Source organism: Ctenopharyngodon idella, chromosome 10 (assembly GCF_019924925.1).
Source record: "Ctenopharyngodon idella isolate HZGC_01 chromosome 10, HZGC01, whole genome shotgun sequence".
Lineage (NCBI taxonomy): Eukaryota > Metazoa > Chordata > Actinopteri > Cypriniformes > Xenocyprididae > Ctenopharyngodon > Ctenopharyngodon idella.
The window spans coordinates 18,360,161-18,504,339 of record NC_067229.1 but is presented as its reverse complement, the minus strand read 5'-3'; the positions used below and the strand labels follow the sequence as shown (position 1 = coordinate 18,504,339).

The 144,179-nt window shown below is 37.0% G+C and overlaps 1 protein-coding gene across 5 annotated transcripts; it reads left to right on the top strand.

Annotated features, from left to right (window-relative positions):
- Positions 1-54,144: 54,144 nt before the first annotated feature.
- On the top strand, positions 54,145-143,832 carry pcbp4 (poly(rC) binding protein 4). Of its 5 annotated transcripts, none has more exons than XM_051910618.1 (14): positions 54,145-54,306; positions 102,033-102,213; positions 106,536-106,559; positions 113,624-113,656; positions 116,438-116,554; positions 122,376-122,507; positions 123,906-124,034; positions 125,327-125,401; positions 128,922-128,993; positions 134,288-134,329; positions 134,541-134,619; positions 136,507-136,559; positions 139,629-139,798; positions 141,601-143,832. In XM_051910618.1, the coding sequence occupies exons 2-14, from the start codon at positions 102,106-102,108 to the stop codon at positions 141,947-141,949; spliced, it is 1,383 nt and encodes a 460-aa protein (XP_051766578.1). In that variant the 5' UTR covers positions 54,145-54,306; positions 102,033-102,105; the 3' UTR covers positions 141,950-143,832. The 5 variants fall into 5 exon arrangements, with proteins under 5 accessions (XP_051766578.1, XP_051766577.1, XP_051766584.1 ...); XM_051910617.1 differs by having other exon boundaries at positions 136,504-136,559; XM_051910624.1 differs by having other exon boundaries at positions 136,504-136,559; positions 141,334-141,739.
- The last annotated feature ends 347 nt before the right edge of the window (positions 143,833-144,179 follow it).

Below are 144,179 nucleotides of genomic sequence, written 5' to 3'. Positions count from 1 at the left end.
GTCGACGTCTTCCCAAAAATCGGCTGTGGGCGGCAAACGCCTCAAAACACTCAAGGACGACGTAGACCCAATTGTTAGCCATGCAATCGAAGCACATCAAGAAGCTATGCGTGAAATGGTTTCCCACATGTTGACAGAGGCAATAAAATCCACCCATAATCCCTTTAATGATTTTATTAATGAAAACAGCAGTTCTTCGTTCTTTGAAAGAAGAAATGGATTCTTTGAGTAAAGGTATGGCGTCGATTACAACGAAAGTGAACGATCTCCAAGGCAGTTTACGCAAAACAAAACAAAACAAAAAAAAGATACAAACTTTTGCCTGTCTCAGCTTGACCAGATGCAGCGAAAATGCAACAACCTCAAAGACCGGTCACGACGCAACAATGTCCGCCTGGTTAATCTACCAACAGGAATGAAAGGGGATGATCCTGTCGGCTTTCTACAGAAAATGCTACCTAAATGGATCCCCGACCTCACGGCACGCTCAAGCCTGATCGAGATCGATAGAGCTCATCGTGTTTACTCGAACTTCAACTCACCTAAACCACGATCGTTGATATAGAGTACTTCAGGGATGACGTGTTTTTGTAGGCCAACCCGGAAGTTAGCGGCACACGGGTTCCCTCGATCGAAAGCCTATGCATTTTTCCCATAGACTTTTGGAAAATCGCAAAAAATAAGCTCTGTGTTTCTTTAGACCCCAATAAAGTTGCCAGACACAGTTAAATATAATGCTGTCCATTTAAAATGGAGACATTTGATGTTTTTTTACTATAATATAAAATTTCTATAAAATATTGTGTTATGAATAATAAAACAAACATTTGTGTGTTAATCTGCAAGCATAAGGTTAGGAGAGAACACGTGTAGAAATAAATTATAAAAATGAAAAGGGCCTTAAGATAAATGCTTCAGATTAATGGTTTTAAGATGCAAATTATCTTCATATTCATTTGAAATTGTCCTGTGACATCCTGTGATGTGATTCAAGCAGAAAAGCTAAAGGCACGAGGGAAAAAGCTTAAAAAAAAAAAAAAAAAGCCATTTCCACAATTAAAATCGGTGTGCACATTTCATGTACATTAAATTATATTACATTAGGAACATCTTCACAATTATTAACTTTGAAAAATAAACCAAATCTATGCTCGAGAAGTGTGAGTTTTCACAATTCCTTAAGACAATGAATAATTTTCAAGTTCAAAACTAGAGATTCTGAGTAATTGGAGACAAAACCTTTTTCGTACTCCACGCAGATCATAAACCATTGAAATCAGTTGAGAAATGTAAACTTCATTCCGCTTTTTGTCCAGAACAGCTCCCCGTTTACTTGCATTTGTTTAATGAGGAGTCTTGCCCCGCACAATATGGCAGACTCGTTGACGTATCGCAGCAACAGTCCAAAGCGGCCAATAGGGAGTCTATGTATTTATTATGTCTATGGTCTTAATTCCGCAACAGTACCTGCTGCCCGAAGATCTTTAAACTTCCCACTTCAGGAGGAAATGGAGGAGGACGACTAAAGAGACTTGTAATGTCTATGCTGATAAACCTGTGCAATACATGGACCAAAGACTTTTTCAGCGTACATTTGTGCTTCAGTTCACCAAAGTGAAATGGTAACTACTCTTTTATATTTATTGCATTTTGTTCCAAAATCTCTTTTAAATAATTTTCATGTGCAGGTTGTTAGACTGTTATTTGTAAAGGAACTGTTTAATTATTATTATTATTATTTTTTATTTTTTTAAAGATGGGCTACAGATCTTAATTTAAATGTGGTTGCTGTTAAAATCCAGTTTTGAAAATTGTTGCATTTTATACTGTTCTTCTGAGTTTAGAAATATTCATTCTATAATTTTAATTTCCTCAGTTGTTTAATTCATAGGAGGCTAATAAGGTGAATAGTGTTTAGACATTGCCTCGCGACCGCCACAGACGTTTGCTAAAGGAGGGATATGGGAGAGGGAGGGGGCGCTTAGGCACATAAAGCACTCAGGGCTATCCTTGTTTTTGCTTTTGCATATACCGATGGAACTTTTAATGGTACGCTTATTAACCTGCGCTAAACATTACATGTTATTTTGTGTGAGCCCTGTAATTTCAGACTATGGTTAGAATTAACACGTTGTCGTTTAATTATAGGGGGTTAAACTCTTCTATCAAACGGACATGAGTTCTAGATCTTTTACGCAGAAAAAAGATTGATGTAGCGTTTCTTCAAGAAACCCACCTTACCGCCAGGGACTCCCAAAGAATGCAAAACAGGCGCTACATTCCCATAGCATCATCAAGTTGTAAATCTAAGAAGAAACGGGTGACAATTCTTTTCAAACGCAACTCTAACTTTATTACTGAGCACACAGGTTCTGATGATGAACGTAGAGTAGCATATTGCTGTACGTTAAAGGGTTAGTTCAACCAAAAATGCACCCTCATGCTGTTCCACACCCGTAAGACCTTCATTAAGATATTTTTGTTGAAATCCGATGGCTCAGTGAGGCCTGCATAACCAAGATCCATTAATGTACTAAAAACATATTTAAATCAGTTCATGTGAGTACAGTGGTTCAATATTAATATTATAAAGCGACGAGAATATTTTTGGTGTGCCAAAAAAACAAAATAACGACTTATATAGTGATGGCCGTTTTCAAAACACTGCTTCCTGAAGCTTCGGAGAGTTATGAATCAGCGTGTCAAATCAGCAGTTCGGAGCGCCAAAGTCACGTGATTTCAGCAGTTTGGCGGTTTGACATGCAATCCGAATCATGATTCGACACGTTGATTCATAACGCTCCGAAGCTTCCTGAAGCAGTGTTTTGAAATCGGCCATCACTATATAAGTCGTTATTTTGTTGCATATGACGCCTCCTTTTTTCCAAATGTTTCAAAAACCCTACTCTCTCTCCAGGGCTACTCAATTATCATCGGATCCGCTTGACACAGTTTTGGACCGTTCCAATTCTTCAGTTTCAGTAGCGCAATCTCAGTCTTCTACAGCGCTAAGGTTGTTCATTAAAGATTTAGATGTGTGTGATGCTTGGCGAATACATAATCCAACAGCTAAGGATTACACCTATTTTTCCCCAAATCACAAATCATTCTAAAGATTTGAATATATTTTAATTTCATCATCACTACTTCCAGTTCTTATCAATATTGAATTTCTACCGCAAAGTGTTTCAGACCATAATGCTGTATTAGCAGATTTTCAGATAAATACATCCTGTAAACCATCCAGATGGAGATTTAATACTTTTTTACTGCAAAATGAAGACTTTCTTACGCAACTGAGAGCAGGACTGACTGAATTTATCAATTTGAATCAGAACTCTGTTTCCAATAAAGAAATGTTATGGGCATCCATCAAAGGTTTTTTTAAGGAGCAATGCTATCTCCTTTTCCGCTAGATTAAAAAAGAACTATCTTGAACAACTATCAGTATTAGAGAGAAGATGTGGGGAACTAGAAAGGGAATTAGGGCATCAATTTTCCAATGACACTCAACAAAAATTAAATGTTGAAAGGGCTGCTCTTTATGATCTACTTTCGAAGAAGAGCAGAATATTTAATGCACATTACAAAACATAAATATTACATAGATGGAAGCAGACCAAGCCGACTCCTTGCGCTTACCTTGAAAAAACATGAGCGATGTTTTAACATCCAGGCTATCAAAAGTTCAAAAAAATGGTCTCATCTCACACCCCCCAGATATCAATAAAACGTTCATGTCATTTTTTGAAAGATTATATACCTCAGAAAGGCAACCCAGTACTGACAAGTTAAATAAGTTTTTTGATCAGTTGAACTTAGACTTTCAAAGGAGGAAGCTGACAGCCTTGACTCAGAAATTACTTTAGAAGAACTACATAATGCAGTGTTATGTTCAAATAAAGGAAAGTCCCAGGGAATCGATGGCCTTCCAATAGATTTATAAGTGGCGATGTGGGATCTACTTGGCTACATTTGGTTACGTACTATAAATGAGGCCATATCCAAAGCCCGTTTTCACAAAGACCTCAATACAGCTCTAATTACGGTTTTACCTAAACCCGGCAAAGACCATTCGGACTGTTCTAACTACAGGCCCATCTCCTTGATTAATGACAAATATTAAAATTTATACTAAAGTTATTGCCAAACGTCTACAGTCAGTAATGCATAAATTAATTGACCCAGATCAATCAGGATTTATTACGGGGCGTTTGGCTTCAGATAACGTTCGTCGAGTGTTACATATCATTGCCGAACCCAGGAAATTAGAAACACCCAGTGGCCTGCTATTTATTGATGCCGAAAAAGCCTGGAATGGAGCTATTTATGGTATACATTAAAAAAGTTCAATTTTGGTGACCAGTTTATTAGTATGATACAAACTCTATACACTAATCCCATGGCCAGGGTATCTACTGGTGGACTCACCTCGGACACTTTTAATATTTGTAGAGGCACAAGACAGGGTTGTCCGCTTGAGTCTGATATTCAAAGATGGATGTGTCTCCCTTCATCAACATCTGCCCGAATATCAACAATCAAAATGAATATTCTGCCCCGCATTAATTTTATTAGCTCAATGCTTCCTCTCCCCCCACCAGTAAATTATTGGAAAAAGCTAGATTCTTTACTGATAAAAGATATTTGGAATGGAAAGCGTCCCCGCATCAAGTGGTCTACACTTCAAAGAAGTAAAATAAAAGGTGGATTGGGCTGCCCTAATTTTAAATGGTATCATTGGTCCTTTATCCTGCTCTCAGTTACGAAATGGTTTGATCATGGTTCACAGTCTTCATGGAAACAAAAAGCACATTTCACCAATTATATTAAGGTCCTATACGTTCCTACACTCTCCAAATATTTTAAAAAGATAGAAGCCTGATTTTCATCTAAAACTGTATGGCACACTCATACTCCTATTTGGCACAATTTGAATTTACTTTCTGGCGGACAACCTTTTGTGCAGCCATCCTGGGCTATAAAAGGTATTCTAACGTTAAATTACACAAAAGGAGAGGATTCAATCCTGGATTTTCGAAATTTAATTAAAAGATTTAACATTTCACATAACACTTTATTTTAAATTACATGCCGTGTTAAAGGCCCATAAGGTACCTTGGGGTACAAACCTTCAAACTGAAGAAAACCTGAACTGGATTTGCAATGTACCAAGCACAGGAACTGTTTCATATTTTTATTTTTGCTTTTTAAATCTTCATATAGACAAGGTCCCTAAAGCCAGAGCTTGGTTATTGGATCTGAACACTTCCAATAGAATCATCAAATGGGATACAGTGTGGGATAATACATTCCATGCATCCACAAACCCTAACCACCAATTCATTAATTTATCGCCCCACCCGTATTGTAATTTTTGTGGACCTGGTTGCCTGGACACTTTGATGCATATGCTTTGGGACTGTCCTGACATGCAAAAATTCTGGGAAATGGTGCTTGACATGTTGTATATGGCTTATAGGATTTGTTTTCCCAAAGATCCTGTTATTTTATTGTTGTATGACAACTTTCAATTTCCTCTAAGTGAGAAGGTACGGAAATTTTGGCTAGCTGCCATGTCTGCTGCAAAGAAGCTACTTGTTCAACGTTGGAACTGTCACGGACTAATCACGCTAAACCTGTATCTTTGTCTAGGTGGAAGAATTGGATATCTACAGTCAAAGAAATTTTAGATACTTAATCAGCAGCTACTGCTTCTGTTGTTATAATTATTGTTACTATTTTATATAATATATATATATATATATATATATATATATATATATATATATATATATATATATATTATATATATATATATTTTTTTTTTTTTTTTAATTTATTTATCATTATTTATTTATTTTTAATTCCATTTTATTTATATATATATATATATATATATATATATATATATATATATATATATATATATATATATATATATATATATATATATATATATATATATATATATATATATATATATGTCGGTCTATCTTGTTTCTATCTTGTATTATGTTTATCCGTCCAAGTCCTGAGTGCCCGGGTTGGGTGAGGGAAGGGGCGAGGGTATTGGGGTAATAGTGGTCTAATAAGTTTTCTTTCTAGTATTGCAAAATATTCTGTATGCTTTCTCAAAAATAAAAAGCACTAAATTACAAAAAAAAAAAAAAAAAAAAAAAAAAATCATATACATATATTTATTAGATCATTAAATAAATAAATAAATAAATAAATAAATAATAAGTACAATGTGAGCGCGCATTCAAACGTGATTTCAATACCCCTCATTTTGAAAGCGGCTCCCAGATGCATGCATATATCTCTAATTATGAAAGGTATCTTAGGCTGGGCTGTGTAGTTGTAACCATCTCTTAGCTCTGTACCATGCTTATAGAAAAATTGGGTCTCTATTTGCACTTAAGAGACATTAAGAGAGTACTTTGATTATGGTTACACTTATTGTTTGCACTTAAGACTAAGAGAAAACTTCATTTTTTCTTGTACTGTTTTTATTTCTATGATCAATTTGTGGAAAGGAGTGCAGTTAGGAAGTCAAAAGTTATAGTAGCTCATAATTCATGTACTAAAGGTCTAAATGTGAAATCATACAGGAGAGAAGTCAGTCAGTTGAGTTTGTGCCAAAACCTTGTACAGTGCTACAGTATTGTTGTCTTGTACTGCATATGATAATTCATATTCAGAAAGTAGAACTGAAATGACATTCATTACAAGATGATTAGTTAAAACATATCAAATGCACCTGCAGACTTTTTCGTGTATTTCGGCATTGAGGATTTCTTAAAAAAATAGGGTGTAAAAATCCAATCTTGTCTTGTTCTCGTGAACTCAATCTCATCTCGTCTCGTCACACCCCTAATATATATATATATATATATATATTATATATATATATATATATATATATATATATATATATATATATATATATATACACTATATTGCCAAAAGTTTTGGGATGCCTGCCTTTACGTGCACATGAACTTTAATGACATCCCATTCTTAATCCGTAGGGTTTAACCCTTTGAGCGGTACGGTCCCACATATGGGATTTTTATTTCTGTGCCCCTGGGCGTACGGTCCCACATATGGGATTTAGAACGTTCAGTGACGTCACATAACTGCCAGATTCAAACTGTGCTTTCGCACTTTGGCTGCGAGACAGACACGCACAGCTCTTGTCATATCACAGCTATGCAGTGTTTTCAGCCACATAATGTTTCTTTTAAGGTTTCAGACATTTAAATACGCATAAGCACCAGTAAAACGATACACAATGATGTCAGACATCAGTGGAAGCAGCAATAACAATCCATTCAAATATAATTTGCCGACATTTATTCATATCAGACACACATAATGGGCCTAAGTAACTATAAAGTTTACTCTATTATTCTTCCAGTTCACCAGCCACTTACTTGCATATATTTCGGGAGAAACTGATGAATTCAGGTTCTGTAGATCCGACTGACAGGACTCTATGAACTGCAGCACAAACTAAGATGGCGGCGCCCATCTCGCATTATAGATCAAGATAAAGATCATTTATAAAGGTTTTAAAACAACAAAACACACTCACTTACACATATTTGAGAATCGGAATATCATATAGTTGATGACATGGTAAGCAAGTTTGCGAATATTTTAAATAAAAAAGGAAAAAAAAATAATAGCGATCCATCTGTCATACAGTGTTATTGTGGCTACGTTCAGCGCTTGTGACACGCAAGACGCGTCGCCATGGAAACAATAAGGGCAAACGTTCTAAAATAATGGTCGCCTTAAAAAAAAAAAAGCTCACCTGGGGTGTCAGTTAGAATATTTTAAACTCACGCTGGTATGCTGAAGCATTAAGAGTTCCTTTCACTGGAACTAAGGGGCCAAGCCCAACCCCTGAAAAACAACCCCACACCATAATCCCCCCTCCACCAACCTTAACACTTGGCACAATGCAGTCAGGCTAGTAGCGTTCTCCTGATAACCGCCAAACCCAGACTCGTCCATCGGATTGCCAGACAGAGAAGCGGGATTCGTCACTCCAGAGAACACGTCTCCACTGCTCTAGAGTCCAGTGGCGGCATGCTTTACACCACTGCATCCGACGCTTTGCATTGCACTTGGTGATGTAAGGCTTGGATGGAGCTGCTTGCCATGGAAACCCATTCAATGTAGCTCTCTACGCACTGTTCTTGAGCTAATCTGAAGGCCACATGAAGTTTGGAGGTCTGTAGCTATTGACTCTGCAGAACGTTGGCGACTTCTGCACACTGTAATTTTCGCCGCTCTGTGATTTTACGTGGCCTACCACTTCGTGGCTGAGTTGCTGTTGTTCCCAACTGCTTCCACATTGTTATGATACCACTAACAGTTGACCGTGGAATATTAGTAGTGAGGAAATTTCATGAATGGAATTTTTGTGTACCCAGTGCAGAATCTGCAAAATGTTAATTATTTTAACAAGTAACAAACGTTTCCTTCTGGAGCATCAGTGAATGTTTCAACTTTTTGTTCTAATTGTGTATGAGTCCCTCAGTTTTTTCTCAGTGTGAAAAGATGGATCACAAAATCATACAGTCACTGCTGGAAAGGGTTCAAATATGCAAAAGATGCAGAAAATCAAAGAATTTGCAGGACCTGAAGGATTTTTTTTTTCTGAGGAACAGAGGGCAGTTTAACTGTTCAGGGCAAACAAGGGACTCATGAACAATTAAAACAAACAGTCGTAGATCATCCAGGTAATGACAAACAGTATTAAGAATCAAGTGTACATAAACTTTTGAGTAGGGTCATTTTTATAAATTCAGCTATTTTTTGTCTTGTGGTCTCTATGTAAACATCTTTCATGTAAAATATATTATTCAGGACAGTACTAAATAAAAAATAACATGCATTTTGTATGATCCCTCTTATTCTGTTAAAATAATTAACATTTTGCAGATTCTGCAAGGGGTTCACAAACTTTCAAGCAGCAATATAATATAATATAATATAATTTAGTTTTAATACGATATCATGATATATATTGTCACTGTAATTTCAGATAACTCTTATTTGTGATATAAAATGATAGCCCTCCAGAGGTGTTCCCACACCTCGTACTCTCTCACTTTACTCTGTCTATCTGTCTATCAGTCTCTCTCTCTCTCTCACCATCTGTGCTGCCAAAGACCGTTCAGGCAGCCTTGACATGGGAGCAAAACATGCCATCGGAGAGACAGTTTGATTTAGCCCTTAACATGCTGTGCTTTTGTAGACATTAAACGCCGCGAGCCGAGTTTCTATTTATTCACGTTCTGCCGGAAATCAAAATGACATGTGCCTCACAGAGTCAACACAAAGATACCAAACCTTCCTGCTTTCAACCGACAGAAACTGAAGAATGTCGACTGGCTGCAGAGGAACAGTTCACCCAAAACTCAAAACATTGGTATTATTTACTCACCCTCACCCTGTGTCCTTTTTGAAGCTTGAAAGGGTTAGTCCCCATTAATTGCAACCTCATGGAAAAGAGGAGCCTGAATATAAATATATATCTGAATATAAATTAGGGCCGCTCTCTAATATTTGACTAAACGTTAGTCAACGAGAAGAGGCTTAGTCAACCAAATATGTATTAGTCGGTTATTCTCAGGAAAAAAAAAAAAAAAAAAAAACTCCACAGGATAGTGGTGAAGTCTGTAAGAGTTAATGGTGGGTCATTGTGATAATTACAGTATGTTGGGCAGGAAATCCAAACATTTGCCTATCATTCACCGACCTCAAATATGGCGTATCATTTGAAACATGCAAGTAGTAGTAGCAACTTTACATGGCTGCTTGCTCTAACATTAAACTAGATAAATGTGCACAATTTTTAGTGCGGCGTGTGGAAGCTGAAGTATTAGCGCATCACTTGCATTTTTCCTGATAACAGCGGAAACAACCTAAAATACTCCATCATTTTTGTTCATTCAGATAAGAGTAATACATCATTCGAAACGTCTGAGGCTGAGTATATTTAAGCTACAATTCATACTGTTACAGTGACAGTTCTTCTTGAAAATACTATATCAGCAGTAAGCTTTTTTGGTTGTAAATAAATGTATTTGTGTTATTAGAATGTAATTTGCAGTTACATCAAAAAAGTAATGTTATTACTTAATGTACGTTACCTGTAATACATTACTTTACTTATTAATCAAAAAGTAATCTGATTACATTATGCTTGTTACTTGTAACGCACTACTTTACTCATTAATCAAAAAGTAATCTGATTACATTATGCATGTTACTTGTAATGTGTTACTCCCAACACTGCTGATTTCAGATGAGTCTGAAAACACCTGATTGCTAGTTTTTCCACAGATTTCAGTCTGAGGTTTTCTCAGAGATGAGAGCTACTGTAGAAATGTGTCCATTTTGAACATAATCAGAATTATCAGTTAATTATCAGCTAATAAGGGTAAATCAACATACTCTGGTAGACTGGAGGGAGCGTGAGTGTTCCCATTCAGTCAGTCACGTTCGACGTTACGTCGATACTGACGTAATGGGGTCTCGCTTGGGAGCCCATTCACCTCCAAGGGTACAAAACAAGCCAATGGGAATTGGCCAGTGAGATTTACATGCCGGGCCACACCACCGGCATCCGGGCAAATCACGGCAGCGAGCGTCTTTTTAAAGATGCCTCTCTGTCCGTGCTTTCCTGGATGCGATCGTTTCCTGGTTTCATCTGACGACCACAATCGCTGTCCCGATCTGTGCCCGATTGGTCAGCCCTTGTACTGGGCTAGATGCCCATATGATGTGATTCCCCTTGGGTAATCCCATATGTGTCTGTCCACGGTAGGGTTTCCCCTGACGGTAAACCCGTGTCTTTCCCTGGGCGGCTCTGCCCTGTCTCTGAGCACTAGAGTCCTCCCGGAAAGTAGGACCTACATCAGAGATCTTCCATATGTGTTACTGCCCCTCGGGTCAGTCCATATGTGTCTTCCGCACGTTACCTCCCTTCAGGCAGGGTGTGGTCTCCGTAGCTTTCCCCTCCTCGGAAAACGCTTTCCCGGCGTTTTGGTCGTGGCTAAAAAACGTGGGAATCGAGTCCCGAAGCACTCTTCCCCAGGGGTAAGGAACAGCAGCTTCGACCATTCCCTGAGTAACACCCTGTCCTCTCCATCCCACTGGTATGGAAGACACCTCGGGCTTACTCCGGGCGCTGGAGGGTTACCAGTCTGTGGTAGCACCTGCATTTGGGCACACCACAGCTTGCCAGCATCTGCTTCCCTGACACTCGTAACGTGGCTCAGTTGCTATGGCGTTTTCCATTGGACCTATTACGTCAGTATCGACGTAACGTCAAACGTGACTGACTGAATGGGAACGTCTAGGTTACTATTGTAACCCCCGTTCCCTGGAGGAGGGAACGGAGACGTTACGTCCCCTTGCCATAACCCTGAGTCACCGCTGAATGGCCGGGTGCCCTGGCTCGGCTCCTCAGCAAAATATGAATGGAAGTGAGTAGGCCAGTCCTATTTATACCCGGATGCCAGGAGTGTGGCCCGGCATGTAAATCTCACTGGCCAAATCCCATTGGCTTGTTTTGTACCCTTGGAGGTGATTGGGCTCCCAAGCGAGACCCCATTACGTCAGTATCGACGTAACGTCTCCGTTCCCTCCTTCAGGGAACGGGGGTTACAATAGTAACCTAGACGTTTTCTACATAGTCTGAGTTGGGTTTTAACAGAGTTTTATCTCCACCAGATCTTTGATCTTTCATGCCCTCCTAAGAGAAAAACACATAAGAAAAAAATTCTCATAATTCCATAGTTCCTCATGAACCCATAATTCATGCATGAAAGAGTTAAATTAATATAAACATGCTAATGGATTAAATGAACGTTGACTAGAAAACTCTATAGATAGGGGCAGCCCTAATAGAAATGGATAAATACAAATCAAGTAATAATATTTCTTTAAAAAAAAAAAAAAAAAATTTATTATATATATATATATATATATAGATAGATAGATGTGAGGTAATAATAAAATATCAATAAAACAACAGATAAATAAAACAAAAACTAAATAAAATAAACAAACTAAAATAATTGCATATGAAGTATCAGGGTTCCCACTCTTTTTCAGCGATCATTTTCCAGGACATTTTCAATTTTACAACAATTGGAATAAAAGACTGGGATCATGCCCTTAAGTAATATATTGCTCTCTAAGTCTTTAAAATGTGTAGCTACAGTTTATTGCCATGACTTAACTATAAAATCAGTTTTTAATATGAGCTCTTAATCATACATTATAACTATGGAAGCTTGTTTCCGCTAACAGAATTTAAAAAAAAAACTTTTTCACATCTTTTTATCTCGCTGTTCTGACTTCAATTTCTCACAATTGCGAGTGATTTGATAATCACAATTGCAAGATATAAAGATATAAACTGCCAAATGCCAGAAAAAAAGTCATAATTGCGAGAAAAAAGGTCAGAATTGTGTGATACAAACTCGCAATTCTGAATTTTTTAGAATTGTGAGATAAAAAGTTGCAATTAGGCTACCTTTTTTATTTTTTATGCAGTGGCGGAAACAATATTCCATAGTTTATTGCCATGACTTAACTATAAAATCAGTTTTTAATATGAGCTCTTAATCATACATAATGACAAATTGTTCACGTTGCCAGTGTCAGTCATTGGAACTATTTTAATGGTTTGTTTTACTATTTGAAAATGAAAATATTAGTCAAAGACAAAGTCAATGAACAACAAAGACATCCATAACACGTAATAAAATATGTGGCAGGTCTATTAGTCTGCATTTACACAATGCACACATCTATTTTTTTTTTATTGTTTTTTTTTTTTTTGGCAGTAAGTTTTGGATGATCATTATCTCTGCAAGATGGACTTTTCAGGGTAGGAGATGGACTAAAAATGATCTCCCACACCTTACTGCCAGATTCTGGAAGATGAATTCTTCAAACAGTGGTACAGGAGGATGTGGTGCTGGTCCTCTCAATCTGTCTGTCTATAAAGCCTATAAAAAAAGAATCAGTCTTCTTGCATTTTACTACAATTCAGTATGTGATTCTTAAGTGGGGGTCATTTTTGGGATTCTTTACCTAACCTAACTCTCTGAGATCCTGATACCTTGCACTTCCAGAGACTCCAGGTAGGTTGCAGTTCTGGAAAATGGTGGCGCTGGAGACTAAAGGGGTCCTGATGGTTTCACACTTAATTCTCCACCTTAATAATTAATTATTTTGCAGTTAACGTGTCTTTTCTCCAGCTGTTTTTGTATGACCCTGCTGACCCAATGAGCATTTTGCTGTCCAATGGTCATGCCTTAACTGCAGTTTCTAGTATTGTATTAGTATTACATCCTTCTCATGGGCATTTAATAATTTTTGACTTTTCAGTCTGAGTTAAATGTCTTGTTTGGCTCATTTTATCTGTAAAAGAAAACCTGCCTAATAATTCTGCACACCTGAATACAAGGCATTTCCAGCCTTCATGAACAATATATCACTTATAAATGATTAAATACAAAATGAATAGTTGTTATTAAGATTGATTGGTTTGGAATTGGTAAAATGTGTTAGGAAAAAAAAAAATTAGTTACCAGTTAACATTCGCTGCATGCATTTGAGCAGTTAATAACATTAGCTAACTGCTGCAAGTGGCAACACAAGACTAAACATCATCATTGAAAATACTACTCTCTAGTGTCAAAACATCGCACTTTCTGCAACTAATGGTGATTGTTTTGGGCCAGTGATAAACTCTTTGTTCTCAACTAAAGAAAAACCCAAGGACTTAAAAAAAAAAAAAAAAAATTTCCAGGACAACAACAAGATTTTCCAGGACATTTTACATTTTCTCTAATTTTCCATGTGTTTTCCAGGACTGGAAAATGTGTCATCAATTTTCCAGGTTTTCAAGGTTTTCCAGGATGAGTGGGAACCCTGAGTATTTATAATATATTGTTTTTGAAACAAACAAACAAATAAATAAATGTGTTTTACAGAAGAAAGAAAGTAATATGGTTTGGAACATGGACGTTTGAAAGCGTTAGTCCCCATTAATTGCAAATTCATGGAAAAGCGCAGCCAGGACATTTGTCAAAATATCTGTTTATAAATGTATAGATGCACAGCATTAAAACAGAATAAAATAGCAAATTAATAAAAAGAAATAAAGAAAGAAAGAAAGAAAGATGATTTGGAACAACATGTGAATAAATGATAAATAATAATAATAATAATAATAATAATAATAATAATAATAATAATAATAATAATAATAATAATAAATTGGTTGAAATATCCCTTTAACTAATCAATTACACAGTTTCTCAAGCAGAATATTGATCTTATTTCAAAACGAATTCTAGTTTCTCTAATTTGACAAATTGCTGAAATCAGTCTGCATAGATGCCAAAAGCACAGGGAGATAAAAGGAAAGCAGGACCAGTGGGATGTGATATTCAGCTCAGAATGAGTCACCGCAGCAGTCATCTGCGCACACTGATATAGTAATACGTCCATCCGTTGAGATGGAAAGACAATCGGGGAAGCTCTGAACGATGGCTGTCAGACTGCGGAAATAACAGTCTTTGCTAGCCAAAGGGTAAGTGCTCTTCTTTAAGAGAACGTCTCTGTTATCGGTCCTCCATGTCAATAAAAAAAGACACATTTTAATATAACAAAAGACAAGTAAACCAAGGAAGTGAAGTAAAAAGGGATAATTTCATGTGTTCTTTTTTTTTTTTTTTTTTTTTTTTCTACAGGTGAGGCAGTCCGTTTTATCAATAACGTAGCTCCCCCTAGAGGAGCAGATGGGAATTATGGAAATAAATCCATCTCGGGCAATCCATCCTCGTCCCCTCCTCCTCATTCTATGCCATAGAAAAGCTCTAAGCAGTCTTGTCAGTGCATAATCACAATCTCGCTAAGCAGCCTTCCTTGCGGTTTTATTACAAAATGGAAGACAGACATTCATTTCAGTACAAAGGCGAAATTCGAAACCCAGAGCTGAGACTTTCCCTGATTACTGACGTGTCAAGCTGACAGATAGACTTGGAGTTCATTCGCTCCATTGAGGACTGACTATATAAACCGAACAGGCCTTTAGGAACAAAAGGATATAACACAAGGGACTCTGTAACAATTCCCTGCTCTCATTTGGTGATCAATAATCAGACGCCCCCTTACTTTATCTTCCCCAAATCCTCTGATCCCTAATAAGCATAAATGTGGGAATGAGTCTGGGAATGAGAATGCTAAGCAAACCTGCATCCTGCCATATTTCCTTATGGGTTGAGTCAATGACATATACAATGTCCCAAATATTATATAAAAAAAATAAATAAATAAATAAATAAAAAAACGAGTGCCAAACTAGTGCAAATTTATAATTTGTATTCATGTTAGTTTCATATGGCTTTATTTGTTTATACTAAATAAATAAATAAATGCATCAGTGTATAAACAAATGCATAAATAAGTGTAAAAATAAATAAATTAGCAAACACATAAATAAATAAATACATAAATAAATGTATAAATCCACAAATAAAAAAAATGCATAGATGAATAAATATATAAGTGCATAAATAAATGCATAAGTAAATAAATAAATGCATAAATGAATGAATTAATTAATACTTTTGTTTTGTCCTTTTGGCCTAAAATGATAAGGCAATGGGATACAAAGTAAAATATTAATAACTGACATAAATATAGCATCTTAAAAATGGCAAAATGTTGTGTAACCATTAAAAATATATATTTACATTGTCCTTACACATTGAATACATGTGTACACATCTAAAAATATTTGTAATCTTAATAAAACATTAAAATCATTTTTAAAATAATAATAATAATAATAATAATAATAATAATAACAATAATAATAACAATAATAATAATAATAATAATAATCAGTGTTGGGGAAAGTTACTTTTAAAAGTTCTGCATTACAATATTGCGTTACTCCCTAAAAAGTAACTAACCAAGTTATTTGGTTACTTTTTCATTACTTTTTCTCACCTGGGCTGGGCTTGCTTGTTTGTTTTTTTTAATAACAACAACAACAACAACAACAACAACAAAAAAAAGTTATATTTTTGGCAAATTTTAAGACCCTTTCACATCAAAAGTGAAATGAATAAGCTTCAGGCTGAAGGAAACACATATTTAAACCTGTACAGTAGAGGGCGCAGCTCAAACAAACCTTTCAGCAGTGCTGAATTCTGGATTAAAGAAGAATAGGATACAGGAGAAGGAAGTTCAATGCTCTTATTTCTAAATCTAATCTAAAATATTTTTTGCTTATTAGTATGGTTGAATTAGGTAATTGAAGGTCAACACCAAAGACATTAGTTAATTATGTATTTAATCTCACTTTAAGTATATTTGCGTAATTTAATATATTTAATATAGTTAATTATTACAGGTTTACGTAAAATTCTGAGATTGCATTTCACTGTTTTTATAAACTTTGAGGAATACTGAATGTTTTCTGTGCAAGTGAGATGAGTAAATGCATGTTCACATTTAGTCTAGAACTACAATAACCATCATGTTCACACAGCGCACACAACACCTCTGCTTTACTTTATTTCTCTCAACATGGGGACAGGAGAGCTGTCAGTCAATAAATGTGAAAAAGTAACTTAGATATTTTGTTGTAAATTGAAAAAAGTAATGCGTTACTTTACTAGTTACTTGAAAAATGTAATATGATTACGTAACTTAAGTTACTTGTAATGCATTACTCCCAACACTGATAATAATAATAATAAAAAAAAAAAATCAAAATGATTTCAAATCCTTATATTACAACTGTTAATTACTTGAATAGCCTGTTTTATTTGAATAAACATTAAATTTGCGGTCAATTGTACTTAAGAATATGCATCAAGAGTACTTTTACTGCAATATGTTTTTCTTTTAACCAGTTTGAGTTACTACCACAAGTGTAAAATATTCATCTTAATTATCTTTATTATTTATTACTCATTACTGTTTTTTACTGTGGAGTTTTCATTTTACTTGCAGAAAGGTTGTGGATGTTGAAATGATCTAAACTCACCGGCCGGGCATCGCAGCCATCAATGGTGACACTAAGCGCTCCAATAAAGTGCAACCTTGATTCACTGATGCCCAGGAAGCGTTAAAGTTTTCTCAGGTTGAATCTGGCTCGTAAACATTGGTGACAAGCTTTATGCTGAAGTGATGCTCTCATGAGGTCAATGGCATCTTTTTATTGCTTTGTTAAGTTTAATGTTTGCATTGTAAAGCTGGAAATATCTAATAAAATCGGGGACTAGACACAGTAATGCCCTCCTCAACCTTGTATGTGGCATGGAAACCGACAGCGTACCACACTGCTTTGGATTGTCTAGAATTTGTTTTCTATGAATAAGTGAATTTGCCTGCAGGAAACATCCATTAAAATGCACACCATAATGTTATATGGAGACTGTAACCCTCATCTATATTTCCTTGATATTCTTATATATTCAACTTCCCCTGTGAGTGAAATGTAAACTGAAATACTACCTTCGAAAAGGCAAGCATTTCCACACTTTTTTTGTATGTCTATTAGACGTTGGACAACAATAAGAATACAGAATGGTTTCAAATGACATTTACAGCTGATGGTATTGAGAACTATTTACCATTTTCAGTAGCCATTTTTTTTTTCCAGAGTCACTGGGATTTTGGTACAATTTGAGTATTTAGGTTGATATATCACAGTTGTGACAGAATATAACAAACGAACCAAAACAAAACAAAATAAAACAAAAAATTAAAAATGGAGACGTGACCGTCGGGATGAAGAGTGAATTAATATTAATATTTAGCTGATGCTTTTTTTTTTTTTTTTTTTTTTTTTTTTAAATATGATATTAAAGTATTGAATTATGCTCTGAGGACAGGTGGTTGTGTGCAATATTATAAAATGGTTAGTTCCTGTCCTTGATTCTGACTGGTAGGTAGCTGTGTTTTATTCACGATAAAACACGGCTATAACCGCTTCACCCAACGGTTCTGTGTATCACTACACAACACCCTTAGCAACCACTCTTAGCAACGTAAACTGTATGTTCTCAATTGATATTGTTCATTGAAGCTTACTGTATTATGTAAAAGAGCATTGTGAGAAAAAGATAGAGTGAGCGAGTTTATTATCTGCATTCAGATTTAGCATTTTCCTTCAGGTCAGTCCTATGTTCATAATAAAAAATCTGTTTAAATGTCCGATGTATTATCTTGTCCTTTTAACAGTTAAGGGGTTTTCCCGTGACTGACAGCGCTAGTCAAAGCATTTGACAGTTGCGTCTTGTTCCGTGTTCACAACAGTTCAGTCTTTTCAATGTAAAAGTCTTTGCTACTGACTGACACACCCATAAAGACAGTCTTTGCCGACATCTAATGGTGTAATAATGTAACTTCTTTTGCTGTTCACGGTCAGGGACTATTTTTTTTTCTGGCAGAAGGAAGGCTTTTAGTAAGAGTTTACTTCATGAAAGTTGCATTGTTACACATTTTTGACTTTAATACTTGTAACCGTTTGGGTTGCAGGCACTCCGCTAAGGTTTCTGTTTATTCCGCTTATTCACGATACAGCACAGCCTCTCGTACCTTATTCCTTACATATAATGTCATAGTTTTTGAAACATTTTAGTGATCATTCCTTTCAAAATGGAAATGTTGGCTATGTTTGTTTCTCATTGCATTTTTGGGCATTGCTAGTTGGTTTAGTAATGCACATCCTTTTGTATGGCTCTTTCTGTCTGTCTGGATTTAGCGTCATCTTGTGAAGAGCCAGTGTCTTTGACTCGGATATAAAGCAGGTCATTGGGCAGGCAGCAACATGGTTACTTCTGCAGAAGGGTTTCGCTTCAAATGCTGGGGGTGGAAAATGTCATGACGGAGAACGGATGAGACTCAGAGCTGCCATCCTTGCTTTAGGAGCAGTGGACCAAGAGGAGACACAGAGGACCCCAGCCCTCCTTCTTCTAATTAACTATTTAACACCTTAGATTAAGAAAACAGTGAATTATTGAAAGCACAGAGCGCTGTGGAACTAAGAAGGGCACAGTGGAAAGCCACACTGTACTGTAAAAGAGCTGAATATGTCACAGCATGTTAAACGCCTTGAGAAATGAAGCAGTGCTGCGCTACAATGTAATATGTAATATGCAATAAATTAAATACAACCAGCTATCAAAAAGATGAGAAATCACTTAGAAAAAATTACAAAGAGTGATTCTTAATATAAAACCTCATGGCGTGGACATGCAGAGCAGTGGATCTCAATTGGTTTTGCTTCAAATGCCAGTTTTTAGACTGGACGCCGTGTGGAGACCCAACAAAAAAAATGTCCAATGGCTCTGAAATTCAGCAAAGTACTGTATATTAAAGGAAAGGAAAGGAAAGGAAAGGGATAAAATACAATGCAATACAATAGACTGAATAGGAAACTAATATGGTAAATTGCATGTTTTATTTGTATTCAGCACTAATGTACCCCTGTTGTCCATGACTCTACCAGAACAGATCTGCCACCCACCAGATGAGGACCACTACGGAGCCCCTAAAGGGACATGGTGGTGGAAAAAATTTGGGATGGAAGGAAAAAATATTTTCAAAGCTTTCGCGTTCCCTCACAAAGATATTTGCGTTCCCTCGCAAAAATTCAGCCTTTCGCTGAAATGACTTGTCGAGAGCGCATTATTGTAACGTGAGAGCACATCCATGAATCTCCCATCTGCGAATTTCCTTCACTCTCGCACAAAACCGGATGCGCGCTCTCCAATATAGGCCTACAGCACTTTATGAATTGTCTCCTCTCTTGCTCAGATGTGTGCGTGTTTAAACTGTCCTGTGCACTCACGAACCAATCCGTGCTCTTTCACAAGAAATTCATTCTCTTCACTTCTGGCAATCAATCAATTAAGCAATCAATCAGAATAGACGACTGACCAATTAAAATGCTACATGGGATACGGTTTAGAGTGAATTACACCTGGAATTCCTTTACAATTTAATAACATTCAATAATATTAATAAATGTATCTTAGAATTGGCATCAGAATGGGGCGCTTGGATGATTTGTAGGCTATATATAAATAACCTAGTCTTACTGCATCACATTACAGGTTAAACCCCTCTGAACAATTTATCAAAGCAAATTAAGTATTTATATCTTAAAGTTCATGTGGTCACATTTTGTGTATAGGCTACTTGTGCTGAAATATATATTAGAGATGCACCGCCAATATTTATCGGCCGATTTTTGCTCAATTTAAAACCATCGGTATATCGGCTATAGCAGGAAAAAGGCTGATATAACAAACCGATGGTTTAAATGCGTGAAGGCACTGAGCTGTATAATGTCTGTTACATAATCCTAGCGCTGCTGTCTGCGCTTTAATGTTGATCAAATAACAAAAGATTGCACACTCTCCCTTTCATTAACTGTATAGCTCCGAAGACTTCTTTCTTCTTCTTCTTTTGATGTTTTATGGCGGTTGACATTCCAACTTATGGTGCATATTCCGCCACCTGGGATGGAGTGTGAGGTGATGATATCAAGGGAAATAATAATAATAATAATAATAATAATAATAAAAAAATTCTACCTATATTTTGTTACATAACTTTGTTATTTTCAGGAAATTTATAAGAGCTTTGTAACCTTTATGAGAACTGTAATGTCATAGAATTAATGCCAGCAGATTTTAATTCCTCTTTTAACTGGAGTCTTTCCCTTTCATATTCCCTACAGTTAATCAGCACATGCTCTACAGTTTCTGGAAGTCCACAATGATTACATTAACCGGATTCATGTTTTCCTATCATCTGGAGTGAAGCTCCGAAGACTAGAAAACCCGTCAAAATAAGAGTCCTGCCTTAGTAAAGTGCAGATCTTATACTGTACATATTTAAACTTAAAGATTTTTTTTTTTTAAATGTATACAAAAACAAATTAGAAGATTAATCATAATAAAATCTGTTACAATTAGGAAGGATTAATATGTATTTAACTTATACAGTGAAGAATATGCAGTGTTATTTTACATTTGTTTACTTTATTTCTGTACCTGATAACTATTAAACCTACCTAAAAAGCACTGTTTATTTCATATGTATCTTTGTTCTGTTGTATTTATGTAGGCCTGCTGAATGTTAAATGGATCCAATCCATGTTTATTAGAAATTATTTGATGATGCAGCAATAAACTAGCTAGTATAATTTAATACAGGTGTTTTTGAACTTTGCTGTTTTAAAACATGATCAAAATACTATCTATTTCAATGACAATTTCAAATAAGAGAGCAAATGACAAATATCGGTATCGGCCAATAATTGTTTGTTAAAAATCGGTATTGGCCCCAGAAAATCCTATCGGTGCATCCCTAATATATATATATTCTGTTTTAGAACTAGATCAGGGTCAGGTCTTCATTTCCTAAATACTTAACCCTCTATGGTGCCTCGTCATTTATAAATGACGCAAAGAAAAATCGCATTTAAAGTACAATAATAATATTCAACCAAAAAAAAATAATTACATTTTAGTATTATCATATGATATCCCCTTCAGCCAAAAAAAATTCAAATTTATGTGCCACGTGCTTAACATTTTTGGCAACAAGGAACTGAAGGAGACATGAGCACATGTTCAGTCACATGCTGTCAAGGCTCCATTGTGAGTTCATTTTAGACTAGGAAATACATACAGTCCAAATTCAATAAAAAATAAATAAATAAATCAATCAATCATTGTACATCCAAATGTGTTTTCTAAGGTTTTTGGCCATTTTTAATGCACATTTTGTAAATGCAATTACTCAAATACCAAAAAAATCTGTGTGTTATGCATAAATGACAAAGTCCTATTAGGGGATAGATTTTTTCTGTATAGCTGCACTATTGTTCATTACTGGCAGGCAGTATAATAGCCTTTTTGCCTGTGTTTTATGTTTATGTTAGTAAGTTTTATAGAACACAGAGAGGAAAAGCTGTACCTTTTCCAGAAAATATTGATGATAGTGATGGCAGTGCATCAGAAAATAAGGTCGTAGTAAGAAAGAAAGAAGTTGAGGATCGAGGAGAATAGAAGCAGTCAGGACCGTCCTTAGGGCGGTGCGACCGGTACGATCGCACCGGGCCCCATCCTTTGAAACTACGCTTCAAAAAAAAGATTGTATCTATTAGGTGGGGACCAGAGACTGTTAAAATGTATTTGATTCATTAATTTCAACAATTAATTTCTTTAACATAACGAATTCAAATAATATATATATATATATATATATATATAATTATATTATATATATGCATTTATAAAGTTTTAGATATTTATAAAAAGACTCATTCATAACATTAAATAGAACATTTTGACAGAACCTCAAGTAAATTACATCTTATTTTGTTTAGTTGTCTAAAGTTTTCAAAATTGTGGGAGAACAGTGATCTCTATTTTAAAAAGCATTTCTTTATATTTGAGTCCAAGTTCAAAATACTGTATGAACCGCTCCATTGTGAATATACAGAACTTTCTGAACCACTGCCAGCAAACAGGAAGTGTTTGTCAGATCTCACAACAAGTTTTGCGAGAGAATGAAAAACTTTTTTGAGGGAACGCAAATATCTTTGCGAGAGAATGCAAAATTTTTGCGAGGGAACGCAAACATCTTTGAGAGAGAACACAAAAGTTTTGCAAGGAACGCAAAAGCTTTGAAAAATATGTTTTCCTCCCATCCTAAATTTTTCCCACCACTGTGTCCCTTTAGGGGCTCAATAGACCACTGATGTAAAGGACTCAAAAAATAAATAAATAAAAAATCTGCGACTTTCCCATCATGCTCAAACCAGATGAAAAGACAGAATGTACAGAGGTTGTTGATTCAATATGAAATATTATTGTATTGCCTAAAGTGTGTTTTGCAGCAAAGATGAAGCTGATTTTGCACATCAATGCTTTTGCATTATGTGGCAGACAGAAATCATACCTGAGCTGTCTCTATTTGTGACAGGAGAATGCATGGCCAGAATTGTGCAAATCTATTTGTATGGTGGGAATAGTGAGCATTTCATCGTCCCACAAAAGAGACACATCTTTTTATTGTCCCTTAGCAGTATTAGATAGCATATATATGAACATTTTCATCATTATTTTAGATCAGGCATGTTCAATTATTTTATTTTATTTTTTCTTTATTTTCTTTCCCATGTTTGAAAAATCAATTTACAATGTTTCAAGACTCAAAATGCTGCATAGCAAGCAACATGCATTTAAGGATCTTTAAAAATTAAGCAAAGCAAATCAAATCACAAAACAAAACAAAAAGTAAACCAAAGAAAAAAACAAAGCAAATCAAAAAACGCAAAGCAAATCAAAGGCAAAGCAAAAGAGAAAAAAAAAAAAACACAAAAAGCAAAGCAAAGCAAAACAAAACAAAACAAAACTCAAAGCAAAAGACAAAAAAGCAGAAAAAAAACAACAACACAAAAAGCAAAGAAAAAATAAAAATAAAAAAAAAAATTAATGAAATGATTGAATGTTTCCGGGCAACACACATCAGTGGTTCCTGAATGAATGAGTGTTTTTGAACAAATTGGTTAAGTAAATGATTCAGTGACACTAATGAACGTATCCTTATGGGGCGTTCACACCAGACGCAACTTGCACGAATAAATCGTGCTATTCGCACATAGTTGGACGCTTGAACATTTTTAGTTTACTCGCTTCATTCGCGTGTGAAATTCACTTCACAAAAGACGCAAATTCGCATGATGAGAGGGGCTTCTGCCAGGCAGCTCGAGTCTCATTTCTGCACACTTCCTCTGAATATAGCTCAAATTGAGTAAAGAGCATTTTTTTTTTACAACTTACCAGATTGTCCGACCTCCTCACTCACTTTCTTCCAAGCAAGATCCTTTTTATTCCTGTTTCTATAAAAGTATGAAGATGTATCATACAGTGAAGATGATTTTGTCCTCCATTGTTGTTTTGGATTTCTGCCGCCTCTTGCTACGTCGTAATCACATCACTACTAGAGCAAGCTCCTGATTGGTTAACGCGGCATGAATTTTCGCCAAAGTTCAGATTTTTCAAATGCCCGAAACGCTCAATTCGTGCCACGTCATTTGCGCGAATCGTGCCGCAGGATGTCTTTGCATTGACTTAACATGTAAATCACTTGCGCTTAATGCTTCATTCGCGTCTGGTGTGAACGCACCATTAGAAGCTGTCATTCATGTCATGTCTTTAACCACCTACTGGTGTAGCAATGTAATCTGCAGAAGTTGGGAAGCTGGGAAGTTGGATGCCTACAAACCTTGATTAGCTGGTTCAGGTAATTGGGGTTGGAGCTAAACTCTCCAGGATAGTGGCCCTCTAAAAACAGGATTGGACATCCCTGGTCTAGAACAAGGACACCGAGACAAGCGGAGTGATTAAAAAAAAAAAAAAAAAAAAAAATATGTGCTGAATATCAGCAGGAACTAACTATTGTATAATTGATAATGCAGTAAATTAAATACTTAGGAATACTAATGTGAGAAAAGATTCATCCTCAGAGTGCAATTATTAAGATGTCTGTTATCAGCTTGTAATTGCATCTGGATATATGGAGTGCTTAACTGAAAAAGGAGCTTTAGGGGAGCATTCTTAAGCCACCTGCGCATTGCCAAATTCATTGTCTGAGAACATCTGTGTGTTGAAAACAGAAATAAAAATAATGAGGGAGATTATCTTTCCATTCAAACCCCTACTTTGCTAAAGAGAGTTCATAATTACACCGTCAGGGCACAGGGCCGTATGTGCTGTTTATAATTTAAAAAAAAAAGCTTATAGATATATTCTGTGCTCCATGTTTTTGGCCTCACCGGATTTAAATATGAGAAATAAGGCGGCACAGGAGGACTTTTAATTGCCTATATGAAAGGGCTTATCACACATTAAGAGCAGCCGTACATCATAAGCACACACACACACATACACGAGCATACAAACACGCACAAATGAATAGATCAAACCTGGCAACTCACAGCAACATTAATACTGCTAATTAGACTCTGCTTTCAAAAGGTTGAGAGTACCGTGGGTTTAATTATGAACTTGGAGCATACGTGTGTGTGTGTGTGTGTTTTTGTGAGAGTTGAACTATTCGTCTCAAATGAAATGGAATATTCTCCCCAAGTGCTATGCATCTACCTATCTGCCTTTGTAGGTCTTCACAGCAGGGCATTCTTCCATTACGCTAATGAGTGAGGAAATGAATCGCTTCTAAACAGACCTCACTGCCCCAGGTGAAAGCGAGTTTCCTGTATGAGCGAGAAGATCACTGGGCCCTGTGGCGCCGCATCATGCATTGTTTCCTAAAAAGGAACATTGAGTCTACTGATTTTGCAGTGAAGAACCTCTGTAAAACATGGATTGAAAATATTGACCCGACAAAACAACATTCCCTCCATCACCTAGTACATTAAGGTTGTTCGCCCATCCGGAACCCAAGAAAATGTATTTGTCTATTCTCTTTCTAATAGTGTTCTTATTAATACTGTCTTTTTAGGAGTTTTGCAATGGCAGGCATCAGTAACATCATACATAGGATTAGGAATTTGAACAACAGAATGTAAGTCTTGCAGTTTGTGCTATGGAAATGAACGATGCCTTAAATCATACGGTTTGTTAAGGAAAGGGTACTTACCGTATTGTTCCGAATATAAGACGACCCTGATTATAAAATGGCACCTAAACCCTCACGGTCTTCAGCCCTGTCCAAAATGGCACACTTCATGTGCACTTTCGGTCTTGTGGACTTACAACGGCCGCTGCGTGCACGTGTCTGTTAAGTCCACAAGACCATAGGGTGTCCCATTCGTCATTTAAGCTTAAAGAAGGATGCTCGTAAGCGCCCCCTTTGTGGCTGCTATGCGCCCTCGATTCGCACTTCTGCTGAGCCCGAAAGTCTGTGAGCTACGCAGAGAACTTCTACCCGGCAGTCAAAGCGGCATTACGTCATGAAAGTGCGGACTCAGAGGAAGACCTTGAGGGTTTGGGGTGCCATTTGGGACAGGGCCTTCTTCTGAGTCCACACTTTCGTGACGTAATGGCACATTGACTGCCGGGTAAAGTCCTCTGCGTAGCTCGCAGACTTTGCAGACTCAGCTGAAGTGCGCATGATCGAGGGCGCATAGTGTCCACAAGACCGAAAGTGCATAGAAGTGTGCCATTTGGGATTCAGCCTTAGAAGGAAAGCTTTTCATTGACTGTCAGCATTTTTACAACTGTTTTTATGCTTGCGATCTTCTAACATTACACTCTGACACACTGTTGTCACTGTTGTCACACTCTTTTTACGCGTATGTGGTGCCACCTATTGCTGCTTTTAAATGCCTTGAGAGCTTCGCCGGTGTATGAGGTAGATGTAAATGTCAGCAAACGTAAAATTCGGCAAGTTTTTACTAGACTTTAGTGGAGTCAGCAGTTCGCAGTGTGCTATTTTTGTGTGTAACATCTTTCCGATCACCAAGAAGACGCTATGCATAGGTCCTGAAGATAGCAGCCGTAGCAAAAAAGTCACGTGACTGAAAACCATGAATACAAATAAACTTGACGTGCCTTATCAAGTCTAATAACAAGAACAAACTGTGTTAAATAGAAATTGACGTGCAAGCAAAAAGGTTTCTGTCCTACAGTGTTTTTACCACAGTAAAGAATGCATATATAATAGGCCTAAAAGCGAACGAAAGGAAGAAACGTTTATAATCCCCTGCGTGAGTGAAGATTTGGGAAAATAAATAGAGATTCCATGTTCAGTGGAATAACTAATGGAATATTGTTAAATTCTCTGCTAATCGGGAGACCAGATCGCGATTCGCAAAGCAGAATACAAAGCCGACAAAGCTTAAGTTTATGGACTCACGTACCTCTCTCATTCGGCATGAACCAAAATGTTTCCATGGCTGCAATGTCACATTTAATTGCTAACCTATTATTTCTTCTGTAAACAAAGCTTTGTGCTTCACTCGTGTCATATTCACGTAAATACTGGCACCCGGATGCTCGGTACTCCCGGTACTACAGAAATTTCAGTACCAACTTGGTACCGAAGTACTGGTACTTTTGACAACACTACTACAAACTAATATAAATTTCAAAGATTATTAAAGACAAGTAAACAGTCATTAATAAAAAAGAACAAATAATCAAACTACACGCAATAGCACAAATAAATATACAATAGAACAAAGATACAAATGAAATAATCAGTGCTTTTCAGGTTTTTCAGGTAGGTCTAAAGCCCAAAGTATACTTCCGCCGTCCACGTTCGTGCACCGTACGCACACCCCTTCTGCGCACACCACCGCCGAAGAAGAGTGTGGAAAAAGCGATTCACGAGTAAACTTAGAAGCATATCCTTCTTTATCATTTTTGATTCTTGTTCTCTTGGTGTATCTTCTAAACTATGTTGCAATGGTGAATGCACTATTTTTATTTTCCAATCCTGTCCAGCGAATGTCCCATTGATGACACGATGTGTGGTAGAGTATAGAAAAAAATTGTACTGCGCATGTGTCAAACTCAGTCATCCGCGCACATCCGCGGTTGAGTATACTTTGAAAGATGCGCAGACACGACTGCGTGCGAGACACGTCCGGGCACGGATAGTGAAGTATACCCAGGCCTTAACAGTCAGGTACAAAAATTGAATAAAGTAATCAAATGTAAAATAACACTGCATATAATATTCTCTGTATAAATTAAATAAAGTTTAATCCTTATTAAAGTTACAAAAGGTAATTAATTGAAGAGCAGTGAGTGATTTTTGTCTTTTGTAGTTTGATTAACATTAAAATCACAGACAGCAGCAGGAATATTAGGTTGCTGTCACTTTAAAGTGTTAACCCTCCCTGTTTTAGCCTGGTCATTCACAACATTCAAAAGTCTCAAGAAATAGGAGTGTAAAGAAGTTGAAAAGTGGGAGATTAGAGAGTGGGAAAAGGGGAGAAAACAACCAATAAAACACAGTACTGCAACTCATTATACAGACACACGAATATTAAAATATGACCACGTATGCATAATACAGCTCAGTGATTGGGTTAAAAGAGTTCATTCTCATGAATAAATGCAGAGAAGTGCTCAGAACTGGGTGACGTAGAATTGTGCCTCTCCAACCCCAGCAGCCAATCACACACTCCGGAGGCACGCTTCTATGTCAGATTCCATGACGTTGCTTTGACTTTCCTTTTCAATCCAGAAGAACAAAAAATAAAAAAATAAAAATCCACTTTTTGGTTAAATTTATGAGTGCTTTTAACCCCCGGTTTCACAGACAAGGCTTAAGCCTAGTCCCAGACTAAAACTCATGTGTGAACAATTTTAACTGAAAGCAACTTGTACTGATATATCTTAAAATATGTCATAGCCATTGTTTTGTCTCAAGATTCACACCAGTAATGTTTTTTCAAGGGTATAAAAGCTACTTAAATGCCCTAATTGAACTAAGGCCTAATCCTGGCTTAATCTAAGCCCTGTCTGTGAAATCGGGCCTTAGTGTTTTCATTGATGTGCAGCCTGTACATATCTGTTCACATCTCAGAAAATGTGTTTTGGGGTTTCATGACCCTTTAACACTAATGCATGGATCCAATATACTGATACAAATGTGTAACAGTATATTGTAATAGTATATATAACAGTAACTGTTTATGTTCACTTAAGACATAACCCAACCATGTTTACTAGGATACTTGCCAAGGCGAGTATATAAATTTGTGTGAATTTGTCCGTTCAAGTGCAAGAAGACGTGAAAGAGAATTTAATTTATTATCTGCATGCTGTCTGTGAAGCACTTTCTGTGTGTGCTGATGTGTTGGAGTCCGAGTCTGCCGAGTAGTAAGCACGAAGTGGAGCCGCGATATCAAGGTCCCGCCCACACTCCCGCAGAAACGTTTAATAAAGTTTACTACAGAACAACTCATTATGTCAGTGTGAAATAAACAGTTCTGGAAATGTAGAAATTAAAGTTAAAGCTCCAATCTCCTCCCGAAGATCCAGAAAAAGCCAGTTGTTGCTTCAGTGACTACTTCGCTCAGAGAAGCAGTCAATCTCAGCTGTTAATCATTACGTCAAAACCCACGTTTTTATAGCATCAAATATCTAACTAAAACCAAACTTATTTAAAGAACAAACACTTTAACTAACACCAGCATGATAAAAACAGCCTAAAATGACAGAAACCATCTTTGGAAAAAAAATATTTGACGTGTAATTTGATTGTTTAGTTTGTCTGACGTCCCATTACATTACATGGAAATGGCGGGTTTATGACCTATACTGCATCCAGCCACCTGGGGCGATTGAGAAGCTTTGGCTTCACTTTTCAGGACTCTTGTGGCACTCTTGATCAGGACAGTGACAGTTCCCTCAACTGTCTGGAACATCTTTCACTCTGAAAGGCACATCTGCATCCGCCATGTTATGACAACTTGATGCAACACGACAAATCCCCGACAGGTAAACTGATGCCTCGTTCTTTTTATGATGTACTCCGAGCACTCGCGATACTTCTCGTAGGAAATGATTAATCAAAAAATCAGCAACTCCATAGCAACTCCCTGGCAGCCACCCACACTCCCATAACAATTGCATATAAACACCCAGTCAACCACCTACAACCTCATAGCAACCACATAGCAACTTCCTGGCAACCGCCCACATACCCATATCAATCAGATAGAAGCACTCTAGCAACCACCCACACTCCTGTATCAATCAGACAGTAACATATAAAAAGCCTGGCACCCACATACAAACGGCATAGCAACCGCAAAGCAACATTCTGGCAACCATCCACAACACCCAAGCATCATGGCAGGGAGTTTTGCATGGTCAAACACACCTTCGAAAAATTTGAAAATCAAGTTACTTTTACAATATTTGACCTCATCTTCTATAGTGTTTGATGTTACGCAAGAATATTAGTGTGTGGGATGCCTTTTCTCTCCATAAACAAGCCTACTGTTCAGGAAATAAAATCTAAATTACGGTTATTGTCTACTGATGAGAAGGTAACTGTAGCACTTTCAATTGAAGTATTTGGACTGTCTACTACATTCAAAGAGAGGTATGGATGCAGTAGTTTCATAGGACATAATTTATTGATCTCGTTCTGTGTGGACTCTGGCAGAGTTTCGAATAACAGAAGTATGTCTCTCCAGAGAAGACACTTGGCCGCTTGAGTTAATGTTTTGCAGAAGCACAGCACATTTGGAAAAGAACATGGAGTGAACAATGAAAAGCACAATGCCAATAACAACAAATTAGACTTCAATGTCCACAACTTTACCTGATTTGGTCAAAGCGCCAACCTTTCTACATGCGAAACACATTGTGCCATGATACAAAGCTGTAAAAGAGATTGGATCTTGGAATTTAAAGCTTGATAATGAGATTCTAGAATATAATAACCCTCATCTTATCCTTTTACAGCCCATGAGGAGACAGGAACAATAGTGAAGGAATGACAGAAGGTCATGTTGAACGATATGCTGGTGTTCGCTAAGACTAAATTTATCTACTGACCCTCATTGTTCCAACTTTCAGTATGTGAGAGTCAGTAAGGCTCTCTACACCCCTACAGGCACAATAAGGGAGTGGGTGGACATTACAGATAAAAAGCAATTAATACCCGCCGTCCATAATTAGAAGATATGACAAAGTAACAGAACTTTTACAGCAGCCCAAACAAAAGATTATAATGAAGGTGGGCTGAATCTCTTTTAGCATCACCACACAAGGGGAATGGACTCCTGCCAAATGCTAGAATAGAATAGAATAGAATAGTTTGGGAAAACGACAGGGAAAGAAAAGGTGTCTTACATCAAAAAGCTTTAGAGGTTTGATGGTAATAAATTAGCCAGAGGTGAGATGTTTGATATATGGGCTTTCTGAAACACTTACCCAAGAATAAAAGTCAAGAGAATTTATACGATCCTGTTTTTCATCATGTATTTCATCACCCTATATATGCTATTTTTGAACTGCCTGTGTTGTCGCCATAATTTGCTTCAAAAAAATTTGCATTCTTCATTTCTTCAAAAGAAATTTAGAATCAGCAGCTAAAAGAAGTTGCAAGTAGGACATTTTTATGTCGCTAAGGTGTTATGAATAGTTTTAACATATTTCTCTACAATTTAGTGCGTTGTAGTTGTTTTTATAACTACTGGTTTTCAGCATGCTTCTACACAGTTGCTAAGGTATTCTGATGGGTTTTTAGCATGCTGCTATAAAGTTGCTAGGGTGTTCTGGATTGTAAAGACACACCAGAACAACCTAGCAACAACATAGAAACATTAGACCAGGGCTCGTCAATCATCGTCATCCGGCCCGCGGCACCCCAATCTCCCTCCTCCTCTTTTCCTAGCGGTGCGATAGCGTTGGCCAAACGCGCTTGCATAACGATCTGAAACTATTTGGATTCGTTCAGACCGCTCTGTCACTGAATCATCTGGAGTTGTTTCTCGGTCAGTAACAACAAATACAGAACAAATAGTGCTGTTTACAGGTGTTTCACTAGTTTACTTTGAACCACGCAGCGCGGTCCCAGTGGATAACGGAACGAAAGCTTAAAGAGCCGCGTTTATTCCCGGTCATTATTATTAAACAGCGTTGCAACATCTAATGAGAAGCGTTTCACACACCTCTCGTTTACAAACTACAAATCACTCAATGGATAAAACAGGAGAAACATTGTGCCGTGAATGAAGATGGAAGACTTTTAAATCCCAAAATCACCACCCTTACAAACATTTAGGCTACCATGAATGAACTGTAGTAAATTACTATGGTTTATGGAAATGTGGAATATTTATATTGAAAACTATTTATATTGCGATATATTTATTAGGTGGGTAGGGGAATATATAATTCATGTCTTCGTTAAGGTGTAGTTTGTACCTGTGTTTAGGCGTTTTTTTTTTTTATTGGCCTATACAACATATCATAATATAATATCATTTGACAGTGGTAGTGAGTAGCCATGTATGGTTTTACCTGTGGTTACCAAGTCTCACTGTGAGAATATTTTCATTTAAGTCTAATAATTAATAAAATATTTTTTACCAATAAGTCAGCATGTTGCGAAGGCTTTCTAGGTTGTCTAGTCAAGAGAGGCCTAAATAAGGTTTCTATGATTGTAAATCTATGAGGGTTTTTTTTTTTTTACCTTTTAATCATCTGCTAGTGTCCTTAATTATAACACTGTCATTCTTAATTATGAGCATTAGTAATAGTGATGCTTGCATTAGCATCTTATTTAATAATATAAGAAAAGCAGCAGGGTTGCCATTACTTCACTACCGTCCTTGTGCTGATCTGTGGACCTGACACAAGCTCACATTACCTATCAGTCCAGAGAGACCAAGGTTCCTGCCTGAGCAATTCAACCTGCCACAAGTTGTGGATAAATCTCAGTTGGAGGTTAAAAAAAAAAAAAAAAAAAAAAAAAAGAGCTCTTTTATCCATATTACAGGCCCACAAGATTCCATCTATCCTGTAACCGGCTTTGTTTGGGACCAAGTTGAGGATCACGTCTCATTCAGGCCCTCGCCTGACCTGTGGCCCATTGGGTTCTGCAGTTTGTTTGGCTGCCGGCCAGTCACTATCCCCTTCCAAGACCTCATTGAAACCGTGAGATGATACATCACACTCATTCTCCAGTGCTGATTCAGGCTCTCCATCTTGAAAGATCCAAAAAATGACTGCGTATTAAATTTGGATGACCTCTCTGGGTTTGTCCATTTTATTTATTTATTTTAGCTTCTTCGATCCTAATATCAGCAAAAAGTATTTTCCAAAAGATCTACAAGAGCCTGCCTGGCAGCTGATGTCGCCTTTTTTTAATGGCGGTCTGCCAGCGTATACATTAATGCATGTACAAATCAGACAGACCCTGCAGTTGTCAGAAACAATCACCATCTACAGCTGATGGGCTCCATACTTTCGAACGAGGCAGAGTAAGGACACTGTCTTTCGAGGTCTCTTGTGGAAGTTTGGGAACAATAATCTCCACTGGAAGATAATTATTCAAACTATCAACATTTCTGAACACCAAGTAAAGAAACTGAACCAAGAAACTAGAAGCGAAAATGGAAGAAGAAACAAACGTTCTGAAGACTAGAGTTAAAGTGTGGGCTGGTGGTGTAGTGTACCATAAAACTAGTCATACAACTGTGGGTATGTATGTAATTTCAAGAAATTCAGAAGAAGGAAATGATGAGCAGTTTCTTGTGGGAGGTTTGTTGGAAAAGCAGGGCCCATTAATGTCTCATGATAGTAATTATAGTAACTCCGTTTATGGTGTGTCCAGATGGCTGCTCCTGTAATGTTTCTGAAGTTTAACTTTTCACTTAAAATCTGTTGCTGCTTGGAAGTGCCAGATTTGGAAGCGTTTTATCTTTTTAACTAGAATTTCAATTGTTTCTATTCAGCAGGCCCAGGTTGTGATTCTATTCGAATGGTGCAGACACCATCATTTTCGAATTTCACAGGTGTGAAGCGCTCTCCCTCGTTACCTGGCCCTTTTAGAAAGTGCAGGTGTTACACAAAGGCCTGACCGCATGTAATAATTGTATTCTTTCTGCTTGGGATAATGCCCCTTATTCGCAAGAATGTGTTTAATCCAGTGAAAAGCCAGACAATCTGTGATTTGTTTCACTAAATGGATGCTGCAGACTGAGGAATAACAGGTGTACAAAATATCTTTGGCTCTTTGAAATACAGTCAAGCGAGAAGAGAGAATAGCCAGAGACGAAATGCTAGAACATTCCTCAATTCCTGACATATGCCAGAAACGCAACTCTTCTGACTAGCGGTTTTCATCTGGTATCAATGTTCGTCTGGGATGATCCAATCACAGTGTCAGAAACAGGTTCTGATGTGTCTTGGAAACACTTGTGTTCTGATCATTAAAATCCTATTTCAAAATGGTTCAGAGACCAGGGATGCAAATGGCCACTTCACATTTGTGGTAAAGTTGCCTTTAAGTCTTCCAAGGAAGTTTGTACTTGTGGTTTTGGATACAACATAAATAAATGGATTCTGTCAGTTAAAAGACCCAACTGACTTTTTTTTTTTTTTTTACAGAATTTGGATACTCCTGGACTGCAAAAGACCATTAACTGGATCATCTTGAAACATAGATTATATTTTAATTTAAAGAAGCTAAAATTTTTATACCATTGTTGTCTGAATGTATGGCTGATTTTTTTATAACTTTGACAAACAGTTCTGGAGATTTCAGTTCATTCAACATTCAAGGAACTGTGCTTGTTTCACCTACATAGCAAATAGCTGCCTGAAGTCATTTTCAAGATGGCCACCAAGTGAACTGACTTGCCTTAAAGGGACCTTGTCCTCTCCTTTTCCAAGTTGTCACTGGAGACACATTTGGGACAGATTTTAATACCAGCTGTAAACAGCAATCTGTCTTAGCTGAACTCACCCAAGGTGGGCATTAATACCAGGTATAAAGGGGCCTATGAGTCTTCTGATATGAGGTTTTGGTGGACAAGTTAGCCATATAATGGACTAGGATAACGTAGGGTACTGTTTAATGAAGTACTCGTTCTGTTCCCAGGAGAAAACAAAAACTGCTGTCCTTTCCGTTTTAAGATTGTACTGCTCCTAGCACCACTTTTGGGGACAGTTAACACACATTAAGCCAGCTTCCTGACGTTTCCATTATCCGACTAGTCTTTGCGCTACCCCTACCAAAATGATCTCACCTCATTTCAGAGGATTTTGCCATGGAGTGTTCAATGATACCAAAGCTTCCAATATTTGGAGGAAAAAAGGTCCCAGTATTCCTAAAGCACACAGCCTGGTTGTATGCCGTAGAAGCCCTCTCTTGCTACATACCTGCAGTGCTCTAATGGCTTGTGACAGCTGGCACGTCGCAGTTCAATATGATGATGTTTGGGACTAAACACCTTCCCTGAGATGCTGCGCTTGTTGCAGGACAAAATATTCATGGCATGTCAACTCCATTTGCTGTTCCATCAAAAACTATGGGAAGGTAGTCAAAAATCAACTCAGCAAAAGATAAGAAAAAGATGATTGTGGAAGTAAGATTCAAGAAATTACTATTATGTCTGGTAAATGACTACTAGAGCTACAGTACATTTGCAGGGCCTGAAGTAAATAGCAATACTTGGAAGGCAGCAAAAGAAAGTTGCTCCTATAAATGGTTAGTTATATGCAAGGAAGATGCAAATAGATACAAGAAGGAAAGCCAATCATAATTTAGTATGCAAATATTATAATGATCCTAGCTAACAAACATGTTTTCTAAGAACGTTTTGCTAATGTTCCCATTAAGTCATGAAAATGTTATTTCGGAATGTTCTCTTTGAAAGAACATTCTATTAATGTTCCTGGCAGAGTGTTTGTTCATAACTTTGAGAGAACCTTGCCAGAACGTTAGCCAAAGTTCTGAGAACGTTCCCTGTTAAGCTGGGTGCACACTGTACGATTTATAATAGTCATTTACGACTGTTGCTTGTCAGACTGTACCAACATGATCTGCAAGCCATGTCACACTGTAGGATCTCAGGTGTCATTAACGGTACTAGTACGGCACTAACGGCAGTCAAGACCAAAAAAATGGAAGCACACACGAAGACTCATCTGGAGTTTTACATCATCAATCCGTGGCACTTTCAGTGATGGGAGCTGCATTTACATGTGGGATAGAATTGGTGTATAGCAAACAAAAACAATCTCTAGCATAAATTTTGATCATGGAATTTCTTGAAAAGAAAACTGGAAAAAAACAAGACGTGTGTATGGGGCAAGTGATGGTTTGTTGTTGTCTCACTAAATGCGTCATCAGGTTTGGTGCTCCTATTGGTTTTTGATTTGACGGTTGTTGTAGGAGAAGTCACACTATAGGACTGCGCCTCAAAACTTCTGACGCTGCCAGAATTTTTGATGAGGTGAAATTTGATCGCAATGGTCATTAATCGGCTGTCAGCGAACATGTCAAACTAGCAATCAAAGACTTCAGATTTTGGCCAAGGATTAGAGGAATGTTTTAGGATTCACAAAATTCATTTCAGACAGCCAAAATCGTACGGTGTGCATCCAGCTTTAGCTGGGATATCAACACTGCTGGTCAAATTTCAAACTTTAAAGGTGCATCGGACCGAGCACCACAACAAACCTGTAGCCAATCAGCAGTAAGGGCGTGTCCACACATGATGGGGGAGGAGAGAGAGTGAGCAAGAGGGAGATTTAAAGAAATACTGTTGAAAGAGAGATGGTTGAGAGACATTACAAAAATGAAAAGGTCAGACAGGTTATGATCAGGCAAGAGCTTTAGGATCCATGTAGGATGGGAAGGCCTGAAAACAGACAACAAGGTTGCGTTGTTTCTGCTCCATAAGTGAGTAACATTGGTTTTGAGTGTGTGCTGCTGTAGTTAATCTTATATTTCCTAAAATTAGGAATTGATTTCAGTAGAGCTTTCCATTAGCATGTTGCTAAGCTAACTACACAAAACCCAACGAAAAAGCATAAAAATACACAGTAGCACACAAATACTATGTAAAATTATCCTTGTTTATTTAACTATAACTAGAATAATCAATACTTTTCAGTAGAGCTGCACAATTAATTGAAATTCTAAATGCGATTACGATTACGGATGCCACAAATTCATAAACGTTCAAAGGCGCAATTCCAAAAAAAATCCACTTACATTATTCTGCGTGCTTAAGAGGTGTGTTTAGAGCATGTTACGTTGTGAGGCGAATCACGACTACTTCAGAGTGTAAAAGTTCTAACCCAGCACAAAAGGAGCTACCAGTGATGTAAGTGTATGCTGATTGGTCGAATGCACGCAAAATACCAACACCCTGCCAACCCCCATTTTTAAAAAGCAGTGATAACAGCCGATTTACTCCACAAACTCTATAAACATGCAAAACAGTGATAGATGGACCTCTAACCTTACGCTAAGGAAAAAACCCAGCACGATTTTGAGCGGACCAAGCAAAACTTGATTATGTATTTCTGCTCAACTAGCGACATTGGGCATCAACCACACAGCAAAAACTAATACTTTTAATTATACTGTCTATTTTCTTTGTATAACAGTTCTATCGAATAACATATTAGACAGATCGTAAACTAATGAAGACGAAGAACATGAGCACTGTGTGCTCAAGCTCTGGCTGAGCTGTTCTCAGCGCCATCAAAGTAAAAGTCTACCGCGCCATCAAAATAGTCACAACAACAAGTGCAGTTTTATGTCACTTTCGAGTTCCTTCTGGCAGTGCAAGTGCAACCAGGAAAATGGCCCATATGCTTATTTTAGGGCTGTCAAACGATTATTCACGATTAATCGCATACAAAATAAAAGTTTGAGTTTGCCTAATATATGTGAGTGTACTGTGTATAATTATTATGTATAAATAAATACAAACACATTCATGTATATATTTGGGAAATATTTACAAGTATATGTATTTATTTATATTTTTATATAATTTATATATAAATAAAAATATTTTGTACATAAATAACATATTTCTCTTAAATATATACATTAATTTGTGTGAATTTATATATACATATTAATACCACACAGTACTCACGCATATATTATTGCAAACTCAAACTTTTATTTTGTATTAATCGCGATTAATCGTTTGACAGCCCTTTATTTATTTATTTATTTTATTTAAAGAAGAAACCAAATCGATGAACAATTGACATTTGAGGCTTAATGCTATAGAAAGCAATTTTTTTTTAAAAAATCAGTAAGAGTGTTTTCAGCTTGTTATATATATATATATATATATTAATTACGTTTAGCACAATTTACATTGAATGATGTTTTGAATAGCTTCAAACAATGGTATAAAGCTATTCAAAACATCATTCAATGTAAATTGTGCTAAACGTAATTAATAATTGCAATTACAATTTCAAAGGAATAATCAACAATTATGATTTTTGTCATAATCGTGCAGCCCTACTTTTCAGTATGATGTTTTTTTTCATTATTGTGAAATGAACTGAGACTACTACTGTACTACTGCTTTTTTGTTGCCTCCTCAAACAAACACAATTTCTGTTCATGAGCATCTGTTCATCATTCTGGCTTAATGCAAACTAACTCTGAGTTAAACATTTCAAATAGCAGTTGAAATGTACTGTATATGTGCTGTACTTGTATGTTTAAAAAAAAAAAAAAACCATAGCCCCCCAAAATCCCCAACAATTCACATTGTTGCACCAATTATACTGTAGGTGAACTTGGCGCAAAAAAACTGCAAGACCAAGAAGTATATGCGCTTAAAATAGTACCTGGCCTTCTGTCTGGATCCAGTACTGAATGTATGTACCACAAAACAGGCCTGGACAAGCCAGATGTATTATCATTTCCACCTAAACTATAATGTGGAAACCAGATCTCAGATTAGCATTACCAAGAAACACCCTGAAAGTTGCACCCTGAAAAAAAAAATGCAGGAAGGGCTTGTGGATTAGTGTACTAAATGCAGACTCTGCAAAGTTCATCCTGGGTAAGATTTCTGCTAGTTCAAGTCTTTCCTCATTAAAAATGCATTCTTTAACTTCAAAACTGGATACTAATTTGGAATTGACTGGAGGAAGAGTATACTATAGTTCATAGATGAATGTGTGTGCGTTCCTGTTTGAACACTCAAAGGCCGCTTTATCAAGAAAAACCCTCACTCTGTAATTAATCCAGTACTGGATTGCTTAAACACATCAAAGCACACCTTGTGAAGCTATATGTCCGCTATGTAACATCAAAGGGAAGGTATACGGCCGTTATGTACATCGTCCTATGATTAAAAAAATTTAAAAAAAGTTTTGCGATTTCACTCATCTTAAAAGTTATAGAAGATGAAAGGCTGCCTTTAATGAGGCAATAACTGAAATTAAGCCATATACACACTATATATTTGCACAGAATAGCCTTCTGTGACATTTTATTTTGCACAGTAAAGGTCAAAATTTATAACATCGTCTTTCTAAAAGACTTCATACAGATGTCTTGGAAATGGCAGCATTTAAAGACATAGAACATGCCTCCTTATCCAACAACTTAGAAATATAGCCTATATTTATAGGCATGACTACATCTTGCTACTATGTTTAGCCTTAGACTAAGAATTAGTATGTTGTCAATAGCCTGTGCTTTATCAGGTGTGATAAAAGCGCCCTCTCCTGGACATGACAATACTTACATCTCAGCATTTTTTGAGTCCATATTCACAAATTTATAATACTCAACCTACACTGGCCTCCAGAAAGTATTTGGACGCTTAAGCCGCATATGCATAACCACAAAGTGTCCAGATACTGTTCTATTTGATCTTTCATCTAATGCAGTGACATTCACACAGTTAAATGTCTAAATACTTTTTTGGGGACATTGTGCATCTACATCAGTGCTCTTGTGTTCTTCACTGCCTAAAATGTACGTAATTTGGAGCTACTTTAGAAAATGTCAAATTAATAATGACTTTTAAGTGTTGCGGCTCCGTATTTACAGGGGTGCGAATGAGCTACCAGCTTAGTTTAGTGAAGTTTGTTTACAATTGACTAAACAGCTCTCAAGATGGTTATCAAATGCTTTCTCTTTCACCACAAATTGCCACAGACAGAATTAATGCAACTGTCACATCTGCCATGCAATCTTGGGATTAAGATCCTTGTGCAAACATAATGAGCAACAAGCCAGTCAAACTTCAACGGAAAACAAGCAGCATAAATCAATATACTCATTTCAACCATGGTCTGCATTTATAACAGGTGGGAGAGTGTTTGAACAATGCACTATGGATTTTGTGTCACCTAATACATCCTTCGGCTGATGAAAGTAAGCAGAAGCATTTGAAGACAACTTTTTCTGAATTCCAAGGGTCTCGCAAACCCTTCGGCAGATCACAGAAAGCTCACAGAGCTATTATGGCCTCCTATTGATATGATGCTCTCATGGTTTCCAAAAAAGAACTCACAGTTTATTTGAGTGAGACCAAGTGAAATCGGCTCTTAAATCTTGACCCACCCGAACTGGACCCTCATCTCGTCAATATTCCTGTCTCTTCAAATTACAGAGCTTTAGTTATATTTGGACGAATTCTTGTTTCCAACACTGAGAAAGCTAAACTTTATTCTAAAAGTGATCTGATTAAGTGTACAATGTATAACCAATGTGTCTAATGTATTATGAGGGGTTTTGACCCTCTAAAAATTCATCAAAACAAAAGGTTGGGACGTGGGTCGCATGCATATAGGCATATAGGAATGTATAAATTGGGTTTCAAAAGAGTTGGGTTACAAATTTTAACAATGAGATTACAAATTAGTCAGAGTGCATATTTTCATTTGTCAGCAAATAAATAGTAGAGTACAGAAGTCCCAAAGGATGTAACCATAGCAACAGCATGCTGATCTTTCACTTTTCATTGTGATTCGTATTATATAAAAAATGTTCCCTTTTTTGTCCTTTAGAAAAAAACAAAACAAAATAAAAAACATGAAAGCTGTACAACAACAAGGCCATGAAATCTAGGTAAATATCACTATTTATAAAAAAAAGAAAAGTGCTTAATTCACAGCAAGTGTGCATGTAAGAGCTATGATTTGAGACTTAGAGACATTTATTTGAACTAAAAAAATTAACAAAAGGTAGAAGATTTTAAGCATTACATGCTATTTACATACATTTGTTTATATGTAAATATGAATTTGTTGTTAATCTCATTCTAATGTAAAAGCCACATCAAAACGGAAGTACTAACAGATCTTTTCTTTCATATTGTTATATTGTACATTTGATTGGATTTAGAGACAATGGTGTTGAACCTAAATAAATAAATAAAAGTCTATAGATATAGAAAGATGGTTCACTCCTATTATGAATGGGAGAAACTGCAACACGCAATATGGTGGAATACGGCCCACCTTCTGAGTAAAAGAGCCAATTGCTGATTGATAAAGTCATTGCATCACTGCAGCTGCCGTTACGTTAAAAGCTCCGGTTCCCATAGAAACCTTAGACTCGCGCATAGGACTGCACATGCGCATTGGCTCGTCTAGCCTGAAAAATAAGGTTTTTTTAATGCTATTTTTATTTTATTAAAGGGAGTGCTGACGAGGAACAACAGGTGCAGGGAATCTGGGGAGATGGCGGGAAGACTGATGATGGGAGTGAAGACAGGTGCACGGAACAGGAGGATGCTGGGAACTGGAGTCCGGGAAGGCGTGGATGTAACACTTACATTCGGCTTAAATAAGATCTCACTTTCTATAGCATCAGAATTAGTTGTAATACCTCCACTGTGCCGATGCGTTGACAGAGACTCCTCATCTTTAATTATTTCTAGCAAATGTATTGAATCCACCCACTTTTCTGCTAAATACATTTCAATTCGCTTTTGCCCTGAACATTATTGGAAAATAGGTGAAAATCCAAAACATGTGACCAGAAGATTCAGGGCAGGAGCATTTTGACTCTACCCCTACAGTTTTAGTGCTATAGTGAAAATGATTCACATATACTGTATGTGCGTGCTTCACTGTGTGGACCCCTAATGAAACCATGAAACTAACTCCAAATCATTTATTTAGAGCTGGATGCTGGATTATTTTAATTTTGAGACCTATAATTAATAGCAACTTGCCACAAAGTGCAATTACACAGAATAATAATGCATCTGAAGCAAAGGTCACTCTCATTATCAGTATCTCACATAGACACCTAGACAACAAGGTGGACCTGTGGATATAAATGGCTGCTTACAAAAAAAAAAAAATGCTATTACCACACACACACACACACACACACACACACAAGCACATATGATGCTAAGTTCTATAGATTTACCTCAGACATACCTACACTGCAAACCATGACTGAATCAGTATTTTTTGTTTTGTATTTAATTTTTACTCAATTGTCAGATTTTATTGTGTTAAGCATAAACCTCAATAAAAAGTTGCTGGATTAATGCTTAAACAAGAAAAAAAATCTAATGGGATAAGAAAAACACACTTGTAGTGTCTTTTCGGCAGCTTTCATTTTTACAGTAGTCAGTAGAGAGGCTTGTTCGAGATGCATCGGCGCTGCACAGACCGATCGGCGTATGACATCAAAGTACTGCAAGAGTGATTGGAGAGCATATCACTCCTTGTGCTTTTAAAATCACTCTCGCGGTACTTTGATGTCATACGCCGATCGGTCTGCGCAGCGCCGATGCATCTCGAACAGCCTGATGTCTTTATAAGCGAGTCACTGAATCATTCTTCTTCGATTCTTTTAGGAAAGAAAACACCTGGTGAGGCAACAGGTGATTCTGTTTTGGTTTCCTTTTGGGGCCAAAATAGACAAATAGCTGCCATGTGTCTAAATTATACATTTATTTAACTTCCTAACTTTGTAAACATTGTATAAGCAATATTGCACAGCATGCTCGAATTGTACCATAATTACAACCTTGCCACTTTGGTGCAAACATGGTAAATATTTACCTCATGCTCACAAAGCTCTGCACTTCCTCCTGCGATGGAACAGATATTTACTGTCCTCTTGCTTCGGCCCTGTCGCTTTGAAATATTGGGAACATTTCGCCAGTGCTGGGTGTAACGCGTTACTGTAATTAAATTACTTATCCACTGAAAAAGTAAAGTAAGGGATTACTGTTCATTTTTAGGTAATTTAATTACAGTTACTTATAATGTACTTGCGTTACATACTGTAAATTAGTTCAACAGTTCTGTATAAATCAATATTGAATTTAAAATCTAAATCTGTCGTCTAAAGGTAAAAGTGAACGCTGCCTCTTTAAAATCGTTAGCTGTAGTGAGATGCGCGTGAGTTCACAACTTCGCACCAGTTGGCTGCGTAGTCCATGTCTGAAGATGTCGGCAGAAGCGAGTGGGTGTTTTGCAGAATGGAAATATTCCAATCACTTCACTTTTTTGACACAGGTAGGCAAGAACAAAAACTGCGTGCGCTTTCTTGAGAGACGGTCTTTGGTCTCTTAACCAAAGCGCACACACATAGCCGCCTCTCGCGAGTGTCAGATTTTCGCGGTTTATTACACATAAACGTTCAAATGCACACACAGTTATGTCAAAATGCCCCTCTTGGCGTATATTCGCGTTGGTTATGTGAATGTGAACAGCATGTGTAACAGCATATTGTCTCCGTCCATTAGGCTTTAAAACATGCTGTCTACCATTGGCTGTCTGTGTTATAAATGATAATCAAACAACAAAAGAAAAGCTTTAATAAGGATTAATCTATATTTAATTTATACAGTTATGACTATGCAGAGTTATTTTATATTTGATTATTCAATTTCTGTGGTATTTTTACTTGCTACTATTTGACCTACCTGGAAAAAAATATATGGCATTGTTTTATTTGTATTTTTATATATTTTTACCGTGGTATCAAGTATTGTGCATCTTTGGTGGTATCGGTACTTACTAGATTTTTGGTATAGTGACATCCCTATTTGTTACTAAAAAAAAAAAGTAAGAAGCTATTATAAAGTAATACAAGTATTATAGTATGTTTTAATAAAGTTAAAATGTTTTAAAAAGCTATAAAAGGCCAAACTATTCCATGTTTGACTCATATTTAAATTATTAAAAGAGTTGCCTTTCTATTATCTATCCAGTCAAGGTTTATAGGGATTTTAAGAAGTAATTAGTAAGTTACTTATTGAGTAATTAAATTACTTTTCAGACAGAGTAATTAGAAAAGTATTTTAAATACAACATTGATGATGTAATTAGTAATTAATTACTTTTTTGAAGTAACTTACCCAATGCTGCATTTCGCACACTTCAGAAGAAGTTCATCTATCGTGCTTTCAGCTTCTGCTTCCCATGTACTGCCCGCAGTATAACTAAAGAAAGCGCCTCAAAAGTCTGATCGGCTAAAACAATGACAACTGGGTAAGTTTTTAAGTGAGTCATTAAATCATTTTTAAATCATTAAATTGTTAAAGCATTATTCCTCCTGATTCTTTCAAGAATGGAAAACTGCTGCGTTGCTTGTTTTGGCTTCGTTTCTAAAGGACTATTTTTAATGGCGGAGGAAAAATACACCAGGTAAGTGTCAATAATGTGTCAGAATCACGTGATCACTGTACGGCTCTAAATAGAGTACCTCAGAGATGACGTGTTTTTGTAGGCCAACCCGGAAGTTAGCGGCGCGCAGGTTCCCTCGATCGAAAGCCTATGCATTTTTCCCATAGACTTTTGGAAAATCGCAAAAAATAAGCTCTGTGTTTAACAAAGGGTTATGACACGTTTTGTCTATAAAGATAATCTTTACAAGTTAACACAACATTTATACATTTTGAAGCCTAAATAAAGTCGTCAGATATAAAAAGCTAACAGTAGGCTATAAACGGACTACAGCACACCATGGTCGCGGATCAACGTCACCACCACCAAGCTTCCTCAAACTAATATTTAAAAAACAACTTTATTTAAAAACATGCTCGCTGATGATCTGCGCTGTGTATGAATACTTATCCACTTTTTCATGAGAAATGCTGTCCAAATGTCCTGTTTGTCGTGATGACGTCTAAAGTCCCCGCCAAAGGAAGTAGTCCCTTTTAGAATTTGTTAGCAACCCCCGTTTTTAAGACACAATAAAGGTTTAAAAAAATCACAAGCGGGATATAACTGGTGTGTTTTATGTCATAGATCAAAACGAGAAAATATTTAGAGGCTTTTTTAACCACAGACCTTATTTCAGGCGATTTAGCAAAAATCCATTCAAAAAACCCATAGACTTAAGGGCGATGGAACCGGAAGTCCTAAAATGCTAACTCGCTTCCAGGTTTTGCCTACAAAAACACATCATCTCTGAGGTACTCTATTGTTTTTACTCTTATGCAATGGTGCTTCAAGTAGCTATTTTGTCTTGGTAAAAAGGTAGTTGTATAATTAAGAAAATAATTGTTTTGCAGAGATTACGGCCACATAAAACATTTTGTCTTGGTTAAAAAGCTGGATATGTTTATTTTACTGGTTAAGAAAATGTTTCTTTGTATTGCAGCGATTATGGCCATGTAAAACAAATAGAAATCCCTTATATGGTTAACTAACATGAGACTGGTAGCTATAAGAATTGCTTGCTAATCTTGGCTGTTAAACCTAAGGGTTAATGAAGTTTTCCTTATGTTTTTCAATATGATTAAAAAAAGCTACCAATATAGGCCTAATGGTAAAGTCTATTCACAAGAAACCCAACTAACAAAAAATGTTATAAGAACGTTTTGTATCGTTTTATATCTATTGTATCCTAAAGTATCTGTTAAGTTTCGAAAACATTATTTTTTATGATTATTTTTAATGAAAAGTTTTTTTTTTTGTTTGTTCTATGAACGTTCAAAACCATTTTTTTCTTAGTTATGCGAAAGTTAAGAGAACTTTCCGTTTTATCATTTTGCAAACATTAGGAATGTTACTTTTTTAATGTTCTTTGAACCTTTTGAAAAAGCTAGTAACATTTAAACATTTAACTAACATTTAAGTAGTAACATTTAGTAGCCTAAAAGTCTAAATTGTTAAAGAAAAAAAAAAAAAAAACATTCCATGAAGGATGTAGCCTATAAATTGCCAAAATTTAGCCTAAAGGCCCATTCACACCAAGAACGATAACTATAAAGATAACTACAACCAGTGTCCACACCATGATATCGTTCTGGGCTGCGATATCATGCTCGAGCTCTTTAAGGCAGGATGGATTCTGATTGGCTGTCAGTGTTTTTAATCATTCATCCGCTGGAAAAAAAAACATTCTGTGATTCCTACGATATTGTTTCTCTGTGCCGTCATCGTTATAGTGTGGTGTGGACTCTGGTGTTCTTTTATATTTAGAATGATTTTTACAACTATATCTTTATAGTTATCGCCCTGAATGGGCCTTAAAAAGAATGTTCCCTGTTAGCTGGTAAGCTGGTAAGCTTTACGAATCTTTTGATTCGAATCAGTGGTTCGTAGCGCGTATTAAACTGCCAAAGTCATGCCCCCCAGTGTTAAACCATGAAAATTGAGACGCTTATGACGTAATGAAGCCTCATTTACTGAAATCACGTGATTTTGGTGCTCCAAACCACTGATTCAAAACAAAAGATTCGTAATGCTTCATGAAGCAGTATTTTGAAATCGCCCATCACTAGAAATTGTTGAATAAAGTCATTATTTTGTTTTTTTGGGCGCACAAAAAGTATTCACGTCACTTCATAACATTAAGGTTGAACCACTATAGTCGCATGAACTGTTTTAAATATGTCTTTAGTAGTTTTCTGGGCATCTGAAAGTGTTAATTGTCTTGCTGGCAATAGAGGCCTCACTGAGCCATCGGATTTTATCAAAAATATCTTAATTTGTGTTCCGAAGATGAACGAAGGTCTTACGGGTTTGGAACGACAGGAGGGTGAGTAAATAATGACAGAATTTCATTTTTGGGTGAACTAACCCTTTAAGTGCATTACATGTGATTTTTGTTTGTTTAAAAGGAATAAATCTTTGCCAATTGACAGCATGTCCCAAATAGAGCTTAACTACCCAAAACTTTCCTTTATAACTACAAAAATGTTGACTTTCAGTTAACATGTTTACTTAGCAGAAGGCAGCGCCACACGACAGATGAGAACATATGCCAGCACTACAGTCCTGTAATGTCACTGCGCTGGCAGATGCCTCTTCACTGTAAGGACTGTTAAGACTCGTTTTACAGGGGATAATCAACACCTGCTTGCGTGATAATGAAGCTCCTCTCTGATGGAAAAACTGGTGTTATGTAACAGGCCTAAATAAGGTCGGAACGATGAACATGGGGATTGGATTTAATTTGCAGTCTGACCTTCGCTGTTTTGAGGGATGATGTGATTTGGGTTGAGAGGTGTCAGAGCATCACTTTCAAATCACCATTTTTGAGGCATCAACAAGCTGATGTTCATGCTCCAGTGAGATCATAACAATAACATGCTAATAAGAGAAGACATTTCATGGCATTTCTGAATATTCTGGCCAATATCAGTATGACCAATATGATATAATATTAGTCTTATTTTTCATAAAGCATCTAAACACTCACCAAGACACTATCCTAAACAATCTTCCAATAAATGTAATACTTAGATTTAGAGAGAAATGTTAAAGATTTATCAACAACAAATTTTAGTGAAGTTTATGCTTAATACAACAACAACAAAAAATATCTCCAGCGGAATAGAAAAAATCAATACAATACAATATATCAAAATCAATTAAGGATAAGAATATTTAGATATGTTTAAGACAAACCCAACTAACAAAAATATGTTCTAAGAAAGTTTTGCCAACGTTCCCATTATAAAAACGTTCAGTCAAGCATCAATAAAAAAAAAAAAAAAAAAAAAGTAAAACTTTTTTTTTTTTCTTGGTTATGTGAACGTTAGAGGAGACATTAAGGGAATGTTTTCTCTATTTCATCATTTTGCAAGCATTATAAGAATGTTAATTTTGAATGTTCTCCGAACCACCTAAAAAAGTAACGTTTAAAAAAACATTTGACTAACGTCCAACGAAACTGTCTCAGAAAAACATTCCATGAATGATGCCTAAATAACACTTTTGTTCTAATATTTATATAACGTTATTAAAGACCACATAACTTTGAACAAACGTTCTATTAACATTATCTATTTAACATTATGGAATATGTTTGTTCATAACTTGAGAGAACCTTGCCAGAATGTAAAGTTCACTGTTAAAATACTGCTTAAAATGTTTTGAAGTTCAAAAGATCTTTAAAATTGGCTACAGTAAATGTGTTGTAAAGCACATTTTAGATAAGATATACAATATATACAAGGTTTATAACAGGTTTTATACAAAATATTTCACATACCCTTGGGGCTCCCCAAATAATCTGGATAACAAGAAAATGAACGGACAAATCTGTGAAAGGACAAAATAAATTGCAGAACAACAGTGTGACACAAACTTCAACAAATTCCTATTGGTGGAAAAGCGGTTGGAATGGATTATTGTAATGGGTGCAAACAGAAAGCTGCCTTGCCATTAACCACTAGGGGGAGGTATGCTTCCACATGTAAGACTGTCCCCAAGAATCCTCTTTAAAAGGATCAACATTTGAATTTGAAGAGAAGTTGGTAAAGAGCTTCACACCCCGGTCCGTGTCAGTCCGCATTAAAAAGCAATGTCACTTGCTTTATCACCGAAAGAGAATTCAATTACAATCCTTATTGTCATCATTACTATATCTAGGACACTGGAATACATCTAGACCACTACGTGCCTGTCATGTTGCACTTACATACTGTCTGGAACCCTTTCACACCTCGACACGCTTCCCCCACCGCGTTACACTCGCTCTGATTCGATGCGGTCGTGTGCCGCGAAATCTCCGGTATTTCTCACGGCTGTTTGCACGCGGGACACCAGTTGGCCTGTCTGTCAAATCTGACACCATTTGATTCGCTCAAGAGCCTTAATAACTCAGATCTGCAACATCATAGACTCTTAAAAGTAAAGACCAGATCCGTTTTGGGGTGTCAAAGTATTGAGATTTCGGCATTGAAGTTGAGGAGCAAATACAGGTGTGCGCCGTAACCATAAGTGACTGTAGGCAGGTAGGCCTACCATAAATAATAATAATATTTTTAAAAAGCCGTCAAAACCATTTATAGATGTTTACCAGAGACAAATGCTTGTCATTCGAAGTTCATGTAAAAAAGAAGATGCCAGCCATACTGGCATATAAAAGGAAACATAAAAAAAAGTACTTTCTACAGTATGAATATATGAATGAAATTCAGACGTACATCCGCCATGTTGTCACTGTCATGTGACCTACCAGCGTTAGTTGTGTCGCTTCACTGCCATTCATAAATCTCCTCGTCTCACAGAATAGTAAAGTGTCCATTGAATGCGCACTTCAGAATTTCGGCAGAAGTAGCCGCATACTAGCCGCATACTTTTTGCCAACTGTTCTATGTATTCGGACATACAGTAGGGAGGTATTCACATAGTAGGGAGGTATTCAATTGCGGACGCAGCGCCATTCACAAATCCTCTCTCGTGGCCTCATGGGATACTAAAGTGTCCATCAAATAGAGTACCTCAGGGATGATGTGTTTTTGTAGGCAAAACCCAGAAGCGAGTTAGCATTTTAGGACTTCCGGTTCCATCGCCTCGAAGTCAATGGGTTTTTTTGAATGGGTTTTTGCTAAATTGCCTGAAATAACGTCTGTGTCTAAATATTTTCATGTTTTGATCTATGACATAAAACACACCAGTTATAACCCGTTTGTGATTTTTTTTTTTAAACCTTTATTGTGTCTTAAAAACGGCGGTTGCTAACAAATTGCTAAAAGGGACTACTTCCTTTGGCGGTGACTTTAGACGTCATCATGACAAACAGGACATTTGGACAGCATTTCTCATTAAAAAGTGGATAAATATTCACACACAGCGCAGATCATAATCAGCGAGCATGTTTTTAAATAAAGCTTTCTAAATAAAGTTTGAGGAAGCTTGGTGGTGGTGACGTTGATCCGCGACCATGGTGTGCTGTAGTCCGTTTATAGCCTACTGTTAGCTTTTTATATCTGACGACTTTATTTAGGATTCAAAATGTATAAATGTTGTGTTAACTTGTAAAGATTATCTTGATAGACAAAATGTGTAAGTGTCATAACCCTTTGTTAAACACAGAGCTTATTTTTTGCGATTTTCCAAAAGTCTATGGGAAAAATGCATTGGCTTTCGATCGAGGGAACCCGTGCGCCACTAACTTCCGGGTTGTCCTACAAAAACACATCATCCCTGACTCTATGCGCACTTAAGAATCTCGCCGTGAGTAGTAGGCCATCTGGGTACTTTTCACCTACTGTTTTACTACGAATTACTATGAATTCGGACATACTACTCGGCTCACATACTATTATATTAAAGCAGTCATTTTCAGACTCAGCGCATATGTTTTTAATTCACTAAAAGGAACCGATAAGAGTCATTAAGAATTGGTTAGACTACACTGGTTGTGTTTTGTTTCGCTAAAAAGAAACGGTAATTGGACTACACTAGTTGTGCTTTATGATTTGGAATCACTCATAAGCTGCTTGTTTGTAATGGAGTTGTACTACATTGGTCATGCTTTTTATTCACAAAAAAGAACCAGCTTAAAAGCTTATACAATAATCGTGCTGCTTGTTTTTTATTCACTTAAAAGAACTGGCTCATAAGAGTCATTCGTTAGGGAATGGACTGGTCATACAGTAGTTAAAACGTGCAAAAGAGCAGTGCGAACATGCTACTTAATATGTTCTGCAAAAGAAAGAAAGCCATAAAGGTTTAGAACAACATGAGGGTTAATGAATGATGACAGAATTGTATTTATTTATTTTCTTATTGCATGTGACACATATCATGTTGCTTTTGTGTTTCTTACGTATAACAATTGATTAAACAGCTCTGCAACAATGGAAATAGGTGACATATGATACCAGATCACCTGTGCCCATTTCTCACTGTCACATGACCACATTTACCATTGCTTTCATTCCACATGAACTCAAATACTAGTGTATCAGTTTCAGCCAAGTTAAATATACACAGATAATTACGCTGTTGTAATTAATTCAAAGAACCACGGAACAACAGCACAGCACAGCTTAAGTTTTCATACTTGTAATAAACAAGTGTACTGTGTACCACAATAACATACATTGCGATTACATACAGGGCAACATGTCAATTAGTTATGGTAAAAAAAAAAAATGCGTTAAAATGATTAATGCATTTAACAATGCAGGGTAACAACTCACTGTGTGACGTAGCCTATAGAATGCATAAAAGAAGATATTTTGAAGAATGTTGGTAACCAAACTTTTTTGTTTCCTTTGACTTGACTTCCATTGTCTGAACATAAAAATAATAAGACATTACTCAAATTATGTTCTTTTATGTTCCACAGAAGAAAGAAAGTCATACGGTTTGAAACGATTTGAAAATTTTCATTTTTGGGTGAACTATCTCTATAATACCCATTTAAAACCCATTAATCTCACAACATTTTTATGCAATTGTAACTGCAGTGTAAATGCATTCATGACACCTCTGAGCTGCAGTAAACGGTCTGTAAATATATCTAAATACCAATTCAGATGCTACTTATGAAAAAAATTATGGCCATTGTAGCCAAAGGGTATGTTTTCATGAGAACTCTGTACTAAAAACGAAAAACCTTTTCCTTTGCTTTTTTCGCATACAGACGACAACATTGTCAAAAAGTTCTCTGTTCGCACGGATCCGTGAAAATGACTAAAAACGCTGTATTATTCATGCCAGGCCAGTAGTTGGCGATGTCACTTTGTAAAGGAACACTACACGTCTATAGACTGAACACATAATACGCATGCGCATGGCGTCACTGTTTTTGTAGTTTACACAGACGTTAACGGTGTTGTTTTCAAAAATGTACAATTTGAAACCGTTTTCAAACATTTGCATTTTCAGGCCCCCAAAACGCCGTCGTCGTGTAAATGAACGGCCAAACGTATGCTATAAAATGTTTTCCATTTTCAGTTGAAAGTGGTCTCGTGTAAACGGCCCCTAAAAGTTTGTGTAGCCTACTAAATTCTATGTTGAATCAAATAAAATATTTATTTCTAAAGTGACTTTTTTGTAATGTCTATTTGATGCCTGTTCTCATTTAACACAAAAATGACTTTAGATTAATTAATCAGCACATCATGTAATTAATTAGATTAAAAATTTTAGTTGCTTGGACAGCCCTATGTATGTATATTCATGTAGTATATTCATATATTCATTTAGCATTTCTTTGGAATTTGGCAGCACGAATATGGCAGCAGACATCTGGGATTATTAGTAATCAACAGGAAGTCACGTCTAGTGTTCAAATCATCTCTCTGTCTGGCTGAAATGAAAGATTTCTGTGACCCAGAGTGGCCCTCCTCTGCTTGTTACAAGGCCGCAGAATATTGAGAAAGGCAGCTTCAGGCTCCCGCTGACTTTATATCATTTTTACAGCAGAAAAATTAATTAAAACATCCAGAGACGAGAAAGACTGCCAGTAACACCATATGATAGCGAGAGACTGTCTGTCTGTCTGTCTACAATCACCTGTGGGAAGAAAGCGGAGTTATGTGACATGACCAAAGCAAGTTCATAATTACAGGTGCATCTAATCGATTTGATTTGCATGTATATTAATGTGTTTTTAGTTTGGACTTATAAGATAAGAACACACGTTGAACAGGCAGGTAGGACATCGTATTATTTCATTCGGACCGAATGAACATGTTATGGTCCTATGCTGTCCACAGACAATATATATTTATAAAAATACATTTAGACTGTTTTACATAGTGATTGCTATCAGGATATGAGGAGACTTTCAACCAACATAACAAAAAATGTTTCTGTAGTGGAGAATTACCTATTGCACCTTTAATAGAATAAAATAATTTTCAAAAATTATAATCAAAAAGTCTCACTAGATTTATCTTCATTTGACCTAGTCAATTTATTTGTATTCCTGTAAAATGTGCCTAAAACTCCTAAAGTAAATTGCAATCTGTTCTTGAACCATTTGGAGTATATGCATGGTTTAGATCTCTTTTGAAAGGTATGTGTACCGCAGGCGGTACAGTGGAAAGCTAAAAAGTTCATTAAATTCTTTGAAAATAATTGGTCATATAGCATACTGTAGTTGGGCCTGGTAATAATAATACTAAGACTAATAATACATTTCAGTGTTGATATACATACGATGTATTGTCACTAGATGGCAGTATTTCTTAGGACATGCCAATTTGCCCTGTTTATCATGAATTTATTCATTCATCTATTTATTGTTGATCAATATAATGCATAATGCAGTCTTCAGTCTGGATTTTAAGTAGCTGAAGACTGACGAGTCTGTCCACGGTAGCCAAATGGATTTCATTGTGCAAATGGATTTTATAATGTCTATAAAATCAGGGCTATTCTGCAAGCAAATGAGCTGTAAAGTTGATCAACTTGATCACAAAATGAGATGAGATTTTCATTATCATAGTTTTACCCTAAAACTAAAGTTAACTATCTTATGTCCTTAATTTAAATAAAAAATAAATATAGCACTACGAATAACATTACCAAATGCTTAATTACATTAAAAATAGTGCCTAATATACATTCAAATATGCAGGTTCTGAAGCTGCAATACTTTTCAATGCAATTGGTCACCATTTTGAGGTGTGTTAATGAGTCAGTAATTAAGTTATTAAAATTTTGATGTCTGGTTTACAAATTAAATAGCCTACATCTATAAATGCAACTGACCATAACAATAAATATATAGCCTATATTTTGTTTGTTTTTGTTCTTCTTTCGTGATATTTCCTGATGACTCTAATCGAATCTTTGTATGGATTTTTTTTCTTCTCTCAATGACTGTCAAGTCAAATGCTCGTGCAGAATCGAATCTTTTTTTCCCCTTCAGCCCATCAGTGTAGCATCAAAGTGCAATGTACGAAATTGATATATATATATATATATTTTTTTTTTTTTTTTTTTTTCTCAATCGCTGTCTAATAGAATTCGTATGGATTAAAATCTTTTTTGAAAGGAACCGAATGTTTTGTTTTCTGTGAATTACTGTCAAATATTTTTTAACCATGTCGAATCAAATTGAATCCTCGTAAGGAATCGAATCGAATCTTCTCAGCCAAGCACTGTCGAGTCGAACATTTTTCCTTCTGCCACTGTCAAATGACTTCATAATAACTTGACCACTTACGCGAAGGATAAACAAATATCATGGCGTTATGTCGAGAAAACGTCAGACTAATTTCTTATGAAATAACCGAAAAAGAACAGTGGTTAAAAATACGTAACCAACGCAGTGGATTTTTGTCCTCGGCATATGGTTGTGCATTGTTGTTCTTTTTAACCCTCGTTTGTCTTTTGTAATTGGATAGGATGGTCCTATCTATTTAGCCCCCACCTCTCTCTCTCTCTCTCTCTCTCTCTCTCTCTCTCTCTCTCTCTCCTTGACATCGGGGTTTTCACTCTTACAGTAAGCGCCTGACACTGACAATGTGGACATCAGCGGGGAATATATAGTGTATCATCTAAATTCGCGTCGTGTTCGCAGCGCATTCAACTTCATTATTACCAGGTAAGACGGAATTATTACGCCAGATATCTTTTTTATGTATCCATATCGTATCAGTATAGCTTTCAGTAAATGCATCCGATGTTAATCTGATCCGGTCAGAAGTGAAGAGATGGTTCAGACTCGCGCTGTTATCCCGTAGGAAACCGCTGCTGTTGTTATGGCAATAAAAGCATAGCGCGTTGCGTACCGGTCTATTTCAGCACTACTAATACAAGTTGAACAACTAACCGATCATAACTGCTAAGTTTAATGCGTTATGAACGTTTTATGGAACAATTTAACTCGCAGCTGTCTGAACATAACATTAAAAAGCATAACGAGCAGTATGTACCGTCCGTATATTGTGTAAAAGATTGGGGGACCATGTTGACTTGTGAAATTAGATTGTTAGTTAATCTGATTAAGGCAATGCAAAGAAGAGCTGAACCAACCCAACCCTGAGTGATTTAGGATTCAATTCTCCTCTACACTTAAAATGAAGGTTCTTTATTTGTTCTTTGCAGTACTCTTCAGTATCAAGCAATGATTTTGTTGTATAGAATTGTTTATAGATCATAATATTTCTAAATGATTTAATACAGAGGTTAAAAAGTTCTTTAAAAGCATTTTCATGTGGCATCAGGCTTTGGTTCTACTGGAGCCTTTATAAACGTGTGGTGGATGATATGTCTGTGGTCTGGACTGAAGTTCATAGATACAAATGGTGGCCGGATGCCAGGGGTCTGGGTGATCACTCCTTCTGGACATCTGATTTGATTTTAGATGCTGTAATTGATTAGGTTGACCGGGAGCCGAACCCCTGCAATTAGTGCAAATACTAATTTGCTTGGGTCAGTGACTGAATGACTGAGCATCTTTGTAATTGAACTTATCTAGGAGAGTGTATTGGCTGTTTGTGGTCCAGAAAATGCAGCAATTCTCCAACTTAGACGTGGAACACATTTTCATACAGAATCAAACTTTTTAGTCTACCCTCAATTTGTGTCTAATCAAACTTTTTTTTTTTTTGTACATAATACAACCTTTATTCTTCTGTCATTCACTGTTAAATAGGATTTAATAATAACTAGACTACTTATATCATGCATATATCAGGGCGAGTAATTGAATGACTTAGCATCTCTTTCTCTGTCTATCTGTCTGTCCACATTACATAATGTATTTGTAAATATTAAGGCATTTGTAGAATAATCGAGTTGATTAGTTATTTTATTTGTTCTCCATCTCCTAGAAATTAAGTAAAAGCTTGACTGCACCAGCTGAACTTAAGTAGAATGAAAAACCTCATTGTGTTTGAGGCATTTTGTCTGCTAAACAGTTTGGCATGTGAGCAGCTAATTCTTGTTCTCTGAATCACTGAATAGAGATCTTTGTTGGCGTTCTTTTGCCTCTCTGTACAAATTAGCTTTGAAGTTAACTTTGGATATTAATAGGGTGTACTGGGACATGTTCATAGCTCTGTCCTTGTTGAAGGTATTAAGGGTAGATATTGCATCTATCTATCTATCTATCTATCTATCGTCTGTCTGTCTGTCTGTCGGTTTCAGTTTTAGAGTGCACACTGAAAAAAATGGTGCTTTCTTGGCATTGATGGTTCCATGAAGAACCTTTAACTTCCTTGGAACCTTTACATTGCACAAAAGGGTCTTTAAACTGGAAAAAGGTTCTTTATATTATTATAATGTTCATCACATTACAAAAAAAAAATATATGGTGCTTTTAAGAACTGATCACTGATTGGTTCTTTGGAGAACCAAAAATTGGTTCTTCTATGGCATCATTGCGAAAAACCCATCTTTATTTTTTTTAAGAGTGTACAAGCCTCAAAATGTCTATTGCAAAATAAGAGGTGCGATGTAATTGTCATTAATTTTTTGACAAATCTGCACCAAAGCACATTAGTTTTGGTTCTTTGATTAAGTCCCTTGTCAACTCAAAACCCCTCAAACTGATATTCCCTCAAAGCGAGTTTATAGAAAAACAAATTGCTTCTCTGATTGAGGAAATGAAAGGAGGCAAAAAAGTGATGAATGACTTAAGAAGGAGAAAAAAAGAGGGTGAAGTGTAAACATCCTTCTAAAACAAAGCTGAAGAGCAGTTCTCTGAGACCTCCTCATTGAAGTTCACCATGTATAAGGCGTCTAACACACAATGGCATTACGATCCTGCTTCAATTTGGCGTGGCAGACAGGCGATTAACTTCAGTTTAATCTGCACGATGCCTTATTCTACTCAACATTCTGATCTACGACACTATTTTTAGCCCCACAAAACAACCCCTCTTCCCCAACCCCCTAAAAACACTGCAGGCGTCTGTGAGGAATCCAGCATTTAAGATAAGAGCGCAGGCTCTGCGTGAGGATGCTAAGTTTATCAGCATGACATGCATGTGATTCATGCAAATTCTGCCTTGTCTTTACTGTTTATTTGTTTCGAGCGAGTTTGAATGGTTCAGCACGGCGCGTGGTACATCACGAGGCCCTCAGGCAGTTGATCATACATGGATTCTCTGTTTAAAAAAAGATCGGAGAAGATATTGACTGCTAGTGCAAGTACACTGGCGTCCACAAACCTGGCCCTTGCCCTGCAATGTGACTTCTGACTGTCAAAACTATTACAACAGGGGGTTTTAGTTAAAGGCAAAAAATTTTGTCATCATTTGCTCACCCTTGTGTCGTCTCAAACCCGTATGACTTTCTTTCTTCTGTGGAACATGAAAGGAGACATTTTGTAGCTTTTTTTCAATACAGCGCAATGACCATCTTTTCAAGCTCCCAAAAAGTTTGATTATTTCCCAAAAATCATCATGGTGGAAACTGTTTCCATTTCCAATTATTTGAAGCTTTTATTAGAGTGCCAAAAGAGCTTTTATTTCTCTCTGGCTGATTTTCAAATCAATTTCTAAAGGTATAATAAGTAAATTAAAGAAAAAAGGAATTTTTTAGGCATGCTTGAAACAAAAAAGACATCAATATCAGTTATCAATATTTTCCTAATTTATGCCTAATTTTACATTTAAAAACAATAATTTTACATTTAAAACATTTTTCATCAAGCACTGATTTCATGGCTCATATAAAAGTATTAATTTTATTAATATTATGGTTTATTTATGTTTATTTAAATTATGCAATATATTTTTATAGAAGATAACATTTAATTTAATATCAGCCATTTATCGATTATTGGCTATGACATTGACATATTGACTTCATGATCAGTCTCGGTCAGAATTTTTTTTTATTTTTTTATTTTTTTACATTTGTTTATTTATTTATTTATTTTAATATTGTGCATCCATATCTATTTATTTATTTGTTTTAATATTGGTACATCCATAGTTATTTATTTATTTATTTTAATATCAGTGCATCCAGAGTTATTCATTCATTCATTCATGCCAGTCACTATGGACTGTCATATGGAAAAGAGCTGCATGAACATTCTTCAAAAATTCTCCTTTTGTGTTTCACAGAAAAAATAACAGTATACAGGTTTGGAATGAAATGAGGATTATTAAAATAATAACAGAACTTAATTTTGGGGGGAACTAACTATCTCTTTAAGTAAAGAAAAAACAGATTATTGACAGATTGATAGTATAATAATGGCTTAACGTCTGTTGTATGAGGTAAGCAAATTAGATCCATTGACTCTCACAGAAAGAGACGAAACTTGCTGTCACAGTGTGTTTGGTGCTGATACAGTGTTCCACTAGACTATAGCGCTTCCTTTAGCTAAATTTGTCATCTCATATGGGTATATTTTTCCTGTCTGGTACATTTATAGTTAATGCTATGAATTTTATATTTGACAGAAAGGATTTTCCAGACTGTCCTACAATACAAAGCTTTATTTGATATTTTAGATTTTGCTGTGTGGACTGTTTTTACTGTTTTGTTGTTGTTTTTGTTGTTGTTGTTGTTGTTTTCGAGTAGGAAAATACTATTTTATTTGTGTGTGTGTGTGTGTATATATATATATATATATATATATATATAAACTTTTATGTTAGATGCAGTTAATCACGATTAATCAATTTGTGTATAAATAACAGTTTGAGAACATTATTAAAGGCTACATAACTTTGAACAAACGTTCTATTAACTTTGAAAGAACCTTGCCAGAACATTAGCTAAAGTTCACTGTTTCCTGTTAGCTGGGATGGTTTCAGGAAAAAAAAAAAAGGGTTGAAAATAAACGTTAATTTGAAACACATTCCATATCTTACTATTTTGCCAACGTATATCGTCAAGGTTGTTGCTTTTGTCTAGAGACTGTATCTAAACTTAGAAGTGATTCGCCATTATGCATGTTGTTTGACACTCATATCTGCTTCAGTCGAAGTTTTCTCCCATCACTGTCACAACACCACCCCCCCCTTTCTCGCCCACTGTCAATGTTGTGCTTCCAACTTTTTCAGAGCGTCTTTGATATATTTCTTTGGAAGAGAGGTGTTGCAATTTAGAGCTCTGAGAATTTTTAGATCAAGACGTACTTTTCTCTATCTCTCCAATTCCCATCGGTATCAAAGCCAGCTGGCAAGGTTGCAATCAAAAAGCTGAAAATGACTTTCAGAAAACGCGACTTGTTTGACCTGCTCACGAAAAGTGAGGGAACATTGACGTTTTGATAAAAGAACGCACAGATATTTGCGGTTTACTGCCGTTGATAACGACTGTTAGAGTTAGCGAGGATTGTGTAATTGTTCAGTCAGTTTATGCAGGCCTCTTCAAAATAATTTCCAACAGAACGCTCCTTTCATAGAGAGAGAATACATATATTGTTTCATGTGTTCTAGCAGGCAGAATGCACAGAACGCAGCCCACTCTTCCGAACAAGCTTTCCCTTATTTTCCTGCTTTCTGAGAGATTGAGGTCATTGTTAATTGAAACACAGACACATGTTAATTAGTGTGAGATATTTTTCCCCTGAATCTTTCCAACTAACGATGTCCTTCAATTAATTACCGGGCTCTTGTCTCTGCTGCAAGCTAGTGCTAGTCAAGAGAAAAATAAATTAAAGGAATGGTTCAGCCACAAATGAACATTCGCCCTCGTTTCATTTCCCAAATGACTTTCTTTTTCCTTGGAACACAAAAGAAGATGTTTAGCAGAATGTTCACGCTGCTCTTTTTCCATACAATGAAAGCAGTGGCTACAGAATGTCCAGCTGCAAAAGCAACACGTTTTATTTGTGCTTCTGCATATTCAAATCCAGGGCCGTTTCGTGTCATTGATGTCAAACCTTATGCAACACAGTGAGGGAAGTTATTTTTATTTCAGTCTGTTCCTCATACAAAGCTTACTCAAAGTCATATGAACTATGATACTTTTATGGCCCTTTTTGTCATTTTTTGCAGCAGGGTTGTTATTGTAAACTAAAATTAAAATGATTAAGCATAGTTTTTTGTTAAAGTAAAACTGAAATAAAATATTAATATTATATGAAAAACTTACATTTAAAAAAAAAAAAAACTTAAATGAAAATTAGAAATGTTGCCTTGACAACTAACTGAAATAAAAATAAATTGACAAAAGTGCATAAAAATTACTGAAACTTAAACTAAAATTAAAATTAAAACTGATCATATAAAAACAAAAGTTTATTCAAAACTCTTATACTATAATAGTATATAAATAATCCTAAAAATACACAGTTTTGGAGTTTGTCAGACATGGTCACTATTAATGGATAAGAGCAGCCTTAACATTCTACTAAACATCTTTTGTTTTCCATAGAGAGACGTATTTATTATTAGGGATGCACCTGTATTAAAATTCTAGCCAATACTGATAAGCTGATAATTTTTTAATGATAATTTGATCATTTAAATTATAATTTATTTTCCCTAGCTACCACCCAGAACACCGTAGCAACCACCCTGAGTATCCTAGCAACTGCACAGTAACACCCTTGCAACCACCCAGAATACCCTAGCAAATGCATAGCAAATGATGTTCTGAGCATGATGCTAACATGATTACCATGTTGTTAACACAATGCTAAGCAACACACTAACACAAGTAGCATGTTGCTAACATAATGTTAACACAATTAGCACGTTGTTAGCATGATAACACGATTAGCATGTTGCTAGCAATAATGTTGACACGATTAACATGTTGTTAGCACAATGCTAGGCAAGATGCTAACACAATTGGCATGTTAGTAGCATAATGCTAACACTTTTAGCATGATGCTAAGCAAGATGCTAACACAATTAGTATGTTGCTAGCAATATGCTAAGTATGATGCTGACATGATTTGCATGTTGCTAGCACAATGTTAACACCATTAGCATGATGTTAAGCAAGATGCTAACATGATTAACATGTTGCTTGTATGTTTTAGTTAATATTTTTGACATGTTTCAGCACTTAGCTAATCATTATTAGAATGTTGCTATTTACTGGTAGCATGACTAACATGTTGGATGTCTTGTTTGCTAGCATGAATAAAAAGAGGCAACCCCCATGTCTCTATCATATTCTGGTTGCTAGGGAGTAGCTTGGAAGCTACCAATGATGATACTTCAAAGGCTGCTACCAGTATGGATGATATAAACTAACCACCATGCCTCTATGACATTCAGATTGGAACATATCCCTCTTTGAGTTTGGGTTGCTAGGGTGCTCGACAGTGGTTGCTAGGCCATGGCTGGGAAGTGTTCAATGTGATTTGTGATTGGCTGTTTGCTGCCCCATGTCAAACAAGCCCACCCTTATGTTTCTATTACACTTCTATCCAAAGATATCCCTTTTGATGTCTTTGAATGGAAGTCTATGGAACTTGTTGCTAGGGTGCTCTAAATGGTTTCTAGGGCGTGGCTTGATAGTTTCATAATGATGCTGAAAGAGTGATTGGTTGCCTGAGTAAAATGAGCCCAACACCATGTCTCTATGACACTGTGCTGCAAAGATATCCATATGGGCCTTTTATAATGTCAGTCTATGGGATCAGTTGCTAGGGTGCTCTAAATAGTTGCTGGGGCGTGGCTAGACAGTTTCCATAGTGATAATTAAAGACTTGCCAATCTCAGTCAAAAGAGGCCACCCACTTGTCTCTACTATGTTCTGATCTACAGATATGCCTCTTACCTTTTTTCAATGGAAGTCTGTGGGGTGGTTGCTAGGGTGCTGTAACTGGTTGCTAAGGCGTGGCTATGAAGTTGAAATGTCACTATTTATTGGCTGCTTGCTAAGCCGAGTAAAAAAAGGTTAACCAAGTCTCTACAACATTCTGATGTGACAAATTTTGTCGCAATGTTAAGTCTATGGGATTTTTTTTGGCCACTTTTGCACCTGCAAAGCAAACATCGTTCGCCTGATCGCTTAGAAAAGTCATAACACACCTTTCCTCAATAAGCCGCACAATTTGACACCTCATTAACGGGTCTACGACAAACGGTGCAGGACGAGTTACACGCCGACATTTTGTATGGAACAAGAAGAAACACGTGAGATGATAATAATAATTATTTTGGTTAAATTGTTAGTTTAGTGACACTGGCATCAATTTAAACATTGGCCTGAGAGAAAAAAAAAAAAAAGCTCTCTAGGATACTCTAATAAAGCTTAAGTAATTAATTTCAGACCAGGCAGATTTCCTGATGACTAACAAGTTTTTCCACAGTGATTTTTGGGATATAATCAATCTGACATGTGTATCAAACACCTGTTTTCCCCAAACAGAATGGCTGCCACCTTCCATTTTAATCAGCCATAGGAAAACTGTGCTTGATGGTGTGCTTGACGTAGCTACCACCTCTTATCCACCCCCCAAAAAAGCACGGATCTATTGCCACTCTGCAGAGAGATCCCCCCAAGCGATATTTATGAGACGCACTATCCACCTCCTACAGGCGCCAATGATGTCTTTTCTGGAATGGCACGCATGTACCTGAGAGTTGTGGGCGCCTTGCCATGACATGTTGTCTTTACATTAAGAGTAAAGCTTTAGTACAATGCTATTTTCTGAAGTAGTACTTAAGAGGAGGGGAGGGACCTCTGGAGTTTCCGCCACTCATTGGGAGTCTTGATAGTGGAAAAGAGGGGTGGAAAAAAAAAAAGTGTTCATTTGAAAGCACTCTGTATCCTCAGAGGGACGGCTAAGCGCATAGGGAAGAGTCGAAATCCTCCATTAGACTGAAAGGTTACAGGCTAATAACTGACTGTGGAAATAGGATAGGAGAATGAACGCTTTTTGGCATTCAAGCTAAGTGAAAATTGTGTCTTGCAAACATGAGCATATAGCGGAAGGGCTTGCCTGTAATAGCAGGATGTTAAAGTGGACATCAACTCAAAATTGACCTTATTTATTAATGTGTTCCTGGTCTCATTGTGATTTATTTGGAGCATCTTATTCCAAAGAAAAAATATTTTTGCAGCATTTCATCAACATTCTTCTGCCTCTGAAATAACTAGGTCTAGATTATTTTATTTAGAATATGATATTATATTTTAAATACAAAATATTTATAATAAAGTATTATTATTATTATTTTTTTAAATGTGAGATCTTCATAACCACTCAGAGTTTAGCTTTTCAATTTTAGATGAAGCTCGCAGCTGTCTGATGACACAGGGAAACTGGTTATAAATATACTACTTCTCTACTGCCATGATTCATTCGTAGTTGAATCATAACTGTAGCATTCATTTTTCTTTTGTTCACAAATATTTTTTGCTGATCTGTTACCCAATAGCAGCCAGTAATATACTATAATAATATATTAACATAATATTATTGATAATAAAATAAATGAACATTTTATTAATTTATTATTAATGTATTCATATTAATATTGTTAATAAATCTAAAAATATTATACTAATATAATAGCATTAACATTATTAAATTTTTTCCATCAATAAACACTAGTATCACATATATAGCTATTATATAGTATCAAATGAAGACATGGTATCGCTGACAAATACATAGGCTCTATTTTTAAATGAATAGTTCTCCCAAACAATGAAAATACTACTATCACTGACAGACATGGACACAATGAGTTGTTTTTATATGGAAAAGGATGCATTTTTCAAAATTCTGCCCTTGTGCTCACAAGAAAAAAAATAGATGCATACTGGTTTAGAATGACATGACGAGGGTGAATAAAATGACACAATTTACATTTTTGGGTAGTCTACACTATATAATATGCAGACCTCTTGTTCGATTGTCCATTGCAAATGTGAATGACAGGTCGAATTACTCAGATCGACTGAAGCGAGACGCCGCGATCGAGCAGCCATGGAAGAAGCGTTTCCGCGTAATCGAGTTGTACAAGAGCATGCTCCACTAATTCACATCTAATGCCCAATTTTTAAGTAAGATCTAGGTCAAATAGTATGTCTCATTGAAAGAAAGAAAACTTCCAGCCTGCCTTTTATTTTAAATGAGTCACCCCCCCACCCTCCAACCCAACATGCATTATTCGGCTTCTCCCGCTCAAGCATGGGTGCACAATTATGTCAAGCAATGCCTTGGCTTGAACAAGCGCCTGAATGGTGCACTTGGTCGTAAAGAATATCGCAGAAGCACTCAACTACTTTATTATTTAAAACCCATCATATGCTCATTTCCGAGACTTGAGCTCTACCGCATCTCTTGAGTTTAGATGAGGTGGATTTGTTTGTGTAATCCCATCGGCATAGTCGACAGGGAATCTAAATGTTTGTGTCTTGTGAATGCAGCCAATCCTGGTAAATTTTCATCTCATCTCATATTCTAAAAAGGGAACCCTAGGTGATTTTGAAAAATGTCAGGTTTTTCATCTCACAAGCTGGGTGGGTTGGCATCGTGAATGAGGTCAAACTGATATGACAAACAGAGGAAGACGTTGCTCGACAATTTCACTTGTTATGTTGGATGTTGGAGGAAAATTTAATGATGCGAAATGATCTGTGAGCAGCAAGAACTGGAAAGCTTACTCTAAAATCTAAAACATGAAATTTTAATGGTATCATGTTAAAAAAAATAAAAAAATAAATCATAGTAATAATATGGTGTTCTTTGAAGATTACCATGTTATTTACATGGCGACTTAATGTGTGATTTTTTTTTAAAAAAGAAGTACTTTTTGGACATTTACCATAGTAGTTCCGTAGTATTTTTTGTAAGTACTATAGTACTGTATATGGTACCATATTTCAAAGTATGCCATTGTACTACTTGAGTACTTTTTTATAAGGGATGGTACTCCGATGTAATTACCATGGTACAAAGAATATGGTATTACCATGCTAACATGGTCAAAAAAGCATGGTAATATACCTTGGTATCTTTTGTATGTGTTTCCTGACTTACAGCTTTTAATTAACTGTAAAAGGTAATACGCTATATCTACTTGTAGCAACAAATTACAAGCAATATTATTAATTAAATTCAACATATAAGAATTGAGTTAGAATTAATTAAATTAATTCATTAAAAGTCAACCATTTAAAATGTGTAAAATTAGCAAACACCATTACAAAAACCACAAACTGACATAAAAAGCAAAGAGTCAAACTGCCCAACTAAATGAAACACTGATCACCATAATAGTGACCTAAATTTTCAATAAAATCAACATCTAAACCTCTGTTAATTCTTGTGTTTTTCTTTCCTTCAGTGATTCTGCTTGTTATCATCAGGTGTCTTCAATGTTGGCAATAAAAAATAAATAGTTATTAATTCATCTTTGACACTGTCAGAAATTTTTGTTTAAATTTTACTCGTTTTAAATGGTTGACATTTAAGGAATTAATTTGATTAATTCTAACTCAATTCTATTTGTTGAATTTAATAATTAATATTGCTTGTAATCTGTTGCCAAAATTTTATGGAGTAGATATAGCATATTACTTTTTACAGTGTATTCCCATCATCCTATTATACGAATATACCAAATCTTGATTATTTCTTGCTATGAACATGACTGATGCCTCAAATCATGATTTATGTAAACGATTGGACCGTCAGATTTTCGTCTGGCAGACAAAAAAAGCAGATGAAAAACCTTAAAGATTTTCAATGAAGGAAGGAATCAAGCCATATCTGGGGACCATATTTGGAGTGTACCTTTGAGGTGGGCCAGTAAGTAACTACCTAGCAACAGTGCAGCAACCACCCAGAATGCACTGTGGCGGTTAGTTTTGCACAGAAAATGCAAAAAATTAACAGTAGAGTTCATTTTTTCATGTTTATCTTTGTGTGTTTTGTCCCACAACAACTGCCTTGAGTCTCTCCAGAAAGCAAGAAAAATACACCCTTGTTTGTGAAACAGTTTCCCTTAAGTCAAATAAATAACAATGGCGAAGGAGCTGCCATAATGGAAGCTCACATGTCATGAGGAATGCTCCTAAGGCGGCGCGAGAGGGGGGTGTTATGCTGTGTGGGCGCATGCATGCACGTCTTTATCCTCGAACACGTCAGAATGATTCATGCGATGACAGAGAAGCCACTGTGCTGGCCCCGCCATCGCTTCCCGCTCACAAGTGGCTGCTTTGTGCCTTCGTCAACCTCGGTACAGAGATGGCAGGACACGACGAGCAGGACCCATTCAGCGAGAGATGCCCTCTCTCTCTGGATTTGACCAGTCCAAACCCGACGAGGAGGAGTAGAAGGAGCGAGATTAGGCAGCAATGGGGAGTCTTGCCAAGTCGGCAGGCAGCATCCATTCCCATCCTGAATTTAATATCCTAATGCACTTTTGGAATCGCAGATCTAATAAGATGGAGAGGAAGGGAAGGAGGGAGGGAGAGAAAGAAAGAGGGTGGCCCTTTTTAATAATGAAAGCTGGGCAGAAATCTCTCAAGCAGTGAGAGAGAGCGAAAGAGGCCTACCATAAATTACCGAGTCAGGAAGTGACACGCACGTCTCCAAAAGCTCTTGGAAATGCCAATATCTGGACTTATTTGTAGTGCAAAGATGCGGCAGTTGCAATCCCGAGCAGTAAAAGGGCTTTGCAGGGTGGAAAATTCAAGACTGTAGCATTGCTGACTGTGAACGCCAATCCAGCTAGTGTAAAAGAAACAGCCGACTGCTCAACTATATCTCCCTCTCCATCACCCTTTCCTTTGTCCCACCTTTTCGTAGAGTTCAGGGTTTTGATTATTGCTCCACAGCACATATTTGTCCATTTAAAAACACATTTTTGACTGTTCAAGCCAAGACCAGTCTGCAGTCTGTTATTTGAGTCCAGACTAAGACCTGAGTAGGATGTGTCAGAGTAAAGACAAAGACTAGAAGAGGGTCGAGTCTGAGTCAAGACAGAGTCCTAGAGAGAGATAAGTCTGAGTCTATATTGAGACCAGAAAAGGGTTGAGTCCGAGTAAAGACAAGACTGAAGTGCAAATGTCTATGACAGGGGTGTCCAAACTTTTTTAAAAGGGGGCCAGATTCAATGTCGTGGACACATCTGGGGGCCGGTTCCTTTTCTGTTATATGTATGTATATATATATATATATAACATGTTTTGTTTCTTGAAAACATGACAGATTTGACAAAAGCTTGAGCTGACAGTAGAGTAGCTTGAGATAGAACACAGAGGTAAATTTAATACACAAACAATATCTGTAAAACTTTTAACAACCTTGTTTTTAAAGGGTGAAATTTAAATATTATTACTGAGTTAGAACTCTATTCTTATTTAAATTAAAAAGTACTCTAATTAGATCACCACAGGTAAAACATGGCACCTCACTACATGGTAAAAAGTTAAAAAAAAAATCTATATCTAGAATGGCTTTATGGCATTTAATTTATAAACACATTTAATATAAATACGAATGCACAAAACTGCAAGTTTATGACAAAAAAAAGTCTGTCATTTGGCCTTTATTGCTCATTTAATACATGTCTCCATTAAAAAAATAAATAAAATGAGATATTAACCTACATTTCTGACAAAATGCCACAGTTACAGTTAGTGTTACCACAGTAAATCCATGATAAATGTTGATGGTTGAACAGTATTCTAACTGGATCGGCTCAATGTTTCTCCTGATTTACACATTAGTGTTGTTGATTTAAGTCAGCGCTGTTTCAACTGGCTTTAAACTGAATTAAATCACAGAGAGATTTGCAGCTTGTACCTGAGACCTCTACGCCGAGCTCAAACACTTCTCACTCTGGATGTTTAGTGGTTGTGTGATCGAGACACTCAGCAAGTAAATACATTTGTGAGCTCGCGAGTCACGCGCTGCACAGTGCGCACAAGTAGCGCTGTTTCGTTCCGTTCAACTTTTGGCGCGTTTCCCTGGCCTAAAATCTAGTACTGCTACTTTGTGTTGACATTGTGAAACTGCACGATTTGTAAATTATGCATGGCGGTGGCCACATATAATATATTTTAATAGACAAGATGTGGGCAAATTGAAAATGCGTTTGAAATTCATCCCCGGGCCGCATTTGGCCCACGGGCCATAGTTTGGACACCCCTGGTCTATGACATGAATCCATGAGTCTAGTCTTGAGTACTATGTTATTCCATCTGTAGGAAAGAAAAATCACAAATAATATCTCTTTTATATCGCAATTGTTTCTTTTAGATGGCAGAGTGATTAAATGGAGAGCTAACTGAGTAAAATGAACTTTCTTCTATTGAACACAAAAGAAGATATTTTGAAAAAGTCCAGTGTTGTTTTGCACTCCATTGACTTTCACTGTTGGACAGAAAGAGTTGAAACATTCTTTGAAATATCTTCTCTATGTTCCACAGAAGAAAGTCATACAGGTTTGGAATGACATGAGGGAATGTAAACATGGTCAATTTTCAATTTCATGTTGACTTTAAATGAACATAACTGGGAACTATTATGTCTCCTGAGCTATAAAATCTTTGAGCAATAAAATATTTCTTTGGCTTATTGCGCTCCTTTCTCTCTCTCTCTCTCTCTCTCTCTCCCGATCAGCTCCTTGTTTTCTCTTGAATATACATGTCTGCGCTGGTAATTACTGCACAGATCTCTCTGTTATGTAGCGCAGAGGATGTGGTGTCAGTATGAATTAAGGATGAGACAGCCCTGCAGCTGACGTCTGCACTCGTTTTGAAGATATAATCATCCACCCTCGTGGCTCCACCAGCACTCGTTTCCGTCCCCACCTACTCTTAACGCTAAAATACAAGCTAATCGCTATTATTAGCCCGCTAGGTTTCAGGAAAATAAATCGATTAGGCTGACCTAGTTGATTTGAGGTTTATAAACAGTACGAGGTTTAGTAGAGGTTTAGCGTCTCCCATGCTGGTGGGATGATGGGATGGTCATGACGCTCCAGCTTAGTTTTAGCAGCAGGCATCTAGTCATTCCGGGATCAAGGCCGTACCCTGCACAGTCCTCGGAAATAGTCTAATTCTCTTTATAATTCTCAGAAGCGTGTGATCCAGTAGACAGAACAGGACAGTTATATCCTCATTTTGTCTCTAGCTTTGTCTCTCTTCTAGTGCATTCTCCCAAATTAAATCCCTCAGGCAAATAACTTCATATTTGAGGTTAAAACATTTTATGTTTATGACTCAAATACATGCTACTAAGTCACAAACAGCTTGCAATGATTTCACAATAGGTTATACTGCAGTACATTTCAAAGCTTTCAAGACCAAATAAAATAAAGGTATACATATGTATTTATTATATTTAAAACACTAAGTGTATTAAGGATGTAGAATAAAAAGCTTATTAAAACCTTTTAAGGTCTTATGAAACGTTTTTACAATGTAATTGTGCTAATGAGGCATTATTTTCTCTTTAGTAAACACTTTGCTTTTAAAGAAATATGTGGCAACAACATTTTGGTGATGCATCGTAGCATGTTGGAAGGTTTATAAAGGAGATTTGCTAACAACGTCATTACAATGTTTCTGCAATGTAATAAAAAGATTTATTTAAGGATATAGGACAAAAACATAACTTCTCAGAACTTAAAAAAAAAAAAATAATGCTAGCTAGGCGATGTGACTGCACGTGTTTTCATGTAGCATTGATTACTTTGTGAGAGGAGAACAATGGCAGCGACGAGCAGTGTAACTCTGGGTAAAGGAGCTGGCACACTTGCATTTGAGCATGCACTTTTATTTTTACACACTGTTCGCTCCAGTGTTTGTGTTCCTCTGCGGCATGCAGCATTTCTTTAACTCGGCACTGAGCTGCTTATCATTCTAGAGCCTGGTTACCTCTCGCTGGCTTTGATCAAACCCTGTTTCTAGACACCCCTCTGCTCCGCCTTTACTCGGCTTGCCATGAAAGAACCTGACGCCCATTACCTCTGCATCTATCCCAGAAATCCTCTCCGCTATTTCCTGATGGCCTATGGGGGGTTTTGATGGAATGTCATAGGTTGTTATGAGTGGGTGAGAAGTGCCAAGCTCTCAGAGGTTCCCCAAGCCCTGTCCTCCCGCACCGCACTAAGCCGTTTGTTGCTGGCGTGACAGTTGCAACCGCTAACCGTTGCTAAAAGTGGCCTGCTTTTCCTAGCACTGGCTAATCTCACTTTGTTTCGCCAAGCTCCTGGTTTCCAAAAGCTAGTGTTTAAATAGCATCGCTGGCTTTTAAGAGCCAGCCCAGGCCGAGGTGGAGGGAATTACGGAGGTGAGAATGGCACACGGTTCATCGCTGTAGATGAATCAACGCCATTCAGTTGCGACACGATGCGGCCTGCTAAACGTATTCATGCACTTATAATGCAAGACGGGATCTTAATCATTCAACGCTGGAGTGTTTTTGTTTGTGGCTAGGGTTTTTTTCTTCTTTCTGTCTGCCGAGTGCCTAAAATATTTAACAAGGCTTGTTCTATTTTGGGATGGAAGCTCATTCTCCCCCACTGTGTGTGTTCCTTTTCTTTTTCTCTTTTCTAACCATGATACAACAACTTCTGAAATTTAGTCGGATACAGTTTTTAGCTTTGCCAAGAACCAGCAGAGAGTAGGGCTTTGGGGTATGACTGTATTTACCTGCCGACAGTTGAAATCTTTTACTGGGTAGAGATTCAGCTATACCATTTATACCACAGTATTTCAGGGATGCTAAAACTATTCTATTCCAGACAAAAAACAAGTAGAACACTAGAGCTTATTGTCTGACAGTGATGTTTTGTTTGGGAATCTTTTTTAACAAATATTTTAAGTTATTGTCTATTATTATGTAAAAATACAAATAAAACACAATTTGTTTATCGTGATTTATTTTTTTAAACTAATAATAATAATTCTGAAAATAATAGCTAATAATTAGTCTAAAAAATAAAACTATAAATAGTAATAATGATAATATAAAGTATTATATATAATATTTTATTATTATTATTATTATCATTATTTATTTGTTTATCATGTAATTTATTTTTTTAATTAATAATAATAATAATAATAATAATAATGAAAATTAAAATAATAATAATTAGTGGTCTAAAAAATAAAACACCATAATAGTAGTAGTAGTAATAATAATAATTGTTTATTATTAATATTAGTTTAAAAATAACACAATAAATAAATAATTATTAACAACTAATTATTATTACTTTTATTATTATTAATTTAAAAATAAATACTACTACTACTACTACTACTAATAATAATAATAATAATAATAATAATGGTAATAATAATAATAATAATAATGTATATTGTCCATATCATGAAAATAATTATTAGCATTTTAACATTAGTGCATATCCAAATCACATCTTTAATACAATTTTAAGTACAATTGTATTAGATAGTTAGACGTTTTGGTTACACTTTATTGTCAGTGTTACAGTGTAATTATACATTTAAGTACTGAGTTATAATAATAATAATCAACATGTACTTACTATAGACTTGGGGTTAGGATAAGGGTTTGGTTTAGAGTTAATTGCATGTAATTATGTATAATTTATAGTTCTTACTACAGTAACTACATGTAACGTGTAACAATGACACAGTAAAATAAAGTGTTACTGACTTTTTTTTAGGGAATATAGTTTGAATTATTTTTCTTATTCAGTTGGCAAATTTCTTGTTTAAATAAAACAACTAAACCTCACTAAATTCTGTTCAATATATTTGATTTATTTTTTGTCTTAGTATATGAAGGCCAAAACAACTTGTGTTTTCCACTGCGACTGGTTCTTTGGAGATATTCTGCATGCAAATTGAAAAAGTTGGCAGGTGTCACCATTCACTAAGGACACACAGCCTATCAGCTTGCATGTTAATCACTTTCAATGCATCCTAGATCTGTCTATTTTCACTTTTTTCTTCCTTCCTCCCCTCCTCTCCCTGCTGTGCACCTGTCCATCACAATGACAGACAGTTGGGATCGGCCCTGGAAAAGGAAAAAAAAATCTTCATGGAAATCTGCTGTTGTGACAGACAGAAAGACAAGGGTCCAGTATTTGTAGATGAATCTTAGCCAGAAAAGGCTAATCTAAGAGCAGATTCTGTTCGTAATGCTCTTAGTCTCTGCGCCCCGATCAGAACTCATCCTAGTACAGTTTGTCTCCTGCTGTGATTTCCCACAAGGCAAAAGGTTGGATGCACGTTGGATCGCTGCCAGTTGTCCACATGGTGTTGATGAGAAGTCATTATTCTCAAAGGACTGTCACAAGTCTTGACGAATGTCATGAGACGTATGACTATTAATTGAAAGGTTTGTTCTCAATATCAGTGATGAATGTTAAAGTATTAGTTCACTTTAAAATGAAAATTACCCCAAGTTTTACTCACCCTCAAGCTATACAAGATGTATATGACTTTCTTCTTTCTGATGAACACAATCGGAGTTATATTAATAAATATCCTGACACATCCAAGCTTTATAATGGCAGTGAACGGGACCCTTGAGTATGAAGCTCAAGAAAGTGCATCCATCCATCATAAACATACTCCACACGGCTCTGGGCGGTTAATAAAGGCCTTCTGAAGCGAAGCAATGCATTTGTGTAAGAAAAATATCCATATTTAACAAGTTATAAAGTAAAATATCTAGCTTCCGCCAGACCGCCTTCCATATTCAACTTTCAAAAGTTGAATATGGAAGGCGTAGGACGTAGCGTAAGCGTTTTTAACACTTTATTCGTAAGCTGAATAAGGACGAAGCAGAAGCTAGATATTTTACTTGTTAAATATAGATATATTTATTACACAAACGCATCGCTTGCTTCAGAAGGCCTTTATTAACCCTCGGAGCCGTTTACTTGAGCTTCATACTCATTGGTCCCATTCACTGCCATTATAAAGCTTGGATGTGTCAGGATATTTATTAATATAGCTCCGATTGTGTTCATCAGAAAGAATAAAGTCATATACACCTAGGATGGCTTGAGGGTGAATAAAGCTTGGGGTGATTTTCATTTTAAAGTGAACTAATCCTTTAAATACTTAATATTTGGTTGTCAGTTGGCAACATCAGCACAGCATCCAGAACCCAAAATATGCTGTTGACCAGCCTTGGTAGGCAAGATTGTTGTATTCTTGCTTGCCTTTGCTAATTATCTTTACTGCATGTTTTAAAGCATGTCACCTATAGCACCCAACTGTAATAAGGTTTATTGCGACAGTCACAGGTCCTACAAACCAATCCTCTCGGTTGCATATCTCCTCAAGCGTGACCACCAAACATGCTGTCTGGGATTAGACTCAAAGGTCATATGTCCCAGTAAGCGTGCCATTTATGGTGAGATGAAAGAGAACTGTTTGAGGAATAGCTTTGAATACCTGCCATGACATGTGCCTCTCGACTGAAGAGCAGCATGTAGGATTTTCCTTGTGTCTCAAGTACACAAGTGGCTTCAAATGAGGTTTTTCCACACATGGCTTCCCAGAGCCAAACACAAAAGACCTTGTTGTAGCTGTGAGATGGTTTCTCATTAGAGAGCTGGCTGCTTTTATCCAGTTCTCTGACTTTAGCACTAGTGTTGTACATTTTAAGATTTGGCTTTTGGATTACCGCCATGATAGATTATACAACTGGTGGTCGAGACATTTTAGATTGCTTGCTGCTTAGTGTCCTAGTTTATTTTGCTTACAAAACAAGTCAGAAAACAAGACCTCCACAATTTTGTGCTGGTTAAAACCAGTGTTGGGCAGATGACTTGCACGTTGTAGTCTGTTACTGCTTACAAATTGCATGACGAAAATTGTAGTTAGTAATGTAATCTAGATCACTCAGTTTAGGTCATGAATTCTGACTACTTTTTGATTACTTTTAGATTACTTTCTCAAAGTGAATATTTTAGGTCAAAGTGGTTTGTCTGACAAAAAAAGTTTGGGAATCCCTGCATTACATGAACAAACAATAACAAACACAAAAACAGTTTTCCAGGTTGGAAATATTTTTGTCCAGACTCTTGTCCAGATCAATAATTAGTGAAGGTCACTGGATATGATGAAAACATAGTGTTTCACAGCATCATTGTTTAGTAACTTGCATAATTATTCATCTCATACATGGTATAAATGAGAGGTGCTTTTGTCCCCAAATTTGGAAGCATCACAAATTTATTTTCATGACATTTACTTGGCCATTCTATATTGTGAATATAGTTAAAGCTAAACTGCATGAAACACAATAGGACTTTTTAGAAAGAAAAATTTAGATAATCAAAAATGAATAATTTACTTCCATTGTGTGAATAATAAGTAATCATGTAATCCATAAAAAGTAACTGTAATCTGATTATGAGCATTTTAAAACATAATATAATATAATTTCAAGTACTAGATTTTTGGAATCTGTTTAAGTAATCCAGATTACATGTAATCAGCTACTACACAGCACTGGTTATTGGTTAAAACATTGTTTCCTAGTAAGCAACCTATTAAATTGAGTATTTGGGCTTTAAATTGGGATTTCGTTATTTCTAAAGACAGAGGCCAATGAGATCGATGTGGGTTTCAGTAACTTATGGGACAGGAACTGAAGGTCACAGCCCAGACTGGCAGGTCACGTTGGAATCATGCATATCAATTATTTTTATTTCTTGTTTTTGCCTGACACTCGCAGTTGCCAATTTGGGTGCCTGTTTTAGAGCGCAGGCATTCCAGGCAAGGTAAGCGCCCTTGTTTAACCACTGGTTCTGCTGTTTTATTGGTGTGGCTTCACTCCAGCTTAAATGAATAGGTGTTCCAGTGCATAGCTCTGTCTCTGCTCAGCACAGTGTGTAAATTTGTGTTTGAAGAGTGTTGAAAGAGGAGTAACTAACATAATTTAAGTATCGAGAAAATATACACATGGGGCACTTCAATTTAAGCTTAGCCATGTCTAAACCATGTCTAGGTAACAATTTATACCCAAATGATTTTTTTTTTTTTTTGAGTGGGTGGGTGAGTGCGTGAGTGTGTGGTTGAGTGAGTGAGTGAGTGAGTGGGTGAGTGAATGGGTGAGTGAGTGGGTGGTTGAGTGAGTGAGTGAGTGAGTGAGTGAGTGAGTGGGTGAGTGAATGGGTGAGTGAGTGGGTGGTTGAGTGAAGCAGCGAGTGAGAGAGTGAGTGAGCGAATGGGTGAGCAAATGGGTAAGCAAATGGGTGGGTGGTTGAGTGAGTGAGTGAATGAATGGGTGAGTGAGTGAGTCAGTGAGTGAGAGTGAGTGAGCAAGTGAGTGAATGAGTGAGTGAGTGAATGGGTGAGTGAGTGGGTGGTTGAGTGAAGCAGCGAGTGAGAGAGAGTGAGTGAGCGAATGAGTGAATGGGTGAGTGTGTGGTTGAGTGAGTGAGTGAGTGAGCGGGTGGGTGAGTGAGCGAGTGGGTGAGTGAATGGGTGAGTGAGTGGGTGGTTGAGTGGGTGAGTGAGCGAGTGGGTGAGTGAGTGAATGGGTGAGTGAGTGAATGAGTGAGTGGGTAAATGGGTGAGTGAGTGAGTCAGTGAGTGAGTGAGAGAGTGAGTGAGTGAATGGGTGAGTGAGTAAGTGAGTGAGTGAATGGGTGAGTGGGTGGTTGAGTGGGTGGGTGAGTGAGCGAGTGGGTGAGTGAGCGAGTGGGTGAATGGGTGAGTGAGTGGTTGAGTGGGTGAGTGAGTGGGTGGGTGAGTGAGTCAGTGAGCAAGTGAGTGAGTGAATGGGTGAATGAGTGGGTGAGTGAGTGAGCGAGTGGGTGAGTGAAGCAATGATTGAGAGAGTCAGTGAGTGAGAGAGTGATTGATAGAGTGGGTGAGCGAGTGAGTGAGTGAATGGGTGAATGAATGGGTGGGGTGGTTGAGTGAGTGGATGGTAGAGTGAGTGGATGGTTGAGTGAGTAGATGGTTGAGTGGGTGAGTGAGCGAGTGAATGGGTGAGTGAGTGAGTGAGTGAATGGGTGAGTGGGTGGATGAGTGAGCGAGTGGGTGAATGGGTGAGTGAGTGAGTGGGTGGTTGAGAAGGTGAGCGAGTGAGTAAGCGAGTGAGTGAGTGAATGGGTGAGTGAGTGGGTGGTTGAGTGTGTGAGTGAGCGAGTGAGTGAATGGGTGAGTGAGTGAGTGAGTGGTTGAGAAGGTGAGCGAGTGAGTGAGTGAATGGGTGAGTGAGTGGGTGGTTGAGTGAGTGAGTGAGTGGGTGAGTGAGTGAGTGAATCAATGAGTGTGTGGGTGAATGGGTGAGTGAGTGAATGGGTGGGTGAGTGAGTGGGTGAGTGAGTGAGTCAGTGAGCGAGTGAGTGGGTGAGAGAGCGAGTGGGTGAGTGAAGCAATGAGTGAGAGAGTCAGTGAGTGAGAGAGTGAGTAAGAGAATGGGTGAGTGAGTGGGTGGTTGAGTGGATGGTTGAGTGAGTGAGTGAGTGAGTGAGTGGGTTAATGGGGGTTGGTGGGTGAGTAATTATTTTGCAAAAAAAAGTTCTGATAATGTCATTTTAATTGAGACTACATGGAATACTTGTAGTTTTAAAAATGTATTTGTCATCCTGCAAACTTATAAATTGATATTTTTATAAAAAAAAAATGTTTAAATAAATGGAGATTTAAATTAAACTAATCAAGGAAAAGTTCTTTAAAAAAAAAAAAAAAAAAAAAAAAACTAAAAAAAACATAAAAATTACTTAAAAAGAATTACACTTTCTCTTTTTAAAACCTAAAATCTCAAGGATGAAAACTAAACTTTCTATTCTCAATGGAGATTTCCAGTAGTAGTAATAATAATAATAATAATAATAATATATTATAAATCATTTTTGTGATGAAATAAAATGGGTTCTTAAAAGGTTTAATGAGATTCAGTTAAATGACAGCTCCTCTGAGTGATACCCAATTCAAATAGAACAAAATGAAGACAATAAAATACAGAGGCGGTCCTCTGGCTGCAAGAGAGGGATCTTGACATCCGTGCACCTGCATTTTTAATTTCCACCCTGACCACTCCACAGGGCTCTAGTTCCTCCACAAGAGATCAGTCAGAGGCAGATGGAGATGTCTTTTCCCGCAAGTCATATATTACTCTTTCATTCCCCTATCTCTCTCTGTCATGAAGCAAAGTACTTTACTGAAGACGTCTTCTGCCAGTGCTCTGCCATCACAGGGTCTCAGGCAAGCTGATGTGCTTCAAATATAAAAATAGCATGACGTACTGTCTGCCGATTGGCAAAAAATGATTTGTTAGCTGTCTCGCTCTTTAGTGGCTGGTAAAACACAGGAGCCAAAAAACAGAGACTTGCAGATGTAATTGAATGAAGAATTACTCGGCTCAAATTACGGCCAATTTAGGCACAAGGACAAAACGTACATATCCATAATGTATCCTCATTACATTTTCTGGTTGGTGAAGCCATTCAGAGATCAGGTGACGGACGAATCCAGGAAAAGCGGAAAGAAAGAAAGAAAGAAAGGCCAGAGGACTCCGGTCTACGTTTTGCTAAGACAAACATCACTATTATGTTTGTTCATACTTGGGGTTGGGATTTGAACATATGTATATGGAAAATAAATGAAAAAGCTTAAAAATCATATAGACTTTCTTTGAAGTGAGGGACTTTGAAAAAATGTGTAGTAACAGTTGTGGTATTTTATAAAATAAAATAAAAAAATGTACCATTTTTTTCATTTACTATTTTAATTTAATATACTCAGTACATTTCTTATTTCCAAAAATGTCTTCCTCAAAAGTACTAAAAGAACCGTTAAGGAACTTGAATTATTAAATTCTTTATTATTCTCAATCCTTCTTTGTACTCTGCACATCCTCTACCTTTAATCCTCTGCAAAGTTTATTTCACTAAAATTATCAGAGTCAAAGTTCAGTAAAGGATTAGTTTATCAGTTACGCTGCGCTGAGATAATCGAGAGCGAGCCACTGTAGAAAAATCTTTATTTATTTATTTTTGAACTCTTTGAAAGTCTTATCCCAATCCACCGGAGTTCTTTATCCATTCTTATCCTGCTCTTAACCTTTGAATCTCTACAGACTCTCATCAGGCATCACTGCAGGGAACAAAGCATCCTGACATGTCTATATGATGACTATTACAGATGAGAAATGCCATGCTTCTAATTGACACATTTAACTTGCTTAGGAATATTCTGAAATCTGTATGATACAAGAATTAACAAGTTTATGTTTCCGACCAAGTGTCACAATGCCCTGTTATAAAAGATTCCAAAACATCTTCTGGCACTCAGTGAGTAAGGTACAGTTTGATATTATATTATATTTTTGTAAAGAATTTTTTTGGTATATTTGGTTTCTTAGATATTAAATATAATTGTCTACACTGTTACCCTGGTACATATAAAATATATTTTGATTTATTATCATTGATTCATTGATTCATTCATTCACTGTCTTCCCTGTTATTTACAACCCTGTTACTCATTCTAATAGCATTATTTTTAATAATTATAATAACAATAATAATGATAAAAAAAAAAAAATAATAATTATAATAATGAAAACATCAGAAATGTCCCAAATTTTATTCACCGTGGCAAAAATTGCAAACAATTTTTTTTGTCTTCCCTGTAATTTACAACCCTGTTACTCATTCTAATATCAGTATTTTATTTATATATCTGTTTGTAAATGTATCTGTATTTTTATTGATTTTATTATTTTTATTAATAATAATAATAATAACAGCATTAGAACTAGAATTAGTTCTAGCATTAGAATTAGAAATGTCCCAAATTTGTAAACAGGGTTGCAAAAAGTGCAGACCACAGACACAAGTAGAAATGTAATTATCTAATTAAAGAAAATATTCTATAATAATTTGTTTGGTTTACAATTTTAAAATATTTTATTTTCATTTATTTTATGTATTATATTCAAGATATTTTATCTCATTTTGTACCCTATTTCTTGAAAGGACTTCTGTTCTCTGTTATCATTTTGTCTTCTCTACAGTATTAAGTCTATATTTAAACACCATGTGATTTATTTTATCCTTTGCATGCTTATGGAAAAAATATCCATGCCCTAATCTGCAGTGGTTTAACAGATAGGAAGAGTTCCCGTAAGCAAGCAGCAAGTAATGTGAGTATCCATAACCTGAACCGCCTGACCATTCTAAAACTATTGATCATAGGGCTCGACAACCCCATCCCAGCATCTCTAGTGGGTTCTCGGGTTGCTTGCATCATCATCATTGTGTGGAACCAGAGTAAAGCGACAGATTGATAGAACGACCTTCAACCCAGACAGAGGTCAAAGGTCCAGATAGGCGTTTCTCCTAAATGACAGGCCATACATAGTCACAATGCCTTAAGGTCAGAGCTAGAACAAGGACTAGAGAAGGATGAAAATAAAGGTTACTCAACTGTATAAGAGCATAAATGAAAACAAAAGAGGTAAGAAATTAATTTTCCATAGTTTAAGAGAGTGTAAGGTAAAACATGCCTAAGTTTTTATGTATCAAGGGATATTTTTTTTAGTATTACATTTGAAAGTACCTCTATTTTTGTCCTACTTTTTAATTCTACAACTTTAGCCATACAAAACAGAACTTTTAAGTTAAAGCCTGTTATATTTTACAGAAGGGTAAGAAATAAATGTACGCAAAATAATTCCCAACAGGACTGTATCACATATATTTTTAGATGTGCTTTCTAGCTATGAAGTGTCTGTCGGCAATGTAACCGAATGTATCCTGAAAATTGGTTGTAATCTGAGAGAATCGGCAGCATATGTAGGGATCTCGCCTGAGGGGCTAATGTGTCCCGTGAGAGCAAAGTGGTCCCCGCTGCAGAGCGCCCATTTACTCCTGCATGAAGAGGATTTTAACAGATGATTGCTCGATCTGAAGTGGGCTATGTGTCATTAGCGAGCCTTGGTTCCATGTCCTGTGAGAAGACTCGGTCTAGATGCCTAGCCTTGTGACGTTGGCCGTATGAGGTTAGATTTCATCAGTGAAAAGCACATTATAATTTTTAGGCCAAAACCATAATTTTCACAAGTATGCAAATGTGAGATACTAGCCAGTGCAGACTCGTATATACTTAAAGGGATCATGACATGTTTTTTTTATTTTTTTATTTTATTTTTATTTTTTTATTATGTTAATATATTCCTTGAGGTTCACTTATAATGTTAATAAAGTTAGCACAAAAACAAACAAACAAATGAAGCAGTATCAACGCCCACTCGCTATTACACGTGAGTTCTGAAAACATTATCCATATAAAACCGTCATTTACAGATAAAGCATTATGAAATAATTTTTGTTAAGCAGCTGCTGTCAGATCCAGTACAGTTGGCTGCTTCGTCTTTCAACAAAAGTTGATTTGCAAACTCTCCATTACACTGTGCCTCATTTACATAACAAAATGTTCTGAACAAACATATAATCCTCCGAAACGTTCTGATGCCATTAAAATAAACCATCCACTTGTTTCTGACGCTGAGGTCCTTCTGTAGTCTATACAGAGACGCAAACAAGCTGTTTAAACTGGACGCGTCAAAGCAGACGTTCTTTCAACGCACATCTGTATATTTTGCCCAGTGTAGACAGCGTCAGTGATTATAATGGGTTCTGTTTGCTTCTGACGTGACACAACGCTCACATCCAGTGTAGGCAAATGTCAGCCGTTAGGTGGCTGAATGCCAGTGGGTGGGGCCTATGGTGCAATAATGTATAACTATTTGTCGATGTCTTGCTCTGGAGGGAATTATATGCAAAATGTTTGCCCATGTGATGTCACAAATCTCCCAATATCAAAACGAGCCATTTTTGGAGATTGTTAATAAAAAAATTAAAAAAAAATTGCTTTGTTTATAGTGAGGAGGACATTTTAAGCTATGAAACTTGCAGGATGTTCTAATGGTACAAAGACCTCTTATATGTCAAAAGATAAAGGCAAATTTGATTTCTCTAAAATTGCGAAAAAAATAAAACCCATATATCCAACCAAGTTGTGTTCCAAATTTGAAGTCTGCTAAAAGGTTTTAAAGTACCATTTTTATGGTAGCGTAATTTCCAATTTCAAAATGGTTTACTAGGACACTGACAGTTAATAAGTAAACCACAAAAACATGTTCTGTGTGAAGGACCCCTTACTGTGCTATTAACAAACCTCCGTCCACAAAGGGGCGATAGTTACCTGCAAACGTTTGTGCCATTAGTCAGATGTTATTCTTGTAGCTAGCTAGAAACATGATGACTTTTGCTAACTTGCTCAGCAAGACTGTCTTCAAACTGTTTTTACTTAGTACTTGACCAAAAAAGAAAAAACAATGGTATAGGCTTTACGCTAATGCTAATGCATTGCGAAAATAATTGAACTCTGACACAAGGCATGATATTGAGCTTGCGTAGCTAGAAGCACCTACGTTCATACACTTGCAAAGACATTTTTTTTCCACTTATAGCACAACTTGCAACAACTCTAAGGATTTACCACATACTTGTATGCTGTTACGAATCTTTTTCTGGCACTATGCAATGTGAAATCGAGCTGTAGAAGCATCTGCATTTACACACTTGCATTTTTACACTACTGCCCGATATAGCACAACTTGTGGCAATGCTAAGAATTCAACAAGATCAAGCTTGTGTTTCTTGAAGCATCGATGTTCACGTTTTAAATGCAAAAACATGTTCTGTTTTAATGGCCCTTTACTGTGCCATTTAACAAACTTACATACACAAGGGGGCGATAATTAACATTTGAACATTACAAATGGGCATTTCTGTTATGAATTGCGCTCTAGCGGAAATAAGCAAAGCAAGAAATTAAGTTTACATAGAAGCATCTGCGCTCACATACTTGCATTGATTATGTTTATGGCCCTGTTTACGTTAATGCTCATTATAGCGCTACTTGCGACAATGCTAAGAATTCAACATGAGCTTGTGTGGGTTTATAAATTGTGTTCAGACACATTTTAAAAAGAAACATGAAATCGAACTTATGTCTAGAAGCATCTGCATTGACGTACTTGCATTGAGTTTGTTATGAATTGTGTTGTAGCACATTCCGGAAAACAACAACGCATAAAATCGAGTTTATGTAGCTAGAAGCAATGTACATTCACATACTTTGCTATGCTAGTGCGCCTCTTGAGGCCAGGGGAGTGAGGTTTACTCGCACAACTCTAACTAGCTGGCCTCCGTTACATTATGAATGGTTCTGAACGCAAAATAATGAATAAAAATTGTATTGAAATTGCCTGTTTTGAAAATGCTAAGTATTTTAGCTAATGGTTTGGAAAAGAGCAAAAACTGAACAATGCATATTTGATCTTTTCTAATAAACAGACCTTTTAAATGACCCTTTAAATGTGCCTGGGAGGAAATTCATCCGGGAAGTGAGAGGAAATGATGACTCGGATATTAACGGGATTCTGTATTGCTATAGTGTGTTCTACAATTAGTCTTCTGAGCTCATCGATTAAAGCCCACTATCTAGCAAGAGACGAGACGTGCAGATCCTTTGTGGGTGTTTTTACCCAGAGGGGCCGTCCTGATTGCTGTCCAGATGTCCATTACTTTAATTGAGAGTAAGGAACAGCAGACTGCCAACTTGAGAAAGAAAAAGATAAAACAGGAAGAGGTAATGTGCAGGGATGAGAAGCTATTCCTGGTTAAAGCATTCCACTTTGCCCCTGTTCTAAGAGGTAGAACTAAAGTCTTCCTGCTGGTGTATTAATGTATCCTCTGTCTATAAAATTGTTATGAGATCTCTCTTCTGCGCTGTCCTAAACATTCTTAAAGCATTTTTGTTCCCTGTTGAATCGTGTGCAATAAGATCATGTATTACAGTGGTCTCCTTACTGGAGGGCCGCTGTCCTGCAGAGTTTAGCTCCAACCAGCTCCATTACACCTGCTTGAAAGTTTCTTGTATGTCTAGTGAGACCTTAAATAGCTGGTTCAGGTGTGTTTAACTGGGGTTGGAGCTAAACTTTGCAGGACAACGGCCCTCTAGGACCGAGTATGGAGACCTCTGATGTATTAGAATATTGTATACTTATGACTTTCAGTCATGTACAACTGTGAAGTGTGCTAGATGAGCTCAGAAGTAGTCGCCATCCGTCGAGGCTCGCTTCATTCCAGTGTAGTTTAGAATGACAAAAGGGGTATTTTTATGTGACACTGTAGCTCTCACAGGGACTGTAGTCTGGGTTGTGGAGACGCCGAGCTTAGCAACAAAGCCTTGAATTTGTTTTGAATGGTTTCTGTTTTCCATCCTTTTCATGCCAGTGTTTTAGATATTTAGATAGGTGTTCATAATTGTCTTGTCTATGGTTTTTATTTTATACCAGTTGCTTGTTTAGAGGATATGAGAGAATTTGTCTTGGCTGCATTTTAACTGTGGTTTGTTCTTGTAACATTTATGTGATTAAGTGTCGTGATCAAAAGGAAAATCTGAAATAAATTTGTTAATTTTCTATAATGAATTAGTTAACATTTCGGCCGTGTGAATAGGAATATACCATAGGCTGGAGGAGACACTTTTTATGAGCCATTTTTTCCTTAGCAAATAAATTGTGCCCCCTTAATTAACTCAAAATTAATCCGCTCAAGACTTTCATATTTTAAGCATTTTTTTTTTTTTTTTCCTGATTAATAGTCAAAGCAAGCGTGGGATTACTGGTTCTAATAATTATAATGTCCAATATAATGGATGATTTTAATCAAGGAAAATAAAATGAGACACAAACCTTCATGACCAAATGCAGTAACATGCCATCGCTGAATATTACAGCTACACTTTAACTCGAGTAGCAATGTAACACAGAGCAATTTTTGTTTTAGAGCCTGGCGATTGATTTACGGTGGCTATTTTGGGCCTTAAAACAACAGGTGATATAAACAATTAGCTTTATCCATGTGCAACCACTATAACCTGACAGGGTTTGCACTGAATTTACCCAAAACTATGTTTTAATGTTTAAAAAGCTGTTACATAAACTCACACTGTGTAACTGCACAGTTTAGTTTTTGGAGTGGACGTAATGGTTTATATTGAAATATTTATGATGATGATGATTGATGATGATGATTATAAATATATAAAGGCACATTTACAAAATATGTTATAGAATTTAATATAAAATCATAATAATGTAAAATGTAAGTATTATTATTAACTACAAATTTACAAAATATTTAATATAATCTAATATTAAATGATAAACTAATAATACTTGTTATATTATTAGTATTAGTGTTATTAATGTAAAATATAAGTATTATTATTAGTAGTAGTAGTAGTAGTAAGTGAAATATAAAGGCAATTTTACAAAATATATTTAATCTTTAGGCTGGAACACTGAAGAAATGGCAAGAAACGGAAAAAATACTTCTGCCGTCTCAGCACAGAACCAACAGATGGCTAAATTATCTTGACTTATTGTCTTAGTGGATTGCAGCAGATACAGGAAGCCCAGCATTATATTATCCCTTGTAACTTATAATTACCACAAAGGCTGTGGATCCTTAAAATCATGGGGGGTAAAAAATCAATAGGTCCTGTAGGGGTTAATAAGGCAGATGTATGTTACGTAGAAGAGTTTGAATGCTCTCTGGACAGCTTAGCCTAAGGTAAGCGGCATAGGGGCCAGACTGTGTTCTAGTACACGACAGACCCCCTGGAGATGGAGACAGAGTGTTCACTCAATAGACGAAACATGGACTGACATGCTCTCACCATCCAGACACGGACGGCTGAGCTCAGCGCTAGTGACTTGAGTCAACATCGCGACGTGGTTTTCTATTTTTAACAATGCTGGAAAGTAACACCGCAAATTTGGATTTTATTCCAAGTAATGTGTAAATTAACAAGGGCTAACACCACGTGAACTTCTTAACAAGCTGCCCATGCGTTGAAGCATGCACTACTCCACACTTTTGTGAGGACCAAATTTACCTGCTTCGTCGGCACTGATAATTGCTGACAAAACCAACAGTGGATCCAGGCCTTGCCCAGCCCCTAGGATGGTTAAATGACACCGCACATATAGCGGTCAGCGCTTTCTGTTCTTTGGTACAGACGAAGGGAGACATTTACTAATGAGAGCAGGCCATTCAGCCTGTCAGACGCCTCCATCACACACACATACACGGGCATTGACTGAAAAGAGCTGTAAATCACAATTAAAATGACATGGCTTAACAAGCCTGTCTGCCGTCCCTGCTTCTTTGCCCGTCATAGCATAAACCCCCAGAATTACGATTATATAATTAGATCATTTGTCCCTTCACCTAATTGGCACTGTGTTTTGGTGGGTTGTTATGCTGCTCCTCGTTTAGGACTAATATTTTGTTGTTATACTAATAAGATAAAGATGCGTAAATGTCAGCAGTGCATTTATTAAATCACAACGGGATCCAGGATATTAGTATATGGATATTGCAGCCTGGGTTTACCATTTGTCATCTGAAGGAATAATGAGATTTGTCTGTGACGATACATTCATTTGCGACGTTATTTAAAGAGGATTTTTAATCAGATGTATCTGTTTGTAATATATTTATTTATATCTCTCCAAAGCTATCTTTCTGAACACCAGGAGTGCAGGATTTGATGGCGAGCAAGTTTTTAAAGCCGTAATTTTGTTTATCTGAAGAATGCTTTTTGGAGAATCAGATTGCCTGGTTTTGATGGATTACAGTCGGTCTTTGTGCCTGCTTTGTAATGCAAATAAATCAAAAGGCCATCTCTGTCTCATTAATGCACACACACACTTGCTCATTGTACGTGCAAACTCAAGTAGCATGCTTGTTGCATCATGTTTATGCATTGATTTGTTAGAAATATTTTTGAAATTGGTTTATATAAGTTGAAGTGTGTAATTCAAACACTGCTAGTGTCACTACACTGAATAACAACAAAATAGAGAGAGGGTTTTCAAACTGAAACACTCCCTGTCTGCCATTGGTCTGTCAAATTGATAGCCTCGCCCCATTGGTTGAGTCAATTCTGCTGTTGTCGGGCTGCTCGGGCTGCTCAAACAAACAGAGAAATGTTTTGAAAACATGACAGAGGCAGAGCTTACATTTTCCGTGAATCAATCTACTGATTACTTTATAGTTTATAGAGCAGATGGCAAAAATAGCAATCATTTGCTGCTTTTACCATAAAGTTTGATAATTAAAGAAGATTAGGTTAGATTAGTCATCAAAATGGCTATGATATAGAGTAACAATATCTCTGTATTATGTGGGGATTAAATGGTAAGGGAGCTGGTTATCAAGAACAGGGCCGAATATAACCTCTCTGACATTTTATCAGTCAGGGTAATTATCATCACCTCCGTGTGACTGAACATTAATCAGCCTGGTGTATCTTTGACCAAAAATTGAGAAATAAACAGCGGCAAGCCAACATGTACACTGAACGGATCATTAGCGCCGTAAGTTTTGCAACTCGTTTTTCATTTCTTATTTGGTTTTAATAGTTCTTGGGTCTCTTATGACACAGTTTGACAGTATGATGGGGCAGGAGGTCAGCACTCTTACAGAGTGTTAGGGCACGACGGGCAGGCTGCTTTGCTCCCCGCGGACCTCATTAAAACCTTGAGGAGAAGTGGTGTGAGTCTGACCACTGTTCAACTGAAGAGTAGGGCTTGGTTGAAGTTAAAGTGTCCAGGCCTTCAAAGGAGCACTGGGAACTTCAAATATTAGAGGGAATGGTTATGAATTTCTTGTGCTCATTGTCATCCCTATGGTGCAGCTTTGGATGTGCCTTTAAACTGCTTCACACTATTACAACTTTGTGAAAATAATTCTTAGAACAACAAACCTATCAACCAATGGGATTAGTCTTTTTTACATTTAGGGGCTTGAACCCCTGTGAATCAGTATCAAAATCAGTATTGATTGTAGAGGTAAGGTTTGGGATAAGATTAGGCACATGGGTGTAGGAACTAGGTGACGTAGACACAACTAGGATTGCTGTGTATCGATTGCATGTAGTTGACACAATTGTTTGAATTTTTTTGTGTTTTTACTTGGTTGTTTAAGCTGCCAACAACAGTTTTACAGTTCGCATGGTACCCAAGTAAAATAAACTGTTAAAATATAAAGATAATTTCTTGATTTTTATTTTCTAAGAAATTATAGTAGAAGAGTATACAAAACTACTCAAGCTTTAATCAAGAATTTCTTTTTTTTTTTTTTCTTTAAAAAAGTTGACAATTTTGACTTTATGACCTCCGCCCCCAAAATTTTAATACAGAAATTGAAAACATGTTCATCATCATTGAATGTGTGAACTGCTTTTTTAAAAGAAAAAAGAAAAAAAAGAATGAAAACTTGGAAACCCGTATTACTTTGTTTCTTCTGCAGAACACAAAAGAAGGAATTTTGAATAATGTTGGTAACCAAACCATTTTGGTGACCATTGACTTCTATTTTATGAACAAAAAAACATTTCTCAAAGTATCTTTGATTAGTATGAGGTTTGGAACAACATGAGGGTAAGTAAATTATGATAGTTTTTTTTAATTATTGGATAAACTATCCCTTTAAAATAAATATATATTTTAATTAAGTAATAGATAGTTACATCATTGATTCTGGAATGTTAGTCCAAAGGATGTTGATCCAGCAATAGGTCCTACTTGGCGACATCACATAGTGCCCAATTATATACTTTGAATAATTAAAAATGTGGTGATTGGTGGAATTTGTACAGTTGTGTGTAGCAAAAGCAAGACATGTTTTCACAAGGGAAATGTGTCGAGTCCTGTCGCCTGTACTCTAATTCGAGCAGGCTGTCTGGATCCCTCAGGGGTCCAGCTGTCCAGCATGGAACAGCTGAGGAGCTTCCCAAAGATCAGAGGCACACGCCCGAACCGCTCTGCTTGTGCAGCTGACAAAAGCCCTACCCCGACCCTCCGCCCAGCCCCACTCAGTTTGCTTTGTGCAACAGTCCTGGAATCCACCCCTGTGTGAAGGGTGGGTGGCATGCTGTGTTGTTTTAGCACCATGCTCTACTGGGCTCAGGCGTCAAGTCCCTAAACCTACCACATATCTGTCATTGAAAGGGCTGGCTAACACAGGCCTCTAATGGCACAGATATCACAAGCCACCCCTTGGAAAAAAAGAGAAGCCGGAGTCATGGCGGCAACTGAAGGCGTCAGTCGCAATTTAATTCAAATGGAAGATGCACTGCAGCACTGGTATATTATGTATTTGGGTCAGTTTGTGTCAGGAAGGCTGGGGTTGGCTCATCATGAGCGAAGTTTCCCATAATCTCCGTGTAAGGCAAGAAACAAGATAGGAGTGCTCTCAAGTCTGCTTTGGGAAACAGTATGGAATAAAGTGCCGGATTCATTTAACAATGTCTCTTAGGAAGTCTTCCACAGTGGCAATCACGGGCTTATGCAGTATGGCTCTGGTCAAGAGGAAGCACTTACAAACGTCCAACTAATGGCAGATTACCCACCCCTCGTGATCTCAGTGTAGTTTCACGGGAAGCAAATGGGAACTGAAAATCCAATAACTCTTTACGTTGCTTCTCTGGTCCTTTCTTTCCAATCTCCGTTGTATTTACACCGCCATCCTTTGGTATGTGAGTAATCCTTTGCCACTTCAGAACCGGGGTCAGAGATAGAAAATGAGAAAACAAGCCGGGGTAATTTTCCTCTGCCAATATTCTCGGTCTGTGACCTTCACCCAGACTTGAGTAGAGGAGGGCAGCCAAGTGGCGGCCGAGGAACCGAGGGGTAAGAAATGAAAGCTAAGAAAAGCGAAGTGGAAATGGAGTTTCCTGCCGGGTGCGCCAAACCCATCGGCACAGCTTCTGGAAGGATAAATAACTTCGCTGCTTTTGCGGAGCATCTAATTAAATCAAAATGGGGCAGTTTCAGGTTATTGCCTACACTCATTAAGTACCTACCCAGTCCAGGCTTTGCTTGGAGTCTGAAATCACTGAACAAATTTAATTCGGCACCGCCACTCAGCTGGAGCCTTTTGCACAAAATGAGAAAAAATGATGAGTAGAATTGCATTGGGTTTAAGCATTAGGGAAATCGCTGATACCTTCATATGCTAGGCACAGCGGTTGGATTAGTAGTCATGTGTTTGACTTTAACTACTTCTATTATGTCCAAAATTACAATTTTACTTCAGGGTTTAAGTGCTCCACTTGCAATAAGAGAGTATGCTGGCCTCAACAATTTCACAACCAGCCAATTTGGAGTTATTCATATAGTTTCATTTCTGCTTTAAAACAAGAAATAGACCATCTTAAAAATCAGACTCTTATAGATGCATGCTTATATTGGTCTGTAATTTTGATGACCAAACAATGTGTATTAGATTAGAAAGGCCATGACTGGCACACTCCACACTCACTACGTGGGCTTAAACACATTATAATCCACCATCTGACTGATTGAATCACAACTTGAGCGTGATCCGTGCTAACCCTGTAATTCCACAGCCAGGATACTGAGTGGTAATTTAGGTGGCGGCACTATCCATGAAGTCTCTTTGGTCCCTATCAATTTCTGACTGTTTTTCATGTTTAGGAGCAATCCTGACACAAGAAACCCATAAAGAATGAAATTTAAGGACAGTAAACATGTAGTATAAGCTTTTAGTCTAAGTAGCTAACTAAAGCTTTAGATTTTATGTGGTAAAAATCGGTTTATTTTATAGTTCATGAATAGGCTGATTTATCCAAGAAAAAATGTCTGCAATGTAATTTAGGTGATGGAACTAGGCAAGAAAACGTATTCCTGACTATTTCTCTTTTGTACAAGTGGTCCTGACACAAGAAACCTATCAGAGGAAAATGAAAATTGAATGAGAATCAGACACACACAAACAATAAGCAAAAACAGCAGCCTTGTTGTTAGCATTAGCATCACGCTAAGTAATCAGTCATAAAACAAAACATTAACTCTGTTGATAGCATTAGCATTTAAGCTAAGTAGCTTGCTAAAGCTTTAGATTTCACATTTGTTTCTTGTCATTTCCACACAAAAAACAAATGCAGAGAAAATGTCTTCAAATCCAGTAGGCTAGAATTGTGTCCTACATGACATACTATACACTATGAACTTAAACTATGCACTATGTACCCTTGAAGTATTTGCAGTGTACTTCTTCTTTATGGAATTTTCAATGTGAACACACTACTCACTATTTATACTACAAAATGACGTCGAATAGCGCAAAAAAGGGAATTGGGAGACACACGATGTAAATTAGGTGGCGGCACTAATCACAAAGTCTTTCTGATTGGCTATTTTTCTCTGACAGAAGAAGCCCATCAGAGGTCAAATCTAATGCAAATCAGTATAAATAAGATGACAATCAGACACACAATCAATGAGCAAAGATAATAAATATGTAATTAACATTAGCATCTTAGCTATCTCATTCTCTAGCAGCTTTAGATTTTGTGGTAAAGGCTTAAGTCTTGTACAGCGTAATGCAATCCATGATTGGCTACATTTGTCTAGGAAAAATGTCCTCAAATGGAATAAGAGACTGTAAAGGAAGCAGAGGTCATTTTGACGCAGACGATCAATAGTATCACATCCATATTAGAAAACAGTCCTTGTAAAACTACACGGGGTTTAATTTAGAATGATTTGACATTATCCCTATGAACTAGTCCCTAATTTATGTCCTTTAGCTTTAGTACGTTGATCATACCTTTCCAGTGCTGAGATTCAAATCTTTGATCACCATAATTTGAATATTACCCAGCATTGTGTTTTTCTTTGTCTTTGTGCAAACAGCAGTTCAGATTCTATGCTCTTGTTCACTGATCTGAGGTCAGGAGTATGTATGTTCTACCACGTTTTTTTTTTTTTTTTTTTGAGGAGGCTGATTCCAGATCAGCACTCTATGGAAAACTCAGGGAGGCTGTGATCTCATGAGTCATGTCACCTTTCGCACAGATTTTCTTACTATTAGCATTTTTTCCCCTTTTGGTCTTTTCCTTGCTGTAGTTTAGTGAATGTTTAGATGGTGACGGACATTTATGTGCATAACTAGCAGCTGCAAGATGTAAAGAAACAATTCCCCCCAAAATACATTTTCATCATTTATTATTATTATTATTATTGTTAAAAAAATAAATAAATAATTTTAATGATAATAACCAATTTTCAGTTGGTTTGTGTCTGTATTCACCATTGCATCTTCCTTTTGATTTTTCCTCTGTGCACTTTTGCACATTTGCCCCTTGTGGCATGGAGGTGCCGTCAGCAGCATGCAGGATTCCTCCTCCGGTCCGAATCCCTTTGCCGAGTTGTTTTCAGACCTGTCACATAAATCTCCGACGGCCGGAGCCCCTCGGTGGCCAAGGTCACTGACGCCATTTAGCTGTCAGTCATCTGGCAGTGCTGCTTCCACAAAGCAACATTACCCTGCGCTGCACACTCAGCTCTCTGCCGAGAACGAGAGAGTGGGACATAAAGACACGAAGCGAGAGAGTAAATAATATCGCAGCTACAAAAGTACTGTCACTTCAGTTTGCGCTTAAAGTCAACTCGCCTTTAAAATCTCCACAGCGCAGTAATTATGCTAAGTCTTTGACTGTATAATCGCTCTCGGCTTTCTGATAACATGGTGTTATCTTTACCTCAGGGGCTTGCGAATGCATTTATTGACCTTTAAGTTGTTGTAGTGGCACGAGCTGTCAGCGAGGAAATTGATTCAGAAAAGATAGCAATCAGAAAATCCACCCATCACGAGAAATCCATCCTTAACTCGCCCGCTCTCGCAGTTCACCCGGAGCCACTTACGCCGTCAGTTGCGGCAATTATCGTAACAAAACGTAATAATGTACGATTGTGACGCAACAGTCACAAAAGAAATCAGCCTAAATTGAGTCTGACTGCTTTGTACTTAAGCACGCGCACTTCAGAGTGGAGAACTCGGCTTCTTTCGAGAGCTCTTCAACGCCCCTGCTATCCCACTCAGCATAATTATAGTGATCATGAGCGCGGGATGAGTGATGGAAGGAGAGGGAGGGCGAGACGTGAGGATGGATGGAGTGGGTGGAGGGAGGAAAGGCAAAACTGCATGATCTTGTTTTGTCTTTGTGTTCTGGCAAGGCCCTGTCAAAGCTGAGACATGCTACCCTGCACTCTGGCTATTTAAATAGTGTGTGTGTGGATGTGAATACCCCTCTGTGTAAGATATATGTGGAAAAACAGCATATGTTAGGTGTAATTTTTCTTTTTAATAACTTACATCTCCCACTGATTGAATCTTGTTTGTGTGTAATCAGCAAAAAAACCTAGATATTTGATCAGATATTTGGCATTCACGTTCATAATTGGGACACTTTCACTCGATTTTTGGTTATATATTTGTGTCGGATTTTGGATAATTCAGATATGTGATGGATGGCAGATAAGAGTATATATAAACATTATATTAAATTCATTAAATAAACATGCATTAAATAAAAATATGACTAAATCTACATTAAATCAGTGAGGGTAGTTTTTATGTATTTTTAATATATATTTTTATTTAATACATAAGTGTATTAATGTATTTTTCATGTATTTATTTATTTTTCTTATTAAGTAATTATTTTTTTATTATTATTATTATTATACACATTTTCTCCAACTGATTGGATGTTGTTCCATGTGTGTAAATGGCAAAACTCGTTTGAGATTGGCATTCAAATTCATAATTGGGACACTTATGCAATATGTTTGACTTATTTGATTTTTCTTTTTAGTTCAGGATATTTCGAATAATTCAGATATGAGATGGATAACAGAGAAGAGTAATATTCAAGCATTACATTAAAAATACATTAAATAAGCATGTATTAAATAAAGATGCAGGGCAGTTTTTATGTATGTTTTATATATTTTTATTTAATACATGAGAGTGTTAATGTATTTTTTATATATGTATTTATTTTTTATTAAGTATTTTCTCTTTTTTTTTTTCTTTTTTTTTTCTTCAGTGCATTCATTATTACATGATCTCCAAACAAATTTTCTAATCAATGTTACGTTTTTAGGATCTGTTTCTGAAAACTGATCAACGAGTTCATTTATGACAATCAGTGCACTGCAAAATTGGAGCAAAACTATCTGCAGTATAAAAATAATAGAATAAAAACATGGTTAGTTCCTGTCCTTGATTCTGATTGGTCAATAGCTGTGTTTTATTCATGATAAAACACGGCTATGACCGCTTCACCCAACGGTTCTGTGTATCACTACACAACACCCTTAGCAACCACTCTTAGCAACATAAACATATATTTGTTCTCAACTGATATTATTCATTGAAGCTTATTGTATTATGTAGAAGAGTATTGTGAGAAAGAGATCGAGTGAGCGAGTTTATTACCTGCATTCAGATTTAGCATTTTCCTTCAGGTCAGTCCTATGTTCATAATAAAAAAATCTGTTTAAATGTCCACTGCAATATCTTGTCCTTTTAACAGTTAAGGGGTTTTCTGTGACTGACAGCGCTAGTCAAAGCATTTTTGAGTTGGATCTTGTCTTTTCAATATAAAAGTCTTTGCTACTGTCTGACACACTCATAAAGACAGTCTTTGCCGCCATCTAATGGCGTAATAATGTAACTTCTGTTGCTGTTCACGGTCAGGGACTATTTTTTTTTTCCGGCGGAAGGAAGGCTTTAGTGATTTACTTCATGAAAGTTGCATTGATACATATATTTTTTTGGCTTTAATATATGTATTGTGTGGTAACCGTTTTATAAAAGCAGTAAGGTACTCGAGGCTGGTGCTGTATCGTGAATAAGTCACGGCTGAAGGGGTTGCAGGCACTCCCCTTCGTGTTGTGCCTAACAGCGCCCTTCAGCCGTGACTTATTCACGATACAGCACCAGCCTCGAGTACCTTATTGCTTACATATTACACTGTCTGCATGCATTTTAATGCTTCAGACTCAAATGAAATTGGGGAAATGAGTTCATGTGGGGATTTTTTTTTTTTTTTTTTTTGCAAATTTAAATATAAGAATAAATGCTTTTTTCAGCAGAGAAATATTATTTACCCAAGGCCTGCTGGCTCATTGTTGTCCTGCATTAGAGATTAGACCCAGTGCTTTTAAACAGCTTCTTTTCATATCGTCAATGCAATTCACCCAACAATAACATTAACTCAGCCCTTGTGTGATGTTAATAAAGCATCCAGTACAAGGACAGCACAGCTTGTCTGTTTGATTTGGTGGAGTGATGGTGATATTGGCGGACAACCCTTGGGACAGGCTGTGAATCAGTCATCCATGGGTCACCAGGAAAGAGGAAGGGAACTAGGGGTGGAAAGGGATCTAAAGAATGGTTTTAACCCCATCCTACAAGTATTTGAAATCAGTTCCATAATTCATGTGCACTGAGACGAAGTGTCATGGGCTGTAATAGAAATTCTGTTGTGTGTGCTGATGGACATCCAAGAAAGTCCTTCAAATATGAAATTAATCCAGCTCGTAATCCACAACCTTAGAGGGTACAGTGTATGAGCTCAGTAAATAGTTTATCTCAAATCAGGTCTGGATGAAGCATCCCAGAGGAGCGGTTTATTGCTAAGACCACTTTTATAGCTTTGTTGTAGCTTGAGATAATACATAATAGAGTTAGTAAAGGCGCGGTCAAATTACTGAAATTTCATGGGCAAAAAAGGTGCAGTGTTGAATGAAGCACACCTCTCACAGAGGTCACGATTTTTTGATAGTCGAATCCGATATCTTAGATAGCAGGATAGCCGATATAAAACTGATATATTTATAAATTATATTCATATTGCTTAATATTTAATAAATTAGAACTAATTATTTGAAAATGAATTAAAAATAAATCTGTAAAATAAACAGATGTATAATTTAGATGGCAACATCTTGTTTCTGAAATCCTATTACAGTATTTAAGGAAGTAAACACTGTAACCAACAGAGTATTCAGTAATCTGGTAAGTTTGTGTGCACTGGGAATCTTTTTTTCTTTCAAATAAAACAAGGTAACATTAAATTTGCATACAGTAAAACCAGTAAAAATGACAACAATGTGACATAGTAGGCAACTGAATATAGTGCCGCATAGTCTGAAATTAAGGGTTTAAAGTTTGTTGATCGTGCGTTTCCAGTAAAGCTGAACTCTGTCCGCAAGTCTGCAAGGTTTGTAAAATGAAATGTTTATTAGATATTCAAAGATTAGTTTAAATAATATAAATGCATATTTGCTGAATGCTGACAATAAATCAGAAAGTATTATAGTGTTTGCCTTTTTATTACTAATAATATTAAAACGAACACTAATACTTTTTCGTACACCATTTACATTATTTGTTCAACAGTTCTATCTAACAATGTATTATATAGGACTGTTAAAGGATTAGTTCACTTTAAAATTAAAATTACCCCAAGATTAACTCAGCCATCCTAGGTGTTTATGACTTTCTTCTTTCTGATGAACACAATGAGAGTTAATGGCAGTGAACGGGGCCAATGAGTTTGAAGCTCAAGAAAGTGCATCCATCCATCATAAATGTACTCCACACAACTAATAAAGGCCTTCTGAAGCGAAGCGATGCATTTTTGTAAGAAAAATATCCATATTTAGCAGGTTATATAAGTAAAATATCTAGCTTGGCCGAGGCGGTCTGGCAGAAGCTAGATATTTTACTTTAACTTGTTTTACTTTAACTTATATATTTTTCTTACACAAAAGCATCGCTTTGCTTCAGAAGGCCTTTATTAACTCCCCGGAGCCGTGTGGAGTATGTTTATGATGGATGCACTTTCTTGAGCTTCTCATTGGTCCCGTTCACTGCCATTATAAAGCTTGGATGTCTCAGGATATTTATTAATATAACTCTTCTGACAAATTGGCCAAACAGAAAAACTTGCCGATGCCGATATTTAAAAAGTGGCAAATATCAGCCTATATATCGATATACCGATATATTGGGCTTTTAACCATGCTGCTTTCTGTTGGTCAACACTACGAATTTGCGTAACCAGGGTGAACCTGTTGCGTGGGGAAAACATTTGCCCTCACGCAAAATTATAAATTGTGTGGATTACTATTGAAATGACTGGATTTCACCCATGAAAATTTGCCAAACAACAGTAAATGTGGTCGCCTTTCATCGCAAACTTTGGTATCTCGACAAATCTGAGGGTAATTTAAGAAATTGGGAAACTCTACAGGAGATTACTGAGATCTTTTCCACCGGATATTTAAGCAAAACTCTCAGTTTGCTAATCTCATTGATGTCTAGGAGATACATTTGAGATATTAAAGAGATTTATTTGTATTGTTCTTTCCTATGGGATGCCAATCACAACCAAGCTTATTTAAAGTACAGCAGCAAAAACTTGTTTTTGGTGCAGTAAACCTTGACCATAAATGGATTTTTTCAGGAAAGAAAAATACAGTGCAAAGCATGTAAAACAAAACTGCACAATGCCTCATATTTGATAAAGTTGAAAAATGTTCCTGTTTATTATTGTGAAGCTGCTTTGAAACAATCTATATTGTAGAAAGCGCAACATAAATAAAGGTGACTTGACAATGCAGAACAAAATAATTCCCAAGTGTTCATCAAGGCCCTAGTGATCATTAAGGCCTGTCTGGGGCACCCCTTCCATTCTCGGATTGGTGGTTTCCTGTAACAGCTCTTGTATTCACGGAATGCGCCATTATGAATGTTGACGGGGTGAGGGGGGTGGGGGCTGCGGGACAAGCACGCAGTGAACCGACACATTAACGCGTACAGCCTTGACTGGCAGGGTGTGTATTTGAGCTGCGTGTCAAACATGGAAGAAGAGAGAGAGCGAAAGAGAGAACCAGACCAATGCAAATAGCAGCGCTCTGCCATGACCTAGAACGCCTCCCTGCATACAGATGCTTTGAATGAATCCTGAGTTTGTGTTCATATCCAAACCCTCCCAGCGTGAGGGCAGGTGCTCCTTAATGTCAGTGCAAGAGCATGTATCGATCTCAAGCTGTGCTCTAAAATGCACTCAAATCGTGTGCATTTGGGATACTAGCTCACGGCATGTGGTCAATATCACATGTTAAATTTATGTAAGGACACCTGAGGCATTCTGTTTATAATGTTTAGACATGCTTACCATGATAATCTTTTCCTTGGAGTACCATGCAAAAACCATGGAATTGCTCCTATTATGATATCATCAATGGCTGCATTTGCATGCACAAGGATATTCTGATAGTAATCAGAATTTGGTCATATTTCAATTATGTAAGCATCATGTAAATGCATTAACTTGATTGCTATGATCAGATTAAGCAAATATTCTGGTTTTTGGAATCCGTATAACACGGGTACGTATTTTTGCTTCAGTCAGAATTTTGGGCCATTCAAACACCTTATTCAGAAAATCCATCATAAATGATTATTATTGAAATCTGTGCATGTCCAAACAAAGACAAATCTGGGTGATAATAAAGAGCTAAAAATCTCAGATATTGAAGAAATTAATATTTGATTTAAGGTGTGGCCACATTAGTGAAATTTTGCCAAAATTTTGTGGAATAAAATTTAAATGCCTTGATTTCATCTGTGGGAGAAAAAAAAAATGCATTCTTCTTGACTTACATTTTGTAATTCATTGAACTCGTATGCATTATTATTAAGGACAAACAAGAATTTATTATTATTTTTATTTTTCAAAATTACTGAAGCATAACATAAGTATTTTCACAAAAGAATAGCAGTTTATTCACAGTAATCTAATTTCTTATATAGAAATAATCCAGTATCTGTGAGGCATGTAATTATTTTTTTCAGAATAAAGGCTTATAGAGTATATACCTCAGCTCTAATCAACTGTGGCCAGTCTTGACAATCCATATTTTCACACACTACAGGGTGGCGAAGCGTCATTTAGCAGTGCTAATTAGTCTTCGTTAGATGTGGCATTGTATTACACATAAAGAGAAGAGAGATTTACAGGTGATTAGCATTAATTAAATGGAAGATTGTGTTCTAACAGAAATATTGCTACAGGTTCATAGATATACAGGCTGTAAATAATCCTACAGTAGGAAGATAAACAGTAGGATGCATAAACATCCTTGTTGGTCTAGGAACAACATTCCTGGCTTCATTTTAGAGTTAGGGCTGTGGTTTAGTGGTTCTGGTTGGACGGCGGCAGTGAACACCCAAAGGGGCCTTTACCAGAGACATAGAAAATCAGATTGGCTTTTACACTTTTATGTAATTGATTATTGGCTAGCAGGGAAACCTTAACAGTCAGCACTGCATTTTTTATTCAAACAAGTTCAGGAGGCATCATTTGCATATCTTGGTTTAATTTCTTGGTTAAATTGGTAGGAACACAGACTATTTGAAAGTTGACATCAGTAGAAGCAGCCAATTCAATTTCCAAGATCTGGTTTGAAAAACATACAGTGGACGTATTTATTCCTTGATTATGTTCTGCTCCTCCATGTTTTCTGCTACAGTAAGTTACCACAGCTTTGATAAACGTGTCTTAGTCAAACGTATTTATGGTTTATCTGCTGTAACTGTTATTTTGATTAAGTGGTTAGTGTTAGCAGCTTTTTTGCTGTTTTTTTTTTAACCCGAAAAATTGTATTTGAAATTTTGTTGCCATATTGACTTTAGTTATTATTTCCTTGTGAGTGATTATGGATGGGTTTATGACATGATTAGCCCTGTGATTTCCATAATGCAAAAAATATGGATGGCATCGCAGAATCAATTCATAAAAATGGAATTTATTGTATAACATGGAACGTCATAGAATTTGGCAAAATTTTGGACGAATAAGTCAAATAGGGTTGTTCGTATGGTGATATAGAATAGTGTCTGTGGATGTTAAACTACAAAATGGCTGCTATTTAAATATAAAGTCTGTCTCTGAATGAGCGGTGCAGTTTCATCTACTCAAGCACACGTGACACTCAGCGTCTGTTGTCTCACTATATAAGGAGCTGCTCTGAGAGTTACTTCAAAAGCATTTCACCATTTCATCTTTAGATACACACAGATACAAAATACAATAAAAGTTTGGTTTAACTTGAAGAAATTATGATAGACAAACAGTATATTACTATTGTACAATAGAATGTACTTCTTAAAGTAATAATAACAATAATAGTAATAATACTGTTTATTAAAATAATTATTTTAAGGAATATCATACACTATCACAATTTTTCATCCATATTTTAATTTAAACAGTAAACCTCTGTTGTGCAGTACTTTATTTGCCATAAAATGATAGGAATTGTTCAAATGTCATTTAATAACATTAAAAAAAGTTTTATGTTTGATTACCACCATTTTTTGATAGTAAATTTGTATTAAATTATCAAAATTAAAATGGACAACGCAGGATTTCATAGAGCACTATTGTTAAGCTCTTTAAAAATAATCATGGAATTGTTATAGTATTAAGATTTTAATTGATTAGAAATTCATTTTGACTAATAAAATTTAATCAAACCAAAAGTAAAATGGAAAGTGTGAAATTTGGTAAAAAAAAATAAAAAAAAAATAAAATGGAACTTGGGAAAAAATAAAACGTATTTCATAGCAGTGTTATTTTAGTATCATTGAGATACTTTTAGTAAATGACAATAACCCTGTTTCATAGGGCCCTAGTTTAGGGTTCATTTTAGGGCTTAGGGGTTGCTTAAACAGTAAGGTTTCGTCAGGACCAACAGAAGATCCGTAAACACATTTAACTTGGCAAATCATGGCGACCACAGGTGCAAACCAGTGGGCACCATCTCTCTCCCGTTCATCTCGCTGTCTCTTCTTCTAATTGGTTGGTGGATCGCCTTGAGGGAAGAGAAGAAAACGAGACAGGCACAAGTAGCGATCGCTTTGCACTAATGACATGCATACGCCAGCACCACCCGTGGACATGACTATCCAAATGACACACTGCCAAACTCCTACACAACCAGCAGACGGCTTCATCGATGCCTCTCCTGTGATGCTGCTTTGCTTTTTGGATTTCTGACCTACTTTTTTTGGAGCCCCGACTGACGTCGAAATTTTGGATGTCTTCCGATGTTATCTGAAAACACACACCCACACCTGTAATTGAGCGGCCGTGACAACGGCAGCTTTAATTAACCTGTCGGCAGATTTCAGTAAACCGCAACGTGGGTGAATCTAGGTGGTGTTATGATGAGCAGATGTTGAAGCATTTGATTCTAAGAATCATCAACTGCTCAACCAAATTTGCCATTAGCATGCTGTGATGTGGCTGTTTTAGCACTCATGACGTCTGATGTAGCAATTCCTCTGAGAGCCGAGAGCTTATTTCATTCACCCTGAAGCTTCAACAACACTTGCCAATCAATTTTTAAATTATAACTTATGCAGTCTAATTTTGGGGACGTTTAGAAGCTGACGGAAATTTTTGAGTGCTAAGCAGCCTTGATTCCAATCCCTCAGGAGATGTAGGTTACAAGCAATGCTTTTTCTTTCTTTCTTTCTTTCTTTCTTTCTTGTCATTTATTTTTGTTTTAGTAATTGTAATACCTCAGCGTAATCTTATTTCAGTTATTTGCCAAGGCAATATTTATAAGATTATACTTAAGCTTTTTATCTAATGTTTTTATTTCATTTTACTTCAGCTTTATTTCAATTACCAAACATGACAATGAATTTCTTATTTGCATTGTGTTTATACTTTGCTGGTTATAATGAAAGGATTCGTGAACAAAAACTCTGCCATTTTGTGCGGTGTTGAGCGGATTCTGACTTACTTAAACGCATCTGATTGGCCATTGCGTTAACATGCTCAACACATATGTCTGTGATTGGCTACAGAGCTCAATGCTGGAAAAACACGTTGTAAATAGAAACACTCTTCACAGAGCGCTTACGCAAACGTATACTGTATATCATCACATTACATTTTTAAATAAATCTTTGGCGGGACAAAAATTATTTTGGTAGCCACCAAAATATTTTCAAATGCAGCAAAAACCCTGGTAAATGTATGGGCTTTTTCAGACCTTTCGATCTAATGGACGGAATAAGCCCATGCGATTTACATATGAACGTGACAGGAGATGACAGAAAAACAAAGTTTAAAACAAAGTGGAATGAGCGTTTACATTACGAAAGCAATCTGGTCGAATGTGTTTTCGACTACCTCTGGAAGTGTTCGAAAGTGGACAAGCTCAAAACATTTTAGACATCTTTTACACCTGTATTTAACGTTGTGATACCACTTGTGATCCGATATACAAAACTGCATCTTAATACCAGGTATAAATAGGGCCTTTTTTAAATCATCCTTCTCTCTTGTTGAAATGTGCATGTGTTTGTGCGATTTGTGGATTGTAGAATGCATATAAAATTATCATGGCTCATTTGATACAATTTCAGATTTGCTTTCTTGAATATTTACCACTGCTCTTTACACCACACTGCCTAAATAAAGCCGTCATATGGTCTCAATAGAGTCTGTGGTTTTTCTCTCATGTAGAGGCATGGGTGCACAAAACCTGCAATTTCCTTTTAAAAAAAGAAAAAAATTGCCAAAACCAGCATCACCTCATACTCCACTTTTGGGTCGTCACCAAAAACCGTGGAGCATGCAGTGGGGGTAATTTCAGCAAGCACTTACAATCATCCTCTCCTGCTTTGTGAGATTGGCTAAATTGGTGATACTGACTTTGGTGCCACTGAAACTGAACACCTCTTTGTCATCATTCATCTGCTGAGGCATTGTTGGATTCTCATGTCATGGTTGTCCTCACTTAACTGAATACTTTGCACATAAGAGCAGATGGCGTGGCTATTACAGATCATCTTATTTACAGCTGTGAGACACGCAGACTCCCGTCAAGGCAAACAGAAACCAACACCGGTTTGAATCTAAGTTGGGGTCATTTCCCAATCCCACCCAACTTTTCTAGTCCCAATGAAGGCAAAATGCACATAAATATAGAAGTAGTTGACAGTTTGGATTGTGTTGTCGACATGTCAAGAATATGCTGTTTTTAGTGCTATAAATCTCCTTTGCATGCACTTCCGAAAGGATGAGGACTTTTGCTGGAATTGATACGGAAAAACCAATGCCATTTTTAGTGTTTGTATAAAAGCACTGAGGAAGATCCAGAGCTAAAATTCAGATAATGGGCATTTTGTTTCCAGCAATCAGTAGACCAGTCACAACAGACTGAGCCATCTGACCAATCAGAGTAGAGTAGGCTCTCGGAAAGGAGGGGTTTAGAGAGACAGAATCTTTGAATGAACCGTTTTCAAACTCTTTGAGAAATGAGGTGATGTGCAATGCATATTATGAGCATAGACTGAACATAGATGCATTTTAATCTATTGTAGGAGACCTTCAAAACAAAATTAGCAACATTTAAAATGGCATAATAGGGGCACTTTAAGTTATTGACGTATGTTTTGTGTGTTGTCGTTCTAGAGTGGTGAGTGGAAGGAGAGAGTCCTGCTTCCCCCCCCTCCCTGCCCATTCCATCATCCGTAGAGCATCTTTCATGCGTCTCCCTGGGTCTGAATCCCACGTCAGGATGAACTGTGAGCAGGATTTTGGAGATGGAGGCATGAATGTCACTCTAACTCTCCGGCTGCTCATGCACGGCAAGGTAAACGCACATAGACACCACAAACATTTAGTATTTTCAGCGCAAGACAACACTGGGAGTAGGAACCCGACATCGAAATGTACATTTCAAAATGATGCTGCTATGTACTGAAACTTCTTACGAAAACTTCTTAAACTCAGTGTCAGTAGACTCGTTTCGCACCTACTCCCAGTGGCTCAACCTGTTAATACAGAGATGTTTTAATACAATCTCTGATTTAAACTCAGCATGCAGATAGTATTAGAAAGTGAGATTTTGTTTGTGGGATTTTACATTTAAAAATGTTTTGTTTATATACTGTGCATATATATATATATATATATATATATATATATATATATACACACAGTATTTCACAGAAGTGAGTACACCCCTCACATTTTTGTAAATATTTTATATCTTTTCATGTGACAACACTGAAGAAATGACACTTTACTACAATGTAAAGTAGTGAGTGTACAGCTTGTATAACAGTGTAAATTTGCTGTCCCCTCAAAATAACTCAACACACAGCCATTAATGTTTAAACCGCTGGCCATAAAAGTGAGTACACCCCTAAGTGAAAATGTCCAAATTGTGCCCAATTAGCCATTTTCTCTCCTCGGTGTCATGTGACTCGTTAGTGTTACAAGGTCTCAGGTGTGAATGGGGAGCAGGTGTGTTAAATTTGGTGTTATCGCTCTCACTCTCTCATATTGGTCACTGGAAGTTCAACATGGCACCTCATGGCAAAGAACTCTCTGAGGATCTGAAAAAAAGAATTGTTGCTCTACATAAAGATGGCGTAGGCTATAAGAAGATTGCCAAGACCTGAAACTGAGCTGCAGCATGGTGGCCAAGACCATACAGTGTTTAACAGGACAGGTTCCACTCAGAACCGGCCTCACCATGGTCGACCAAAGAAGTTGAGTGCACGTGCTCAGCGTCATATCCAGAGGTTGTGTTTGGGAAATAGACGTATGAGTGCTGCCAGCATTACTGCAGAGGTTGAAGGGGTGGGGGGGGTCAGCCTGTCAGTGCTCAGACCATACGCCGCACACTGCATCAAATTGGTCTGCATGGCTGTCATCCCAGAAGGAAGCCTCTTCTAAAGATGTTGCACAAGAAAGCCCGCAAACAGTTTCCTGAAGACAAGCAGACTAAGGACATGGATTACTGGAACCATGTCCTGTGGTCTGATGAGACCAAGATAAACTTATTTGGTTCAGATGGTTTCAAGCGTGTGTGGCGGCAACCAGGTGAGGAGACAAGTGTGTCTTGCCTACAGTCAAGCATGGTGGTGGGAGTGTCATGGTCTGGGGCTGCATGAGTGCTGTCGGCACTGGGGAGCTACAGTTCATTGAGGGAACCATGAATGCCAACATGTACTGTGACATACTGAAGCAGAGCGTGATCCCCTCCCTTCGGAGACTGGGACGCAGGGCAGTATTCCAACATGATAACGACCCCAAACACACCTCCAAGACGACCACTGCCTTGCTAAAGAAGCTGAGGGTACCTAAACCCTATTGAGCATCTGTGGGGCATCCTCAAACGGAAGGTGGAGGAGCGCAAGGTCTCTAACATCCACCAGCTCCGTGATGTCGTCATGGAGGAGTGGAAGAGGACTCCAGTGGCAACCTGTGAAGCTCTGGTGAACTCCATGCCCAAGAGGGTTAAGGCAGTGCTGGAAAATGATGGTAGCCACACAAAATATTGACAGTTTAGGCCCAATTTGGACATTTTCACTTAGGGGTGTACTCACTTTTGTGGCCAGCGGTTTAGACATTAATGGCTGTGTGTTAAGTTATTTTGAGGGGACAGCAAATTTACACTGTTATACAAGCTGTACACTCACTACTTTACATTGTAGCAAAGTGTCATTTCTTCAGTGTTGTTACATGAAAAGATATAATAAAATATTTACAAAAATGTGAGGGGTGTACTCACTTCTGTGAGATACTGTGTATGTGTATATATATATATATATATATATATATAAATGATTAATTTGATAATTCTTCCATGTGTTCGTTTAGTGAAAAATGAAAAATAGTGTGAGAATCATGCTATGATTATTTGCAACTAGATTCTTTTGATGTATTTTTCTTCTTCCAAATGTTTTGAATCTACTTGAATTCAAGTTCTTAGTAAACAAATGGTTGTAGATTTCATTGCCATGTCATTACAGTGTTGTCAACATGTTCATTTAACTGTCAGCCAGCTGCCAGTGACAGATTTTCTCCCACATGCCTAAAACTCCTTGATATTTCTCATTTGCATATCTCTAAAAAGGAATGAGTCATTAAAAACAGTCATGAAAAACCAATGAAAACATAATGAACCGTTAATAAACTGCCACATTTATATGATTTATGTGCCAATTTATGTTATCTTAATTCTCCATCAACAGATTGTGATTTGATCTTTCAATGAGGATAAACAGGTATACTTCAAGACTTAAGTGATACCTTACATTCTTGGCACTTTAAACACATATTCTTGCTGAAAACCTTTCTAGAAATATTTGTACATGATGTCACAGGTTAATAAGTACATGACATCATCCTTCAAACTAGGTACATGACATCATCCTTCAAACTTTTTTCTGCACTCTAGCCAGTTATAACACTTCACAAATCAAAAGCAACCCAACCCAATCTCATGGGTAAACATAACTGTTTTATGAGGTACCGATTTCATAAGAATTTGTAGAATAGTTTTGAACAGAAAAGTATGATTTATAGAAAGAAAACACGTAAGCACACTCTTAAAAATAAAGGTTCTTTATTGGCACTGATGGTTCCATGAAGAACCTTTAAGATCTATGGAACCTTTCAATTGCACAAAATAGTGTTATAGTGGAAACGTTGTAAAGTTTAAGTTCTTTAGATTATTAAAGTCCCCCTGTGGTGAAAATCACGTTTTTAAATGTTGTTTATATGTCTGTCTGGTGTTTTTAACATGCTTTAAGGCAAACCATGTGCAAATTCATAAGTCAACACTATTGCTGAGTATTTTCTCTTTAAAACTGCAGTAAACCAAAGACGGTTTGGAATCGCTGGGACTTCACAAACTACCTTGTAACCAATCATGTCAATGTGCCGGCGGGCTTTAGCATATCATTAACAAGGGAGTCTCAAAAGAAGGTTATTCCGGTATATTTTTTTGTTGATATGAAAAATCGGGTAGATTTAGCAATATGGCGCGTGTATGATGCATATATTACGATGTTATGATGAACTATCTATATGCCTTTCTCCACTGACATTCTGAGTTGTTCAAAGCGTTTCTAAGGATACTGATTGTTAGAAGGCAGCTGTCTGACTCGTGAATGTGAACATGGTTTGTGTAACATTAGCAACACATTATTGAAATAGTCAAGCAAAACGCTAATCATATTACCGTCATGTGTCCGATGTTGTAAAAAGCAATACCATTGTGCAGCGTTTACCTCAGTAAGTTGACCAAGTGGATCTCGTCTGAGCTCGTGCAAGCGAGTGGAGGCGGGGCTAATTATCATATATTAATAGATCCGTGTATATTAAATAAGGCAAAGGGTGTAGAGTTACATTCAAGCTATTTTAAGGCATTAAGAATTTTCACAGGAAAAAAAACGTTTAAATATGTAATTTTGGTGATCAAAGATGAGTTTTAGGGATAAAATTATTGACTACAGGGGGACTTTAAAATGTTCTTCATCTTCACAATAAGAAAAACATGGTTTTAAAAGTGCATGAAGGTCCACCCTATACCTAACCGTGAGTGGGTAGTAACCAGATCGTACAAAAACGTACAAATTTACAAATTTGCCACTAATTCAACAAAACTTAAAATAGTTACAAATTGTGATAAGAGTGTGTTGAGCCACTTGACAATCATTCCTAAAATGTGCATTGCACTTTTGTAGTCTTGGATGCGATTTTTATGCCCATTTGTCAAGCATACTTTAACTAAAGTCAACATGAAATTGCCCCATATTTTGAACAGTTAATCAGTGCATGTTACTCTAAAGAAGAAAAATTTTGCTTTTTAATATTCAATCAAAATCAAATGTGATTAAAAGATGCTCCACCTTTTTTCCTAAATTTTGCACTTTTGGCATCATAAATCAAATGGGTTATGAACACCAATTTGTGTTCACTTTAAACCTGAGATGGGAAATTTAAAAGGGACAGAGTTCTTCCACAGCCTGGAGGGCTCTGAACTAATATGGTTCCATGTGATCCCGAGTGCACAGATACTCCAGACCCAGCCTACCTCATCAAAACCCACAGACAGATGAGCAGGGAGTGAGCTCGGTAATCAATAAGCTGACATTTGCTTTGTTTCTCTTTTCACAGGAGGTCGGCAGCATCATAGGCAAGGTGAGCGAATCTCTTTGTTCCTGTTGTCCCTGCTGTTGACTTATTAAATTTGGTGGATGCGTCTTGAGATTTTTGTCACTATTGGGTTTGTTTTTTCCTCTGTATTAGATAGTTCTTGCAATCTTTCTCACAAACCTTTAGGTTACAGTCCAAAAGCCCAGATTAGAAAACATACGTGACTATCACTACAAGACTTGATGTTTCCTAGCAAATGGTTTGTTAAATGCGATGAGTCGTGCATCATATGTATTAATGATCTGGATATATTACATTGTTAAATTCTACAGCTAGCTCTGTTTATCCCCAGAGCGAGTGCAATTGTCTAAACATGGCACAATCCCTTGGAGAGGCCCAATGTAGATGTCACAATGATTAGTAAACAGTGTGTCAGCTACTGATGGGATGATTTTTGTGGGATTTTTTTTTTCTATTTCGGCCAACTCTAAGTCCTGGAGCTACAAAACACATACACAGACAAATACACAGTTGTTGGCATTTCTTTGGCTCTAAATAAATCTCTTGTGAGACAAAGCTCTCTTCAGAACTGGCCTGCTAATAGGTCTCTGGGCCTTTGCCAGACTTTGGCCTCAGGACAAGAGCCAGACCACTCAGCTCCACAGGGGTCTCCGTTGCTGAAAATACGTCTTCTCGAAAACACACTGCACTCTTTTGTCTAACGCTAAAAGAATTGACAAGTAAACAAAGTATGTTGCAATGTCCTAAAAGTGGTATTTAGAGATTAAAACATCCAAACAACAAATCAAGGAAAAGCTTGGCTGCACTTCCTGTTGCAGGGATCTCTTTGACCAATAAAATAGAGTCTAGCTGCAACAAGTGGTGCCGAAACGCAAATTTTCATTGCCACGCAAACTCGATTTCATATTGTGTTCTGACACTTTTGGGAAGGCAGAGAAACAAAAAATCATGTTTGCGTAGCTCAACATGTGCGTTTCATTCTTGCGTTGCCACAAGGAGCACAATGGTTGTCGTTAAGTTAATTTATATTTAGTCTCACCCTTAGACGTCATGCCCACGGACCGTTGGCTGAACGTCTGCTGCATATGGCACACTTAACTGGAAATACTTCAGGATTTTCGAAGTCGTCATCTGGTTGGTTGAATTCTACAGGATGTCCGGGAGACGTGTGTGTCGCGTTCTTTAACGGTCCGCCTGGATATAAATGCCGTGACGCCAAACCCCTCGTGGAAGAAGACAGCCGTTGTGTTTAGAACTGTGACAGTGAGCACTGGATTTTCAAAAGTATGACGTTCACAGCTCCATTGCTGCAATAAACTTCATTCTTAAATGAATAATTTATTAGATGCACGCAGGTCTGTTATTTTAGGGACATCAACTTTACCTTTCATGCCTCCTAAACTCATTTTTACGTGAACTTACCCTTTAACTTATATTCTACTAAAGTCAGTTTTTGATTTCAGATCAGTTACTATCATGGCAGAGCAAAACACTTAGGGTGTACTCACACTAGGCGCTCTGAACCGTGCCCGAGCACGTTTGACCCCCAAAGCCCGGTTCGTTTGACTAGTGTGATCGCTCCAAACCGTGCCCGGGCGCGGTTCGTTTAGCCGGCCCTGGCCCACTTGGAAGAGGTGGGCCAGAGCGCAGTTCAGTTGGGCTCGAGCGCGGTTCACATGCAGTGTGAGTGCTAACTGTGCCAGAGCACGGAACAGCTATACTTTTGTGTGCGCTACTGTCATCATTACGACGGCAAACATCTTTTTTACTACTCTGATAGTACACTAATCAATTCATGTAATTAATTCGAGTGTATTTGGGTTTATAATGGGTCTGCTTCTCACCTTTGATGAACAGGAATTGTAGTTTTCGAGTAAAGCTGCAAATTCCTCTATTAGCGTCAGCTGCCTTTGTAATCCTCTGATACGTGCAAAGGAAAATGGGGCAATCGCGCTCCGTCTCGGTTCAAGGCAACCGTGCTTAGTGTGAGTACTTAAGCATGAAGGTCCACCCTTAAACCTAACCATCAGAGGGACGTAACCAGTATGAAAATGTACAAATGAAGTTATATGAATTTATATGATTTTGCCAGCATTTCGCCAACAAACAATAGTTACAAATTGTGAGAAAATGCTACGCAAACTCGATTTCATATTGTGTTCTGACACAAGGGGCGCCATAGTTGTCGTTAACTCTTAAATTATATTCTACTACAGTGAGTTTTTTATTTCAGATCAACTACTGTCATGGTAGTACAACAGCTTAATCTGTCAACAGCCGTAAACAGTGTTTATAGCTAGCTAGCTGAATCATAACACTTTGATAACTCATTGATCGCCCTTTGAGTACTAAGGTTATGCGTTGTTTCAGTTTGTTGGCCAGGCATTTGTGTCTGCATCAATACTTGTGTAGAGTATCTTTCTGGCTGTAGTTCCCAGTACTGGCAAATTTCCTAAATCAAAGTGTAACATTGCTGTATCAAAAAGAAAAAGTTAAAAAGCCCTCATCTCTTTGATGCATTAATTTATTCCACAGTTAGTCATATCATTGGGCTAATTTAAATAATTTGTTCTCTCAACGTGGATTGAAATCATATGTAGCTGTCCCAAGGCTTTTAGGGTGACATTTATGGAATGATGATCATGTAATGCTTAACCACCTTCCAGTATAAGATCAGATAAATGATGACTTTGACATCCTCTGTTGTCTTCTTTTTCCCTCTCTTGTTTTTCTCTGAAGCATAATAAATGAATGAAGGGCTGTGGTGTATATCTCCTCACTGTGAAATCAATATACCAAGGCTTGGTTTCCCGGACATAGATTAAACACAGTCCTAGACTAAATCTCTGCTGTTACCGGTGGTTCTCCATCACAAATCTTCATTGGAGATATTCGTGGGGGAGGGCTATCTAGAGTCGATTACTATTCATAACGCATCTTCAGGAGAAAGAAATGAAGGTGAATTGTGTATTATAAAGAGAAAAAGAGCTTGGCCACAGTGGACGATGTTTCATTTGACATGACTAAAAAAGAGGACTCCAATGACGGATGTAGAGTCGTTCATGCTAGCTTCTTTGTTCGTAAAACATTCTTGCATAAATTGTTGCAATGAATTGAAATTTCTACGTTTCATTAATGCTATGCATGAAAACTATTAAAATGTTTTACAAATTAAAAATTAAAAAATTATTTTATTATTTGTTATAGTCATAGATTTTGCCTTCTGACGAAAATTTCTAAAATTCTGAATTTAGCTGACAAAAAATAAATTTTAGTTAACTATAATGTACACAATTATGAAAAACTTAAAGTTAGATTTTAGTATCAATGAGATACTATTATAGTTTATATTATATTAATTCGTTTTTTTACTATTTGTTCTTAGATTTTTCATTTTTGTTTATATATTGTACATGAAATCGGTGCCTTTTGTGTACCTAAGAAATAATCAGATATAGAAGTACCATAACAACAAATATATTTGTTGTTAAAAACATAACAATACTATGAATTCTTTTATCAATATTACATCAAATTAAAGTCATTTTGGGGGGGAGGACATCAAGCAATATCAAAACTGTTAATATTTTTAAAGTATCGATTTAAACAAATATTTATTTAACTTAATATAATCAGTATCTACAAGTAAAATCCTTTCAAAGTGTACAACATGTACTTTTGTGACCTAGTCTATTAGCTAGCAAATGACTAGCTTGAAATCGTCAAACCTATACTGTCAGCCCTGTTACTTTTCCAGAGTAACAGGTCTTGACATGTGGGTAACAAGGATGACATAGATTAGGTGTCACTTTGATTTTAAAGTTTATCTGTGTAAAATGCAAACATTTTAAAAGGTTATCCTGGGTGTAGTAGCCTATTGAGCTAATGCCTATATCAATCAGTGTGGGTGCATGGCATATGAGCATCAGTTACATTTTTAGTTAGTATTGTTGGTATTGTTAGTATTAGTACTGCTGCATCAGGTTATTAAAGTATTAACTATTTAAATAGGTTTTTATATTATTGTGTTGATTTTATATTTGCACTCTAATACACCTTTACAGATGATATTAGTATGACATTAAGTGCAGCAGAAAAACAAAGGCGCTATTGCGCTCCCCAGTTTCTCAATTTCTTAAGACGCAGATCCTGAAAAAAGGGCAAAATACCTTGAACGGGAGAAGCAGAAATCGAGGAGAGACAGAGAGCAGGGAAAGAGAAAAAAAATAAAAGAGAGAGCAGAGGTTACAGCAAAAATAAATAAATAAATAAATAATAATAATAAAAATTTAAAAAAGGAGCAGCCCAGGCAAAGTGTAGGACAGCTAAAAAGGCAGCTTCAGTCGACAGGGTCTGGCTGCAGACTTGCACTCTCAGACGTGCACTGTTAGTCACCTGTGATGGGTAAGTTTAGGGTTTGTGGTTGATGGGTAGTTTAGGGGTAGGGGTTGGGTTAGGTGATAATGGTTAAGCGCAGTTGACTGAAAATGCACATCAGAAAATGAGTCTAAAGAGTGCAAGTGCAAGTCTGCAGCTAGACCCTTCTCGCTTCAGTTCCACTCAGCAGCCTGTCCACACCTCCAGTGATCAGTCTCAATAAAACTATTTTTTCCACAACTCATTGTCAATAATGCTGACCCTCGCCCCGATCTTGCAAGGTTAAAGAAAGTGAAACCAAATTTCAGCATCAAGATCTTGGTCTGATTCAGATCATAGGAAGACCAAGATCTGATCATCTTCCTTGCCTAATAATTGAACCAGATCAGTATATTTTAAGTTCTGTGAGGGGGCACACTGACACAGACAAACAGATGGACGCATTGGTCTAATTATAATATGCTTAAAACATTAGATCTCTTAGAAATGTAATTTGCTTTACTAATACAACTATGCCAAGTAAGTGCAAAATAATATAATTCAATTTAAAAAGGTAAAACTTTACAATATTATGTAAACATATATGTGCAGTGTATGCCGGAAAATGTATGTCCTGTCATCCTTATCACTCTGGTCAGTCCTGTAACCATAGTGTCAGTCCTGTTACTGTCATTAATTTCATAAGAAATGTAAAAATGATTTTTGAAATGGCCTTCCAGGTTTTTCCATTGTAATCCTATTGTATTCTGGACAAAGCTCTTCTTTTAATACCTCTCTTGTAAAATTGGCAGGTGATCACCCTCTAAAATTAAGATGTTCTTGGTCATCTGAATGACAGGCAGGGCTTGACATTAACACCCGCCAACCCGCCAAATGCGGGTAGATTTCAGCTGTGGCGGGTAAGACAGCCTCTCCCACTAGCCACTTTGGCGGGTTGAATTTAATTTCAGCTTACAGCCAATGATCGTTGAAGATCGCCGTATCACAAAATTACAATTCAATTAACGTTACAATTCTTTATCGATTAACTTGCTGTTAGTGAAGGCGGGATAGGCGGAATCGCACTGAATGACACACAACAGAAGCACTTTCTCGCGTGCGCTCTCTCTCTCTGTCGCGTACGCGATCAGTTCTCCTTGAGCATGAATAGTCAAATACACGCACACACAGATGTCAAAATGTCCGTCGTGTGGAGTATCTCGCGTGAATACAGTCGGTTATGGCTTAAGTGGACGTAAACACTGAAAAAAGTTTTTTTTAAATTTACTATTGTTTTTGTAATTTGCTTCTTTGTTCTTTTATATAGCCTAACAAAAATAACTTATAATTTATCATATAAGCCAATGCTCATATTGCCCACCCCTTGCCCACCTGTAGGCTACATACCAGCTGATATACAACGTAGTCTTGATTTGGGTGGTCAATCTGCATTTGAAAGTTTGAAAGGGTTTTAAATTTTCTAAATCATGTAAAATGACTCAAAATCAAGTAATTTAAGCAGGCCAAAGTCAACTTTAATCATATAAAATGTAATTTCCCAACATCAAAATTGTGGCCAGTGAAAGTGCTGAGTGGCTAGTAACTTTGCAAAACCACTAGCCACAGTGGCTGGTGAGCAAAAAAGTTAATGTCAAGCCCTGATGACAGGTATAAGGTTAAAAAAAAATCCTAACATTTGAAACAATCCCAGTAAAAAGAGGGACTAAAATACTGCTCATACATGTGAAAACTATTAGTTATAAATAAAACTATGGTATATAGTAATGTTTATTGTAACAAGGATGACAAAAATATCAAAACATGAGGTAGATAAATAGTCATAAAATAAGAAATGACATTACCTGACATGGCACAATACAATTTCTTGTCATTTTAAGCTGTCTTCATTTCATGGAAACAAACAAACAAACAATATATATATATATATATATAGTTATATAAGTTTCATTGGCCAAACGATCAACACACAAGTATGCAACTGTACGACATATTGTAACAAAGTGTACTTCTCTTCTTCCACATCCTTGTTTTTGTTCAATTCAAATGAAATATGTTGTCAGCTCTGAAAAAGAGTGCTTAGGTTATATTTAGCTTATTGAATAAGCATCTGCAAACATGGCTATATGCATCTTAGTTTGAAGTTTAAAAGAACTTTGTGACATGAAATTTGTATTGCCATTAAGGGTAGATTTATAAGATGGGTGGTCTCGAAAATGTCTCATCTGAAATGTCAATTTCCTTTATAAATTAAAACCACCCAAGCCCCACTTCACCTCTGTTATGACATATCCAATCATCCTTTTAGCCCATCTAAAAACAATGAAATGCCAGTCAAGCGTGATAAAGCAGGTCTTTGGATCTGCAGTCATGACTATGCCGCACACGTTAGCTTCTGTGTCTGAGATAGCGAGACACTATCTGAGGCTATCTAAGTGATTCATGGACTATTGATTTCCTAGTCAGTCCAATTGCAGGGAGTTCGATTGGAAAACCTGTTCCCCCGAGGCCTATGCATGCAGATGCCATATTGCTGTGTAGTGAAGCAGAATTGATATTAATTTCAGCTATCTGTTCAACTAGTCAAACTCACTTTATCCTCCGCTATAAGCCATAGTGAAAGACAATCACTCTGGGAAAACAACGTATCACACAAACAAACATGAAACAAAGGCAATGAGTGCTTTATGATCCTGTTTTTTCTCCCCCTACAGAAAGGAGAGACGGTGAAAAGGATACGAGAGGAGGTAAGCCACATGCTACTCATAGATGTTGTCTTTCTCAGCATGCATCATGCATGTAGAACAGAAGGCATTCCTTTGAAGCTAACACCACATGGAATTCTACACATAAATGTGGTTTCACGCCGGAAAAAAGACACAGAAATTATTTCCCATATACATCCTCAAAACATGTTGATGTCCGCCACTTTAAAGCTGAAAGACTGCAGAAGACATGAATATTTAAATGAAGCCTTTCATCTCAAGGGCGCATGACAGCGCACACGCAGCGAACACAAATTCATTAGTTTGATATGAATGCGTTGGTATTTTCAAGGTAGCTGCTAATAACAATAGCTTCCGGATAAAGATTTAAATGGGTTACCAGGGAGAAAAACCCAGGCGTGGGTGAGCATGTCCCTCTGAGAATTTTTTTTTTTTTTTTTCTGACACTGATGATCAGTAGAAATTCTTCATGAGCTAACAGAAGCACACATTATTCTCTAGCTTGCTTGCACCCTTATCTAATGGTTTTTGCTTCCTAACAACATAAAATGACATAAAATGTTTGTTTTTTGGGGGTTTTTTTTCAATCTAATTAATGGTTTGAGGGTGGCAAATGTGAACACAAGCCTGCACATGAGGCATTTTCTATTGCATTATTTGGGACACCACAGGGGTCAATCCTGGGCCCGATAGATGTCATAAACAGAAGATATTGCAATTGGATGTTTTTCTCTGCTGTTCAGTGCTATTATTAGGAATAGGAATAGCTCTTCCAGAGAAAAAAAAAATCTGTCATCATGTACTCGTCCAATGTCACACCAATTCCAAATGATTTTCTTTCATTTGTGGATTGCAAAAGGAGATATTTTGAAGAATGTTCACACTGCTTTATTCCATTCATCAAAAACATATAGTTAACAGGGACTTTGAAGCTCAAAAAAAAAAGCACAAGAAAAGTGCACTATAATCCAAATATTCTGAAGAAACAGGTTTGGAATGACATGAGAGCGAGTAAAAGATGACAAAGCTGTAATTTTTGGGGTAAATTGCATCTATAAGAAATATTTATTAAAATACGTTTTGCTTTCTACTACCATATATTCTGGAAAATAAGTCAAACCTGAACTATACTTTAAAGTCGTACTGGGTCAAAATTGCATTGTTGAGAGAAAGACAAGAACAACAACAACAAAACCGATATGTAAGTTGCATCAGTATATAACTCACAATTTATTATTACATTCAGAAATAAAGTAAAATACAGGTAAATAAAACGAAACATTTACAAACATTATTAACACTATAAACATTTGTTTTAGGTCCCCTTGCTACAAAACAATTCCTTTAAATGTAACGGTATTCAGAACAGAACAGGAATTAAAAATATAAGTATAAAACAAACATAAATTCTAGTGAACAACAATTTTTATAAATGCCAAGCCTAAACAAATTTATTTAAAACGAAACTAAAACTGTGGTCATGTGGGAAATGTGTTGCACAAATAAACCTGGGCTCACGTACAGCTCTCATCTGGCTTAAATCCAAATATATGCACTAACATATTTTGTGTGCTAGACGTTAATTGCATTATATACTGTTATGTGATTAAAAAAAGTATTATTTTCCAGAAACTACAGTAAACTGTTTATTACTGCATACATTTAGTAATGATATAAATACCAATACATTTTATAAATAATAATATATACTGATTATTATACATAAATTGCATAAAATATATGATTATTATACATAAATTGCATAACATATGTAAATGATACTGTTGATACATCGTTGACTAAACTCAGTTGCATTTGCACACATTTGTGCATGATTGATAGAGAGATCAGTTTAAGTGAAGTTGACAGTCAGAGCCCTGTAGAAAAATGAATCACTCAGCCCAGTCCAGATCTCTGCTGGAGACGTGCACACATTTGGACAGAACACATGCGATATGCACACCTAACATAAGGCCTATGCGGGCGGAACTAGTTTCCCTGAGGAGGTCAGGTAAATTTGTGTTTCATAGACGTACTTTGAGTTTAATCCCATCCGAATTGAACACTCCTGTGTTTTTCTCACACAACCCTGGTAAAAAAAAAAAAACAGAACAAATTGACTACTATTTTCTTGAGCATCCTCTGAGAAATCTAATCCTGTCTGGATAGGAATGTGTTGTGGTATATTATTTTTTCATAACGTTGAATACCAAGACTAAAACTAAATTTCTTGTTGCATTACCTGGTGCACCGTCATTAAGGATTAAGGTGTTTTTGCCAACTTGCAGTGTAAAATAACAGTTTGTGGTTCAAGTACTACTGGCGTTCTTCCTGATATAAAAAGAAAATTCATTTTTATTAAAATTGTATGTGCTTAAAAATGCACACACATAAATGCACATAAGTCCAGACATCTTTTATAAGGCACATCATTTGAAAGCTCCTTCAAAACACACACACACACACACACACACACACACGCACACACGCATGCACACACACACACATGCACACACATACCTTCTGCATATTTCATTTTAAAGGTTAAAATAAAATAAATTAAAGGCCACAGCTTCACCTATGTATTTCAGCAAAACTTTGATTTTTCAAGGTTGTAAGTAAATTAAAGATTATTGGAGTAAATTTTACAAGAAAATACTATTTCAGTCTTTGTACTTCAGAATTTTATGTTTAATTCAGTGTGTTACTTGCCAATTCTTAGTAATTATGTGAAATTTCTAGCAATTTCTGAGTGAAAAGCATCCCATTTATTTATGTGTTTTTACTATTCTGTCCATACAGAGCAGTGCACGTATCAACATCTCAGAAGGCTCATGCCCAGAGAGAATCATCACCATCACGGGCGCCACAGAATGTGTGTTTAGAGCCTTCACTATGATCACAATCAAACTGGAAGAGGTAAGTACAAGAAAACTGCTCTTGCATATACAATCACACAGAGCAATAACCATAAAATATAACATAAACATGCATGTTAATGTGCCAACATTAGAGAAATGTTCCCAATACTTCCCATGAAAAAATTGGCTTTTTTTTTTGCTTTATTAAAACTTGTACTTATTGTGCATCTTTATGTTAAATAACAAATAAAATTATTTAAAAAAAAAAAGGGATATGTTGATCCCAGTGTATAATTACTTAACGCTATGTAAAATCTACTCAACTTTGTTGCATCGCCAACAGTCTGCAAATAATGACTTGTGCTGAAAATGGATGATTTTTGGTCGATTTGCAGCAATAAAGCTGTTAGGATGAACGTGTGTTTGAATTTCAGCAATTTTGAGACATGGTTTGTAAGAACAGCTGGATGAAACAGTCGTGGGTAGTTTTCTTATATCGTCAGTCAGTCCCATATCAGTGGGGTTCCTATCTGTTGTAGGGTAGAATCAGAAATGTAATTTGAACCCCTACACATTACATTCCCTTGGTGATGCCAGTGAACGAATGCTGAAAAGAGACATACAGCTCTCTGAAGAAAAAAAAAAAAAAACGTGCTAGACGTCCCAGAATGCGATGGAACTACAAAAATAAAAACATTTGAAGCTGATGTGTGTCATATACTTCAAATAATTTCTTGCCTGACAGCAATGTTGAGTTTGGGCAGTAGCCCTTCACTGCAGAACACGAGATCCAGGGGGTGGAGACGGGTAGGTTTAGGGATATGTAAAGTGGGAGGAGTTGGATCCAGATCCAGGGGATGGAGATGGGTAGGTTTAGGGATATGTAAAGTGGGAGGAGTTGGATCCGGATCCAGGGGGTGGAGATGGGTAGGTTTAGGGCTATGTAAAGTGGGAGGAGTTGGATCCGGATCCAGGGGGTGGAGATGGGTAGGTTTAGGGATATGTAAAGTGGGAGGAGTTGGATCCGGATCCAGGGGGTGGAGATGGGTAGGTTTAGGGATATGTAAAGTGGAAGGAGTTGGATCCGGATCCAGGGGGTGGAGATGGGTAGGTTTAGATCCAGGGGTTGGAGACGGGTAGGTTTAGGGATATGTAAAGTGGGAGGAGTTGGATCTGGATCCAACCTCGCCCCCTGGATCTCGTGTTCTGCAGTGAGGACCATCTCATTTTGAGGGTTGGGATCCGTTTTGCCGAGCAATGGCAGTCTTAAAGGGTTAGTTCAAAAATGAAAATTATCCCATAATTTACTCACCCTCAAGCCATCCTAGGTGTATATAACTTTCTTCTTTCAGCCAAACACAATCAGAGATATATTAAAAATGTCCTGGCTCTTATAAGATTTATAATGGGAGTGAATGGTACCCTAGATTTTAAAGCCCAAAAAAGCGCATCCATCCATCATAAAAGTAATCCATACGGCCACAGGGGGTTAATAAAGGCAAAGCTTCTGTATAAGAAGCTTTATAGAAGCTGTATAAGGCAAAGTATAACTTTATAAACTGTAATCACTAGCTTTCAGTAGTGGCCGTCCGCGAGTTCCGGTGGAAGGGTGACCTCTGACCCAACGTATGACATAGCTCCTTTCCTCCAAAATCCTCCAAAATTTTCTTTAAAACTTCTCGTTTTAGACTTGAATTCATGACCGGTGTTTTGTTTTGCTCCATCCTCTGTACTTATTTCAATTCTTACCTGAGCTTACTTATGCCATCAGAGGTCACCAGCTAGAATTTGACTCTCTTGTGAATGCATGGACAGCCGTTACCTAAAGCTAGTGATTACAGTTTACAGACCATTAAAATGTTTAACTTTTTTAAGTAAACGCTGGCGGGAAAAGAGTTAAGCTTGAAGTAAATTTGAAAAAAAAAAAAGTTAAATGCATAAAGAGCCAAATGCAAATCTGAAAACACACAGTCATTTATAGAAACATACATATAGATGAGTCACACATTCATATTTTTATTAATAGCATAAGTAGAGTTATATAACTGCCAGTCAATGAGGTGTGTCTGTCTGCCTGAAGCATGTGAGCTCTACACCCACCAAGTAATAATGAATCTTCTCACTCCTGCTAAATCCATTATGTATTTGATATCCTTTCATAGCAGGGAGGGAGCCATTCATTAAACATCTGTTAGGAATCTCCCTCTCCCTGTCCGCTGCACAAGCCCGTATCCCCATCCATAACCGAAGAGTCACCATAGAAACCCCTGAGGTGGCGGGGTTCATTTATGCAGAGAATATCATGTGCATTACTGGTTGAATTTTACAAGAAGGTCTGTTGAGGTTTGGCCTGGCTTTGATCCTGAATGTCAGCTGAGACCATGGATAACATCTAAAGGCCATGTCTCAGTTTTGGATGATATATGACAGAATAGACAGAGAATTGTGAGTCTTAGGGAGAAGACTGTGAAAGTCTGGATGCCAAAAAATGTCATGAGATACTAGGTCTCATTCACTAATAACTGCACAAGGTTCTTATGTGCAAACATTTCTGCAATCTACATTTCATGAAACAATGCATTTGATGAAATAAATTTAATATTATAATATTTATGTAATGTTGTTGTTAAATATATTTTAAAGTGTATACATTTTTACATGTATGTGTAGCCAGTTATAGAAATCCAGTTTAAAATATAAATAGTAATAAATAGGCTTAATATTAAATATAAAAATAAATGCATTCACACCAGTAATTTGATACAAATATTATTATTTTAATGCTTGATATTCGTATCCACCCTGTAAAATAAAGTAGACAGAAAAACTATGGTAATTTACTTTTTCACTTATTTTGTATTATTAGAAGGTCATAGTGTTACTGTTGAATTGTGGTACTACAACAACAGAAGGCACATGAATGGCACTAAACAACAAAATAATTAAATTCCTTTCCCTGCACCAGAAATTGTTTTATGCATGCTTTCATCCCGGTCACAATGATTTTGCCAAGTTAGACAAATTCCTGGGTCAACATATTTTGTTTATCCTGGAACAACATTCCTGTCTGAAAATTGAGTCCTATCTCTATCTCTACCCATAAACCTAACCCTATCCATAAGTTATCCCTAAAATCATGATGGGTGAATAACACTGATGTAGAAGCACCTGACCCTGGTTGTAAGCCTAAACCTGACATAAACTGTAATCTAATCCCTCAAATCTGATTGGTTGATTGGAATGTTGTTCCAGGATCTACAAAAATGTACTTGGTGAAATCACGTTCACCCTTTCAACCCTAGGTTGTTGTTGCATGTGCTTTATATTGCAGCTTTAAAACAGCTCCTTAGTTGCATCAGATCAAGAGCCCTTACAAATTGTCATAAATTCTGGCCCAGGACCCCCTTACTCAACAGATAATATGCAAATAAGACAGAGTCAATCTGCTGAGAGTAATATCTAAATGGATATTTTATTATGGAGGGCTGTTAAATGAGACGAGAGGGATGACTGGTAAAGGGTTTGTGTGACGTCAAGAATGAATCAGGGGAGTGGACATCCTTTAGTCACTGTTATTAAGACTGAGACATATTAATATCACTACTAATTCCACAGAGAAAAGACTACAGAAAGCCATAAAGAAGGACAAGATAGAAATGGAGAATATAATTTGGATGTTCCTTCCCTTTTTTTCCTAAAACCCCATGGCATCGGCAAGAAAACATGCACGGTTTTCTTTTTTCCACCTCCCCTTCGTTCTCTGGAGGTTTCAGGGCGAGACGTTGAAAGAACACAACAACAGCATCTTCAAACCCCAAGCACTGATGGAAACACTAAACAGAGAAGAAAAAGACTCCCTAGCTCTACTTTCCGAGACGCCACTCGAGGCGTATTCATTCGGCTCACGTAGGTGAGGTCTGGGTTGATGGGCAGAGAGACAGCACACGCTATTTACATTTCAAACCCGGCAAGATTCCTGCTCCCCCCTAATTGATTGCAGCAGTGGTGGGCCACGATTCTGCCTGATATTTATTACCTGGTTTAATTAAAGAGAAAGCCTCTGAATCTGCACTGGCTGGATAATGGACGTTGAAGCTGATTTCTTGTAGTGGCAGGAATATGAGAGTGAAAAACAAGTTGTTCTCATCTGCTTAAAGGGATAGATCACCTAAAAATTAATTTTGGCATTCTGGATGATGGGTTAAATGTGATTTTAGATGGTTCTCATGTCATTCATGCAGCTGATTTTTTTTTTTTTTTGTTTTGTTTTTTCATTAAATAGTTTTTGTGACCATATGTAAAGCTCGAAAAAGGGAAAAATAACACCAAAAATGCACCATAAACGTATCATCAAATTGGTTCATACAACTTGTGTCCTATGCAGACATTCAGCAGACTCAAGATGCACTCATTGACTAGGTTTTTTTTTTTTTTTTTAAATGTAGCCCACCTTGCAAATACAAGTCACACCTTGATAGAGACAAGTGTGGATGACAGGTGGGTAAATATCATTTAATTTGGTCATAAAAATCAATGGGTGTCTTCAATGGTGGTGCAACTGTGTTCAGTCAGCTATAACCTTTTGTTAGCGGGGACATCGATCTGCAAACTCTGAATAGAGAAATTGATTAAAGTGGCTTTGGTAAAGAACGTTTCATCAGATTGCAATCAAAAGCCATGAAGGGTCAGTGGTGCACAGTGGCATTTTCAAACCACGGAACAAAGAACGTACGTTAACGATCCTTGTGAATTATGAGGACATCCTTCAAATGGGAATCACCAGATTAACTCATGGCATCAAATCTTGTTGAAGTACACTCAATACTCAATGCTATTTTTTTTAATGGTCAGGCCAGTGGTTCAGTTTTTTTCTTGTTCTGCCAAATTTTTTACTGGCCCCACCACTAAAAAAAAAAAAAAATGTAATACATAAAATAAAATAGTTATTGTTTTCATTGTTTTTGACCTATGTAACTTAACATGTCACAATTCTCAAACCCAATTACCATAGCAAAAATACTAGACTAACTAATATGTTAAAACATTATTAAAAACAAGTAAACAATCAGTAGTAAAATAAAAGCAATTAAACAAATTACAAGAAATAGCACAAATAAAAACAACAGAACACAGAAATGAAATAAACAGTACTTTGAGTTTTTTAGGTAGGTCTAACAGTAGTCAGATGTAAAAATAACACTGCAGAGATTAAATGTAGATTAATCCTTATAAAAGTTATTTATTCAAGAGCAGTGAGTGATTTTTCTCTTTTTCTTTTGTTGTTTGATGAACATTAAGGACACAGACAGCAGCGTGTATTTTAGGCTGCTGTCACTTTAAGACCGAATGCAAAATCAGGACACCATTGACAATCCCGTCAATTGTTCTGAGCCTCTTTCAAGCTGGCCCACAGCCATCAGGCAGTCCTTTTTGTTGATCCCAAAGTATGTTGTCCCCTGTTTCCAACCAGATTTCTTAACTCTTACCTGAACCAAGTAACAAATAACTGGTGCTAGTTTACAGTAAAATATGAGATACAGCAAGCCAGCTGGCAACACTCATTTTTTGTTTGCAAAAGGACAATATTGCGCCTTTTGTTTGATCCCATTTGGAAAATCCAGATTAAGTCGGTAGCAGCAGTCTTGGTAGAAGAAGCATATCATACAGCCAGTTCCCTCTAGGAGTAACCTGGGGTTTAGTCTCTTGCTCAAAGGGGAATAATGGTGATAGATCATGGATCAATGCTTGCAGGTTATCCATGGCTTTATCCATGGTTCCAAACCTCCCTGAATCAAAACATTTGCTCTTTTGAAAATACCATAAAAGCCACACTACACCTTTCAGTTAACACGTCATCCATTCTATGTTTGGCCCTCAAGGACTTGGCTGCTCTTGTGGCGAATGGCACAGTCACCAGTAAGCCTCCAGTCACGCTGCGGCTGGTCATCCCGGCCAGCCAGTGCGGTTCCCTCATCGGCAAGGGCGGCTCCAAAATCAAAGAGATCAGAGAGGTGAGTGCTTTTCCATATCTCTATCTTTCTTTCCTCTGCCCCAGGACGTCCACGTTAGGACTGCTTGCGCTGTTGCATATTTCATGGGTTTGGATGCCAGTAAAAGCCCATTTATTTTACATTTATGGTCTCTGGGCTGTCAGGATGGTATGAGGTAATGGTGAATGGTCTGTCACGCTAAATTTGGAGTGTTCCGTAATGCAGTTGCAGAGGGTGTGGGCAAGGGGAAGGTTGTTGGAGTTGGGGGAATATCAAGTGCGTTAAACTAATCAAAACAAGAAGTACGTTTTAAAACGGGGTATGTTTGGTTGGTTGTTGGAGGCTTTCAAGTTTGCAGCACCAAGTAAACAGTGGAGCCCTTTCCTCTCGGTTCATGGGGTTTTGATTTACACTGCAGAATCAGATCTTAATGTGCAGTTCTAATTTGTTGACTATATCTGATTTTTTTTTTTGTTTTTTGTTTTTTTGACGACCAGCTTACATCTTCTTTTAAAAGTATCCGATATCTGCATTTACACTATACACTTAGCGAAAAAAACAACGGTAGACATAATGACTCAGAAAAAGCTTAGGCCGAAAATGGCGCAATTTGCAATGGGCACTGATGAAATGATAATACAGGCTTTTGCTTTCCGCACCATTTTTATAGGTCAGCAAAACAATCGGTTGAGCCTTCATCCTCCATTGCGCAATTGAAAAGAGTCATGTGATCGCAGCTGGTGTCCACCTGAGTTGACATCATTCGCCACCGTCACTTTTTAATGCTGTACGACTTGACAGGGAAATATCCGATCTGTCCACTTACATGGCAGACGCAAATGCACATATCCGATTCATATTAGATTTATTTCCACATAAGAATGAGGCATGAAAATGATCTGAGAATATCGGAATCCATGTGCATTTTTCCTGCTTACAAGTTTGTGTGTCATGTGCAACATGGGAAGAAAAACTGGAATTGAGTTACTTGAAACATGTAATGTAAATGCGGTCTTAGATTTGAGGGGGGTTTCCACCTGAATACAGTATCCGTGGTTTTGATTATGAATGTAGGTGGTTTTAACCTAGCAGTACTTTGGGGAAACAATTGTTAGAAGTCAGCCAAATCTGACAAAACCGTCAATGATGTCTTATTTCAGTAAAGTTAGGGTTTGGGTTAGCCCTCATTATATTACCTAGGTCACTCAGGGGTGTCCAGTCCTGCTCCTGGAGGATCATCAACCCTAAATAAAGACACCTGAACTTAAACATGCTAATCAAGGTCTTAAGGATTACTCAAAACTTTCAGACAGGTGTGTGGGAGCTAATCTCTATATGAAGCTGGCCCTCCAGGAGCAAGATTGGACACCTGACCTATGTAAAACTGTACTAATGATCTGTTCTTCCTTTGTGTGGCAGAAAACAGGAGCTCAGGTACAGGTGGCAGGAGATCTGCTCCCTAACTCCACAGAGAGAGGCGTGACGATATCTGGCAGTCAGGACGCCATCATCCAGTGTGTCAAGCTCATCTGCACTGTAATACTGGAGGTAATTTGACTCTGAGCAAATCCATTTGGCTTCATTAACACATTTTTATGCATGCATTGGCCTTGAAAAACTGTTGTGGATGACTATTGTGTGATATTCTTAATCTGCAAGACTTCAAAGGCTTCTGTACTTCAAAGACAGCATACTAGTTTTCAGTTGTAGCTTTAGTGGCATTGTAAAGAATGGATACAATACATTTCTGTAGCCTAAACAGATATTTTTATTGCTTTTTGCAGCTGTCAAATACTTTTTTTTTTTTTTTTTTTTTAAAGACACTTGAACTAACTAACTGCATGTTAAAAATCATTACAGTAATGATTATTAAATGTGTTCTCTCAGATTTCCCACAGCATGAAATGCATTTTCTCTCAAATGGTTTTCTTTTCCACATAAATGGTTCAGGAAAAGATTTTATAGTTTTTATTCAGTGGGAGTGTACTGCGTGCATCCTGGCCATTCTGTTTAATTTTTAATGGACCGGATGAGGGGCAGATTGTTGACTGCTACACTGCCCATTTTAGGAATCCTCAACTGTCTGCCTGCTCCAGGATGCAAATTATGCAAAGTCACCCAATGAATATTTAAAAAGATTCTTGTTTGGTTGAGCAAGCATGGGGGATGTGCTTCACTGGGTTTTCAGCATTTTGGCATTATTCCGACCTCTTGTATTTTGCCATTTTAATCAAATTACTTCATATGAGCAGATATAGTTAGTTAACGGTATGGTTATCTGTTAAAATTTTGTGTAAGATGTGTTGTAAGATGTTCTTCAGGCTCAGAATGACACCTTGTCTTAGAGGGCCGAACGTGATTTAACAGTCATTTTGTAAATGTATTTTATTCTTTTTTGAAGTTATAATCTGGGTTTGAACAACAGGCTCGTAGAGTTGCATCAGTGATGCTAACCCACCCCCTACACACACAATAAAAAAAAAAAAAAATCATGCTCGGGCACATTTTCTGCATTGCAAGTTTCCCATCCGAGGATATCGTGAGCAAGCATTAATAGCATTATGAAACAATCTGGTCAAATGACTTCCTGTGAGAGGATAATGGTATGCTTTTAAGTGATCCGATGAAGAGCTGATCGATAAATGTTGCATTTGTGCACCGTGTCAGCATTTCCAGTCATTAAGATAATATGACCAAATGACTCTGCAAATGCCTTAGGTAAGAGAAACCTTGATTTGTTCAAGACGTTTTAGCTCCACTGCCGAATCCGATTGGATACTATGGGTGAATCTGTAAGGTCCTGAGTTAAAGTTAACAATTGCTTTATTTTATGTTTGCAGTCTCCTCCAAAGGGTGCTACAATTCCGTACCGCCCCAGTCCTGCTCCAGGTGCAGTTCTTCTTGCTGGAAATCAGGTAAAAATACACATCAAAATGGCAAAAACGTGATTCTTTTTATCAACAATACTAAGTGTCCCGCTTTTCTTCTCATAAAAATCACAACACTTAAAGGTGCACTATGAAAGATGTTTTTTTGTTTTTTTTAAAAACAAAAATTAACAAACATTTATTTGAGCAAGTACATAAAAAAATCTGTTTTCGAAAATATTCTCCTTGCCTTACCCCGATTCACAACAGCTGTTGGGTCAGATTTTGCTGTCAGTTTGACATAATTTGTCTTTGTGTGGTTGTCACATTCATAAATTTTGTAACTTTATTTTAAAACAATTGTTTTCAATTAGTCAAAACAACAGTGGGAGACTCAAATACTAAAAAGGTATTACTGACACTCGCTATGATAAACTGAATGCCTGTAACCACTGGTAACCAGATAAACTTCAATCCATCACATCAATTAACTTAATTAAAGGGGTCATGAGCTGCATTTTTAAAATGTTCTGAGGTGCAATTGTCATAATTTAGAAATAAAAGGCCATTTTCTACCCTGATTTTCTGCCCTCTGGTTTGAAGGGGTGTGTCTGCTGTGAGACTTCAATGTAAACGACCGCAGCTATGATTGGCTAACATCTTTGCATATGAATCAGTATTATATGTGTAACTCTTTCGTAAACTTTTACTACATTTTATCTATTACAGCTGTCGATATTAACTAATGGTGAAAAGTGTTACACATTACAGCATTATATGTAGATCTACTCCTGTGGCATTAAAGGTTGCAGTGATGAGCATGTAGCCGATGACAGAGCGCATGAATGCAGGGATCTCGTCATTGCAACTCGATTTCTGTACTCGCACGAATGCTTTCATCATAACTAACAGCAAATAAGATGTAAATAAGAGATTCGTTGTGCAGTGTAGACAGCATCATTGATTATAATGGGAGTTTTGGTGAGAATCCAGAACGTTCACATAGTTGAAAATAAATAACCACCTTCCAAGCATTAGAATCCTTTGGAAGGTAATATTATTTTTAGTCCAGTGATCCTGTACCTTCTTTTCTTGTCTCACTAAATCTCCAGTGGGCGGGGCCAAAGATGCAATGTTGTAGAAGTAGGCATTGATCTGATTCTGCAGAGGCAGTCTTTCGTCGCACTATTACGTCATAATGTGACAAAATCTGAAATGAGTTGTTTTCGAAGCTTGGTTTCAATAAAAGCTGTTTTTGGACTAATGAGGAAGTTTTGAGTTCTGAAACTTACAGGATGTTTTTATAGTATGACCTCTTACATGTCAAAAGATCAAGGACAATTTGATTTCTCAATTCATGACCCCTTTAAACTTCAACTGCTGAAGGACGAATCTTCCGTAGTGCACCTTTAATAAGCATTAGAAGAATAATTCACTCAAAAAAAAAAAATAAATAAATAAATAAATAATAATAATAATAATAATAATAATTTTTTTTTTTTTTAATAATTGACTCAGGTATTTTCAAACCTGTATGACTTTTTCCTTCTGTGAAACATAAGTGAAATTTTGAATATCCCAGAGCTTTTTTTTCCCCAGAGTAGTGAAAGTGAATGGGCTGTCAAGCAACAAAATGACAAACCAATTACAAAAGTGGTCCACAAACCATGTACTATAATCCAAGTCAAATTTAATTTTTGGGCAAAACTATTCCTTCAAGGCCTTGTTCTCGCTGAATACAAATCTGATTTGTTTTTTTTGTTTTTTTCAAATCCAGTCTTCAGGACTGGGGGTCCAAACTGACATTTTGCAAGGGATGAAATTGGAATCCATTTGTTCAAACAGTATAGTCAATGTCTGCTACAGCTACATTGATTGTGACAGTCATGACGTAAGTGTCATCATGATGCCAAGATAGGTGTTTCTTCTACAGAAGAAATTAGAAAGCGGTCATTGTGGATGACTATTATGGCTTCTCACCATGGTGCAGAACATATGAGGCATTACAGTATTTTAATAAGTATGAATGTAGTCTAGTCTACAAAAAAAAAGAAAGAAAGAAAAAAAAAAAAAGATTTTTGATGACTGTGTGAGCAAGGCCTTATTGTCTCAAATATAATTAATAGGATTGAGCAGATCCAAAAACATAAAACCCACCTGTATATATGCTGCGTGCACTGAAAATACTTTATATTCATTTGATTCTTAATATAGTAGTGTTTCATAAAGCCACACACAGCTGACAGCATGCTGCCTTTATTTCCTTAAATAAAATGAGTCTGTCCATCAATGAAGGGTGTTGGTGGGGGACAGTCTGTGTTTATGAAATATTTCTGAAGCTTATTTGTTGTATGTGCTATTATTAATGTCATGGAGTGAAGTCATGTAAACAAAGTATTGCAAACATGTATAAAGTCATCTAGTTTAATTGCATTTATTGGTTTATACGTGTCATGTTGAATTTAAACCTGCAGCTAATATCATATCTAATACATATTGTGAAAAACCTCAGTAGAATTTCAGTGTGAACAGAATATTTAATTTGATGCAAACGAAAGCAAGGCTGAGGGATGGAAGTATATTCATTGTCTATTCAAAGACCTCTTGTAACACATCTGTGTGCAAATAACTGAATTCATGATTGAATTAGTCCCAATTTTAACGAAATCTTTCATAAAACTATTCAGCTACACTTTATTTTAAGGTGTCCTTGTTACAGTGTAATTATACATTTAGATACTGAGAAATATTAATTAACAACATGCACTTACTATGAGTTTAGGTTTGGATTAGGGTTTGGTTTAGGGTTAGTTTAATGTAATTATGCATAATCTACTATTATTACTATAGTAGGTACATGCAACTTGTAACAATGACAGTGTAAAATAAAGTGATACCAACTATTCCTAACTAGGTTGTCAGATTTAATTGAATGGCCATTGAACAAACTGTGCTTCCATCCTTCACAGCCTTGTTTTCGTCCCTGTCAAATGAAGTATGCCGTCTACCCGGACTAGGTCTATTGTTCCACTCTTTAATCTATCGTTTTGCCTGTTATTCACTTCACATAATTTTCTAACATGTCTCCAGAAGAGAGTAGAGAGGCCGTTATGTTTATTCATGTTGACACGGCTATTCATTATCAACACTCCTATGCATGAATAACAGTAGAATTAAGATCAATCAGCCTCATGAATATTCCTCACCATTAAAAGTGCTGTGGAGTCATTCGCCAATGGTGTAATTAATCGCAGTGGCATAAACTTTGACGTGCGTACGTATGATACATCGTCTGTTTGATATATTTATGTGTCTGTCATGAAAAGAGCAAGATTAATGTCTAATAATGAAATTAATGTTCATTGCTTCATATCAGAGAACATCTTTTTTTTTTTTTCTTCATTAACCCTTTTCTGTCTGTATTCACATCATGCTTGGTAATGACAGCAGTAACATCAAAACTGCCGCTAATGTACATGCGAAATATGCATATTCGTAAGACTAATGAGTAATGACATGCGAATGAAGCCTTGGTTTGTGTCTCTGTCCCCTATTTGCCTTTTCTAAGGTTTTCGAAACGTCAGAGTTTGCGTCTCACCCGCTTTTCTCAATGGCTCAGGGAGGGCTGGATCTGCAACAAGTGAGTATTATTTATCCATGATGGATAATATAGGGAGCCATGCTTCCCACTCTTTCTTTATTTGCCTCTTTCACCCCTGCATGGAGATGGGAATTCTGTTCCCCTCTGTCATTCCTCTTGCCGCATGTTGCAGCCAGTGTCCTCCCCACTTGAGCAAGGGAGCGAGACTACAGCAATTAGCCTACTGTTTTTAGACATGAGATTGTTATTCCACTTGACGTTCCATTTGGGCATGGCTTTACCCTCGACCCACTGCAATTGCATTGATTTTTGCTGAGAATTGTGTTTTGACTTGATTTTGTAAAGTTGTCTAAGCTTTACAGGTATTAGGTAAATGGTGTCCCCCAAGGCCATGGTTTCGGTCCTATTGTATTTACAAAATTAAAGATTCAGTATATAAGAAATTGTTTACCCCAGAATAGTTATTTTTATATATATATATATATATATATATATATATATATATATATATATATATATATATATAACACAACAGAAGAATTTCTTTGAATGATTTTTACATAGCTCTTATCCAGTGTTGGGGTATTACTTATCCACTGAAAAAGTAAAGTAAGGGATTACTGTTCATTTTTAGGTAATTTAATTACTTATAATGTACTTGCGTTACATACTGTAAATTAGTTCAACAGTTCTGTTTAAATCAATATTGAATTTAAAATCTAAATTTGTCATCTAAAGGTAAAAGTGAACGCTGCCTCTTTAAAATCATTAGCTGTAGTGCATGTTGCGCGAGTTCACAACTTCGAACCAGTTGGCTGTGTAGTCGCTGTCTGAAGATGTCGGCAGAAGCGAGTGGCTGTTTTGCAGAATGGAAATATTCCAATTACTTCACACAGGTAGGCAAGAACATTACGGTAAAATGTAAGCTATGTCCTGGAGAGAAAAAACTACGCGCGCTCCCTGAGAGACGGTTTTCAGTCAGTGCGCTCTCGACCAAAGCGCACACACATAGCCGCCTCTCGCAAGTGTCAAATTTTCGCGGTTTATTACACATAAACGTTCAAATACACACACAGTTATGTCAAAATGCCCGTCTTGGCGTATATTCGCGTTAATTACGTGAATGTGAACAGCATGTGTAACAGCATATTGTCTCCGTCCATTAGGTCTTAGTGACAGCAGCCTTTAAAACATGCTACTGTCTACTATTGGCTGTCTGTATTAAAAATGATAATCAAACAACAAAAGAAAAGCTTTAATAAGGATTAATCTATATTTAATTTATACAGTTATGACTATGCAGAGTTATTTTATATTTGATTATTCAATTTCTGTGGTATTTTTACTTATTAGACCTACCTGGAGAAAAAAAAAAAAAAAAAAATATATATATAGCATTGTTTTATTTGTATTTTTATATATTTTTACCGTGGTATCGAGTATTGTGCACTTTTGGTGGTATCGGTACCGACTACTAGATTTTTGGTATAGTGACATCCCTATTTGTTACTAAAAAAAAATGTAAGTATTATAAAGTAAATAAAAGTATTATAGTATATGTTTTAATAAAGTTAAAATGTTTTAAAAAGCTATAAAAGGCTAAACTATTCCATGTTTGACTAAATTATTAAAAGAGTTTCCTTTCTATTGTCTATCCAGTCAAGGTTTATAGGGATTTTAAGAAGTAATTAGTAAGTTACTTATTGAGTAATTAAATTACTTTTCAGACAGAGTAATTAGAAAAGTATTTTAAATACAACATTGATGATGTAATTAGTAATTAATTACTTTTTTGAAGTAACTTAGCCAACACTGCTCTTATCCATACAACTATAAACTCCAAACAAAAACAAAGATAAACACCATAAAAGGAGGCCATATGATGTGTGTACTAAAAAAAAAAGTATGAATCCATAATCATACTTTGAGTGAGGAACTGATCGAAATTTAAATTGTCTTGATTTTTCATCTCACTCTCTAAGTTTGCAGACAGCTTAGCTTTGAAGCGTGCTTATTACTGACGCATCTGTTAGGAACAAATATCTATTCTTGATGTTTTACAGTTACAGGATTCTCTGCCGTTGAGGGAAGTTCATCTGAGGACACTATGATGGTGTGAATGACTGTTAATCTCTCGACTTAAAGTTGAGGTCTTTTGGGCAGACAATTATCCGTGTATATGCGCATGTTCTACTATAAGATTAACAGGAACAGTTGATAGCATCACCCATTCCCAAGTCAGCCGTTAAACATAGTGATGAAAGAATGTTTATCATGGCCTGGAGAGACACAAAATATCAAGGGCAAGACAGTTAAGCGCGTGTTAAAGGAATATATCCTCAAAAATTATCATTGGAAATCTATGATCTTCTTTCTTCTGTGAAACCCAAAAGGAGATGTGTAGAATGCTACTTTTATGCATATAAAAGCACAGTTTTGCTCTCAAACCTGTTTAAAAGACATGTGAGAACCAGTGGCATTTGTTGTCTTTTTTTTTTTTTGTTAGCGTAACGCATATAATATAGCAAGTTTGAATATGCAGATGTTTGAGATTGAGAGCTACGGCAGGAAAAACATTTTCAGTAAAACAACTCAAATTTTGTTATTTTCCTCACACAGAATTTTATTTGTATGGAAAACAACAGCATAAATATTACAGAAATCATCCTGTGTGTTTTGAGAGTGAATTAATGACAACAGAATTTTCATTTTTGGGTGAACTATTCCTTTAAGTGTCAGCCTTCTCTGACTAATGCTGATGTAAAGGCTAAAAAGGGGAACCACGTGACCTTCCAATACACACACTCTACCTCAGGCCCGAGCAGTGACATTCTCTTAAACGAGCGGAGATAAATGCTGTCTGCCAGGAGACGGGACTGACAACATCACCACGGCTCTCACTAATGAAGGCCCCATGTATGTGTGTGTGTGCATAAGGATTACGCAGCGTTAAGTGGCTCAGCCAGGCGATTAATGCTTTTCTATGTTATTTACGAGCATTCTGAGCTTGGAAAGAAAGGAAGGAAGGAAATAATAGGACAATGACTGAAATGATGGAAGCTCCGCCTCCTCCTTTTTCGCAACCTTATGTCCTTCCACATTAAGCACACTTATATGTTGCCAAGCATTTGGAAGCATTGTGTTATATTTTTAAAGTAATAGTTTACCCAAAATAAATACCTGTTTTATTTATTTATTATGCACAATATTCCAAGTCTTCTGAAGTGAAAGGATAGCTTTGTCTAAGAAATAGACCAAAATTTAAGCCATTGTTCAATTACAGTCACAACGCAACAAAAGTAGCAACAGATCTTTTCTTCCGCATGGTGAAGTTCATCCAAATGTAATAGATTGTCAAAAAAAATAATAATAATGTTGCACGGGGATTTGGTTCTATCCATCGATTGTTGATTTGATTTAGAAATGTGGGCGTTGGTTTGAAGTCTGTCGTTTTTTCACTTGACGGTAATGACATTTTGATTTACAAATTACGAAGCCAAAATGTTTCTAAAAAATTAAACATGCAAGGATGATTCAGTTGTTCAAAGTAAGATCTACAGTATAACATGCATTTACAAAAGGGCAAATTTTCATTCATGCTTACTTTAATCTTCTCCTCCGCTCTCAAATCTCATTTGCATTCAAATGACACATCCAGATGCATTGTCAGGTTTGAACATAAATTGCTGTCTTTCCTCCAATTTTAGAATTTTTTTTTTTTTTTTTTTTTTAACTGGACCTTCTGTCCTTCAAAACCCCTTTTCAAGTCATATTTTAAACATTGTAAGCACAAATTGAAAAGGGGCATAAACAATAAGGATAGCAAAACAAAATGGGAAAATATCAGAGACACTGAAAGTGGTGGCAGTCATGAGCTCACCTCCGAAGACAAGCTAAATCCGTCCTGACAAGGAAGGGTCATGTTTTCCCCCCTACACAGTGTTTGCCTTGAGAGCTGTGACCAAATTTTTTCTCTAACTTGGCTGCCAGAGACACAAACTAGGGTTGCTCTTAAACATGGACTGCCATTTCTGCATCGCTGATCTTTTTATTTTATTTTCCATTTTATCCTCCCTCGATTTCTCTCTCTCCGTCTCTCTTCCACGTGTTTAAACTTTTAAACAGGCTTATGCAAGAGAACCTCTGGGACTAGCACGTAACGTTCTCTGTAGCTTTTGCGTCTGGCTATTTGGCTTCTCATTCTCTTTGATGCAGAAGCCTTGATTCCGAAATCTTCTAGTTTCACATCTGTCCCCTTTAGACATTTTTTGAACTATGAGAGTGGGTGTGATGGGGGCAGAGACCCCCTAGTTCTGGCCTAACCAATCCAAAAACCCTCTAAAATCAAACAACAGACCAGCGAAGACAAGCAAATAAATTCAGACTGGAATGCGTACATGTATATCTTATATAGATATACCAATATCAACATATCAACACATATTCATAATTTAGTAACTCATCCTGCCTTGATGAACAACAGTATGAACATGTTAACTCTTTTCCCGCCATTGACGGAATTTTCCGGCTTTCTGTGTTTTCACTGTTATATGGTGGGGGGCGCTATTACGCATTTTCTGAAAGAATAGATAATTTCCAGATCAAAACAGAGGTAAAAAAAGAAGCAGAAACAACCGGTAAAAGCATTGCTTATGCACGTTGTAGTCTTTGAAAAAAAACATCACCACTATTTTCTCAACTTTTTTGTTCAAAATGTTGCTTTTTTTTATGGACATATCCCATACGTGTTGATAAAAAAGGAATGAATAAAACTTTTTTTAATATATTGCATGTTCGGATATGCATACAACAAAATATTCTTGGGGCCAAGTTTTGTGAAAAATTATCAAAAATGCTGGCGGTGGCTGGCAAGTTTTTTTTTTTAAAAAAAAATGCTGGCGGGGAAAGAGTTAAGTAGTTAGCCAATCATAATAGAGTTCAATTACATATTGAAGTCAGTGTCGACATGAAATGGCATGTGTAACCCATCTGTTATTTAATTTTCATTTCAGAGTAAGAAAACAGTATATTCTGTGAAAGAAAACAATGTTGGGTGAAATGTTCATTTTAGTAAATTCTGATTTCATGTTTACTTTAAAGACAGAGAAGAACAACCTCATTAATGGTTAGGGTCATAGAGAAAAAGGTTTCGTCTTTTTATTTTAGGAAATTCAGAGAAACAAAAATGCTAGAAGAAAGTATGAAACACTTCTGCTACAGAATTACTCTGTTTCCAGTTTTGTAGTTGTTTTAATTTATTATGAGGAGCTTTAAAAAAGAATGATTGAATAAGATGTTCTCTATTTTAACTCTCGTCACTATTTCTTTTTCAGGCTTATACTGTACAAAACCAATATGGCATTCCACACTCAGAGGTAAGAAGCTTTAGAGAGAATTTTTGAAATCCATCCTCATACTGCATAACTTTCATTAGTTGAGTGTCCTTTTGTGCAGTTAATGAGCCTGTTTTACACTTGTAAATGAACTATATGATTCAATTCTCAGCTGTGTCTTCTGATAAGAGTAATAAAACCTTTTCATAAAAAAATGAAGTGACATTTTACTCCCATTTTTCTTTCATCTCAGTTGGCCAAGTTGCACCAGTTGTCCATGCAGCAGGGTCTTGCCCCCATGGCTCAGCCCACGGCCACCCAAGTTCTGCCCGGTATGTTTTGCCAATCCAAGTCTCTTTGAAGAGGAAGATAAGGGTTGGGATGGGTTATTATGGGTTAGACAGTGGCTTAGACTGTAATCAACTTGTCGCCATCTTACTCGCACATGCAGGACTCCTTTTTTCAAAGTTCACATGAATTAGTAATTTGGTGAACAAGTGATCTGACTCCGTTTCAAGGCCAGGAACAGTGTGAATGAAAAGAGAAGTAGATTTTTTTTCCTCAATCAGTTAAGTTTGTAATACTGAATGGTCTATTCTTATTATAAAGAGGACTCAAGTGCAAAAACACCATATATTTACCCAGAAGCTCAAGTGTGCTTTAGCAGCGCTAAAACCCTACGTAAAGCAATTGTTGATGTGACACAATTCCATCAGACAACTCAAGCTTAAGTATAAGTAGATTCCAACAGACCTCTCAAAGACCCATAGGCCACCCAGGTTCAAGGTAATACACCTGAGCTCCATGGAGCATATGGCACATGCAGATTACAGCTGCAAAAATGGGGCCAAATTTTACAAGGCTCCACAGTCAGCTCCTGAGGCTTCTCAGAGCTGTGATAAATGTCCAGCTAAAGCTTTCCTTTTCTTGTTCCCTCTCTTTTTTTTCTTGCTCACAACCAGACATCCAATTATACAGCCACCCCAAGTTTTTCAGTGATGTCTTTCAAGATGTCTGGAGATTCCCAACATTTGTGAAAGGTTTGTTGTTAAAGCCAACAGACTATTGAACATTATGGTAAATAAGCACTTTCGGTGCAAATGTGACAATCAAAAATCCCCTTAGAGGAACTGAGGGGTCGAAACAAATGTAATAGTTGCCCCCCGCCTCTAAAACTACAAGAGCACATCCTATCTTGATATGGCTGGGGAATTCGATTATGTCGGAGGTAAAAAGCTCATCAGTCAAGGCAATGTTTCAGTCTATTAAATAGGCCCCTGTTGGGCTGGGAGGCACTGTTGGGTCTGGGCCTCCTGCTGAGACAGGAAGTAAAGGGAAAGAGAAACAGGCTAGCTCTGTGCACATCATTAGTGGTTAGGTGATAGCATTCAGCTAACAGATAGGAGAATGCTTAGAATATTCTAGGCTCAATTCTTCCGAGAATTTGTGGCATAATGCAAGATAATTTGGGGTTAGAAATAGGCCTATGTTGAGGCCATTGAATCTCTTTTCTGGTAGACCAGGGGTTTTCAAACCTCTCCAATCAAACACACTTGAATCAACTCGTCAGCTCATTAGTAGAGACTGCAAGACCTGACATAGGTGTGTCAGTTAAGAGAAACATACAAAATGTACAGTGCTGGGGATTCCAGGACAGGTTTGAAAACCTCTGCGGTAGACCAATTTTGAATGGTTTAACACTGTTTGTAACTTTTGAGGTAAGCTGGTCTAGGTGGTTGATCAGTTGGACTAGAAGCTGTTGGGATATGAGGGCTAAATATTCTAAGGTGAAGTGTGTAATTTCTGCATGACTTGCTACACCAAACAAGAGTAAAGACCTGCCTTTTACGTTGTTCAGATAAATAGGTACTCCAGTGGTGCTATGTAGGTCCAATCAAACAGACTGCAGTTCGGTTTTATGCCGCTGATTTGGTACACTTTATCTTAAAAACTTATTCAGTCTGAACTATTTCACTGCTCTGTTTTGTGGTGTCATTTACAATGAACACACAAAGGGTAAAGGGAGAAAGAAGATGCACCGTGCATGGTGGGAGAAGATAACTTGTCCTGAGGTTACTCTTGTCCACAAGTTCAGAAGAGCTTCTGTCAATTTTAGCAGAACTAAACAGTGAAAAAAAGAAAGGGAAATATGAAAGCAAACAAACTACAGCGAATTATCCTATGGCTTGTTAACTTGGTACATGTTCCTCTTCCAGCAGGCATTGAGTCCAGTTCCCAGACAGCATCACAAGAACTTCTCATTCCAAATGACGTAAGAAAAACTTTGTTTTACAAGATACTCATTGATATTTCTGCACAGAAACACTTTTACTTTTGTAATAATGCTTATGTCTTACACTAAGACTATATTAAGCCTTGGAGAATGTCAGATGAATGTTAGATGTTTTTTAGTCATTAGAAAGGTCTGTTCTTGATATTTTTGAGAGCACCTCTCATGGCACACTTTGGCCTTGCAGAAATCACAAAACTTTTTTATTTCAAACACATTGACTTGTGTCTTTTTATCTGTCCACCCCCTGCTCTGCCAGAAAAGCTTCACAAGATCCAGTTCAATCCTGTCATGGCGTCTGACATGCTTAGCACTCCTCTGCTGTCAAAACAGAGATGGTAAATAAAGCCAGAACCTTTTGTCAGAGCTCTAGGTTGTGGTGCAGAACCTGCACCCCGGGGGCCAATGGGACGTTCCCTTCATGCCTGCTGACCAGGGCTCCCTTTCGCCTCCACGTCTTCCTGAGATCACAGGATTAATCGACTGGCGAAGGGCCCAGCTGTGGACTCAATACTCAATACATATTTTCAACTCCCATTGTTTTGTTATTTTAAGGCCTCATGCCTGACTCGTAATAATCTACTTGTGCCTAGCAAAGACTGCAGTTTTTTTAATACAACCAGGGCTGTTCACATAGGACATGTTCTTGTATTCTTTGACTTTTATCTGACTTAAAAACATTTAAAACATTTTTACTTTTAAAACCGGTTTTGAGATTTTGACCATTTAAATATTTGATATATATTCAATGAGAACAGCAAGTGAGTGGAATTTGGTACATTTGCAAGCAACACATAAAAGCTTCATGGAAACATTACTGACTGCACAATTATTCTGCAAATAATTTCTGCATTTTAAAATATATTTTAGTTGTACAAGCAGACTTGTATACTTCTAAACAGGCTTGAGTTTTTAAGCTTACATAGTGTATCAGCATTTTTGATTTCTTGTGCAGCTGTAATGGCAGAAAAATTGAGTGGATGTGTTATCTAGAATGATTCCAAACAAGTGAAGTCATTTACTACCTTGATGCACATGAACAGAAAAAGACTCAGCTCTTATCAAATTGACACTAGCTTCAAATAAAACTTGACTTACTGAATACATTCATTAGGTTCTTAACCTCAACATACATGATAAACTTCAAAGAAACTTCACCCATTTCTTCAATCAAGGGCTAATTTAGCATGCTTGTACATTCATATTCCTGCATAAAGCCATAAACAGGGTGATGGAAAGCATGTATTATTGAAATTCCCTCACAGCGATGCAATTCCAAGGCAAGGCGACATCAAACAGACATCAAACGCCTGGCAGACTAAGTTGTTTATCATTCGCAATCAGGTTTCTCTCTATAGAGGAGCAGTTTCTCCATGGTGAACCATCCCCCCTAACTCGCCTGAAACATGCTACAATTAGATTAGGATCAGTGCTCGAGAGCACAGCAGTGGCAGCGGCTGCAGCTGGGTCAGAACTCTACCTGTTCAAAGATTGCCCTGTGAGAGGTGGATGAGGCCCGTCAGTGACACCAGTTTTTGATGGCAGGAGATGTGTCCTCACTCCTCAGACTTTCAAAACTAAGGCCTAAGTAGTAGATTCACCTAAAATAGGCCTGTCTCCAGCTTGGCTAGGACAGATTTGAGCCATAGATTTACCTTGATTTCAGTGGAAACAAAGAAATCAATAAAACAGACCAAACTGAAGTTTTTTGTTTGGTAAACTTGAAGGCTGGAGGAGGATGTGTGGGTGACGGTACTTTGTTTGTTTCGTTATCCTATTGCTTGAGGATGTATAATTCATAGATTTCTAAAAATGAAGGATGTCAGTGGGCAAATATGTGGTGCAGTGCAAAGGACATGCTGGAATCCTCTATGTCAGGGCGGCAGCGAGACCTGGCGGTCGACTACAAGCACTTAGCCACAATCAGCTGAGCCATTAATAGCCCCTGGGCACCAGGGAGAGCAGTGTGACAAATCAGGAGCTTTGACGTCCATATGACTCGTGAGGAAAGGAATGCTTTGTGGAGCAATTCTTGCCCACATAATCCAACTCACACTCAAAGTGAGGGTTGGGGGCTGGGATGCAGGGTGGACAAAAGACAAGCTGTCAGTCATTTGAATGATAAACTGTTAACCCATCCCAGTTGGGGTCACTCCACTTTATCATTGTCCAGGCTTGACACTAAGCCCAAAGGTCACCCAACCCCCTTGGTCCTTTTCCTTCAAGCTGTGGAAACCTTCCACAGCAGGTACAGTAACCATCTGGATCCATACAGTGAGTTTTTGTGGTGCTGTATGTCCTCAGCTTTTTTTTAAAAAAAAACTTGATGATGTCACAGCAGGATGAATTAGTTCACCACCACCTGTTGTTGATTTAAACTGACCATCTAGATCCACAGAACTATTAGCAGATGCCTGTTACAGAGACAATGCCATGCACAGACAGCCTTGCCATCTTAGGTCCAGATGAACAAACACATAAACCAGCACCTCAGAGCCAACCATGATGACATGCACACAAAGAGAGATTGAAGTGTTTGTTAAGAAACACATTAGATACGGGCATGAGAGTGCAAACACTGTCCCTGAAATCAATAGTTACTTAGCCACAAAGATGGGCGGTAGGGCTGTATGCCATGTTTTATGAATTTCAGGACTGCAGTTGACCAAGCGACAGGGAAATTATTCTGATGTGGAATTTGACCAACATAAATTTGGCTTTCTTTAAACCGGTCATGTTGTCATAATGTTTAGCATTGCAATTTTGTACCGTGAGCTATGGTACCCAATACTACTCCTGGAGGGCCACTGTCCTGCAGAGTTTAGCTCCAACCCCAATTAAACACACTTGAACCAGATAATCAAGGTCTTCAGGATTTCAAGAAACCTCCAGGCAGGTGTGTTGGAGCTAAACTCTGCAGGACTTTGGCCCACCAGAAGCAGAACTTGACACCCTTGTTTTAGAGGGAAATAGTGTCATGGAATAGCTGTTTAAATCTGTTGACAATGAGATATATTTATTGACCTGATTGGTCTTGTACTTTCTTTTCAGCTGATTGGTTCAATAATCGGCAGGCAGGGTACAAAAATCAACGAGATCCGCCAAGTGTCGGGGGCTCAGATTAAGATCGGCAGTCAACTGGACAGCACTAGTGACCGACACGTCACCATCACAGGCTCCCCAATCAGCATCAACTTGGCCCAGTATCTAATCACATCCTGGTAAGCACTGGAAGCCATCCCATCATGACAGATTCAGGGTGTTTGTACTTGACCACTCCATGTGCTTATGTGGCATATTTTACACTATAATGACCTCTAAAGGTCCCTGAAGTAGGAGACCCTGACAAAACCTCTGGGAATTTTCAATCAGGGGTCTGGCCAGAAAAGAAGCACTCTTGAACATAGGCATTGCACAACTACAAAGCAAGAAGATGTTGCAGAAAGAAGCCAGGCTGAGGGATTAATTGGCCAAGTTTCAAGCCAGAAGCTTGTTAGAGCTTAAAGGCAGAGCATTTTGGCCGCCTCATAGACAGACTGTAATTTTCTCCCACGAGATCTATGCGTTTGCAATTTGATCAAATGTTGTGTCAGGCAAGAAAGCAGTAAATTCCTGACAGCTCAGTTCCTCGGCAAAGACTTCTCCGTCAATACTGGGGCAAAATTTCATTTGCTAATGCAACAAAATTAATAGTTCTGTTCTTTACCCAGGCTAATGAAAATGATTGTTGTATACTTCTAACGTCAGTTCAATTAACATAAGGTAGAATTTGCAAAACACACATAATAAATCGAAACAATTCAAACTACAAGAAAATTTTTATAGTTCTTGTTAGTAAAGAGTTCAAATCGGTATCTGAATAAGACGACCAGTTTATTCTGTTGACAGAGCCATATGCATTAATGAATAATAATGAAGAAACAAAATAAGACTTGACTCCAAATTAGTGGCTTCTTTATTTAACAATCAGTTAAAGAATTTTTCTCTATTTTCTGTATTGGCTAGCAAAGAAATTAAGATTTCTAACAGATGCAGTGTCATGTACAAAGTTATTTATTAATTCTTTTAGCATATTATGACTCAGCAAGTCGACAAAAGAGCAATAATTGAGTCTTGAATGAAATATTTATGCTTGTCTCAGGTGTGTTCAACAAGCAGACTGGTGCAGAATGTCAAACTCACTCTGAGAAGCCCCTCATTATTTTATTTGAAATATGTTACTCAGGCTTCCTGCATGGGAAGATTACTATTTTGGTTTCAAGATATTTTGGGAAAGCTTTTGTTGTTTTGCTTCTGTCTTAATATTATTGATTTTACTGGTTTCTCATCAGTTGAATTCATATCAGTTTGGTTTTCACCAAGCGACAGCAACAAACGCCGATCTCAGAGCAACCCAAGGCACTCTAGCATCAGAATATTTCCTTAACGAGTCAGCTCCATCAAGCCATTAAAAGTAAAACATGATTATTCATGTCCTTGAAGAAGTCTGGAGACGTCACCCCCAATCAGTGTCACTCAGTAAGAATACTTCCTATGAGACAATCGTCTCGTTTCAGTGTATTGCATCAGAACGTTCTGCATATTGAACACACCCCCCTACTTGATAATCATTTCTACGCCCTCGACATACATTAATGGCAAAGTACGTTTGATTACATGCATTTGCAATTAGTACAATGTTGACAAATGCATCTTTTTGATAAAAGATAAAGGAAATGCTACTGAAATTGAAATCATTTTGTTTCTTTTCCCAAAGCCCCTACCCAAGCCATCACCCTCAATTAAACAGCTCCTTTCCCATGAGTGCCAAGGTCCCCCCTCAAATAATCTGTTGCAACCACCAGCAAAACACACCTCTCTTATGATTTTTTTGTTTCTGTTTTTTGATTATTTTTTTTTTATCTCTCTCAATTTTTGTTTAACATGTCTTTTATTTAACCTTCTAACCCTTCTCCATCCGGCTCCCCTCCCTTGTCCCTCCACCCTCCTCTCCTCCACCTCCTTCCTTCCCTCCCTCGTACAGTTTAGAGACCGCCAAATCCACTGCCCAGTCCTCCTCCATGTCGACCCCTGTAGACCTCAACATGAGCTTCACCCAGACTGCTCCCCCTGCATCGTCCTCTGCCGCAGCCCTGGCAGCGATGGGCGGCCTGCCCCACGCTCCAATCTTGGGCGCCCCCTATACCCTCCCCCTCTCCAGCCTCCTGGGAATCAAATCCGTCCCCTTCCTGGCACTCTCGGCCCCTGCTGCCACAGCTGCTGCCGCCGCCGCTGCTGCCCCTGCCCACGGCACCTTGGCTTCCTACACCGCCAAGATCTCCTCCGCCAACGGCATCAAAAAACCAGAGCGTCAGAAGTTTGCTCCCTACTGAAGTTCGCTGAGAGGAACTAGCCAGTACCTCCTTTGTTTCCGAGACAACAACCGAAGAGGAATACTTTGAGGGTTCTTCTCTTCTAGCCTGATGTAGCTGTGTAGAAACAGACGGTACCAATTTGTTTTCTTTTTGGTTTAGTAGCTTGTCCTGAAAAACTGTAGGAAAATAATGGCATAAATTTTAAAGATTTTGTTTTGTTTTGTTTTGTTTTTGGCTGAGGTAGCCGCTAAAGCCATAGACTATTCCTAATCTCCTTTTTTCCCAAAATCTTTACACACGTTTATTGTCTGCTCTTATTTATTGATAACAACGAAATATTCCCGCAAAGAGTTTATAACGTAGAACACTGTTGACTGATGCTAATCTCTTATGTATCAGCTTTTATACAATGATGTCTGTGAATGCTTCTGTATACAACTTCTTGATTTTTTTAGAAATCTTTAAATGATGTATTAAAACAAAAACAAAAAAAATGAAAAAAAGGAAATGTTTTTAAAATGACAACAGATCTAAAACTTGCTTTTGTGTTACATTTTTACGTTTTGTTCACATTCGTTTTGAAATGTTATTTATTTTATTTATTGTGCGGAGTGTTTCTTTTACAGTCAATGTTTGTTTTCTGTAACGGCTGCAGGTTAAAACAAAAATCTTTTCAAATTTCTTCCATTCGATCATGGTTACATAAGTCCTGATAAAGACACATGTCTGAGTAACCACGAACAGATAGTAGTTTAAGTAGTGAGTTTCTTTAGATGGGAAGTGAATGGTGCAACGGTGAATTCTGATATAATTAAAAATCCGAATACGAAACAGCTAGCAAATTCGTTTCAAAACTTGGCTAGCCATGGCTGAGTATGAACATTATTGTTTCAGGGGGTTTCTTTCACCATTTCTAATGGCATAAAATGACTACTATGCATGGTGACTGCCCTTGTCGGAACCTAATGCTGCATGTTGACTTGGCCCCTCACACGTACACACTAGCTAAAAAATAGCTAACGCGTAGGTCTCTTGGTTGATGCCGTTAAAAATAGGCAGTGCTGCAGAAGAGCAATATTCGTCTGAAAGTACTAAAATATACACATATAGCAGACCTACACATAAACATGCTTCAAGTGTAGCTACAGTAATCATTATGCTCGATCACAGAGTATATTACATGGACTGACTTTTTCTTTTTCTTTTTTAAAAAATATAGAAATAACCACACTTATTTTTCTAAAACTAGAGTCCTAAAAATTGAATGTGACCACTCACACAGTTCATTCATGTGGTAGATGTAGTATAACCTTGACTCGTGTTTGTCATTTTTTTTTCTTTATCGTAACGTTTTTTTTGTTTGTTTGTTTAGATCTTCTCAAATGTCTGTCCCATACTCATTTGCATGAATTTAACTTGGCGTCTATGCAAAACATCTCGGGGGCGGTTCAGTGAGGTATCCTATGTCATGCTTCATAGATGGCCCTAAATAAACCACCGTTGGAAAAGGGCTATCGGCAAAGATGGAATCCAAGACAAGGACAATGATGCTCTCGAATTTATGAACCATGCTATGTATAATATATATACATAAATATATATATATATATGTTATATTATATCCATATTTCCCATTCCAAAGCCTAACACATAACCACCCTTTCACACACTATACAAAATGTCACAGTGTGGCTATGTTACGCACGGTCACACTTCACCGTGATAATTCCACGATAGCCGGACAAGGTTTAAAAACTGTTCAGATGCTTGAATTATCCGAGGTCTGGTTTTTGGATTCACACGAGGTTTCGTTTGTCAGCCTTGGCTTAAATGCAACTCTTGTTTTAGTTTTATTCATCAATGCCATACAAATGAATAAAAACAATACTGTATTAACGTAATCCAGTCTCTTTTGTTCTTTTTCAGCTGCGTGAAATGGAACAACATTAACATTAATAGCTAAGTGTGTGCATGCTGGGATAGTCACAGTGACTAACGATGCACAATCTGTTTTTTATTAATCATCTATTATAGTTATTTTTTTTTTTTAATTTGGAACTTTAGACCTGAAAAGAGTTTAAACTTAAGACCTCAAATAAACAAGCAATTAAAACTAAGCCCTAAGGTACAATGTGTGTTTTATTAAAGCAATAATCCACTCAAGGCCATAACATTGCAGTGATTTTATCATGGGTAAGGGGTGTTTGGCCCTTAACTATGGTCAAATCAGTGTACTGTATAACCTCCA

Excerpts from the sequence above, each read along its gene's own strand:
- pcbp4 (XM_051910617.1), top strand. The coding sequence starts at position 102,106 with ATGCGTCTCCCTGGGTCTGAATCCCACGTCAGGATGAACTGTGAGCAG. Across the intron at positions 134,620-136,503 it reads GGCCACCCAAGTTCTGCCCG|CAGGCATTGAGTCCAGTTCC; the intron begins GTATGTTTTGCC and ends TTCCTCTTCCAG. Across the intron at positions 139,799-141,600 it reads CAGTATCTAATCACATCCTG|TTTAGAGACCGCCAAATCCA; the intron begins GTAAGCACTGGA and ends TCCCTCGTACAG.